The sequence below is a fragment of the Peromyscus californicus genome, unplaced genomic scaffold (genome assembly GCF_007827085.1).
Source record: "Peromyscus californicus insignis strain IS unplaced genomic scaffold, ASM782708v3 Scaffold_11__1_contigs__length_118956290, whole genome shotgun sequence".
In the NCBI taxonomy this organism is placed as follows: domain Eukaryota; kingdom Metazoa; phylum Chordata; class Mammalia; order Rodentia; family Cricetidae; genus Peromyscus; species Peromyscus californicus.
Window position 1 is genome coordinate 56,673,279 of NW_026294402.1, and position 144,179 is coordinate 56,817,457.

A 144,179-nucleotide genomic window follows, 5' to 3' on the forward strand; every position below is an offset into this window, starting at 1 on the left:
TCCCTTTTAAACATGGACTGTGGGGATGGAACACGGGTTTTTATACTTGAAAGGCAAGCACTGTACCAACTGAGCTATCCTCCAGCACTCCCAGATCTAATTGCTTAAGGGGAAAGTGTATTAGCCACATAGGCAGGCAAGCATCCTCTGCAAACCACAGTTTGACAAGGGAATGGAAATGGAATCCACGCTGTGCTCGGCCTTGGGTGGATCCACTAGGTGGAGATGTAGATCCCTTCTTTGTCTTCCCAAGGCTTTCAGCAGGAGAGAGCAAGGGTAGCTCCCCCCTCACCCCACCCCCCTGCCAGCAGGTATGGCAGTAACAGAAGAACTGCCAGCCCCGTGTGTTTTCTGATACCATCTTTTGATTATATCATAGGAATGGGCTTTGGAGGCAGAAAGCAGCATGCAGCATTCTCTAGGAGGCCTCTTTGTACTCCTTGCCAAAGTTGCAGAACCCACAGTATGGGCATGCACCCCACTACCAGCAGCCAAGGTTAACAGACGCCTAGTGCCCACCCTGAGTCCTGCCCACTGCAGGCATGTGCACCTTGTAAAGGGAAGCAGACTCCTAAGCTAAATGCATGTGGTCCTTGCTGATGAATCCATCAGCGTGTCCCAATTCATGACAGTCTTGCACATGGGTATCATACCCATCTCTGCTCTCAGGGAGTACAGAGTCTAGCTGAAAGATAAAACACCGTGTGAAGGGCTGGAGAGATGGATCAGTAAATACCTGGCTGCTCTTACAGAGGACCTGGGTTTGGTTCCCAGCATCCACATCAGGCAGCTCACAACTGCCTGTAACAACAGTTCCAAGGGATCCAGTGCACATGATACAAGTCCACGGGCCCAAGCACACACACATATTGGTAGGAGGTAGATAGCTAGATCTTTAGACATGGTGTGCAGCAGGGAGAGGGATGATGAGCACACAGGAAGATTAGAGCAGGGGAAAGAGAAGTGAGTGGGCTGCTGGTGTAGAGACACAGGAGAGTTTGGAGAGTACTGGGTTCAACTCACAGAGTCATACTGGGAAAATAGAAAGCCTGAGAGGAAAGTGACCAGCCCTAGGTCACAAGTCATAGGACATAAGTAGCAGAGTTGGAATATAGATCCAGGTCCTCAGGACTAGGTATTATTTTAGATTTTCTCTGTAACCCAGGGAAATGTAGAGTCTGGGAAATATGGGGTGCCTTGGGGTGGAGAGGAGGAACTAAGGCAGGGACCAGCAGGGGGAAACTGGGGCAAGCTGCTGGGATGATGGACAGGATCTGGAGGGAGGGAGTAGGGCAGAGCAGGAAAGCCAGACTGACGACTGTAATGTATAGAAACATTTTAAGCCCAAGCCAGCTGGGGAAATAGGGGCACAGGATGTCCTTAGAGACACGGATCCCCAAATGCCCAACAAGACTGCAGGCCACCCGCCAAGAAGGCAGCGGGTAGTATGGCCTGGTAGGATGAGTACCAGGATGAACTCCAGGGGTCATGTAGTCTGTACCCAAACGGCCTAGGCCATGATATTTCTGTTCTCTGAGCCCTGGTTTCTTCACCCCTGAAGTAAACAGGTACCCTCTTCCTTCCCAGGGTCACAGCATGGCGGAAGATCACATCTGGAAACATTCTGCAAGCATAGCACACACAGCAGATCTCAAATGCGCAGCAGCATTGGTTTCTAGACATTCCACTAGCCTCTGCTGTGGGATGTCTTTCTGTACGCTGTGAATATGTGTTGCTCTGATTGGTTGATAAATAAAGCTGCATTGGCCTATGCAAGGCAGCTTAGAGGCAGGTAGGAAATCCAAGCAGAGATACGGAGAGAAGAAAGGAGAGGCAGAGAGAGAGAGAGATGCCAGCTGCCACCGAAGGAGCAGCAAGATGCCAACAGATTGGTAATGCCATAGCTACGCGGCAAATTATAGATTAAAAGAAATGGGTTAAGTTATAAGAACTAGCTAGCGGGGTTGGAGATTTAGCTCAGTGGTAGAAGTGCAAGGCCCTGGGTTCGGTCCTCAGCTCTGGAAAAAACAAAACAAAACAAAAAAAAGAACTAGCTAGCAAGAAGCCTGCTATATGACCCATAGGCCATACAATTGGTGATTAATATTAAGCCTCTGACTGATCATTTTAAAAGCGGCTGAGGGACCACGGGGCTGGGCGGGACCTGAGAAAAGTTATGGCTACACAACTCCTCTCTGTGTCAGTTCAAAATGCCTTTGCATGGGCTGCTGCAGTGGCTCAGCTTGCTGTGCAAGCCTGTTGTGTGCTCTCCAGAACCCACTGTGGGAGGCGAGAACTGACAGCTGAAAGCGGTCCTGTCACGTCCCCTCGCATGCTGTAGCACTTGCACACTACACACACAAATGCGTAACATCGTGAAAGTCAAAGAAAAGGCACTGTCCAGGTCTGAGTGGTGGCACAGACCTGTGATCCCAACACTCAGGAGACAAAGCAGTGAGACCCTGCCTCAGAAAGGAGGGAGGAAGGGAGAAGAGAGGACACAAAAGAGGAAAGGCAGGACAGTGGGGAGAGATGAGCCCTCTCAGCTCTGTTCAGGTGTTCCTGGGTTTGCAGCCCGTCCCTCTACTCTCCACCTCCATCTTCACACAGCGGTCCCTGTGTGTCTCTCTGCCCTGTCTGAGCACACCGCTTTTGGGGTCAGGACAATCTGAACTTCATAACCCCTGCAGAGCCTTCTCCCACCTGGGTCACTGCCACAGCAGTGGGGACACACAGAGGGAGACCTGTGCAACCCCAGACTCTGTGTTGGCTCCCGCTGCAGACAGGGCGTTACAGCAGGGGCAGGCTGCCTTTCCATTTGGGCCTGGACAGAGCCTCTAGACCCTCTTCTCTCTCTTGGTGGTACCATAGCCATTTGGAGATGGGACTGGGGTCCACCTCCCGGGACTTCCCTTCCTGCCCAACTCAGACGTTCCATCCTGCAGGGAAGCTCCTTAAACACGAAGGTAAATAACCCACAATAGCTTCAGGAAGTTCCTGAAACCGACCAGATTCACTAGGCCCCTCCCTGCCAGAGTAAGCAACAAAAGCTGGGTGCAGCTCTCAGACAGAAATGAGGCTGAGTGGCCAAGAAGACTCTGACCTGATCAGTTCCCCGGAAGAAGCAGAAACCAGCTGAGCTGCCGGCAAGTGGTTTAGACCAGGGTCCCTTGGAAATGACATTCTTGAACCTGTCAAGCTGCCTGTAGGCTGTGCAGTGTGCTGCAGGGTTCCTGGGTTTTGTGAGCTGTCACCCATGCTTGAGTGGGCCTTGCCGACACAGCTTTGTATTATTTCTGTTGCTGTAAGTAACTTCTCACCCATACTCCTGTAAGTAACCCAACAGGACTCCCTGTTTCACCAAGTTGGACTTTGCTGGGAGCCAAAATTTGGTCTGTTGTGGGATCCCTATCTGGGGTGAGTAGACATGTGTGTTGCGTCTCCCCGGGAAAAGTTTTGTCACACAACACGTCTGATCACGGCTATCTGAACAGTGCCAGTTGCACCCCTTCTGGTAACATCTGTCCTCCGGGGACTCTCTCTTTCTCTCTCTCTCTCTCTCTGGAAAGACCCTCTCTCCGAGAGAAGGGGCTTGGAGAGAACCATGCTTCTCTCTGCTAGCCCCTGCTCCCCATGCCACAGCCACACTTCTGCAGCCCAGGTCTGGAAGCCAGGTGCGGGTGATTTGTGTTTTGTTTGGAGAGCACAGAGCCTCAGGTAGACTCCTTGGGGCAGGGGCATAGTGGCTGGAAGTCCACCCCGTGTGTGGATCATGTCCTGACAGTAGCACTTAGAGATGTGGAGATGAAGGACTGGCCCTTGATGAGTGTGTATGGTTGGGGGAAGGCTCTGGAAGGGGAAGAGGGAACCGCCTCTTGGCCAGGGCTCAGGCCTCTGTCCCTCCCCGCCCCCCCAAGGAGAGAGAAAAAGAGACCCACAAGGGTCTATCTTCTCAGGGACTTAAAAGAAGTCCTAGGCCTACTCTGTGCCTGGAAGGTTCCTAGGCCCAGTGTCTATCAAAACCAGAATGTGGGGCCTGGGGAGACGGCTCAGTGGTAGAATGCTTACCAGGCAATGTTGAGACCTGGATCTCACATAAGTAAAAGCTGGTTGGATGAGCCCTCCGTCAATCCCAGAACCTGGGAGGCAGAGACAGGGGATCCCTAGAACAAACAGCTAGCTGAATGTGGTGATTTAGTGAAAATGGTACCCTTAGGTTCATAGGGAGTGGCATCATTTGAAAGGATTAGGACATGCAGCCTTGTTGGAGGAGGTGTGGCCTTGTTAGAGGAAATGTGTCACTGGGGGTGGGCTTTGAGGTTTCAGAAGCTCAAGCCAGGTCCAGTGGCTCGCTTTCCTTCTGCTGTCCCTTGATGTAGAACTCTCAGCTACCTCTACGGTGCCACATCTGTCTGCATGCCACCATGCTTCCCACCACGACAATGATGGACTAAACCTCTGAAACATAAGCCAGTCCAATGAAAAACTTTCCTTTATAAAAGCTGCTATGGTCATGGCGCCTGCTCACAGCAGTAGAACGCTGACTAAGACGCTGGACTAGGCAATGGGTAAGGTCTGGTTCAAGAGAGAGACCCTGCTTCAGTAAATAAAGTGAAGAGTGATCAAGGAAGACACCCAATGTTAACTGTGGGCCTCCACATGCACAGACCTACCCATGCACCCACAAACACACGTGGGCTCATGTACATGTAAATGTAGATGTACACATACCTGTATCACACACACACACACACACACACACACACACACACACACACACCTACTTGTACATAAAAAAAAACCCAAAAACTAACAACTAGAGTGCCCAGCAGGATCTCCAGGCCTGAAGAAGATGTTCCAAGAGCTACAGAAAAGCTGCTGGAAGGACCAGAAGCTGTGTGATGTCCAGGCCCGTCTCGGGGCCCAGCCTGCCACTCCCAGGCAGCCCCCTGTTTACAAGGGGAGAGCCAGGAGACCAGGCTATACCAGCACAGAGAGACACTGCTTTATAGAGGTGGAGGATTTCTTCGACAAGACTTGGGGGAGGAAGCTCAGAGGTCTGAATGGGGCTTCAGCAGCACTCCCCCTCCCCAGCCCCAGCCCCCTGAAAGCACCCTGGTTTCACTTTGGAAATTGCTTTCTCTTATTAGCCTAAAAATGTCCCTGCGCTTTCGTGCCCACGTTCCTTCTATTAGCCAGTTTTTCTCTATCATCACAAAGCACCCGAGGCTGGGGAGTTTATAAAGAAAAGAGGTTTAATTAGCTGACAGTTTCAGAGGTTGAAAGTCCAAGAGTAGGCAATTCCATTGATTTGACTTCAGGTGAGGGCCTCATGGCAGCTGACATCAGAGAGGCAGGTATGAGGCCAAGGATCCCGTGCAGAGATGGAAAAGCAGAACACACAAGGATCAAGCTCTTTCTTGTAGCAACCACACTCCTCACAACTAACCAGGGTCCCAAGACAACAACATTAATCTGTTTTGAGGGATGCATTGCAAATGACCTTGTGACCTTGCAGGAGGCTCCACCTCTTTTTTTTTTTTTTTTTTTCCTTCTCTTTTTTCGAGACAGGGTTTCTCTGTGTAGTTTTGGTGCCTGTCCTGGATCTCGCTCTGTAGACCAGGCTGGCCTCAAACTCACAGAGATCTGCCTGGCTCTGCCTGGGATTAAAGGCCTGTGCCACCACCACCCCACCCCACCCCTACCCCCACCTCACCCCTGGCGAGGCTCCACCTCTTAAAGGTTCCTCAACCTCCCAACACTGCCACCAAGACTAGGGAGACCTGCCTCCATGCTTCCTTCTCACCTGCAAACCACATCCAAACCATAGTGTGCCCTTCCAGGAGAGCGTCACACCGGTCCTGTGCGTGTGTCTCAGTTCCAGCCACAGGTGACACCGGCTCAGTCTGTTTAAAACCTCCTCTTAGAATTTTTGTTGTCGCTGTTCAGTTTTGAGACTAGGAGGCCAGAGGTGTAGCTTAGTAGGGAGAGTGCTTGCCTGGTATGCACAAAGCCCTGGGTTCTGTTCCCAGAAATACACAAACGGGGTGTGGTGGTACACACCTAGAAGCACAGCACTTGAGATTGGGAGTGGAGGTGGAGGCGGGAGATGAGGTGGAGGCAGGAGGATCAAAAATTCAAGGTTGTCCTAGGCTATATAACTAGTTCTACCTTATCTCTCAAAAAGAGAGGTAGAGAAGGGTTGAGGAAGACACCTGTGGCCTCCACACACGTGCATATGTACTGACACACATACACATGCACACACACAGACACATACTCATGCAACCACCATACATACACTCGAAATTTTTGTTGTTGTTGAGACAGGGTCTTCCTAGGTAGCTCGGGCTAGCCTTGAATTCACCATCCTCCTGCCTCAGCTTCCCAAGTTCTGGGTTTATAGGTGTGTGTCAGCAGACCCATAAGCTCCTCTGGGGATCCTAATGCACAAGCAAGATGGGAATATCCATCCAGTTAAAAGTACCTCATCCTGCTTGGCTGTGGGGACATCACGACAGAGACCCTGTCTCCTTCCTTGTCATTTCTCACGATGTTCTAGGTTAGGTCTAGCCCATCGCAGTTATACACAGAACCCTCGGTGCTTTCTCGGAAGGCTCCAGGACACAAGGACGTGGGTGGTTTTTCCCAGCAACAACTGCAATCTCACTTACTGTCTGAATTACAGGCAGTGGCTTGCAGCTCCTCTGGGTGTCTCCTTCTCCCTGCCTTGGATTGGGTGAACACAGCAGGTGCTGAGGATGGGGGAAGGCTGGGAGGCAGCAGCAGGAGGCCACTCATCTGTCTGTGCGGCCTCTGCTCCACTCTCAGGGTTCCTCCTCCAGGATAAAGGCCTTTCAAGACAGGCCCTAGGCAAAAACTTTATCTCAATCAGCGAGTCTAGAGACCTTCCTTGACCCTCTGTTCCAGCCCCAGGCAAAACCCCACCCTGGGCTCTTTCAAGAGCTGTAAAAATATCCACCACCTCTTCCCCGGCAGCCCTGCACTTGAGAGTGTAGGCTAAGGAAAGAGCCGGAGAAAAGGAAAAAACACCTTGACTAGAGAGTCAGCTGAGGCCGCTGTGCCCAGCTCTCAGCATCAGCATTCAGCATTCAGCATCAGCAACAGCATTCCTGTTTAAAAGCTAATGGGAAGGCTGGGGCAGCACAGGAGAGTGCTGGGGATGCCATGCTGTGTGTGATGCTGCTGCATAAGACAGGAGCCCAGCTCTGGAAAGGTCACTTGTGTGCAGGGACAAGAGCTGGAGGAGAAACCAAACACAAAAACTAAATCAAAAGACAACCGAGCTGTCCACTCTCCAGGTTTGGGGGATTATGGGGGATTTTTTTTTTTGATTCCTGCTATTGATGTAATATTGTTTGTATTATAAATATTTGACATGGGCTTAGAACAATAGTGTCGTTGGCCCAGTGTTCAGGGAAGGCCTTGGAATTCATGTGAACACAGGAGCTAACAGGCCAGCTTTTCTGGAATACTGGCCTTTGAACGGCAAAGCTTCAGATGCACAAGGGTTCCAGGCCAGGGTGACAGGGATACTCCACACGCAGCAGAGACCCTGAATCCTCCTGTAGGAGAGTCCCTTCTTCATACCGTCCGTCCCTCGTGCAGGGCAGCTGATCCCAGAGCCATTCTGCATAGTGGCTGTTCACGGAAGGCCTATAGGCAGACAGCTTGGTTTGTGCCCTGAGCCTTAGGTCTCTGGACTTTTTTCCCCCCTTTTGCATAGTAAGAGTATCTGTAGGGTTGTCATGGTAGTGCACACTTTTAATTCCAGCACTCAGGAGGCAGAGGCAGGTGAATGTCTCTGAGTTCCAGGACTGACAGAGCTATTACAGAGAGAGAAAAAAGAAAAGACTATCTGTAGAGTCGGAGGGAGATCCTTTGTCTTCGTGTGTGTGTGTGTGTGTGTGTGTGTGTGTGTGTGTGTGTGTGTGTGTGTGTGCGTGTGTACTTTAGTGAAGCTAGCATCATCTGAGAAGGAGGGAAACTCAATTAAGAAAATGCCCCAGCCGGGTGGTGGTGGCGCACGCCTTTAATCCCAGCACTCGGGAGGCAGAGCCAGGTGGATCTCTGTGAGTTCGAGGCCAGCCTGGACTACCAAGTGAGTTCCAGGAAAGGCACAAAGCTACACAGAGAAACCCTGTCTCGAAAGACCAAAAAAAAAAAAAAGAAGAAAATGCCCCAATCAGCTTGTAGGCCAACTTGTGGAGGCATTTTCTTGATTGATGATTGATTCGAAGGGCCCAGCCCACTGTGGGTGGAACCACCCAGGCAGGTGGATCTAAAGCAGTGATCCTCAATCATCCTAATGTTGAGACCCTTTAATACAGTTTCTCATGCTGTGGTGACTCCAACCATAAAATTATTTTCATTGCTACGTCATAACTCTAGTTTTCTACTGTTATGAATTGTAATGCAAATATTTTTGGAGACAGAAGTTTGCCAAGGGGGGTCGCGACCCACAGGTTAAGAACTGTTGTCCTTGGGTGTCTAGGAAAGCAAACTGAGCCGGCATAAGGAGCATGCTAATTACTCCTCCGTGGCTTCTTTATCAGTTTCTGCCTCCAGGTACCTACCCTGACTTCCTGCAGTGATGGAGTGTGACCTGAGAGTTGTAAGCTGAAATAAATTTTCCTTCCCAAGTTGCTTTTGGTGCTGGTGTTTTATTATAGCAATAAAAGGGTGACCTTGACACCCTCCAAGGTCAGAAAGATGCTGGGAGTCCCCCAGCTGTAGAAGGCAGGGCTGAGAGTGTTTTAACCTGCTGTGTCCAGCATCTTCCCTTGAGGTGGGGAGGAGAGGACGCCAGGGCTCCCTGAGCCTCCTCGGCAGCAGGCTGGCGCTGGGCCTACGGTTCTTACAGCTTGGGTGTGGACTTTTCAAAGTTGTAGCTTCAGGAAAGGCAGGAGGGAACCTGCTTGTGTTTGTCCTCACCAGGCTCAGGAGCTGCCAGAGGTAGGCACCGGAAGCCCCTGCAGTGCTGGCTTCCTGGCCTAGCCTGGCCTAGCCTGGCCGCTGTGGGGCATCTCAGGCCAGATCATGGGCCCTATGCCAAGTCTGCTGTTCATATGGACGTCCATATTCACAGGGAACATTCAGAGGACCAGCGAAAGCTTCACTCTGAGGGTGAAAACAGCCAGTGTTCATCAAGCTCTGACTCCACGCTAGCTGTGGTGAGCTCTGTGGGCTCTTAGGCCTTAGTTAACGCTGCCCAGATCTGCCACCAGCTCTTCTCACACTTCACTTGTGGGAGGCCACACAGCTGGGACTCCAGTCAGGGTAGGTCCAAAGTTTGTGTTCCTCATTTTCTGCCTCTATTGTTTCTCCTAGGGTCAGGGGCATGTGTGGAGTCCAAAAGTGAAATATGTGTGTTGTTTCTATCTATACACAACTTTACCTGGGACAAGTCTGCTGTGAGGTTCATAGCTAATGTGCAAAGTAGGACTTTTTCCTGTTCACCTGTGAGCCTGGGGTTTGGGTGGGATCTATCTTGCCTTTGAGGTGAAATGTTGGTCATGCAGGAGCAGATACTCTGTCAATGTGCTGGCTGGTTTTATGTCAGCTTGACACAAGTTACAGTCATTTTGGAAAAGGGAATAGCAATGGAGAAACTGCCCCCACCAGACTGGCCTGTGAGCAAGCCTGTGGTGAATTTTCTTGATCCGTGATTAATGTGGGGAGGGACCAGCTCAATGTGTGCCATACCACCTCTGGGCAGGTGGTCCTGGGTTCTACAAGAAAGCAGGCTGAGAAAGCCACAAGGAGCAAACCAGTAAGCAACACTCTTCCACGGCCTCTGCACCAGCTCCTGCCTCCAGGTTCCTGCCCTGTTTGAGTTCCTGCCCTGATTTCCCTGAATGATGGACTGTGATCTTGACATGTAAGCTGAAATAAACCTCCAAGTTGCTTTTGGTCATGGTGTTCATTTATAGTAATAAAAATACCAAGTAAGACAGTCCATGACTTTTTGTTGTTCTTATGTGCAGGTATGTGTGTGTGTGCGCACACGGGTGTCTGGTGTAAGAATGTGTGTACTTGTGGAGGTCAGAGGTCAATGCCGGATGTCTTCCTCTATTGCTGTCCAACTTTTGGGGGGGTTGTCTCTCACTGAATGTGGGGCTCACTCATTGGTTGGATTGGCTGGCCCGGGAGCCCTCAGGATCCTCCCATCTCTACTTCCTGGCCACCATGCCCAGCTATTTTTATGGGTTCTGACGATCCCAAATGGGGTCTTCATGCCTATGTAGCAAACATTTTTACCACTGAGCTGTCTCTCTAGCTACTGGCCTCAAAATTCTTCATCCTCCTGCCTCAGCCTTCTGAATGTGGGACCCCAGGCTTACACCTCCATGCTTGGCTGATACGCTTTTCTTCTGGGGCTGAGTACTTCTGCTGAGTACTCCTGACCTGCTTCTGAGTACTCCTGGTCCGCTTCCTACACTGGAGTTCACTGAATCAGAAGGGGCATGGAGAGCTAGTCCCTCTTCTAGGAACACTAAGATCCTGCCCGAGTGGGTGACTGGTCAGAGGCCACCCCACGAATTACTGGCTCTGCTGGCTGCGCTGGCTGCCTCCTGCCTTGCTGTGGTTTCCCTCCCCCAAATAAGTCACAATCAGGTAGGTGGTTTACTAGGTGAAGTGTTTGCTGCACACTAATTCTGATCTCCAGAACCCAAGTAAAATGTACCTGTAACGTCAGTACTCACGCTGTGTGTGTGTGTGCACGTACATATTATGTGTGTGCATGCATAAGTATGCACACACACACACACACATATGTATGTATGTATGTATGTATGTATGTATTTGAGGCAGGGTCTTATGTAGCCTAGGCTGTCCTTGAATGATTGCCCTATGTAGCCACAGATGACCCTGAACTTCTAATATTCCTGCTTCTATCTCCCAAATTCAGGGATTCAGGCCTGCAGCACCAAGCCCCGTTTGTGTAGTGCTGGGGGGATCGAACACAAGGCTTTGTGGATGCTAGACAGACATTCCGCCAACTGTGCTACATCCCCAGCCCCAGGATCTTAATTTAAGGTTGTTGGAAAAATTATATTGGATATAATATATATATATCCAGGGTGGGGCCAATGGAATCGGAATTGACAAGGCAGGATTAGAGTCAGAGCAAGCGATCTAACAGCAGGTAGGGGTTAAATGGCTGTAGTCAGGGGCTAAGGGACCCAAACATCTTCTCAGAGCTGAAAAGGCCAGCAACTGACTTCTCTCCGGGGCTTTTGGAAGGACTCAGTTCGGCAAGCATCTGGATTGAGCCCTGTGAAGCTGATTTTAGATTTCTGAGTCCCAGGACTAGAAAAGAATGAATTCATGTTGTTTTAGGTCATGATGTTTGTGGCAATTTGTGACAGCCACTGTCATCAAGATAAGCAGTCCTGGAAAGGCCCTTTGAATACCATGGCAGAATCTCCTAGTGGGTAGTGAGAACTGGATACTGGACTCCATGCATAGAAGTTTATTCTGCAGATCGGGGCTGGCAGAGAAGCTGCCCTTCTAACAGGCCCCTGAGACGCTGAGCTCCTGTGGCCACCACAACAGACCCTGTGGTAGAGCATCTGCGTCTAGCTGTCCCACACTCACAGCTGTTTCCGGCTCCTGGTCACACACAGACTCCAGAGTTAACTTGTTGAATTGCCGGCTCACATGTTCACTGCCCAGCTCCTCTCATAGAATAATGGGTCCCCAGAAGCAGGCCTTGGCTCTGGTTGGGTCCCTAGGCCTGAAACAGTGTCCCACTACACACACATCCAGTGAGCACCTGCAGCCACATTGACGTAGGTGTCTTAGGTGCTGTTGCTGATGCCAAAGACATGAAAAGATCCCACAGGGATGGAATGGGGACGAGAAGAAAAGGGGAGTGAAAGGGGTCTCCAAGTCCTCATCACAAAGAAGGGCAGCAAAGGTGGAGAAGGGAGCTGGGAGACAGCCAGGCTAGGAGGGCCCCCTGGGAGGGCTGCTGGGCGGGAATCGAGGCAGGGAAAATCCTGGATGGGGGCTCTGGTATAGCAATTCTATATGGCAGACGGAATGATACCAGGTTGTAGCCACCCAGAGACCTACGCTACTTTCCCTCTCTTGAGATACTTAATTTACAAAACGAATGTGGGTATGCTTGAAAATATTTATGTCAAATCTCAAAGAGTGTAAAGAAACTGAAATTCGAGCTGGGCATGGTGGCACATGCCTTTAATTCCAGCATTTGGGAGGGAGAGACAGGAGGATTGTAGTGAGGCCCGTCTCCATAGTGATTTCCAGGCCAGGCAGGGCTGTTTTTAAAAATAAAAAAATCTTGGAAAAAGCCTTGGTTTGTTCTGAGTCTCCAGTGAATAAGGTGACTATAGTAAGACCCTGGAAAGAACTTCCCTCTGCCAGAGGAAGGAACAAGGAGAAATAGCTGGTTAGTTGGTGGGGAGAGCACCGGGCCACCTCCCTTCTCCCACTGTGCGCCGCTGAGCCTCCGCTGGCCTGCAGGTGGCGCTCTCGTGCCGGCTCAGACCTTCACCCTGCTCCGGAGGCTCCAGGTCTCCATTCACCCTAACCCCATAGTTTCTAGCTCCAGGTTGCCAGACCCCAGGTCTCAAGGCCTGAAGGAGCCGGAAGGAGCTGTCATGGCAAACTCAGAAAACCCTGGTCTAGTTTGAAGCGGCCCACCAGCTCGGTGAGTTAGGGCCCTGCCTCGGCGCTTTTGTCAGGGTGAGACTTGGATTTGATAGAGCAAATTCAGAGCTGACCCGCAGAGTAGAGCCCCCCAAAAGCCTTTGGTCTTCCCTTTCCACCCTAAAATAATTCAAAATCCAGCAAGCCCTCCTCTTCGAACTGCTAGAACAAGAAGCAGACAAATGTTAACAGTTACTGTTACCCTGAAGACACGAGTGACCAGGAATCATCTCACGCCATGCCAACTAGACTGGCATTAAATGTTGCAACGGGAGGTATTTTACTTTTATAAAATATTTACTAGAACTTAACCACAGTTTCAAGAAGTTAAACTGGGAATCCCAGTTTTAAATAATTTTTATTTCAAGTTTTAACATTCACTATAGATAATTTGTATTTTTGCCATTTCCATCAAACAGATACTTTTTTTTTCCCCCTCTGGTTTTTTGGGACAAGGTTTCTCTGTGTAGCCCTGGCTGTCTTGGAACTCACTTTGTAAACCAGGTTGGCTTCCAACTCAGAGATCTGCCTGCCTCTGCCTCCCAAATGCTGGGATTAAAGGTGTGCGCCACCGCCCGGCAAGCTACAGACTCTTAAGTCTTCCTGGAAAAGCAAATGGCTACACCAGGTCTAGGCTGCATCTACCAGAACTCTTGAAAGCATCAAGTGTCCTCTCTACAGAATTCAGATCAAAATTGGGCCCCGAAGATGAATTTAGTGGAAATACAGGCAACAAAACAAAACAAAGAACAATAAAACCAGACACAGCAGAACCCGTTATCAGTGAGGATTGGATATTGACAAATATTGGCCCACAAGACAAATCACAGCTATAAAATTTAAGGGGAAAAGAACTGATTCCTGGTGAAAATAGTTTCGGTCAACTGGAAAGGAAGAAAGGAAAACATTGGAAATAGTTTAAGTGAGGTTTATAGAAAATTGATTAAAGAATTAAATTGACTTAATAGAGTCCATTCCCGAAAGCGCTTTCCCAAAGAACATTCATCAACATCAGAGCACATCTAGTCCTGTGTTTGTGTTCCAAGAGGCTCCTCTATGAATTTCACAGCACAGCCAGATCCAATTTGCAGTGGAGTTGCACCCGGGATGGGAAGAGAGGGATGGGAAGAGAGGGTAGGCAGGGTCTTTGTGCCCTATCCTACACAAAACCAGTAAAAGGATTATCAGGTGATAATATGGGTGCATTGGTGGCCACCACCATCACCATCATCATAATCTTCATCATCAACATAACCTTCATCATCATCATAACCTTTATCATCAAGACAGGATCTTATGTTTTCCAGACTGGTCCCAAGCTCCTGCCTGGGCTTGGCCTCCCAAGTATCTGGGGCTCCATCACCACACTTGGGTTTCATAATTTTCTATCAATTATTATTATCATCTTCCTCCCTCCCTCCTTCCTTTCCTTCCTCCCTTCCTCCCTCCCTTTTCTGTGGAAAGTGGATGAAGTCCTGCGTGAATGTGTGTTGTTGACATGAACAAGGCCATGTCAAACACACGGATGACTCAGATCCATGGGAATAGCAAGGCCTTCTTCCCCTTGTTGCGTATAGATGTTGACAGTGTGTGCAGACATATCAACCTCCTCCCAATGACTGTAGCCTAGGACTGCCCCTATAGGGACCCCCTGCTGAGATGACACCCCCCCCCCCAACCCCCCGGCCGCCTCTTCATTCAGCTGTTTGTCAGAAAGGCTTAGCTTCTTTTTTTTTTTTTTTTTTTTTTGACATTTCTTCACTCCCCATTGCCCCAGTGAGATCAATCCCAGCACCATGTAGGTCATAACGCATTTCCATGACGCAGAAGGAACTCTGCAGTCTTATGAATGCTGGGTCAGCACTCTAGAATTGAACAATGCCCCTAACTCATATTATTGTATTCATTTTATTCTGATATTGAAAACATTTTTCAGGGCTCCTAAAATGTACTATGGGTTCTAGGCACTGTGGATAAGTTGGCCTCACAGGGTTCCAGGTAAAGGGAAATGAGAATGTTTGGAGAGACCTGGGGGTTGGGGAGAGACAGGAATGCACCTGCATTGTCTTCTGGAAGGTGCTAAAGTGGTCTGAACCCAGCCCACCTCCTCACATGGACACCCTGCTCTTCCCAGAGCCTGCCTTTCCATTCCTACCTCTCTTTCTTCGAGTCTTCTAACTCAGGAAGCTCTGTTATGTTCTTGCAATCTCAAGAGCCCATCTAAAACAAGCACCTAGTTCTACTGTGCCCTTGGAAGCCTTCCTAGAGCAAACCAGGGTCCTGGTAGTGAGCCATGCTGCACTGTGAGCCATGAAGGAGAGTGCATGCCTTAGTCTCCTCGACTTGGCAGCAAGCTATGTGGTGCCAGGAGTGGGCCATTCACTTCAGTCCTCACCTCTGCTATGAAACCCACCTACATGCCCACGCTGAGTGCCTACTTCAGGTCAGCTCCATGTCACTGACCCTGGGAGCTCACAGCAAGAACCAAGTCATGGCCTGGCCCACAGGGGGCTCAGGCAGGGCCAGACCTGGAGAGTTTCAGCACTATCACCATCAAAGTGTGTAATCCTTCACTGTAGTGGCTGTCTAAGGATCCACAGAGTGAGAAAGGAGGCAGAGGGCCAAAGGAAGGTTCAAATATCCAGAAAATTCTAAACAATTCGCAAGTTCCTCACTGGCCAAATCTACTCTTAAACGTGTATTTTGTTTGTCTATCTAGTAGTAATTTATTTATTTTATAGTAATAACTATTATTATTTTGAGGCAGAGTCTCGGGTAGCCCAGGTTAGCCTCAAACTCACTATGTATCCATGGCTGAGTCTGACCTTTTGATCCTCCTGCCTCCATTTCCCAGGTACTGGGATTATAAACAGGTGCCACACTCTGCCCCAGAACTTCACCCTCAGCTTGTAGTTTTGCTTTCTGAGACAGGGTCATCCTCTGAGCCCAGTCTGTCCTGGAACTCACAGCCTCAGCCTAGCCCTCGTTCTCACATGGACAGTTATTACAGCTCCTTCAGCCTGAAGGTCTGTTGTGCCTACTGCTGCCTTCACACTGGAGGCAATCCTCCTGTCTCAGTCTCTTCAGTGCTGGGACTACAGGCTTAAGGCACCACACTTGGCTAGAAGTAATTTAATTTCTGAAAGTCTTTAATGAGTGCTTTCTCCTAGCCATAGCCCCACCCCCATTCCCTGTCACTCACTGACCCCACTGCTCATGCTGTTCATGTTCACTTGTCTCCTGCATGGTTTTGAAGACTTGTGAGTGTGTGTGTGTGTGTGTGTGTGTGTGTGTGTGTGTGTGTGTGTGTTCATGCTTATAGGGGTCAGAGGTTAACTTCAGGTATTACTCCCCAGGACACTGTCCACCTTGTATTTTGAGACAGCGTTTCACTGGTTTGGAGCTGACCAAGTTGTTTAGGTTGTCTGGCTAGTGAGCCCCGTGGCTCCTCCTGTCTCTGCCTCCCTCCCTCTGCTGTTACCACCCAGATCTTTTTTCCATGGGTGCTGGGAATAAATTCAAGAGCTCATTCTTGCAAGCCAAACACTTTACCGACTGAGCTATTCCTAGGCCCCAAGTTCATGTTTTTAAATATGAAGAGTATAGTGTCTTTTCCTTTTAGATTTATCTAATTTTATGTGTATGAGTGGTTTGCCTGTATATATGGACATGTCCCATGCATGTGCCTGGTACTTGTGGAGGCCAGAAGAGGACATTGGATCCCCTGGAGCTGGAGTTACAGGAGGTTGTGAGCCAGATGTATGTGCTGGGATTCGAACCCTGGTCCTTTGCAAGAGCACGTCTCCTAATGGCTGAACCCTCTCCAGCCTTGAATACATACAACAGCCTTTTACTCAGGTTTGTGGCCCCTTCTAAACCTCTGGCTGAACGCATTGAAAGCCTCAATCACACTGGACAGGCCCAGCAAGTCCCTGAGAATTCTCTCTGGGCTTTTTTTTTTTTTTTTTCAGCCAAGGTTCCCCAGGATCCGCAGAGTTCTCCCTGTGGCTGACCCTGCTCTCCTGCCAGAGGCTGGCTGCCTGGGGCAGAGGTCTCTGTGGAGCTCTGGAGGAATCCACACTGTCAGCAGAGGACAACATTTTCTCTCAGTCTATTTAAATTCAATTAGTCATTTGAAAAAAATTAATTTGCCGTGAGATCTGCTTACCGAGCAGGCAGGTGGTGGCTGTCACTGGAGGGCCGGGCACATTGATTAAAGTGGCTGTGCCGACCCAGTGACTGGGACCCAGACAGAAAGCCTTCAGCAAACGATCTCTTCCATCTATTAAGATGCTGCTCTCGAAGAGAAAGAGCCAAAGAGGGAGACCAGAACAGCAGTCTAGCACTAGGAGCCAGCCTGGGGGACCAAGGAGCCAGGCCTCACTCACCCTCATCTCTGCCTGGACCCAGGACCCACTGCCTGTTCTCCTAGACACACCTCCAAGAATCCCTGATTGCGCTGTGGGCACCCAGGCTAGACAATGAGGAGAACTTACAAGTGACTGTACGTTTTAGGTGGCTGCTAGTTCACCCTCCAGGGCGGAGTCTGATTCAGGAGGTGGGGAAGGAGCAGGGCCGCCATCTTCACAGCTGAATCCCCTTTCCTCAGCTAACCTGCAATTCTTCTTTGGGATCCAAGGACAAATCAGGCCTTTGGATTTGTCTTTTGGGTGGGTCCAGAGTGGGTACTGGAAAGTTCAGACTGAGTTGGGCTCAGTTGAACACGGCTGGAACTCTTGCACTTGGGAGGGAGAGGCAGGAGAATTTCAAAGGAATTCAGAGTCATTCTTAGCCAGATAGTGAGTTGGATGCTAACCTGAGCTACATGAAAAACCAAAAGGAGGAGGGAGAGGGAGCAGGAGGGACAAGGACCGAGAGAAGACCAGGTTAGACCAGACTGGTTTGTAAGTTCCCTGACAACACTTCCCTTACTCTGTCTTCTGCCTGCTGGTCTGAATATTCACCAGCAAACCGTGTGGAGAACTCGGAGGAACACAAGTTTGAGGGAGAAGCTTTGAGGCTGCATTAGTGTAAGGGAGGCTCAGCCCCAGCCCTGGGTGATGCCCTCGTCTGAGAGGAGAGACAGATCCCTTAAAGAGGGGGAAATGGCCCAGAGCACCCCAGGAACCAAGAGAAAAGCACACGTGTAACAAACAGGAGCAGACAGGTGCCCTGCCCACTGGGCCTGAGCTCTGAGGAGATCCGGAACCGATAACCAAAGGGAAGGGAGAGTGGGTGCCTTCTCCTCTCCCTCAGAGCCACACCTAGGGCTGACACAAGCTGAGAGAGAAGAATGCACCCCAGGAGCCCCAGCCTCATTTCCAGACTGAAACAGACCTGAAGGCAGCATGATAAAGAGAATTGAACTGCCAGTCCAGAGCCCCAGATTCCCACCCTTCTCTGTGACAGTGTGGATCTGTACGGCTTCTGTTCCTCTATCTAGCGTACACTATAAGGACCCTAGGGAGTATACAGCAGGAAGGTGCTGTGGAAGTGCCTTCATTCCAACTCTAACTTGGATTTGTAATTTTTTTATACTCCCCCCCCCTCCTTAGGGATGGGAGCTGAATGTAAACCGGGCACACTAGGCTGAGCCACAGTCCCATGGAGATAGTGCCCCCTGCAGGAGCTGGGGAGGTAAGGCGCCTCTTCAGTTCATCTTAGGCTACCCAGAAAGGATGTGTGGGAATTTGGGGTTTCCACTGTAGTCAACTGAATTCCAGGGAATTCATCTTGTCACTTTAAAAATGATATCAGGCATCAAATTCAAATTGTGCAGTTTGCTACGTACTTTTTTTTTTTTAAATAAGCAAGACTTAAATTCAGCTTCTTCTCATCCTGGGGAGTTAGTGTCCTCTCTAGGCCCCAAAGCAATGGACACCAGGTTTTCTAGACACTAGAAATAGCCATTTGTGTATGTGTATGTTTGTAGGGGTGTGTGTGTGTGTGTGTGTGTGTGTGTGTGTGTGTGTGTGTGTGTAGGTCAGAGGTTGATCTCTGGCTGGTTCTCTCTCTCTCTCTCTCTCTCTCTCTCTCTCTCTCTCTCTCTCTCTCTCCCCCTCGCTCACCAATTTGGCTAGGTTGACTGGCCAATGAGCCCCAAGGAACCACCATGTGGCATCTGTCTCCCCAGCAGGCACGAAACACTGCACCTAGCTCTGTCTGGAATTTGAACTCAGATATTCATGGTTTCATAGCAAGCCTTTACCAACTGAGCCATCCCTCTACCCCAGTGGTTCTCGACCTTCCTCGACCGCCGAGACCCTTTAATACAGTTCCTCATGTCGTGGTGCCCCCCCCCCCCCAACCGTAAAATTATCTCATTGCTACTTCATAACTGTGATTTTGCTACTGATAAGAATCGTAATGTAAATATGTGATAGGTGACCCCCTCAAAGTTGACCTTCTTCAGTTTTATCCCAGAGCAAAATCCCAGGCAGGCACCAGCTCCCCCTGACTGGAAGCGCAGATGCCGTGAGCTCTGGGTTGCCTAAGGATACTCTAGCCCTTGTGCTTCGTGTGGAGGCTGCGGTTCCTCATCCCTCCCGGTCCTTTCTCTGCCCCGTTGCTGTTGTTACCCCTCCTTAATGACTTTTTGCAGTGCTATCATTTTGCAAAATCCTTCTACTCCTGGAGGAGGATTAGCAACTTTTGAGTGGCTGCTCTTTAACATTCAGGAAGTGCGGTTTACATATGGGAGCGATCAATCACTTGCTCCAGATGGCAAATGTATTTCTTTTCACCAGAAACGGAGCAGCAAACATTCAAATTCATCACCAACACAACATTTAAATTCACATCCATTTCAACCTGACATCCTTAATGGGCTGGTAAAATGGAAACCAGCGTTTTCTCCCTAGGCTGTTGACTGTTTTAAACAGTTTATAAAAATGAGAACTTGGGATTAAAAATTGTTATTAAAGCCAGGCGTGGTGGCATGCTCCTTTAATCTCAGCACTCAGCAGAGGAAGGTGGATTTCTGTGAGTTCAAGGCCAGCCTGGTCTGCATACTGAGTTCCAACCCAGCCAGGGCAATCTAGTAAGGCCCTGTCCAAAAGCTGTTAAACAAACCACAACAACAAATCCACAAAGCCTTGTCATTAGGGAGAACAAAAAACAAACAAACAAACAAAAAACCCTGCTCTCTGCCAGATCCCTGCCATCATGGCCATGAGTCACATGCAGCCCACCATGCTGGCCAGGGTGACCCAAGTGCTAGACAGGACTGGCTCACAGGGACAGTGCACACAGGTACACGTGGAATTTATCCATGACACCAGCTGCTCCAACATCTGCAGCATGAAAGGCCCTGTTTGAGAGGGTGTTATGTTCACACCACTGGGGTCAGAAAGAGGCTTGGAGGCTGTGCTGAACTTGCTGCTGGGTCCTGGATATCCACTACTTGGTCCAGGGGGTGACCTACAACTGTTAAATAAAGTGTTTGTACTGTATGTTAAAGAAAAAATAATCTCACTACTTGCAATTTTCAAGTACTTATCTATCATACTCGCAGGGGTGTGTGTGTGTGTGTGTGTGTGTGTGTGTGTGTGTGTGTGTGTGTGTGTGTATGCATGCACCCATACATGTATGTACCTGAAGGTCTTCCAAATTTATTTTTATAAATAGGGTCTTTCACTGAAACTGGAACTGGATAACTGGCCACACTGGCTGGTCAGGGAGCCCAGGGATCCTCACGTCTCTGCCTCCCCGGTGCTGGGAGGAGAGGTGCTGCTGTGTCCAGCTTATTACATGCATGCTAGAAGATGAATTAGTCCTCATACTTGTATTGCAAGCACTTTGCTGAATGAGTCATTTCTTCAGTTTCTCTACGGCTGTAGCAGTAGCTCTGAATTTTGCATTCAAAATAAAAATGTAGTTTATATTACCATATTTTAAAAAATTCTTTTAAAAATATTTAGTTTTAATTTGTGTGTTTGTGTGTGTATGGAGGCCAGAGGTGTTGGATCCTCTTGAGCTGGAGTCACAGGCAGTAAGTAGTGAGCTAACATGGTGTTGGGTATTGTTCTGAAAGAGTAACATTCACTCTTAACCACCGAGTCATCTCCTCAGCCCTAAAATTCTCTGTAAAGAGATGTTTTATCTAAGTTGTACTGTATATGTTTTACCCACATCCATGTGAGTCCATCACTTGCATGTATCAGATCCCCTAGAATTGGAGTTATGGATGGTTGTGAGCCACCATGTAGGTGCTGCGAGTTAAACTCAGGTCCTCAGTAAGATCAAGAAGTGCTCGTAACTGTTTCCTCTCCAGTACAAGATGTTTATTTTTATTTATGTGCACGTGTGTCTGAGCACATATAAGTATGTACAAGTGCAGTGCCTTCAGAGGTCAGAAGATATCAAATCCCCCAGAGTTGGAGTTACAGGTGGTTGTGAGCTGCCCAACTTGTGTGCTGTAAACTGAAATCAGGTCCTCTGCAAAAGCAGTATGTACTCTTGACCACTGAGCCATCTCGCCAGTCTATGGTGATATTTTATTTGTACTGAAATGTGATTTTATTTGTATGTTAATAAATAAAGTTGCCTGGGGGTCAGAGCTAATAGCAAGCCATACCAGCACTTGGTAGGCAGAGCTAGGTAGATCTCTGTGTGTTCAAGGATACAGCCAGCATTGGTGACACACACCTTTAATCTCAATACCAACCATAGAAGACCTGGAGGTCTGTACAGACAGGCAGTGACGAGGCAGTCATGTGGTTGGGTTTACAACCAATGAGAGGCAGAACAGAAAGTCTATATAAAGACAGACAGGAAGTAGGTCTCTTTTCGAAGGGGTCTCTCTGGGCTGAAGAGGCTAGCTGCAGCAGCGGGTAATGCTCTTAGCTCTGATCTCTTGGCTTTCTTCTTTGCATTGGTTCTGTGTTTCTTATTTAATAAGACGGTTGGTTACATCTACACCAGTCTCGGATGGTACATTTTTAAAAACACTTCAGTGTTTGCCTTGCCAACTTAGAAAAAACAAAACAAAAAATTCCTCTTCTGGATAGTACTATGAAGGAATTAAAACTCATGGGATCAAAGACAAAGTTCCTGACACAGGTGTGAGCCAGGCAGCTTTGTTGCCTGAGCCCTAAGTAAGAATCTCTGCCCCATTCATGTTTCCTTAAGCACCTGAGTTGGGACCTTCACTGGTTATCAAATCATTGTCCCTGTGTGCTCTGTGCTCTGGCTGAATTGTGATACCTTACCCCCAAATTGGCATGTTGAAGTCTTAAGCCTCAATATATCGGAATATGACTGCATGTGGAGATCATGCCTTTAAAAAAGGTGATAGATAAATTGGGCGGCGGTGGCACATGCCTTTAATCCCAGCACTCGGGAAGTCTCTTTGAGTTTGAGGCCAGCCTGGTCTACAGAGCGAGTTCCAGGACAGGCAAGGCTACACAGAAAAACTCTGTCTTAAAACTAACAAACAAACCCCCCCAAAGCAATAAATAAATAAATAAATACCCCCCCATGACAGATATAAAAACAAGGTCATAGGAATAGTCCTTGATCCAGTGAGACGAGATTAGGACTCTGGCAACCATGTAAAGACATGGGGAGAAGACAGTGAGGAAAAGCAACCTTAAAGGAAACCAATCCCACCCACAACTTGATTTTAGACTTCCCGTTTCTGGAATTGAGACATGTGGATCTCTGCTGTTTAAGCTGGCCTAGCCTCTAGTATTCTGTCATCTACAAGTGTGCCATCTGCAGACCACTTTCCTCAACAGTGCGGACACTGTTATTCATCCGGGTTCGACTGTTATGAGCCACAGACACCAAATCCAGCTAACAGTAGCACACAGGGAACGTCCTAAGGATACAGGCGTACTCTGTGGAGCCTGAGCGGAGTTCCACTGCCCTCTGAAGTGCACTGGATCTAAGTCATGGAGTTCTGTCAAAACTCTGGTTTTTCCCTGTTGCTTTTCTCTCTCTGCTTCCATTTTAAAAATATAACTCAGGCAGGAAAGAAGAGCTCATCAGGGATTAAATCCTCTGTGGTATGGAGGACCTGCCCCATAGGGCAACAAACAAGAGTATGAGACTCATGGCCAAACCTTAATTTTGTCACAAATTGCAAAATCAAACCTGAGTAGTCCATTATCCACTCTGTCTGAGATTGCTTGTGACCACGTAGCCGTTTCTCAACTGAAGGTGGAAGACAAGGAACAGCTCCAAGAGGGAGAACAGCCTTGTGCTAAGACCTGTATGGGCACTGGAATCTAACAGCTGGCTGGTGATCAACTGGAATTCCAGCACACAAAGAAGTTCAGTCAAATGAAGCTACAGGCTGGATTCGTTCGTATTTGGGAACTTAATATCAAATCTTACCGAGGAGAGAATATGAGGTGACACTGATCATTCTGAAGATAGGGGTACAGAGAGATGACAGGCAGCAGGACTCTCAGCTGGTACCTGTGTACCAGCCCGACTCACCCCAGGGCCCCAGCCTGAGCTCCAGCCCCTGCCCGAGCACAGTGCAGCACTTCATTTTCTGAATGTGTCCTGTGCACTCTGGTCCTGCAGGCCAAGGCTCCTGCACTGTACTCTGCTTCCCCGTCTGCAGGCTCAACAGGAAATGTCGGCCAAATGCGTGCTGGGCTCACATAACCACAAACTAAGCAGAAAATAAGAGAAATATCCAAGTACATTTCTTTTCAAGATAAAAACTTTATTTTACAATTTTATAAAGCAGCTTTACATTTAAGCACAAACAACCCATTTAACTTTGTATAGAAACAAAATACCTTTCCATTTGAAAAAATCAAGTTTCGCTGTATATAAAACTAACATGTGCACATTGTGCTTGGACTGCAAAGTCTGTACAGCTTTACAGAGGACCACCCTTTAGAAGGGCATCCGGTAAACACGTTATTGCATATTTGACACATGGCATAGACCCCACATGTACACTGGAGGAGAAGCGAGGGAACAATTACAGGACAAAAGCAGCAGCTTTCGGTGAGTCTATACACCAAAAAGGATGAGTCCCGCCCCATCTGGAGACCGTGCTTGTGCCATTTCTGCACTTGCTCAGGGACGCTGCGCAGCTCGTGAATGAAGCCGTTATATACAGTAACTTCTAGAGGTCAAACCTGCCCTTTGTCTAGAAACGTTTGGCTGGTTTTACTACTGAAACAGCAACAGAGTCAACATGGGAGCTAACTCAGGTAAGTGAATCAAACCAATATTTTTAAAGAAAAATTTAAAGAAACAACAAAAACTTAAAATACCCTTCCCATTTCCTATACTCAGGATACGTAAACATTTACATGATTTAAAAACCTAGGAAACTTGGTAGGTTTCTGGAGGCAAAAATGCATGGGTCCCAGGCAGCGCTCTACACAGGCCCAGCTCTCCCGAAGCAGTCACCCATCTGTCAGACATGCTGCGCATCCCACTGTGCAGGCAGACTTCCTGCACACCCAGAGTCTCGTGCTGTAAACTCCAGGTGACAGAGGCAACCTCAATCTGAGAAGCCAACCACTGACAGTGCTGTCACAGGCTCACTGTGACCTCTCAGGGAATCCAGGATCACAAGACAAGAAGCTGTTGCAATGTGGACGGAGGCAGTGGAAAAGCAACAGCAGTAAACTGCCATTTCTACACCATAAACAAACCAAACCAACCATCCCTCTTCGGTGGAAAAGGACAACCACATTGGTAAGGCACTGGTGTTTGTCACGAAAGCAGTACCGGAATGATTTCACTGACCCCTCTCATCTGAAGACCAGTACGCAAACATAAGCAAAGTCGGGACCACTCTAGTAACCAATCTAATAGAGTGAACAGTGTCCCCAGGCAGTGAGGCTTGTTTTCAACATCAGCACTGAAAATAAAAAGGGAGTCCTCATTTTTATTGCTGAGACAAATGTGCATGTTTAGAAGTTGCTAAAACACCTCGTGTGTGAGAACCACAAAGGTAAAAGCTGGGGAACCTAACGACCACACTGGTTTTCTAGGCAAAATTAAGGTGTGGTCATATAAACTGGGAGTTTACACTTATTTTTCAACAGTTTAATACTGTTTTTATCTTTATTACAGATCTTCCAGTCTCCTTTGATGCCAATATACTTTATATATGTATCATTTATGTATGGGTGTATATGCATCATATATATATATTCCAGTTTCAACAGTACTTGGGAGCTGAATTCAACAGAAGTCCAATGTGGGGGCAAATCATCCACCTGGCTCTTGAAGGTGCATCTGACAGGTAGCATGAATAAGCTCCATTGTTTGTCTCTAGAAAGTATAAGATAGTGTTCCCTAACTATCTCCGTATTATCACACCATAAACAAAAATCAGAGCAAACCCTCGTTGCTTTTACCTAATGCCTGAAGCCCTACAGCAGACACTGTCCACTGCACGAGGACTCTGAAACCCTTAGAGATCTGATGCACATGGACAGCAGACACAGTAGCATCTCTTCTGTTTCAGTGCTGAATCATTCAAATTAAGTTTCAGAGAAACAGTGAGGACAGCAGCAATGATGTAAGAGTGAGGCAGGACAAGCTTTACCGTGACTCCTGAACATACCATTTAACCCAGTAATTGTCCTTTAACGGGGGAAAGTCCTAAAGGGACCGATGGTAGGCTTCAAATCATTAGCTCTGTCCCAAATTTAGACGTATAATTAACGTTCTGGGTGATGTCCTCAAAATGGACAAAACTACCAAAGTGTAGTACGAAATGCAATGCAATGTTCTAGACAGCGACAAAGACACACTGCAAGGGGGGCAGAGGTGGGAAGATGATTATCAAACTCCTACTGATTGTAGATCAAGTTTCATGAAACACAGCATGTCTGTCATTTCTTGTGCAGTCAACAAGTTTCATTTTAGTTGTGCTTATGTTATGTGACCATGAGACCTGAACACAGGCTGTTTAAATATACATAGTTCAAGAAAACCATAATTCAAAATATTTTCCATATATAAATGAACAAATGCAACAAATGCTCCCTCCCTCCCAAGAAATGAACCTACAGGAAAGAAACACTGAAAACGCACAGAGTCCACGACCCAGGCTATACGCACGTTTACTGCAGTACAGCACACTGTTTTCGAAAAGCCTGCATTCAGCGTAAATATAAATAATCACATTTGAAAAGCACTCCATACTAAGTTTTAGGTAAGTGCTGGGCAGCAGGCTAGCAGCGGCAACTTACTGTTTTCTTTCACAGACTGAAAAGGACTCTGCACGGAGGCCTAAGTGATGAGCAGGGCAGAGATCACATCTTTGTTCAGCGCACTGACTAAACATTTCTAAGCACCTGACCCATGGAATGCAATTGTTTCAGAAGACTAACTTTAAGGGTCTCTTCTCACGTTGCTGTGACCCACAAACCCTGGACACACACCATCTTAAATGTGCGGCGCGCTGCTGAGCTCTGCCGCTGACCCAGAGCTCAGCCCTTGAGTTCAGAAGAGGCTGGAACGAACGTGCTTTTGGTTTCAAGCTCTAGTTGTGCTTTGCCCTGCTGCCTTTAAGGTAGCTTTTCCACCTCTTGACAAATTCTTTGAAGATTGGAGACTCATCGATGGTACTGAGCAGTTGCAGTTGGTTGATGTGGGTGGTGTGATAGTCCCAGCGGGCCAGGTTGGGAGCAATGCCCAGCATGAAGTGGCGAAGGTCATAGATGGTTCCGGAGCCAGTATCATACAAGGGCAGCATGGCTTTAAGAGATTCCATGCCACGCTCATACAAGGACCTCGCCTCTTTCCCAAGCTTCTCCCCTGCTGTTTCTTTTAGGTCATACAGTCCAATTAAGGAATACATAAAGCCATTTAAAACAAAAGAGCTAGGTGTAGTTGGATATTCTTCATACCAGTCATGTTTATTCATGAACACGGCTTTAACTCCATGCTGCTCTGACAGAAACTTGTATGGGGCTGTTGCCCTTAAAGCTGAACTGAGGAATCTATGGTCTTTTGTTAGAAGATAGGCCCTGACTAACGTAGAGATGGCCTGCCCTTGTGCCATAGCAGAGTACCACCCTGGCTCTAAAGACTTGAACCCTTCCCCTAACTTCCGAGTCACCATAATCGGCCAGCCTCCTTTCTCATCCTGGTTCCTCACTAGCCAGTCACTAGCAGCAAAGAATGCAGCCATGTGGGCTGTGGTGGAGATGGTAATGTTGTCCAGGAAGCCCTTCCCTTTTGCAATCAACCTAACCACCTTTTTGGGCATGATTTTGGTTGGCTTGACAGCTTTTGTGTTAGAAAGACCCACTCCTTTCCTGAGGTCAGTGACCAGGTCTCTGGTCACTGTACTCCACGAAGTTCTGGGCCCAATGCCGTAGTAGATGTCCCTGTCTTTAAAAGCAATTAGCTGGGTGTTTGAGACATAATGCACAGTGAAGAGCTGATTCTTTTCTGTGGTCTCCAGAACCACGGACACACTCCCATTTGTTAAGAGCTTGAGGTCAAATGAAATAATGAAGTCTTTTGTGTTTCCCAGCTGTAAAGACACACCTTCACTGGTTTCTGTGGGGAACAGACCAAGGATTGGTTAGAATAAAGCATTTTTATACTTGAAATTTAATTGCAGTTTATTCGTGATAACTACTGACCACATAAAATTATCTCCAGTTATGTTACCAGATTTCTGCTGAGTAGCAAATCTGGGGATTTCATGAAGGCTTCTCCTTACATTGACTCTGTCTGGTTTACAGACAGGATTCAGAGCGAATAACTAAGAATTTCTGATCATACTGTCTTTTCTAGACCTGATGTCAACGGGTCAAGAATCACTGATTATTCTAATAGATTTATTTCATAAAAGGGAGAAAAATAGCCAAAAGCTGGTTCAATGCATATTATTACAAGAAAGGTAAAGTTCTAGACAGAATGGTATGTACAAAATTTCATTTCTATGCAGCTGGTATTTCCTGCCTTATATTCTAAATGTTTTACATTCTAGACTTTACATGATGCCTGCTGAGCCTTGAGTGTGTACTGTTTCACTCCCGCTTTACAGACGTACAACTGATGAGATACACAGTCAAGGAACCCCCCAGACACAAAGGACAGAACCCACAATGCCCAGTCTGGCTCTTAATTTGATGTGGAAAACAGTGTTTATTTCTTATACTCTGGAATTATAAACAAAATTACTAAAAATTAAACAATGGGCTCATGTATTAGATAAAAGAGGGAAGGGGGAAAGCACACTTTGGAGTTAAAAACCCTTCACAATTCCTGCTTGGCCAGCAGCTCTGAAAAAGCAAAAACAGACCTTTCCAAGTCCCAGTTTCTTCAAGTGTTGGCAGAGACAGTATCACTTCAAAGGTTGATTTTGACAATTTAAAGAAAACAGTGGCTTAGAACAGTGATAAATGCTGGTGACTACTGCCACTAATTACCACATGCTAACAAAATTGCTAAAAGCTGTTTTATTTGACCAATTATGAAATACAGAATTTCTCTCGTATAGCCAGAGTACAGTGATGGTTGGCTCTCAGCAAGATGAACCCCTGAATGACACTAATCTAACAATTACCAAAAGACACTGTGCATATTAAAACCAACTAGCAGCAAAAATAACACATATAACACAAACACACACCCCACAAAAATAAACAATTCATACAGCACAACTTTAAACCATGAAGGGCAAAAGTGAACACCTTCTTCTGTGACCCTTGGCTGTCCTGGAACTCACTCTGTAGACCAGGCCGGCCTCAAACTCAGAGATCTGCCTGCCTCTGCCTCCCTAGTGCTGGGATCAAAGATGTGCGCCACCACCGCCTGATAGAACATCTTAATCTTTACTGGGCTTAAGTTTCCCAAACACACCCACACACAGGCTGTCATTTGGTCCTCATTCTTCTGAGGCTGGTAAAACATGGATTGCTTCTGCTTTAAAGGTGAAGACCCGCAGGCTTTGTAAGATCAAATGGCTACTAGTGGAGCAGGAAGTACGATCTAGGTCTCAGGGCCAATACAAAGACTGTGAGGAAGAGAAACGGCACTGGAAACAGATGCTCAAGAGAGTGTTCAGTGGAGGCTCCTTCCCTCAGACTTTTGCTTTCAGCAATCCTGGAGAGGAAATGCAGTGTCACAGGAGCAAGGTTCACATCAGCCTAGATATTGTTGGCTTGTGAAGTCAAGCCTCTCAACACTGGATTCCACCAGTACAGATACACATGGCCCAAGGCTCTTAGTGACTTCATTTGATGGAGCAGATAGTTATGGAAATTGTATCAAGAATGAGAACACACAGCAGACTTATGAATCAAATAATGCCCGGGCGACAGTTTAAAAATTGACCACAATAGTAAAATCTTAGTTCAGCAAAATCCATTTTATCTGTCAAAATGTCAGCATGCGTTCTGTCTCTAACTAGCACTTTCCTCCTTTCCAGTAAAAGGAAATCTGGAGCTGAGTTCAACTACCTGATACACTGTGGGATTCAGAACTGAAGTATGAATCATACAAGATTAAATTACACTCAACACAGCATACTATCCTGAGTCCTATTTTTTATCATTATTAAGTATTACATATGTTCTGGCAGACTGGTTAACAATGCCCCATCTTAGTCCAGATGAAGGCAAGCTGAAATCCATTTCCTCCCAGAATTCTGTTCTAATTTTTCACTTTATTTATAAAAATTGAATTAAGTGACATGGTTTAATCAATCCTTATTATGTCTTAATATACCAGATGAGTTGTTCAAAGGATTCAATAATGAATGAACCCTTAAAAAAGTCCGATTATTAATTTTTCTAAACCCTTCACACTAATAAAGGAGATTCTCCTGAGACACATTGGAGTGACAAAGAAGTCAGAGCCCTCAATCAATCAACAATTGGGGTCTTCCCAACAATTATACAAAACCAGTCTTCACTTTCCTTCTTCTGGCATATGTGGGGAGTTATATACCTGCCAGACTCCAGCAGGGTCAGGGTGGCAGCATGAGGGATGGTGTACACACAGACAAGACAGCAGATGAGATTCTGAGCTCCCACAGAACACTGTGCTGGCTGGAGACTCCTCCTTCCAGCCTACTAACCCAAGTTTCGACTCCCCAACCGTTTGGACTCCCACAAGCCCATGAACCATGCTTTCTGAGTAGTTCATCTCCAAGAGCTACTGGAAATTTCTGTTTGGTATACATGAACATGTATACATTAACAAGGGAGGACAAACATGCTGCCAGTTATTTTCTAGATCTGACACTAAAAGCACAAGTACCAAAACTATCATTACCACCACCACCACCACCACCACCAAACAGAAGAGTAAGACTACATCAAGCTATAAAGTGTAGCAATTATGAAAAGGCCAAAACAGGAGACAAAATCTCAATACTATAGCTCTGAAAAGGTGTTAATATCCAACAACATAGAAGGAACTCAAGAGAAAAAAATCAATTAATTAAAGAATATACAAAGGTCTGAACAGATATTTCCCCCAAAGTCACAAATAGCCAGCTACAGGGTGTATGCAAAGGTGTCCATCCCTTATCTCAAAGGAAGTACAAACAAAACCATAGCAAAATATCACCCACTATACCTTAGGGCTATCATGGAAAGCACAGGCACTGAGATATGGGGAGAAAGGATCCTTGTGCACTTCTGAGTGGGAATGTAAATTGGTGCTGCCATTGCAGCAATTTGAATAAAGGTCCCCCCACCCCCAAACTAAAACCAGGACTCCCAGGTGAACCAGGAATCCCACTTTGGATCCATACTTATCAAAGGAAATAAAATTAGTATCACAAAGAGATGTGTGGGTGAGAGATATCCTATGTTTATTGAAAAATTAGTGGAAATAGCCAACACATGGAAATAACCTGTGTGTGGTGATAGGTGAATGGATAATGTGGTGTGTTTGTAATTTCTAGTTGTAAAAGAGAAAGAAATCCTGCCATTTGAGAGCTAATGCTTAATGAAAGGCAGATACTGAAATGGAATTTCTACTATACTCTAATTACATTAAACATTACTAGTGATTAGTTAAGAAAGCTGAACTTACAGGAACAGACTGATGTATTTAGAAACTGGGAAATGGGGGACATGGGGAGGTGGAGGTCAAATACAAGCTTTCAGACACCTGATGCACAGCATGGCAAACTAGAGATAATACTGTATCACATGCTTTCTACACTCTTACCATTATATACGCTACCTCTATGAGGTGATGGATATGTAAATTATCTTTTGCTTTCATGTTTTTAAAAGATTTTTATTACTTTTAATTATGTATTTGTGTGGGGGTGTGTATGTAAGTGCAGATGCCATGGACACTAGAGGCATCAGATCCCCTGGAGAGGAGGTATAGGTAGTTGTGAGCCACCTGACATGGGTGCTGGATTCCAGCCCTGTGTAAACTACCACCTATCTTGATCCTGGTAACCAATTTACAACACGTATCTGCATCAAAGCATCATACTGTACATCTAAATATATACAAATTCACTTGTCAGTTACACTCAGTAAAGCTGGGAAAACAGAACAGTCTTCAAGTCAGTATCCTCACATAAAGCATAAGCTACCACCATTTATTCATCACTCATCAACAGATGTACTACATCAAATGAGAGACAGCCCTATTCAAACCTGGATGAACGCTAAGAGATGAGGGTCAGGCAGGGAAAAAGGAGGAAGGGGAGGCACTCAGCAGAAGCTGGGGGACACAGCTAAACAAGAGAGAGGAGGAAGAGAGAAGACGGAAGTGGAAGGAAAAGAATGCTTTGGGAAAATCAACTACAAGCATATGGGTCTACATCATTCAGTTTGAAAACTTAACGGACAGCCAGGCATGGTGGCACATGCCTGCGATTTCAGCACTGGGAAAGAAGTAGAAAGATCAAGAGTTCAAGGTAATCGCTTCCTCAACTACATAGTGAGTCTGAGGCCAGCTAAGGCTATTCTGAGACTCCATTTAAATCTACCCACCACTTCTCTCTCTCCCCATTCATCCATCCATCCATCCATCCATCCATCCATCCATCCATCCATCCATCCATCTCTATAGATATCTCTCTGTATCTAATTAGATTTTTAAAGGAAAATATTATTTAATAAATAAGTAAAAGTATGTGGCAGACTTATAAAACGGTCCCCACCACGTGTGTGTGTTGATTTTTTCCAGGCTGGGTCTCACTATGTAGTCCATGCTGCTCTGGAACTCATGTTCTTCCTGCTTCTGCTTCCTAAGTCTTGGGATCACAGGTGTTCTATTACATCTTACTCATACAATAGTTTTCTACTCAAAGCGATTTTGTTCCCTTTTGGGGGAAAAAAAAAACCTCCTTTGGGGAAAAGACCCAGAAAGAAAAATAATCTCTGGTTCTCCATAACCCCAGCTTACTTATATCTATGCTCTTAAGAACAAGTCTCAACTTCTCAGCAATGATGCTCTGGACTGTTTCCCACAAAACGGTATTTTCTAAACATTCTTCATGCCTCACAGCCATGTTTCAATGATGCCACCTTACTTCCTTGATTCTTACTCTCACATAGTTGCAATCATTCTCCCTCACCCTTACAGTACAGCTTCCTGAACACCCAGAATAACATGTGCATGCCACTCCTAGCTAGCAGACTTACCAACAGGGATCAACTATGAGTAGGTGTATTCTCCTAACAACATGGTTTTAACAGTTCTCTGTGTGCTTGAAATCACCTGAAAAAAGTGGTTTTCTCTCCAGCAACTGGCCACTGAATGAATGACAGGCTAAAGTGAAGATCCCTCATTAAAGGATGTGTGAATCTACTTTTGCATTCCTCAAGGCATCTAAAAGCATCAAGGAAATCTGTTGCTGTCAACAGGACAGAGACCATTCTAAGAAAACCCTCCAGAGACTCTAGGAGATCGGATGGAAGATACAATTTTCTACCAACATCTAGACAACACTATCAAAGCCAAATGAAACCCCTTGGGTTCACCCAAAACCAAATGTTCTTTTGCTTCATATAATAATTTCCTGCTACAATAACTTCCTAGGTATAAAACAACTATTCTTAAGCATTTCCTTGTAACTTCTCACCTAGCCATGGGAGGTGTTTTATAATAAGCAAAGCACCTATGTACCAGAGTATCACAAACATCATGGGAGAAAAGATGTTCTAGTCTCAATAAAACTAAAGGTTGTCCTTCTTTCCAAGGCATTAACATTCCTAAACGCATCACTCAAGGCCCTGCAGGATGAGTAGATTTGTATTCTGGCTTTCCAGGTCTGTCATCAATAAAGAACAAGGAGAAAATACAAAGGTCTTACCCTCTTTCTTCTCTTTTATTTACCTACTCCAGGTTGGAGGGAGGGGGAATGAATTCTGAACCTGACAACATTTCATTAGGCCTGAGGTGCTAAGATTATTTCATTGTCCTTTTAAGTAATGGACTCATTAATTCTCATGGATATTGATTAGTACAGGAAAATACATTACATCCTAATTAATGAAACTGTCTCAGTAAAAGGGAAATGTTGCATAAGGTTAATTTGATCTTATAAATTGTTTTATTAATGAAAATGGTTTTATATGAAGTTTCAGATAATTTAGTACATTAACAAAATTCAGTATGAGAGCAGGCCTATTTGGTAAAGCTATAATTTCTTGAAAAAAAAATGCTATTGGTTAAAAAATATGCAAAGGAAAGGATGGCTCTTGAAGTTAAAACAAAATTTAACCTAGGGCAGAATCACTTAAAACTTCAACTGTGCTATGCTGACATATAAGCCAAGGAAGACTGAGGATGTACTCCATGGTAGAATGCTTGTTTAGTATATACAAAGTCCTGGGTTAGATTCCAGTACCGAAGACGAAACCAAACCAAAGAACTTTATTTCAGGGTACACAGACCCCAAGAGGCACACAACAACTCTATCTACATGTTAATATCACTCTACAGCTTGGTTCTTCACACAGTAAATTAACTTCTTTTCATAACACTGTCTTTTTTTTTTTCAGCTGTCCCCTTTTGGAGGATTTCACTTAGATGACATCATTTATGCATGTAACATAAAGAAAAGGCTAGCTATTTGCTGGGGATGTCTTTATGTATGCTGTGAATGTGTTGCTATGATTGATTGATAAATAAAATGGTGATTGGCCAGTAGCCAGGCAGGAAGTATAGTACAGGCTAGGGATAAGCAGAGAGAATTCTGGGAAGTGTAAGGCTGAGTCAGGAGACTCTGCCAGCCGCTGCCCCCGCCATGAGAAGATGTAAAGATACCGGTAAGCCACGAGCCATGTGGCAAGGTATAGATTTATAGAAATGGGCTAATTTAGGATGTAAGATCTAGCTAGCAAGAAGCCTGAGCCATTAGGCCATACAGTTTTAATTAATATAAGCCTCTGTGTGTTTACTTGGGTCCAAGGGGCTGCAGGAATGGCAGGTGAGAGAGATTTGTCCTGACCATGGGCCAGGTGGGACACAGGAAAACCCCAGTTACAGCTATTATGTTTTTAAAAACCATTAAAAAATTTAAAGGTGCACCAGTTTGTTATATGTCAATTTAAATGTAAGACACATATAGTCTGAAACTCACCTGGAGCAATAAACTGTTTAACATTGGTGGATCTAGACTTGTCAGCCACACTTGCCATGAAGCAGCCCTTGGGCACGGTCCATTCAGTAGGTCTGACATTTCTGTCCCTGTCTTCTGCTGTCTCGTATACCTCTATGTGAGGGGGTTTCTCGGTTAGATTTTTGCTGTAATGACTTAGCCCATACTGTGCAATCTGGATTGGGTAGAAATAGCCTTGAGGTCCCCATTGTGTAGATAATGGCACACCTATAAAAAACAAACAACGAATCACTAAACCCAGACATTGAGGAGCCATTCTCTTCACTGTTGCATATCTGAGGAATGTTTTAGGGTTATCCACAACTTGAAGCTTTTTTTCTGCTTTCATGCTGTGTATTGTTCTACTGATCAATCTTGATTCTTACACCAACTGTACATTATTGTGCATCTTTGTAATCAATCATTTTTTTAAAAAGATCATACATATATAAACATCTTTTATTAAATGATGAAATATTTAACTTTGGGGGATTATACCTTGGAAAAGGAGTATAGGTGTTAGAAAGCTTACCTGCAGCCTGGGTCTCTTGCCTGTCTAGTCCGTCTATTAGTACAATTTTTATATATGTGTGTGTGTGTGTGTGTGTGTGTTTCTGTGATAGCAGGGACTGAACTCTTGGCCTTGCACATGTTAGGCAAATGCTGTATCACTGAGCCACATCCCTGGTTCAGTAACTATACTGTTTTGAAGCACAATTTCTGGAGATTGGTGCCTTGACCTCATTGATGAGACTCTGAGGCAGGTTAATGGAATAATCTTATTTATTCAGTCTGGTCTTATTGCTGCCCTTAAATCACACCAACTGAAAAGCTTCAATAGGTTTACACTTCGCATGTTTCTTCTTGCAAGACAGAGCAACAATGAAAGGTCTCTTCCCATTAAGCTATATAGTGGCTATGTAACTAACATCTTCAGATTTTTAGTCCTTAATACAATCAAGCTAGAAAAACTCAAGTATAGTGAACAGATACCAACCTTCAACTCCACTTATACACTTGACTCTGTCTCGGACTTCCACATTGTAGCCTTCAAAGGACATAAACACACCGTCAGGGTGGTAAGGGGCTCTCTGTGCATAGACTTTGGAATAGCTATGAGAGAATTCAAATCGATCATAGCCATCATACTGGACCACTTTTCCGTAAACGTCAAAGTATTTCTCTACCCAAGTGAATGGAAGAAAAACTTCATTGCCCTCTCGTCTCCCTTTGATTGTGTGTTCATCATTGATGAGGCAGTCAATCTCCTCATATTTGAGCCCCAACACCTTGCTTCCCCCATTGCTACTGAAGCCCCCGACGATAGGGGGTGCCTTCTGTTGCTCCTGAGGAAATGCCTCCTCTGGCTGATGCTTGGCTATGTGGTTGGCATAGTGGTTACTTTCGGATGCTGCTGTCCTTTTTTCTAATCCATCTACTCTGAATCCACTGCTCAAGTGCCGAGGAAACTGGATTGCTTTGTCGCTGGAACATTTATTCCACAAAAGTACTGTGACCAAGGTAAATAGCGCACAGATGATAATCAAAGTCTTATAGTTGACCCGAGCTGCCAAACAACGCATATTCAGACCATACCTATGGAGGCAAGAAGAAAAATGACACAGAGTCATTACTGGTGTTTCATAGGTAAGTTTGCTTCATTTAAAATATATTTATTCAGCCGGGCGGTGGTGGCGCACGCCTTTAATCCCAGCACTCGGGAGGCAGAGGCAGGCGGATCTCTGTGAGTTCGAGGCCAGCCTGGTCTACAGAGCGAGATCCAGGAAAGGCGCAAAGCTACACAGAGAAACCCTGTCTCGAAAAACCAAAAAAAAAAAAAAAAAAATTTATTCAATGTGCACATCAGGACATTTTATCAAATGCATGTAATCTGGTCATATTTAAAACTATGACCCAAACTTTCCAGTATAGGCAAAGGTGAGAGGCAAACTGCTCTGTTAGCATAATCCTCTAAAGCATAGATGCCCGAATTTTCACTCTGTTACTTCATGAAATTCCTTACTGTGCTCCTTATTTGTAAAGTAGTTAGAGTGTTTCCATCCTAGTACTTGTAGTAGCTGTCTGAGAAAACAACAAAACGTAACATCTTTGCAGCTCTTAGCTCTTTCCTGTTCCCCTCAGTCTGCTCTGAGTCTCTTGCTTCTCTGCCCAACATGCTGACAGGCCTTACAGTCTCAGTCTGCATGGTTCCTCATCTCTGTTCATTCCTGAGTGAGCTCTCCCAGGCCTCAGGCCTTAATAGGAACTTGAATGCTGATCATCCCCAAATTCTCTATCTAGGCTAGATTTTCTTTCTAACTACGTAATGTATGTATGTAGTTACAAAGAAAATGTATATAACTAAAGATGCCAGTTACTTGGGTTGGCTCTTGGAGGTGTGTGTGTGTGTGTGTGTGTGTGTGTGTGTGTGTGTGTGTGTGTGTGTGTGTGTATTTGGCTTTCTAAGTAACTGGCATCTTTACTTAGAAAGCCAAATAAGCACTGTAATACTCTCAACAGCTTCATTCTGATCTTCTCCCTCAATCCGCTCACCCTTCTATCAGTTAGAATAAAAAACTTTGATTCCTATGTTGCTCACTTGGGATCTAACTGACCAACTTCACTACTGCCACCATGGCGGAGCCATGGTCATTTTTCAGACGTAGCACTTCAGCACTGGCCAAACTGGCCCCTACCCATACCTGGCACTCCACCCCCAAGTCTGTTCTAAACACAGAAGTCAGAATACTTTTAAATTTAAGCCAGATACACTGGGCGGTGTGCTGTGGGATGTCTTTCTGTACACTGTGAATATGTGTTGCTCTGATTGGTTGATAAATAAAGCTGCATTGGCCTATGGTAGGGCAGGAGCCAGGAGAGAAAACTCAAGGGAGTGAAAGGAGAAAGAGTAAGAGGAGACATCAAACCACTGTCAAAGGAGTAACATGTAATGGGCGCAGGTAAAGCCACAGAACACGTGGCGATACACAGATTAACAGCAATGGGTTAATTTAAGATGAAAGAGCTAGTTAGCCAGAAGCCTGAGCCATAGGCCATACAGTTTGTAAATAATATAAGCCTCTGTGTGTTTACTGGGGACCAAGCAGCTGCAGGAAGCAGGTGGGAGAGATTCGTCTGACCCTGGGGTGGGCAGGAGCGGAGAAACTTCCAGCTATAGCAGTGGTGGCACACACCTTTAATTCGCTCTTGGGAGGCAGAGGTAGGCGGATCTCTGTGAGTTCAAGGCCAGCCTGGTCTGCAGAGCGAGTTCCAGGACAGCCAGGGATACAGAGAACCATGTCTTGAAACAGAAGAAGAAAAAAAAAAAGGTAAGCCAGATAATGTCACTCCAGTACTGAAGGGAGCAGACACTGATGCTGCTGGGCCTGCTGGCCATATGGCACACCAGCCAGCTATGATGATGTGTCGGGTCATTGGGGAACATGAGAAATTATGTGTTGGTTCTATGGGTGATGTATGGAACACTTGAGATTGCTAAGAGTAAAGGTTGTAAAGCATAATTTATGTTTGCCACAGTCACTCTGTAACTTTAATGTGCAGTGTGATTCCACAATTATTTATATTGTTTGTAATCTCTTCTCACTTTGCCCGCAATATACCTTTTTAGGCAGTATAAAAAGAGCAAATGGGCCGGGCGGTGGTGGCGCACGCCTTTAATCCCAGCACTCGGGAGGCAGAGCCAGGCGGATCTCTGTGAGTTCGAGGCCAGCCTGGGCTACCAAGTGAGTTCCAGGAAAAGGCGCAAAGCTACACAGAGAAACCCTGTCTCGAAAAACCAAAAAAAAAAAAAAAAAAAAAAAAAAAAAGAGCAAATGCTCAAATGAGAATATTTTGTGAAAAATTAAATGATGAATTTCAGTTAAAGAAGCTAATGGTGGCCGGGCGGTGGTAGTGCATGCCTTTAATCCCAGTGCTTGGGAGACAGCAGCAGGTAGATCTCTGTGAGTTCGAGCCCAGCCTGGTCTACAGAGCTTGATCCAGGACAGGCACCAAAACTACACAGAGAAACTCTGTCTCAAAAAACCAAAAAAAAAAAAAAAAAAAAAAAAAAGAAAAGAAAAAAAGAAACCTCAAAAACCAAAAACCAAAACAAAAAAACAAAAAAACCCAAACCAAAACAAAACAAAGAGAAGCTAATGGTGAACATAATAACCCACTCACTTCTTCCAATTCTAAGAGAAGGTAAACTTAAAGCCACCGAATGCCTAAAATCAATTCATCAACTCCAACACCTTTTTTTTTTTTTTTTTTGGTTTAAGGTTTATTTTTAATTATGTGTAAGTGTTTGTGTGGGTTGGGTACATGAGTGTGGGCACCCTCAGAGGCCAGATGTGTCTGGTTCCCTGCAGCTGGAGCTACAGGTGGTTGTGAGCCACCCGATATGGGTGATGGGAATTGTCCTCTGGAAGAGCTCATAATGACTGAGCCATCTCTCTAGACCTTCTGCTCCCACTCTGAACAGTCTGGTAAGATGCAGACTGTGTTCAGATTAGCTTCAAAGTTTCAGGGCAGTACTGCACTGTCCCGTCCACCCCCACCAGCGCCGAGACTGGGTTTCTCTGTGTAGTTTTTGGTGCCTGTTCTGAATTTCCCCTCTGTAGACCAGGCTGGCCTAGAACTCACAGACATCTGCCTGGCTCTGCCCACCCCCGAGTGCTGAGATTAAAGGCGTGTGCCACCACTGCCCTGTACTGTCTTAATATAGTTATGGGTTACTGGTAAGGTCTGAATGCAGACTGATACCTGACACTATGACTTCATTAAGGAGTTTTGTTTGTCTCATGAATTCTACAGTTTTGAAAGGACAGCATGCTGGCTAACTATTTCTGTATCAACCCCACAGTGTATCCTCCTGTGGCTTAACAGAAAAAGTACTGTCTTTGTGGCTCTCTACATGTTACAGAGTTCCTTTTTAAAAATAAAATTTCTGTGATTATTTGTTTTTTCCATTGACATTTTTTCCTGGATATCTTGTCTCTTATTCCTGCCATTAAGTTTTCCTCATTTGCCTGGTGACCACATATTAGATTCTCTCACTTACTGTAAAGATGGTCTGCTTTTTGGGTAGACTGAACTTCAGTCCAGAGTGGACTGAAGAGAGAGCTCTGTATGGGCCAGGCAGATGCTAACAGGAATACTCCTCTAGGTGAGAACAGGAAGGCAGCGGGCAATTTAACTATCAGAACAAAGATGGCTTTGGAAACTTAGCCATTTCCAATGTCTGTATAGAAAACCTGTCTGTTGTTTCACCTGGGATTAATGCCAGTAATCCACAGTCCAAGTGAGGTGAAGTCTGGAGGGTGAGCAGAAGGTGCAGTTGTGCCTTCTGGGACCAAACCAAGGTCTGCTCAACTGCCATCCTTTGGCAGTCCTCCTGGTCACTTAAGCCTCTTCACTTCCTGTTTCTAGGTATTTTATTTCAGTGGAACATTAAATAGAAGAAGAGGCAAAGATCTGTTTGTACCCTGAAAATATACACAGAATTTAGAACCTGGGAATGTCATATAAATTGAATATCTGAAATGTTTGAGACAAGAGGGTTTGGATCTTTTCTGGTCTTTGGATTTCTGCATGTATGTAATATCTTGGAAATAGGACTCAAATCTAATCACAAAATTCATTAGTATTTTGTATACATGCCAAGCCTGAAAATGAATTTTATATACTTTAAAAATGTATATAAATGTATTTATCTTATGTGTGTTTGTGACCACATGTGTGCTGGTACTCTTGGAGACCACAAGACAGTATTGGACCCCTGGAACTACAACCGGTTGGGGGCTGCTCGATGTGGTTGTTGGGAAGCCAAACCAGGTCCTCTGCAAGAGCAGCAATGCTTATAACTGCTTAGCCAGCTTTCCAGTTCCAAATTTTATATAGTATTTTTGATGATTTTGTGTAAGAGGTAGTTTCATGCTGTGGAATTTTCCACTTGTGGCATCAAATCAGTGTTCAGAAAATTTGGGTCTGGGAGATATTTAATATTTCTTTTTGTATTAGAAATATTCAATCTGATAATGTTTCATCATTTATATCATTACTATGATTTAAAATAAAATAGCACGAAGTATGGTACAAGCAATCTGTCAAAGATCATATATTTATAAATAAAAGATTTCCTTAAGTTGTAATACAGTCAAACTGAACGAAAACACCTATATGTTTTCATTTATATAATGTATCAACTATGCTTGGCATTTTGATCACTAAAAGGGAAATATCGGGTGTGCAAAGCAGCTCTCTCCATGCAAGCTTGACAAACTCAGGTAATGGTGGAAAGCGAGGACTGACTCCATAGTTGTCCTCTGATCTCCAGGATTATACTCCAACCCCAACATCATAGCACACACAATAATAATAAAATTTAAACATAAAAATATAAAGCTCTTTGTTATATCTGTGAGGAGTATCTTTCCTCTTCTACCCAAATATGAGTAACTATTTATAGAACAACACTACCTTTATGACAAGGCACATAATGGAAAAACCAAAACACCATATTTTAACACACTTTTAATAACCTTAATATCAAGATTTATAATTGACAACGTTTCTTACTAAAAAAAAATGGGACTTCTTAGAGAAATGAATGATTCTAGGTGTGGAATCATGACAGACAACAAATAAACTTTCAAAATAAATGGAATCATAATCCATGGGCAAAAAAGCTGTAGATGCTGGGTATAGTGGTAAGTGTCCAAAATCCCAGCACTCTGGAGGCTAAAACAAGATTTCTGAGTTTGAGGCTAGCTTGGGCTACACAGCAAGATCCGGGTTAGAAAAAAAGTTAAGAAGGTATTAGATCAACATTGGAAAAAAACATTGATAACTGTTAAATCTGACAAACAGACATATTGTATACTAAGTTACATTCTTACATGTTTAAACATTTCCACCATTTAAAAAATACAGTGTTGTGCAGCTAAAAGACATAGTGGTCAGCTCAAAAGTTCCTCTTTCCTATATGCTAAAAATTGTGAAAACTGCCAGTGGTGGTGGCACACGCTTTTAATCCCAGCACTCAGGAGGCAGAGGCAGGAGGATCTTTGTGAGTTCAAGAGAGTTAGTTCTAGGATAGAACAGCCAAGGGTACACAGAGAAACCCTATCTCAAAACAAACAAACAAATAAACAAAACAAAACAAATTGTGAGAATTACATCTGGCTAGTTAAAACACCAGAGTCAATAATAACTCATAAGTATCAACACTATTCAAAAAGGAGAAAGCCAGACATCCTCCCCCAAAAAAACCTCACACAAAAAAAAACCCGGCCATCTTCTAAAATGGTGAAAATCAGTAACTTTGAGAACTATATTTCAGAATGAACCAACAGCCCCAGTCAACGAAGTTTTCTTCCTTGAAGGCCAGTTAGTATTGTAGAGGAGAAACATCAGGAAATCAGCATTATGTAATCCTTCACGAAATGATAATTGTAGGCCGTTTATGAAGGTATGACTGCTATGACCTGTTTTCTTATTAACAAAAAAAAAGAAAGAAAAGAGAAGAAGAAGAAGAGGAGGAGGAGGAAGAGGAAGAAAGCAGGTGGTGGTGGCTTACACCTTTAATTCCAGGACTTGGGAGGCAGAGACAGGCGGATCTCTGAGAGTGAGAGCCAGCCTGGTCTACAAAATGCATTACAGAACAGCTAGGGCTACACAGAGAAGCCCTGTCTCGAAAAACCAAAACCAAACCCAAAACAAACAAATAAACAAAAAAACCCTATCAAGCAATTAGATTTCTTATCATTCCTAGGTAATGAGAAGAAACAGATCAATACATACTCAAGTGGACTGGTTAAGCATTTAGTCTCCAGTTACTAGGCAGCAGGTAAGAAAGGCACTATCCATGTACCTAGAGGGCAGACCAAAGGGCATCATCAGAATAATGCTATGATAGGAGCACTAAAAGTTAGGAAGAATGTGCTCTGAACTAAGAGAAAGAAGCCCTCAGTCCCCGTTGAATTTTGCAAGGGGACTAGGAACACTTCAAGACCGGAAGTAATCAGCAGAAAGTGACTCAAGTCAGGCATGCTTTTAATCAGATCTGCACTTGCACTTGTCTTCCCCCTCCTGACACTCTTTTTCCCTAGTATCTAATGGCTCACTTCTTACTTCATTTGAGCCACTGCTCGGATGTCAATTCATAGAAAGGCCTCAATGAGTACCAGCCCATGTAAAAGAGCAATCTTTTTTTCTTTTATTTTTTTTATTGATTTACTTATTTATACAGTGCTCTGTCTGCATGTTTGCCTGCAGGCCAGAAGAGGGCACCAGATCTCATTACAGATGTTTGTGAGCCACCATGTGGTTGCTGGGAATTGAACTTAGGTCCTCTGGAAGAGCAGTCAGTGCTCTTAACCACTGAGCCATCTCTCCAGCCCGTAAAAGAGCAATCTTACCCATCATTCTCTAGCTCCTTACTCAGTCTGACACATTACATACTCAGATTACTATCCATCTCCAACCCACTACTGCATTCCCAGTGCCTAGGACTGTATCTGATCCAAAGGAGGTCTTGATTAAAGATTTGTTAAATAAATAAGAATTGTTTAAAGTGCAAATTAAAACCACAGGTATTCAAACCAGGCAGTTATGTTTTCTTTACTGTATTTGGATGTCTGAAAACTATAAAACAAATAGAAATGAATATAAGTAACATAACAGAATACACTGAGATGTATCTTGGTCAATTCTTTAAAACAGATTTACAATTTAATTACTGTTGTTTACTGCTTGATCAACTAAAGATTTAAACTATATAGTCAATTGGTTAAATATCCAATGATGGATTTTAATTTTAAAAAGAACTAATATTTTGGGAGATTAAGATCATTCTAGAAATGTAAACAAGAAGAACACACCAGGAATGGCTCACAGTAGGACAAAAGTAAGCTATGCTAGCCCACTTAACTTTTTAGTAAACAAGTTAAATGATCTCTGATACAAGTAGCTGATAATGCTTCAAATATGATTACATTTCTAATGCAGATTGGTGGTGCAGGCTGTAACCCAGCACTTGGAAGGCTGAATATAACTGATAGTTCCAGGCCAGTCTGGACAAGGCTCACACTTGTCTGCCCCATTTTACAAATGATGAGCCTGAAGTTTGGTGATGTTAAGTAGTCACTGAAGACACGATTCTTTGATGGCTCACATAACTAGTATAAGAAAGGGATCTGACATCAGCTGTCAAGACTATATCATGGAAACTAAACTTACATGTTAACAGGTCTTTCTTTCTTCTTCCTTTTTTTTTTTCTCCCCCCCACCCCTTTTTGATGGCCGGGAAGTCATTATTTAGAACAGGCTGGCCTTGAACTCACAGAGACTATCTGCTTCTGCCTCTAGGAGGGCTGGGATTAAGGATTAAAGGCATGTCCCACCACTCGTAGCTCTTTTTAGACAAGGTCGAATTCTGTCCCCAAACCAATTGTTCATGTACATATAAATACAATATAACTGTAAGAAAGACCTAAGGTGAGTCTCTGCTTTGGTGTGTTTGCTTGTTTCTTTCCTTGCCTGGATGCATCATAAGGATTTTTAATCTTTTATGATGGTGATTTTAATATAGGAAAAAACATAATTTCACCACAATAGGCTTGTCTGTCTGATTATTAAGTGTCCCAGGTGTTTGAGAATGAGCCTGTTTGAATTATAATCAGGTAATCCTTCATCTTTTCCCCTTAGTGTCTAATAGTAAATAGATCTCTTCAACTTGCTCTGGTCTCCTCTAGAATAGAAATTCTATGTTTTAGATCTCTTTATTCTTTACTTTCTTCAAATCTTTTACATCTCTTTTCATTTGCACTTTGGGAAAGCTTCTTAAATTTGTATTCTATATCATGCATTCAATTTTCTAATGTATTCTCTATTCTGGTGCAGTTTAATTTGGCTACTGCATAATTCAATTTCTACTCTACTGCTTATTTTAATACTTTTTTTTTAGTTTCCATCCTGTCGTCCTTATTTTATCCACACCCTTTGGATTTATGACTTTCTATTAGCTAGTGCTCTTCTTTTCAGCCCAGCCTCACTGCTTTGTGAATTCATTTTCAACATCCATGATCGCTACGATTTCTCAAACCTGCAAGCACAAGAAACGCTTTCCAAAATTTCTGTGAAGTAAACTCTTATACAGGGTATATATATGCTTTTGCTGCTATGGAGAAAACCAGCTGGAAGTGAGCTGGAAGCGTCCTTCCTGCCAGCTAGCTTTCACAATCTCAGACGGGGCTATGTAGGCTGCCAGGAGAGAAAAGACATCCATGAACTTACCTAGCTGTGAATCCTATGATCTACAAGACCAACCTGCCAGGCAAGATATACTGTTAGGGAAGTCATCAACTGCTATTAGATTTGAGACCTATCCCACAGGAAGGAATCCATCTCTGATATTATACACCTGGTTAAAAACCCATGGTGGGGAAGATCACAGGCCCTAATGGGTAAGCTGAATGTTGCTGATCGGCTAAACTGACATTGTGTCAATTCTAATACTGATGTGCATACCCACAGACTGCTACTCTCAGCCTTAATCAGAGGAGACTCTTTCCAGGGGATGTTGGTGAATGTAGACTCATGGCTGTATATGACGCTGGTAGGTATAGCTGAGTATTCATTCCTTCTCGAATACCTCTAAGAATCAGGAAGCACTGTGGAAGAGAAATGTAAAGAATTTAAGAGCCAGAAGACAGGAAGAAGAGCTAGGACTGTTATCTTCTAGACAAAACACAGCCATTGCCACCGAGAACTCACAGCAACGGCAGATGCCAACACTGGGTTTGCACAAGAATGGGCCTGATAGCTGGCAATAAGACGTCAGTTGTTCTCAACTCACAGGAATTGCCTATCAGATACCCTGTCCATCAGGTATTTACATTACAGTAGCAAAATTACAGTTATGAAGTAGGAACAAAATAATTTTATGGTTGGGGGTCACCACAACATGAGGAACTGTATTACAGGGTCATAGCATTACGAAGGTTGAAAACTTTGGCATAAATGAAGGAGGAACTCTGGGGTCTCTACTCTTCAACTGCTGGACTATTGCTACTGACAGATTCATGGAGAGGGATAATTCTGCCTTCAGTTATGAATGCACTGATAACTCCACCAGGCACCAATGGATAATTCCAATCTAATAATCACAGACTGCCTTGATTTAACTAAATGGGTCATAAAACAAAACATCATGAATCTGGGAAAGGGGCTGATAGGGATGGGGAGAAGATAAGGCAAGGCTGGGAGAGAGTAATCAGAATGTATTATATATATGCATAAAGCTGTCAACAAAATAAATCCATTAAAAGTCTATGTTTTGCCTTGTATTGTTTTTTTGGTTTTGGAATGGTTGCAGAATCTCATCTCCAGTATTTCCTATAAATCAGCAGCTAGATCTAGAGGCTTGATAAAAGTAGGGTTTGCTTTGTTCAACAGGAATATTTCATGATAGAGGTGTGAAATTTATCCAGGGTGTATACAATGTGGAACTATCTCTATGATACTAAAATTAATCTGTGTGTTCAGGTGCTGCCAGCCTAACACAGTCATTAAAGAATTCTCCATTAGCAATTCACCTAACAACTCATCAGCCCTTCTGTATTAGTCAGAACACTTTAGAAAAAACCTTGCCCTTACCAACTCTTGCTTAGCCTGAAAGTATAGTTGTACAAGAAAGTAATTACTGTTTTTTTATTTAGCAATTGTCAAAATAATGAATTGATTCCTTAATAACATCTAAGTATGAACCAAAAACATTTAAAAACAACACATAAGCTCAGAGTTTTACCATATTTGATGAATTTCAATTTACTGTAGTTACTGGTGTTTAATGCTCAAGATATTCTAACTTTAGCCATTGCCAATCTCTTAAAATTGACTCCTCAGTCCTTTTGATAGCTCCTCTGTTATTTCCCATGACAAGACATCCTAGGTTCATCATGTACACTTGCTGCCTAAGACCTGAAACAGCCATTGTTTTCAAGTTCTGGTTCCTTTCAGTGTGAATATCTAGTGTTCAGTTGAAACTTCTTGACATTTCAGTATTTCAGACATATAGTACTGTTCTGGGCTTCTAGTGCTGGTTTCATGTCAAGGTTCTTAGAGGTGGAGTTAGAGGGAATCAGACACCTATGCCTGTGAGGACTGGGTTATGCTGTTAGAAATAGACACCATATGTTCCAGCCATTGTTACTTTTTACTCACATTAAAAAAACCCAGAAGGAGGCAGTCTGAAGCTTTGAACGCAGCTACATGCTCATCAAGGACATAGCCACTTTTAATCTTTTTCTATCAACCTATGACCCAAGAAAGCTAGGAAAGCCTCAGCTTTATGTCTGCATTACAGCCCAGGAAGCAGCAGAAAGGCCCAAGGGCAAGAGTGCATCTCTGTATGGAGTCAGTTCCCTTTAATGAGCCTTCCCCCTTCAGTTTCACAGAACACTTCTGACATCTCATTAGCTAAACCTCAGGAACATGGCCATCTCAAGTTGAAAGGAAGGCTGAGAAATACCTATGGTTCCAGACAGCAATGTGCTAAGTTAAAAAAAAAAAATCAGGGTTCAATGTTTGAGAAGCAGAACACGGATATGGGGAGCAAGCCAGTGGACTACCACACCCTCTCACCAGAAAGTCTTTCCAATGCACAAATGAACTACTTTCTCCTCATATAGCTCTTTCTCCACATCTCGCAGCGAGATATGAATCAATTGATAATTTTAATTTTACATAGCATATGCTTAGATTGTCACACTGCTTAGAAGAAAGCAGATAAGTCTTATTGCTTAGGGACTGCACAATACTTCAAAGAACATTTTAGTTAGACTATAAGTGCTAAGCCTGAGATTCTTACAAATTTGTTGGCATTCTCTAGACTGAAGGTGCAGGAAAATTTTACTTGTATATTTTGCTACAATCGTCACTGTCGGTCATAAGCAATAAGCTGAAATATATCTGATCCAGAAACCTGGAAGGCCTGTTCTAGGCACAGTTTAAGTAACTTTTAACACTTCGCTGGTGTTGCACAGCAACCTCATCTCCCATCATCCCCAAGCTGGTGTAGAGTACCACCAGCATGACTCCACACACATTAGCAATTCTGTTACCCCTGTCTATCATGGAATGTTTGGGTTAAAAATCCTCAACAAATCAGAAAGGATTTTTTCTTTTTCTTTTTGAAGAGAGGGAATGTTACCCCCTGCCTCAAATACACTCCTCATATACTATGTGCTATATATACACAGTAGAATTTAGTCTAACATTTATCTGACTTCAAAGGGTTAAGTTCTTTCCACTAGGCTGCGGGATCACATTGGTTTCCAAATCATTATATATTTCTGTGAGCAGAATAACTTGCTCATGGCTTGTACAGAGACAATGAGCAGCATCATGCACCAGCTTCTGAAAAGCAGATCTGTTCCTCAAGAGTCTCTCGGGTCTTCAGCTTAACATTCTCCAGTGGCAGCATAAGGAACTAGGAGTGAAGGGCTGCTCTGTACCCAGAAAAGCAGCACTGCAGTGGAGCTAAATACTTCTTGAAGTAATGTATAGCACTTAAGTAAAAGGCTCTCTGCTTGCTCTAAGCAATGTGTTAAACTAAACAGAAGCTATGGAAATAAATCAGTTAGGAGTGGAGTTGCAGGCTTTTGCAGCTGTGTAAGATTTCTCCACTCATTAGGAAAGCCAAGAAAAAGAGCCTAATGATGTGTTTTCACTGCCTGTTTCCCGAACAGGGAACTTCACAGTATGAGTGAGAGCTTTCTCAGGAAGTTCTACAAGGAACTGATGACAGGAAGTCTCAAGGAACATCTTTTCTCAAGTTTGGTGCCAGGAATGACACAAGGAAGGCTCATCAGGAAGCTGGCTTATAGCAATTTTTAAACACAACCCTCCCACCCCGAGACAGGGTTTCTTGGTGTAGTCCTGGCTGTCCTGGAACTCGATTTGTATATAAAGCTGACCTCAACCATCAGAAGTCTGCCTGCCTGCACCTCCTGAGTACTGGGATCAAAGGTGTACACCACCTTGCTAGGTTAGCAATTTTTTACATTTTATTAAAGACATGGAGTCCTTAGTTATGTAGAAGAATCTGTATGTGGAAAGTAGAGCCTCAAATGATTTTTTAAAGTTAGTTACTCTGAAACTTTTTGATATAGACATAATGGGAAGCATTCTGAAGTACTTTAGAAAGCATCATACAGAAAAAGTAGACAGAATATAACGAAATCATGTAAAAACAACCTATTGTTAGACTATTCCTATACTTACTATTTTCTACTATCTATGATAAAAAAGACACTGAGCAACGTTGTAAGCTTTGGGTTACTACAATTAAACACCTGAGACAAGCTACTTAAAGTAAAGGTTTATTCATTCAGTTCATTGTCCTTGAGATTCTGGTCTAATAGAAGGCAGCCTCTTTTGTTAGGGACTTCGGTGAGCATGGCACATCATCACAGGACCATGTGTCTGGCAGAGTGTTCACAGTACAACATAAAGAAAGACAGAACTCGGGAGGCAGAGCCAGGCGGATCTCTGTGAGTTCGAGGCCAGCCTGGACTACCAAGTGAGTTCCAGGAAAGGCGCAAAGCTACACAGAGAAACCCTGTCTCGAAAAACAAAAAAACAAAAACAAAAACAAAAAAAAAAAAAAAAAAAAAAAAAAGAAAGACAGAGAAGAGACTCAGGTTCCATAGGCCCTTTGCAGGGCAAACCCAAGGATCTCAGGACCTCTTATAAGGTCTCATTTCTTAAAGGTCTCCCACATCTCCAACAATGATACCCTGGGAACTGTGGTACCAGCCTTCTGACCTGGCCTAATCTATTGCAACTTAAAAAAAAAGTTTTACATAATAGATATTGAACAGAAGAGTGAGCAGGAGACAAGGGAGCTTCTTACAAAAGTGAAGAGGAAGAGACCAGCAGTTTCAAGTCCTTATCAGTTATCATATTTTCTTCTCTGAACTCCAGTGGGTGGCTCCATTTTCTATATAAGAACACACATCGAGTCAAGTGTTGACTCGTCTAGGCTTTGCTACTACTGTCAATCACTTTTCTGTACTAGCTCACTGGCACCCCAAAAATGTCTAGGTTTAAATGAGATCACGTATGTACCTATGGAAATATGGAAAGGTTTCTAAACAAAGGAAGACTGAATTGAATTAACTGCAGAGTTCTATTTTTCTTTCAAATAGGTTACTAATTTATTCAAAATTATAATTTGTTCCAACTTAATAAATGGTATAGACAGAAGTCTAATAAATGATATAGGTGGAGACTAAAGCCAATTATAGACCAAACTCCAACTTTAAGCCTTTTTTTGTTTTTTATTTTTTGAGACACGGTTTCTCTGTGTAGACCAGGCTGGCCTCAAACTCAGAGAGCTGCCTCTGCTTCCTGAGTGCTAGGATTAAAGGTGTGGCCCAGCCAATTTAAAATTTTTAATCAAATGTTTGCCATACTACATATCTCTGTACTGCTAGAGCATGCTAAACTTTTTAAAAAATTGTGTTCCAGATGTCATTTATTTGCCCTCCAAAATTTAAAAATAGCCAGCAAAATTTTTTATCCTTAATTTACAATAGAGGGCTGAGCTTTCGATGAGGTAGTTCATATTTTAGGTGATGTAAACTGAAGAAATCTATGAACTACTCACTAAAAAGAATGTTATTAGAAATTCTAAAACTAAACAGGTTATACATGAGCACTGGCAGCCGTTTAAGCCAAAAGTAATCCAAATGTCCATCTACTGCTGACACAATAAAATGGCTCATGTGTACGATGGAACACAACTCAGCAACACAGATTCCAATACCTGCCCCAACATGGATGAATCTCCAAGACATCCTAAGAAAACACACAAAAGGCCACCCACTACCCATAAATTCATTTCTGCAGTGGCTAGAAGAGTATCTATCAAGGAGGATGGCACAAAAGAACACAAAGAACTTTCTGGGGCAATAAAAATATTCTATATTTTGACTGTTGTGGTGGAAAATGACAAAACTCAAACTGTATACTTTAAAGGGGGTGTATTTTATTATACATAAATTATACTTGGTTGAGAGTCAATTTAGGAAGATTTTGTCTCAAAATAATAAGTAAAAGAGGACTGAGGATATAGCTCAATGGTAGAGCACTTGCCTAGCATGCATGAGGCCCTGAGTTCAAATCCCAGTACCTCAAAAAACAAACAATCAAAAAACAAAAAACAAAACCCAACACTTTAAAAAATCTGACTTTTTAAGCAACAGATAAAATTAGTCTTGTATAAATGCACACATGCTACCTATTTGTTTTTGAGATGGGCAGGCATCACTACATCTGGTGTATACACACACTGTGTACCACCCATGTGCTTGTTGCCTGCGGAGGTCAGAGGAGTGTGGATCCTCTAGAGCTGGAGTTACAGACAGCTGTGAGCCGCCATGTGAGTAGTGGGAAACAAACCCAGATCCTCTGCAAGAGCAGCCAGTGCTCTTAACCACTGTGTGTTGTGGAACAATCCTTTTGTTTGTCACTCGAATTGGTTTAATAAAAAGTGACTGGCCAGTAGCCAGGCAGGAAGTATAGTTGGGACAACCAAACTAAGGATGTTGGGATGAAGAAGGGAAAAGTCAGAGGAGTCACCAGCCAAATACAGAAGAAACAGGACCTGTACAAAATGAGGTAACAAGCCATGAGCCATGTGGTAGAACTTAGATAAGAAATATGGATTAATTTAAGTTGTAACTGCTAGTTAGTAATAAGACTGAGCTATCGACCAAGCATTTGTAATTAATATAATGCTCCATGTTGGTTATTTGGGAACTTGTGGGCAGAAAAGAAAAGTCCACCTACAACTGAGCTATCTTTTCAGCCCCAAGATAGATGATGTTATATAAATAAAATAACCTTTCTAAAAATTTTTCTCATCTATAAATCAGTTATAATATCTATTTCATGAAATAGTTACAATATAAATGAACACCTCCATTTAGTGCCTACCACACAGCAGACACTCATAGTAGTCAGAAAGAGGGAAATGCTTAGCAAGTTATGCTTTTTAAGGCCAGCAAAATGAATGATCTTCACCTATCTACCAGTTCATTTAATAAAATATTTAATAAACATCTATGGACATTTTCTCAAATAAGCAACCTGAAAAATCAGAGTATTATTCCCCTGAAAAGAGTACTTTTCTTTAAGCTTCTGTAATTTTTATTATCTCATAAAAGTTGGTAAGAACAGCAATCAAAAGAAAAAAAAATACAATCTGCCTTTGCACAGAATGATATATTGGTCAGGAACATAAATTTTATCAGCCATAAATGTGAATTAAGTAAGATTTAAGCTAAGCTCTCCCACATGAACAATTTTCCAAACAAACAGGAAGGTGATTGGATTGGATTACTGCAGCACGGTAGGATTTTCTCCGCCTCCTATTTAAGGCTTCACCACACACAAGAGTGAAGGATGTATTTTGTCAGCTTTAAAATTTGAAATGAAAGCAAACTACAGCACAGAAATTCTGTTTAGCTAAGTAATATAGCTGTAGTAGATGTCAAATTTTATGTAAGAATTATTTCTTAATTTACAGAAATATATTTTCGATACATAACACATAATCCAAAAGTTAAAACCATATTTCACAGATACTTATGCAAGCAGTTTACACAATCATCAGCATGATTATTTAGAGTTGAAAGCTGAACCTAAATATTAGACAAAAACAAACATGTATCTTTGTTTTCCCCCAACCACATCCTTAATCACTTCCTTGGGTTTGTATCGGCATCACAAATATCTCACATAGACTTGGATGTCTTCTCTTCCTACCATAAGTTCTATCACACAGCCTATACCCTGCTTCATGCTATATATATATATATATATATATATATATATATATATATATATATATATATATAAAGTTCCTTCAAATATAAACTTCAAGACAGAAGTTTAATTATTACTCAGGCTTGGGATGTAGCTAAGTGGTAGAGTTCTTGCCTAGGAATGTCTTGAGGCCCTAGGTCCAATTTCCAGCATTGAAAAGTAAATTACTACTCACATTTGGTAAATTTTAGATTTCAAAGGCTAACAGATATTAAGAAATCAAAAGTTAACATGATACACAAACCTTCCCTTTTCTATTAAACCAACTGCAATGCAGATAAAGCTTTCATATAGTCCAAGAGTAACATGGGTTATATGGCCTCTGATAAACATTCATAATAGAGGCTGGACTTCTTCCCTGGACACAAAATTTTTATCTCTACAAAGAAAGTTTTAAAAGAAGTCTAACAGTACATACCAAATGTGAAGAGAAGAAACCCATTTTCTACCCAATTCCTTTTCTTTCTTTCTTTCTTTTTTTTTTTTTGGTTTTTCGAGACAGGGTTTCTCTGTGTAGCTTTGGTGCCTTTCCTGGAACTCACTCTGTAGCCCAGGCTGGCCTCGAACTCACAGAGATCTGCCTGGTTCTGTGTACTGAGTGCTGGGATGAAAGGTGTGTGCCACTACCACCTGGTACCTAATTCCTTTTCAAAAAATTTACTTTTATGCTTATGTACGGACAACTCAAAAAGTGGTGTTATTGACTAGAAAAATCTTCCACCAAACACGGTAATATTTGGCCATTATTTGAACTATTTTTTGTTTCTCTATCTCCATCTATAACTTGTTATACTTTCTTAATTTGTTTGACAACATCTTGTAGTTCAGTGACGTGTTCTTTTCTTTTTTTGAATATTTCTCTTGGTGTTTCATTTAAATTTTTTTGTTTTGTTTTTGTTTTTGTTTTTTGAGACAGGGTTTCTCTGTGTAGCTTTGGAGCCTGTCCTGGAACTCATTCTGTAGTACAGGCTGGCCTGGACCTCACAGAGATCTGCCTGCCTCTGCCTCCTGAGTGCTGGGATTAAAGGCGTGCACCACCACCGCCCGGCCTCATTTAAAAATTTAAAATTACATTTTAATTTATTTAGAGTGTATATGACGGCGCATATGTGCCATGACACACATGTAGAGGTCAGAAGACAATTTTGGTTTTCTCCTTCTACCATATGGATTCCAGACACTAAGCCTGGGCAGCCAATGCCCTTAGTAGTCTATCTAGATATATGCAATGCCATATCTTCAGGTTTTAACTCTTCCTTTTTTTCGTGAAATATGTAATATGCTACTGATTCCATTTCAGATATTGTTCTTCTACAGAAGTTCTATTTGGGTCTGTTTTTGTAAATAACGCCCATTTTCCTTGGCATGCTCATGTTTTCCTCTATTCTCTTGAACATAAGGAATACATTTATAATAGCTGCCATTATGTCCATATCTGATAATTCCATCACATGTTGCCTCTCTCTTTTTACTGGTTGATTTTTGTCCCAGCTAAGGATCATATTTTTCTGCCTTAGAGATGTGAAAAATAGTGTACTTTTCCAAATTAGTTATAACTATATTTATCTTGTATGCTTAACTTCAGTAAAGTATTCAATGATACACTGCATTTTTAAAAAGCAGGTACTATTCATAGTAAACATGAATGAAAATGTCCTCACTGTATTTTACCCTAAGTATACAGCAAGTATCCGTTATGTATAAGCACAATGATGCATAAAGCCTTTTATTCCTGCATAACTGAGACTTTACATCTATCCATAAGATACTCCAACTCCCTGTTTCTCTCTGCAGCACAGCCCTTGGCAATGGAGTCTAACCATTTTTAAATAGCCTTAGACACAATGCCTTTATGTGGTAGAAGAACAAAGCATCTATCTAGCTTTTTTAAATAAAGTCCCAAATCCATTTCAAGAGGGTTCTGACATCGAGAATAAATGACCTCCTAAAGGCTCTCACATTGGAACTATATCCGTCAATGTTGTGGACTGAATACTGTCTCAGTTAGGATTTCTATTGCTATGAAGAGACACCATGACCACTGAAACCCTTTTTAAGTACAATTATTTATTTATTTGTTTGTTTGTTTATTTTATATCCCAGCCAGTTTCCCCTCCTTCCTCTCCTCCCAGTCCCCCACTCTGTTACCCACCCTCTAATCCACTCCTCCATTTGTTTGGGAAAGTTCTCCCATGGATATCAACAAAACAGCATATCAAGTTGCAATAAGACTAAGCACTTCCCCATGGGCTCATAGGGGTTCACAGAGATTGAACAGATAACCAGGGAGCCTGCAGGGACTGACTGACTTAGGCCCTCTGAATATATGCGACAGTTGTGTACCTTGGTCCTCTTGTTGGACTCCTAACAATGGGAACAGGGGCTGTCTCTGACTCTTTTACTGGTTTCTGGTACCCTACTCCTCATTCTGTGTCACCTTGACCAAGGCAACTCTTTTTTTTTTTTTTGGTTCTTTGAGACAGGGTTTCTATGTGTAGCTTTGCGCCTTTCCTAGAACTCACTCTGTAGCCCAGGCTGGCCTCGAACTCACAGAGATCCGCCTACCTCTGCCTCCTAAATGCTGGCATTAAAGGCGTGCGCCACAACCGCCCGGCTCACCCCCACCCCCAAGGCAACTCTTTTTTTCCCCCCACTTGAAATATTATGCTTTACTTAATACTAAAGACGTTACTAAGGGCTGGGGATAAAACCGTATGAAAAAGCACAACATACCATGTACAAAGGTCTATTGGCATAGATCAATGAGGGTATCCTGTTGGTTGCTATAGTTATTCTTAAGTACATGACTTTTATGGTGCTTATATGCTAATGGATGGAGTTAGAAAATAAAAGAAAATACAGTGTATCAGCAGTAAATACTACAGAGAAAAAGGAGAGAAAGGTAATGTGGAGAGGGTTGAGAGACATGGGGATTAGAGGTGGGCAGACTTGAGAAAGTGGCTATTGAATGAAGACTCAAAGGAATAATCTATATGGGTATCTCAGGGAAGAACATTGCAGTCACCAAGTATAGTAAGTGTAATGTCTGTGGAAAGTGTGCCTGGAGTTCCCAAGGAAGAAGAAAGCCACTCTACTGAATTAGAATCAGACCAGGGGAGAGTGGTAGAGATTGGAGAGGTGAGGGAACTTTGTTAGGACTTTGCCTCGTGACCTGAGAATGATGCCACTGGGGAGTTTTGAACAGAGTGACTACATGATCTTAGTATTCTTTATGGTGGCAAAGATTTGAGGATTCAAGGCAGAAAGACAATTTAGGAGAATATTGCACTAATCCATGTGAGCTTCATAGCAGAAGATTTAGTCCATTATCACCATGGTGGAGAGCATGGCGGCTGGGAGCATGGAGGCATGCAAGCAGACATGGTCCTGGTGAATTCTACATCTTGATTCAAAGGTAACAGGAAGTGAAGTGGACACTGTGAGTGACTTAAGTGCTCAAAGCCCACCTCCACAGTGACACATTCCTCCACAAGGCCATACCTCCTAATAGTGCCATTCCCTTTGAAAGGGGCAGAGATTGTGTGGGGAAAAAATATAGTTCCAGATCTACCAAATTTGCTGAAAGATGAATAGGAACATCCAGGAAACACCACGAACTCCAAGTAGGATGAACTCAGAGCTCAGCCACCACTATGGAAAGCAGAGATACCCTATGACCTAACAAGTCCGTACTTTAATATACTCCCTGAACTGAGACCTGAAATGAAACTGAACCATGGTCTCAAAGTTGTATCTGTACACTCAAGTTGACAGCAGCATTGTTCATGGACACAGCCCATGTGTCCAATGATGGATGAATGGATACATGTGGCCAAATATATACAGTGGAATATCCTTTACTTTTGTTTAAAAAGAAGAAAGCTATAAAATAGATCAATTTTAAGGGCATTATACTAAATGAAATGAGTTATACACAGAAAACAAATACTGTAGGACTTATAATAGTTATAATGAAGTAGCTAGAAAGTCAAAAAGAAACAAAATAGTGGTTGCCAGGGAAGTTACCGGGAACTTATTTTAATGGGTACAAAGTTTCAAAATGAAAAACTGTGGAGAAACCTGCATAACATTTGGAATATATTTAATATCCCTGGACTACATCTAAAAAGTGGCTATGACAGCAAATTTCATGCTATGCATATTTTAACACACACACAAATAGAAACAACGAAAGAACATCAAATAAAATTTAATCTTAGAAGCTAAACTCTAATGACTTAATTTACAGACAAAAAGAACAAGTGCTTAGTGCCTTGTTCAAAGTTACACAACCAGTCTGGCTAGAGTAACTTCAGAATTCAAATCTTCTAAATCCCAAGGCTGTGCTGGCCTTTGTAACTTACTACCTAAGCTATCTATTTGCAACACAGGATGGAATAAACAAATATACTCATATCGCCCACACAGTCTATAATCTACTTCATCTTAGAACGTTTTAAAAGAATATTAAGTCATTGGATTCTTTATTTTTTTAATTATTTTGGGCTTTTTCTTTACCAAATGTGAATTAACATTTATCAGGTTTTTTAAAGAAGATCTACGTAGGTTGATGGCTTTTATACCCCAAGAAAGTTTCTCATACAATTTTGCCATACTTGAAATATTTCCTGTTTATTGATTTGAGGTTAATATGCTAGAAACAGTTAGCTAATTCTTGATATAGAAGAATTTATATTAAATGCACTATACATGCCATTAGTTAAAAAAAAACATTAAGAACTAAATTGACAATTCTACATAAAGTCATTAATCTTAAAATTTAGCATTACTACGGAATAAAATATAGTTAATATAAAGATGGTTTAATCATTGTACAAATAGTTTATTGATCTACCATAAAATGAGTTTATTGACAAAACAGTTTTCTTGTAAACAAATCATCATGCATCAGAAAATACATGTCTGAATTACCACTAGCTGAAATTCAGAAGTTCAACACATGCTCAGTAACTCTGTGATAGTCCAGTGGAACTCTTATAGAAATGATACTTAGTATATAATATTTACAGAACAATTCTATAACTAGAGGTGCTTTCAATTTCCAACTTTCTTTCTTTAGAAGTTTCGAGTTTGCTTTCTAAGAACAAAGCAAACACAGCTATCACAAACAAACCCATCATAACCCAAGCACATCCTTCCCGGTGTCATAGAGAAGGCTGTTTCAAAGCAAATCGAATGGACTGTTTTTTTTTTTGTTTGTTTTTTTTTTTTTTGGTTTTTCGAGACAGGGTTTCTCTGTGTAGCTTTGCGCCTTTCCTGGATCTCGCTCTGTAGAACAGGCTGGCCTTGAACTCACAGAGATCCGCCTGCCTCTGCCTCCCGAGTGCTGGGATTAAAGGCGTGCGCCACCACCGCCCGGCCGAATGGACTGTTTTACAAGCTGAAGATTTACAAAAACTTTTATTTTTAATAAATTCCCCAGAATGAGTTCCTTCCAAATCCTATTTTTCCCCTTCAGATTTTTGGTGTCTAAAATAGATATTTCTTTAATAGAGGTTGGAAATTCTAATTTACATGCTAGATTTTAAAATATGTTTTTCTTTTTTTCTTTAGCCCTTTAGAGATTGTTGGGAAACACAGCACACATCTTACAGACTTTCTTGACTCCAATTTTAATTTCTAATGTTTCTAAACATTCATAGGAATCACATTAAATTAGATCTAGTACTCAAGAACTGAATTCTCAATCTTTCTGCCTTAATCTCTCAAGTAATCTACAATACACTACAAAACTCTCAATCCTTCTGCTTAGTCTCTCAAGTAACCTACAATACACTACCAAGGCTGGCTCACTAATGGATATTTATATTAGGATATTTTCTTTTAAAACTCCATATGCTATAAATTACTGTGGTGGTTTCAATAAAAGATGCCCATAGGGAATGGCACTATTAGGAGGTGTGGCCTTGTTGGAGTGGGTGTGGCACTGTTGAGGAAGTGTGGCACTGTTAAGGAAGTGTGTCACTGGGGGTGGGCTTTGAGGCCTGATATGCTCAAGCCTGGCCAGTGTGTCTCAATTTCTCTTTCTGTTGCCTGCCTATCTGGATACAGAATTCTCAGCTACCTCTCCAGTACCATGTCTGCCTGCATGCCACCATGCTTCCCGCCATGATGATAATAGACTAAATCTCTAACTGTAAGCCAGCTTCAATTAAATGTTTTCCTTTAATAATAGTTGCCATGGTCATGGTGTCTCTTTACAGCAACAGAAACCCTAACTAAGACTTACTTTATTAGAACAGCTATTAATAACAACATCATTCTCTCAAAGTCTTACTAGTTCTGTTTAAACTTACTAGGTAAAGCAAAATTTAATTAGTATGAATCTCTCTTTTAGAGCAGAAACGAAACCAGCATTATATAAACTTTTGGTTTTGAAAACAAAGAGCATTACTCAGAAATAAATAAGTACTTGGTATGAAACTACTCATGGCATTAAGTATGGTTTTAAAAACCAATTATTTCTGAAAATTAGTATTTCTTTTTATTTTTAATTTATTCTTTATTCATTTGTTTGGTTTTGTTGTTGTTGTTGAAACAAGAGTTTCACTGTATAGCCCTAGCTCTCCTGGATCTCAATCTGTACACCAAACCGGCCTCAAACTCAGAGATTCATACCTGCTTCTGCCTCCTGAGCACTGGGATTAAAGGTGTGCATCATCATGCCTAGCTAGAAAAGTAGTACCTCTAAGAACTTTCATTTCAAGATATTGGGCTTATTACAGTTACTTAGACACCTACATGCATATTTAAATTCAAAGTAATAAAATTGGGCACTTAAGTGCTAAGGTAGCCACAGACTATAGCTAATGAGTGGATATGGTTATGTTCCAATAAAACACTATTTACTAAAACAAGTGGCCAGCTGTGGGCCAATTTGATGACTTCTGTCCTATGCAAACATTTCTTTTCAATACATTACACCTTCAGTGATCATACCATCATGCTTCCTTTGTATCTGATAGTTGTCACAAGAAACACTAGTCTTTTAAATGGTAAAGGACCACCCTTGCCCACTTTCTGTTGACAGAATCTCATGTATTCCAATGGGGCCTCAAACCTGCTAAGTAGCTGAGGATGACCTTGAATTTCTGATTTTCCTGCCTCTGTCTCCCAAGTGAGGAGATTACAGGTGTCCCTCACCACAGCTGATTTAAGTGGCACAAGGGATGGAATCCAGCATTTTGCTCATGCTAAACAAGCACTCTATTAACAGCTATACCTCTAACCTTGAGAGCCATAAACATTTTTTTCAGTACAAATCTCTAGTTAGAAATAAAAATGTTAATAAAATAAACACTAAAATGTTTGAAAATGTATAAGGGTACAATTATATTTTATTAAATGATCTTACCTTAATCAAATGAAAGAATCAAAATCCTAATACATTTCTGGCTTCAATTCAAAAAATATTTGAATCCAAACTTTAGTTTCTTGTTAAATTCCTAGAAGAAAAAAAATGAAGAACCTTTCAGCAAGGTTTGGTCACAGATAAAATGTAGCAATTACAGCGCTCCAACTGCCCCACCAACTCAATGTAGCTCTGAGACCTGGCTAAAATGCCTAGAATAGAATACATGGGACCCTGAAGAGTAAATGGCAATAGGCAGGTCCTGTGAGAGACCAGAACACAAAGCACCATTTTTGAACCGCCATCCCTCTGTTTCCTTCCAGCATCAGCCAGTCTGAAGTGTGTATAGCCCAAAGGAAAGTACACACACACACACACACACCCTCTCTTCTCCATTCTCGGCCCAGCCATCTATAGGTGCAATGGCAATGAGGATCACAAGCCTGTAACTCAGAGGCAAGGGAACTTTGCCCTCTGGTCAGAGACACCACTGCAATTCCAAGAATACACAGAGATTCCCTGGTGTATGTCAGATTCCGCCCCTTCTCCACTCCTATATCCTCCTACTGCTTAGTCCTCAAGATGAGGGCAGCTTCCAGGAGTGCACTTAACAAATAAAGCTTCACATTTCTGTCAGAGACTGGAAAGGGGTAGTCCAGAGATCACTGGAGAGCATAAACAAGGAGATCAACACTGCAGCAAAACACAATAGTGCAGTGTGACATTCATGACACCTAATAGGTGCACCATGACATCCATAAGATGAGATTACAGACTGACAACCTCCATATGTTGAAAATACTCTAAAAGATGCATTTAGCATACCTAACCTACTAAATATCACAGCCTCATCTGTATGCACCCAGGACACTTAGGCCACAACTAGGTAAAACCTTTTAATTCAAAGCCTGTTTCAAAATAAAGTATTGAGTATCTCGTGTAATCTACTGAACATTATACAGAAGTGAAAACCCAGAAAATGTGGATGGTTTGATTTATACTGTGACAGAGTTGAGAAGATCCTAGGTCTAACCATCATAAACTGAGGACTTTTTGGATTGGACAGTAAGTCAACATATTAACTATATATACTGACATAAATGACAGTAAAAAACAATGACATCATGAGATTTGCAAGCAAATGGATAGAACTAGAAAATAACATCCTGAGTGAGGTAACCCAGACTCAGAAAGACAAATATGGTATGTACTCACTCATAAGTGGATACTAGATATAAAGCAAAGGATAACCAGACTACAACCCACAGCTCCAGAGAGGCTAGCTAACAAGAAGGACCCTAAGAGGGACTCATGGATCACCCTGGGAAGGGGAAATAGATGAGTAAACTGGGAACAAGACGGCGGCAATAGAGGGAACAGGATGGTTGAGCGCTGGAACAGGGATGGAGTGGGAGAACAATGAAAGAGGTATCTTGACAGAAGGAGACATCATGGGGATAGGGAGAAACCTGGTGCTATGGAACTTCCCAGGAATCTACAAGGATGACCCCAGCTTAGACTACTAGCAATAGTGGAGAGGGTGCCTGAGCTGGCTTACCCCAGTAATCAGATTGGTGACCACCCTAACTGTCATCATAGAGCCTTCATCTAGTAACTGATAGAAGCAGATGCAGAGATCGACAGCCAAGCACCCGGCCGAGCTCAAAGAGAGGGAAGGGTTCTATGAGCAAGGGTCATCAAGATCATGATGGGGAAACCTACAGAGACAACCAAACCAAGCTAGTGGGAACTCATGAACTTTAGACCAACAGCTGTGGAGCCTGCATAGGACTATTGGATTAGGCCCTCTGCATAAGTGAGGCAGTTGTGCAGCTTGGTCTGTTTAATGGGCCCCTGGCAGTGGGATCAGGATCCATCCCTGGTGCATGAGCTGGCTTTGTGGAAACCATTACCTATGCTGGAACACCTTGCTCAGCCTTGATGCAGGGGGAGGGGCTTAGACCTGCTTCAACTGAATGTATCAGGCTTTGCTGACTCCCCATGGGGAGGACAGGATGGGGGATGGGTTGAGGGGGGAAGGCTGAGGGGGAGAGGGAGGAGGGATGAAAGAGAGATCTGTGGTTTATATGTAAAATGAATAAAAAATTTCTTAATAAAGAAAAAAAATCTTCCTTAGAGAATTCCTAATAATAATCATCAATTTGCTCTACCCATAACATGAAACTTCACTGCCCCGGCCAGAGTATGGGCTGAATTCAGCAACTTATTTTCAAAGATTAGAATATAGAAAGACAAAAATACTTTGTTGTAGAGATACTAAGCAAACACTACCTTCTGCAAGTAGTACTGTCTCCATGTACTCCCTGAAAAAGGGTTGAAAGGACACCACTTCTGTGTTGCTATTTTCTAAAACCCACAGTTTACTCATGAGGAAAGTACCAAAGTACATGAGATGCAGTCTACAGAACACCTGGCTAGTACTCAGAACAATCAAGGTCATGAAAAGCAGAGACAGACAGGAAACTGTCACAGACTATAGGAGACACTCCACAAAAGTCATGTGGAATCCTGGACTACGAAGAAACTAGTAAGGAATGAATTTGAAACCCAAAGTTGTCAACTTGACTACATCTGGAATTAACTAAAGGCTAATCAGCTGGACACACCTGTGAGGGATTTATCTTGATTGGATCATTTGAGGTTCAGAAGACCCACCCTACATCTGGACCACATTTTCTGGTGGCAACTAAAAGGCATGAAAGAAGGAAGCTTTTGCTTTTTGCCTGTTTGCTCTCACTCTCGCTGGCAAATTCATTCCTTAACTGGTATTATAGTCTACTTCTTCAGGATTCCAGTGTATGCTGAAACATTCAACCTCCTAGGCCAAACTACTATTGGATTCTTGGACTTTCCACCAGTAGTCCAACCATTGTTGGACTAGCAGGATCACAACCTGCAAGCCACTCTAATAAATCCTATGTGTTTGTGTGTGCGTGTTCATTCTACCAGTTCTGCTTCTCTAGGGAACCCTGACTAATTTAGTGAATATTATGGCAAGAAAGTTAGTTTTATGCTGCTAATAAAACTTAGCTGGCACAGCAGTACATACCTGTAATTCCAGTTGTATGTGAGGCCGAGGCAGGAAGATCACAGCTTTCAAGCCAGACAAGACTATATAGTGAAATCCCATCTCAAAGACAAAACAACCCCCCATCGAATAAGCTCAAAAAGCTCTTTTTAAACAATACTGACTTACTGGTCGGGGGGGGGGGGGGGTATGACTCAATGTGTAAAGTACTTCTATGTAGGCATAAGGATCCTTAGCATCCATGAAAAAAGCTGGTGTGATCACAGTGCTGGCTGAGGGGCAGAGATAGAGGACCCTGGAGGCTTACTAGTCAGTCAGTCTACCCAAACTGATGAGTTTTGGGGGCAGTGAGCCATTTGTTTCAAAAAAGAAGGTAGAGAGCAATAGAGAAAGACACCCCATACAGACCCCTGGCTTCCATATGCAGGTGCTCTGGCAAATGTACATGCACCCCCATCCCCCACTCCCCATACACTCCTAACTTACAGTCAGTAGAAAATGTGGGTGTGTGGGTGTGATTTATTACAGAGTATTCTGAAAATGAAAGGAAAATAAGAGTTTATTATCAAGGAAAGTAAGATATTTGAGTAAGTAGGGTTAAGTAGGAAAGGGATTTTACAAGTAATTCCACTCTTACCTTACTTCCACTAAGGAAGCAGTACTATAAGCTAACAATAATGATTATTACATTACTCACATGTGGTCATAAAACCAAGTCTATGTATTTTAATAACAAAATAAAATTAAATACAAAGGTTTATGACTCAAATACTTTCATCACATCATTTAATCTTTTGATTACTGTTAATCCTACTTATTTTAAAAAATAATATTCAGCCAACTACTTCTATTTAAGGCAAACTCAGTTCTCTAGTATCCACTAACATCAGCAACAATTTCACAAAGCCACCCTTCACTCATCTACACTTGCACTAATTTCAAATGGACAACAAGAGTCTGTAATGAACAGCTTTCACCCCAAGGCCTTCTGTTCTAATCTGACATTCAATTAGAAATGAATGGTATGCTTCAAGAATTTAGGTTTACTCCAGAAACACATTGTGGGGAAAATAATTTACATTGGTTACTGAATCCTTTCTTTTTTTTTTTTTTTTTTTTTTTTTTGGTTTTTCGAGACAGGGTTTCTCCGTGTAGCTTTGCGCCTTTCCTGGGACTCACTTGGTAGCCCAGGCTGGCCTCGAACTCACAGAGATCCGCCTGGCTCTGCCTCCCGAGTGCTGGGATTAAAGGCGTGCGCCACCACCGCCCGGCCCTACTGAATCCTTTCTAACAACAGCTAACTGTATGTGGTACCTGTAAAAATTCAACAAGGTCGGTTTAGCTTCACCATCCATTCGAACAGTTCTTACTATAAAGTCATGCGTTTATTGTTTCACATAATCTATTAGATGTTCCATTTACTTTTTAAAAGGCAGATTTATAACCAAATCAGACTTCCAAAAACGCAAGACACCTGCCAACAGCTTCTGCCAGGTGGGTACATCTTGGCTGTCTCTCTGTGGCACTGGATGTGTTTATGCAACTCCTATATTTTAATGTTCAGAACCACAGGGATCTCTCTCCCTTCTCAAAAGAATCAAGAAAACCTCAATCATTTCTTCTTTTTTTTCTTTTTTTCTTTTTTCTTTTTTGTTGTTGTGTAGGACCCATGACACCAAACTTTGTCTTTAGTGCTTACATGTAACAGCCATTTGAATACTTGTTTTATTTAGTCAACTAACAAACATTTAACAAGATAAATAAACAAGACAAAGTCCTGTGATCATGGAAATTACTGTGAGTAAACACAGTTGGCCTTTAGAAGATGTAAGAGGCAATGGGAAAGAAGGTCAACACACAGCTGCTCAGTGTGGGCTTCGACCTCATCTGAGGTTGCATAACTCAAATGGAGGTCACGAAAATCTGGCAACACTAAAAGGTTCCTGCATGTGCAATAACCAAAGCTTGATTCAAAAACCAAGAAGCAATGAGCCCAGGGTGTTTCTGGCAGTATTCTCCTGGGATGCATCACAGACTTCACTGCAGCTACGGTTCTGAAAACATAACTCACACTGTGCATATGCCTTCATGTTATGCAATGCCAATACACACTGCCTCAAACACCTAACCTCAGATTCTAAGCCATTACACTAGGAATTGCAATGTTTTAAATGTACATAAAAACCTTTCTGCTCTTATAGAAACATAATGGTTTAATTATGGAAATCAATGAATTTTAATATTTTCCTATCATTTCTTAGCATGTAAACATCAAATTAGTTTATCATTATGTTGCATTAGGCTCAAATATTTTATTTAAAAAATTGTTGTTGCTAAATTTATTTAAAAATTTAGCTGGGCAGTGGTGGTGCTTGCCTTTAATCCCAGCACTTGGGAAGCAGAGACAGGTGGACCTCTGAGTTCGAGGCCAGCCTGATCTACAGAGTTGAGTTCCAGGAAAGCCAGGGATACACAGAGAAACCTTGTCTGGGTGTGTGGGGCAGGGGGAGAAGTGAAGATGCTCTATGCCCTGCAGTGTCAAGTATTTAGACAAGATTTAATTCTTAAAGAAAAAAATGTATAACCATCTCATTAGTATGAAAATTTACTTTAATCTTTAATGAATGGCAAAATTATACATAAACCAAAGAAGTTTTTAAATAAATATATGATTATCATTAATGTTTGATTTGTACACATTTAAAATACCTATATACCCAGAGGGTCACATGAAATTTTTTGGCAAGAAGAGGTCACAAGTGGAAAAAATCTAAGCAGCTTTGATAGACAATAAGCTGAGGTGAGCAGCTAATTGCTTTTTACTGTAAGACTTTGTAAAGAATCTAAACTGAGGAGACTAAATGGTAGTATTCAAAACGATAGATCTCAGTCATCATCATTGTTACTTACCACAGTATACTACTTTTCTTCAAGTTCCATTTAATAAGAATTTTTAAACATGAATTAATGTAGATGTAACCATCCGTCTTATTAAATAAGAAACACAGAGCCAATACAGAGATGAAAGCTAAGAGGTCAGAGCAATAGCTAAGAGCTAAAAACCTTACCCTTCACTGTCGCTGTACCTCTCTGAAAGAGACCTACTTCCTGTCTCTGTCTTTTTTTATAAAGTTTCTGTTGTGCCTTCTCATTGGTTGTAAACCCAACCACATGACCTCCTAGTCACTGCCTGTCTGTACAGACCTCCAGGTCTTCTATGGTTGGTATTGAGAGTAAAGGCGTGTGTCTCCAATGCTGGCTGGATCCTTGAACACACAGAGATCTACCTAGCTCTGCCTACCAAGGCGTGCACCACCACCACCCAGCTTTCACTATGGCTTGCTAATAGCTCTGACCCCCGGACAACTTTATTTATTAACATACAAATAAAATCACATTTCAGTACAAATAAAATATCACCATATTTCCCCTTTGCTATTTTAATATAAAGGAAAAAGGTTATAATTAACATAAGAAAAACTATATACAAAAGTACAATAACTACATACAATATATACAAGTAATAAATGCCTAATCAATGTCTAGTCCATTTGTATTTGACAAATTCAGAGAAAAAACTCCATTAATATATAACAATGTCCAGTCCAGTAACATTTGATAAACTCAGACAAGAAATTTTCATTACTTATTTAAAACAAGTAGTTCCTTTTTAAAAGTAGATTCAAAAATTGACCTTTTTATCTTATCCAACAAGATATTATAGTTTCTTAGCTACTAAGGTGCTAAAAATGAGGTTCCTAGAAAACCATATTTCATAAGCACTTTTAAAAGATTATAGCACATTAAACCACCTGCCTCTATCAAAATGAAAGCAGCTTCACCCAGTATTAACCCTAACAGTAACACAACAAAGGCCAACCTCCATGAAAGTAACTCCAGTGAGTTTTCCACACACTATTCTTTCAGAAATGAAGCTCTGTTTCTACTTCAGCTACTCACAGTCAGTCTGTTAAGAATTTATCATAGGGCTGGAGAGACATCTCAGGTTGTAAAGCACTTGCTTTAACCTGAATTCAGTCACTAGAACCCATGTAAAAGAAAATGGGGCCTGCTGACATACGCTAGTAATAGCTGCACTTGGGAGACAGACAGGTGGATCTCTAAGGCTCACTGGCCAGCCAGCCTCATCTTCTTGGTGAGCTCCAGGCCAGTGAGAAACTGTCTCAAAAAACAAAGTGGATGGATCCTTGATAATGACACAAGAGGTTGACCTTGGCTCCACATGTGCACGCACGCGCGCACACACGTACATGTAACTGTGTGTGTGTACCCCAAATTATATCCATTAATAATGGTAAATTGCAAAAGAATCAAGAAGAGGTTTAAGATAAAGAGCTTAATATGTACCAAAATTAAGAAGGAACCTTAAAGGCTCTATGTGACATTTATACATTTATGTATTGTAGAGCAAACTTGTTTAGCCATTTGCTAACTGCTCTGATAAAAAATTCTGTGATGGCTACATTTGAAACTAATGCCTGGGTAGACCATCTATAAATAAATCTCATATATCTATACTCACTCTAATCCATTACTAAAGTTCCCCACTACTGCTTTGGGACCACTGAGAAAACTCAGAGTAACTGCCCTTAGAAGTCTTGGAACGACTAATGAGGATCCTGTAATTTCCTTCTAAGAGGTAAATGTTGGCTCCCTGAGAGCACAGTGGGGAACTAACATGTGATGAAGATGCATGCTTTAAGAGCAGCAAAGAGATAGTAAATCTCTCCCATTATTTTAAAAGCTGGGCTATCTACAGAAAAGCCACACCAAGAAGCTTCTTCTTTTATTTTTTTAAGACCGGATCTCATTGTGTAACCCTGGCTGGCCTGGAATTTGCTTTGTGGACCAAGTTGGCCAGAAACTCAGAGATCCCCTGTCCAGTGCTGGGATTAAAAGCATACACCATCACACCCATCCTGAGAAGATTTTAATCTGCTTCTGAGTTGGCATTTTTTCACTGTTGAATACTACTTCAAAGTCACTGCTGACTTTTTTTTTAAACTGAGTAACTGCTTGCTAGCTGTTGAATGGAAGAGAGGGAAATCTGCTAATAATAATATTTGTAGAGTTACGTGTGTGTGTGTGTGTGTGTGTGTGTGTGTGTGCGCGTGTGCACACATGTGCATGAACTCTATGTAGATCAGTCTAACCTTGAACTCAGATGTCTGCCTACGTCTACCCACCAAGATCTGCTATCAAAGGTGTGCCAGTCACCACATAGGCCAGTCTGCTACTTTTACTCTTCCTTTACACTCCCACATCTATCCTCTAGTAAGGAAAAAAAAAAAATCCAAACCAAACCAAAACCAACCTTATATTTAAAAGAACAAAATGGCAGGGCAAACTGGAATACCAGTACTCTGGAGACTGGGGCAAGGTAGGCCATGGTAAGATCCAGTCTAAAGGGGAGAAAGGAAGGGAAGAAAGGAGTGGGAAGAGATGTGGTAAGAGGTGAGAGGGGAAGGCATACCACAAACCAAACTTAAGTTAGCGTTTCAGTCACAACGTCTTGCCTACACCATGCAAAGAACAGAAGACTGAATCGATTTACGTTCAAAGTTACAGCTTTTGTTTCCACGTCTTGGAACCACCTCTTTGCCACTTTGTGTTTACACACTTGCTCTAAAATATTAACAACAACCTCACAAACAGTCTGTTTAACAGTAATTAGAATTTTATCTAGTTAACACAACAGCAAAGCCTGCCACAACACAGATGGCAGAAGACTTTCTCCCTTCCTCGTCAGTGTCAAAGAACTATTTCATGATTATGAAATCTGCACAGGAAAAAAAAAAAAATCTGACAGGGTATTTACAAAATACAAACTACAAACTAGTGACAGAATCACTTTATTAGAAAATTCTGTACAGCACAATCCTCGGGTATTTGTTAACGCAAAGATTTTTCTTACGATACTGGTCAAACCCAGCCAAATATAAGATTAAAGAATCAGAATGGACAGTCTGCTGTTGGTTTGACTCGGGTCTTTAACACACACTAATTCCCTGAAAAGCACAAGTTCCCAAACTCTGTGCAAACTAGAACCATCTCAGCAGCATTTAAAAATCTCAAAGTGCAAATCACAACCCAAACTCAGGTCTGAATATGAGACAGGGATGAGTATCCTTAAAATTCCTAAGCAGTTACATATGGCTCATTCCTAGCAATTTATAATATCAGGAGGCTTGGCATCTGGCACTGGCTCTGCCACCAGCAAGCTTGGGTACATCTCTGTGTAGCTATTTCCTCATCTGGAAAGCTATTCCTAATATCTAACATGCTGTGAGTCTAGGATGATGTTCTCCTACAAAGACTGAACTGGCTTCAACATAAACTATGCCAAGGGGGTGGGCAACAATAACAAGAAACAGCTGGGATCCATGGTCTGCTAAGAGTTTAGTTTTATAAGGAAAGATTATTTTATAATATATATCAAGTTCAACTATACTTCAACTGCAGAGATTTTTATATATTCACCTCCTTAAAAGTCATAAAATAGTACCTATGTTGGAAATGTATGAAAACTTGAATTATCTTAAAATATAACAATCTTTCGAATTTCTATAAAACATCTACATGTTTTCTGATTTTTAACAGCTTTCCTACTTTTGTTGAGCTCTTACAGATATAATTTTAACTTCTTTTTTCTTGGTAGTAGTGGTCTGATTGCTTTCACACAGGATCTTGCTATGTATCCCAGGCTAGCCTCCAATTTGGTACGCTCCTGACTCAGCCTCCACAATATTCGAATTACAGGCACGTGTCACTGGACATAGCATGATTTTTAACTCTCTTTTAATATTCACCCATTTCATAAAGGGAAATCACTAGAAAAAACTAGAAACATGGGTACAAAGTATGTTATCTAATAGTCCTAAGCCAAATTTTTACCCTCACCTAGTTCTCTTACAAATGAATGCTACCAGTTATGAAGACGCTTGAAAAAAAAGGGAACTCAGGCAACCAGATGAGCATCTTCCAGTCCCAGTACCTGAGGACTGGGTGGCCAACTTCAAAGATGTCCCTCATGATCCTGGCTCCCCAGTATTCACACATTTATGTAATCTCTTCTTTCTCTAAGAGTAGAATGGACCTAGTAACCTGGTGACAAAAAATAATGACAGAAATGACATGATGCCACTTCTGTGACAAGGTTATTCAAGACTGATGTTCCTACTACCATGCTCTATGCTGGGACTCTTTCTTGCTCTGACAAAGTCAGCTCCCATGCTGTGAGATGCTTTACAGGTACATACGGCAAAGAACAGAGAAGGCCTCTGGTGCAGGCAGTGTGAGAAGAAATGAATCCTGCCAACCACTGTATGATTAAGCTAGGAAGTGGATCCTTCTACAGCAAAACTGCCCATTCCCCTTAATTTTCTGACATTGCTAGAAATCAATCCTGGGCCATGTCCATGCTAGCTAAGTGTTCTACCACCTAGCTACATCCTCAGCCTTTCCCACTCTTGAAACCACACCGATCAGGCTCTTTTAACAAACTTTGCCTAATGTTTTCCACATTACTAATTAAAATGACCAATTCCCAGTTTATTCTTAGTTTACCCATGAGCAGCATCCTGGAAACAGAATATCAGCTCTACTGGCTTTATTTTCATTCTCCTTTGCTGGTTCCCCATTTCTCCACCTGAGCCCCAGAGTTCAGTTCTTGGACTTCTCTTGCATCTATGCTTACTCCCCAGGTGGTCACCTCCAGACTTTAGATATCCACCGGCTTATCTCAAATTATTTATAGTCTGGTTTTCTCTCCACAACTGTTCTCTAATATACATGACTACCTACTGAGCACATTTTACTTGCACATTTAATATGCACTGAAGTTCAAAAATTAAAGCCCTGATTAGCTTTAGCACAACCCCACCATACACAGCCTCCTCCACTGCCAGTCTTCCCCGTTTCAGTAAATGACAACACCAAGTGTCCAGTTGCATAGGCCAAACACCTTAGTTAGCTCTGTTTCTTGCCTTTTCTCTCTAGCCCACCTCTCATCCTTTAGTTGATGGTTTTACTTAAAAATAAAAATCTAACCTCTTGGCCAGGCGGTGGTGGCACACACCTTTAATCCCAGTATTCAGGAGGCAGAGCCAGGTGGATCTCTGTGAGTTCAAGGCCAGCCTGGTCTACAGAGCAAGTTCCAGGACAGGCACCAAAACTACACAGAGAAACCCTGTCTTGAAAAACAAAAAAACAAACAAACAAAAAAATCTAACCTCTTAAAAAAATGCCCACTGCTATGAAGCTCACATGGATTAGTGCAATATTCTCCTAAACTGTCTTTCTGCCTTGAACCCTCAAATCTTTGCCACCATAAAGAATACTAAGATCATGTAGTCACTCTGTTCAAAACTCCCCAGTGGCATCATTCTCAGGTCACTAGGCAAAGTCCTAACAAAGTTCCCTCACCTCTCCAATCTCTACCACTCTCCCCTGGTCTGATTCTAATTCAGTAGAGTGGCTTTCTTCTTCCTTGGGAACTCCAGGCACACTTTCCACAGACATTACACTTACTATACTTGGTGACTGCAATGTTCTTCCCTGAGATACCCATATAGATTATTCCTTTGAGTCTTACTCAATAGCCACTTTCTCAAGTCTGCCCACTTCTAATCCCCATGTCTTTCAACCCTCTCCACATTACCTTTCTCTCCTTTTTCTCTGTAGTATTTACTGCTGATACACTGTATTTTCTTTTATTTTCTAACTCCATCCATTAGCATATAAGCACCATAAAAGTCATGTACTTAAGAATAACTATAGCAACCAACAGGATACCCTCATTGATCTATGCCAATATGGCAGAATAATTTCAAAGGTACCAAAATATTACATTCATATTTCAATCATTTATTTACATTCTGACAAGTTTAACTCCCTGATTATCATTCTAGCATTATATTAAGTTAGTGCGCATTCTCCTGAATACATACATACTAATTAGAAGAGGAATCAGTTCAGAATCAAACAATAAGCAATCAGATTGTTAAAAAAAATAATTTTCCAGGGCCAGGGAGATACAAAATGTCACGGAATTCAACAACTTAAAGATATTAAAGACTAGGAATAAAAAAAAGATACACATTTTCAAATAATTTAAAAAAAGAATCTTTAAAGGTATTTAATTTCTTTCACACTGAGTTACATCTTCTGCCAAAGATATCAATGTATTTATATCCATTTTTGAATCTAGACATTATTTTCATTTTTCTAAACTATTAGCAATAAAAGGAATACAATATTTAGATGAGAAACTAAGTCCACAGTTAAAAGCAAGACGACTAAGCTGGGCTAATTTTATAAACAGTTTTTACACTTGCATTGTATACTGTTACACACTTCTCAAAGCAGTTTTACACCTTCATTTTGACTGTAATACTGACATGTAGGGCAGAGAGTATCACATCTCCCCATACCTCCCAAATACACATGATACTTTACAGATGGAAAAATAAGTCTTAAGTTTAACTAGTTTGCTCGAGGTTGCAAAGTTATAAACAGTCAAGTTGAACTATAACTGACTGGGTTTGTTGCTGTTGTTATTTAATTTACGCCCATTGTTTTCTACCCCAACACATTCCATTACTCAGTGACTAAGGGCACCAGCGCACAGATCCACAAAGACTTGATCATCTCAGCTTCCTTGAGGAGTGGAGATTTTCATATTCCTATTTATTATAAAAATGCTTTTAGATGGTACAAGTGTTAACATCCTTATTTTAAAAAAATTAAAAGCCCAGGAAGTCAGTAAAGTACTGAAAGCTGAGTATCCAAAGCAGTATAAACACAGGACTACTTTCACACAGAGGATCAATGTTTAATGGTTCCTTTCCCACACAGGACCAGCATTTTAGAACCTTTGGACTATCAAACAGAGACAAAATACCAGAGCAAGTGCTCCAGGAAGGTATTTAACAAAAGTCATTCCAACTAAAATCATTTTATCACTCTTAGAGCTCCTATCTCATCTGAATATATCAGCAATCCTGACTGAAATAAGAATAATAAATTATTTTTGCCCTTCTCCCCCAAAGACTTTAACTCAGATAAACAAATGACTCCAGGACATATTTCATCTGGACTTCTTCCTGTTCCCTTTACTATTCTAAGGGGGGCATTCCTTGACCACTCCAAGTTCATGAACGCTCCCCCACCACAGCAAACCAAAAGCAGTTCAAGAGACAACCCCAAAAAGCACACATCACGTAAGACTGAAAGCTCTACTCTTCCCATCACTAGAACCTGGTGCACCTTACCTCTTCCTAAAGCTCCTCTTAGAATCTGAGTCTTCATTACCATGCTCACTGACTAACCTGGAAGCCTACCTTTCCTCTACTTCCAGCTGTGTTAAACTGATTGATTTCCTATTATGTAAAACTACCTGAATTGGGCTTTTTTATATTTAATGTTCAAACAGTCATAACTAGAACAGATATTAACTGACATATACGAAAGGCGTTTTGTGACGCAAAACAGTCTCAAATGTAAAAAAAAATTAAAGATATTGTTATTCATTTAGTCAATGATTTAAAGTGCAGTAATAAAAATAGGGATTGAGTTAGAGAATGAAATTTGGAAAAGAAATGGAACAACTCTCTGCTTACTTTTTATAGTTATTTTTCTCTGATTTAGATATTCCTGAAAGACTTGGAAGGAGGCAAGCTCATGAGGGAGATCTGTCATTCTATGCTAAACATCCAGAGACACAACTGAATGGAGGAAATAACTGGGCAACTGCAACAAAAATCCTTATTAATGTTCACAATCAGTCCTGGGAAAATTAAACTATGCTCTGCTAACCTTGGTCTTGGGATTGGCATTTTTCCCCCAGAGTCTCACTACGTAGTCTTGGCTGTACTGGAACTCACTCTGTAGACCAGGGGGGTCTCAAATTCACAGAGATGTGCTTGCCTCTGCCTCCCAAGAGCCAGGACTAAAGGCATGTGCCACTACACACAGCTGGCATTTATATTTTAGGACAAAATTCTGGATGGAGAATGCTTCTAAGTTGAAAATGATTCTAAAAGAGGTAAGGCTAAAAAGGCATCAAACAGGAAGAGAAAAGCCTTCAATTCCAAATTGTAGTGGCTTTTACTACCCTACAACATCCACTCTTCCTACTGTCTATGCTTCCATATATATTTGTTACTTGGTTCACCTTTATTATGGTTTCCTTGTGTGCTGTGTTCACTCTCCCAGCCCTTCTTACTACAGAGCCTGGAGGCAAAGCAAGTATCCTGTGTCCATTCCACACATTTCTGCCCCCTCCTCTCTAAAATCATCCAACTTAGATTCTATTGTCAGCAGACTATAACCACCCACTGGCCCTACTATTGCAATTGCCTATCAGATGTTCCACTTACTTCGTCAAGACTATAGCTGCTTACTCATTCTCATTCCATCATTATCACTGTCTCTTCCCCAAATCCTTGCTTAGGTCTTCCCATGATCCTATTCCAATCTTATTTTAGTCACTCATAGTCATGATCAAAGCTTAAACTGTGTTAATTTTAATAATGCAATTGTATAACACCATATTCAAGTACCATGCTTTATCAGTTCACTCCCTTTATTTTGTATCCTCCCCTGCCTGCCGTGGAGCTGAGGACTGAACCCAGGGCCTTACACTTGCTAGGCAACCATTCTACCACTGAGCTAAAGTTCCAACCCCAGTTCACTCACTTGAACATCCTGGCCCTACCAAGCTTTCAACCCAACAAATCTACACTCCACTTTCAGATTAATACTTATTTACTGGTTTACTGAGACAGTCTCACTATGTAGTCCAGAATGGACTCAAATTTGCAGTTCTCCTGCCTCATCCTCCTGCATGCTAAAATTAGAGGTGTGTGCCATCACACCTTAGTCTACTGCCATCACTTTTCTCCTTCCCACTCTTTTGCTGTCTTCCTCAATCCCCTCTTACCTGAGGTTAAATCCCTATTCAACCATTTATTACTTCTCTGTCTTGCATAAAATCTCAACAAGTTTTCCTCCTTTATACTTTGTCAATCTTGGTTGGCTAAAATTGGTACCAAGCCAATTCTCTGCTTATTCTTTGTTGGTACTTATCCAGCTCAATGTGGCTAGAGAGAGTCTTTGCTGGGTAACTACTTTATCTTCAAATCCAAGACCAGAACTCTCAAATGACTCCTTAATGATGCCTAACAAGTATACCTTATTTTATTTACTGTCCCTCTCCTACATGACTACTTTGTTCTTCAAGAATCTCCCATTCCTCCCTCTTATTCTCATTTTCATGTGCTGAGCCTATTTCCTGTTTTACTGAGACACATAGAACAATACAAACTTCCACAAGCTCACAAACACACCTAACTACAGCTGTGCCCAAATATTCTCCTATCTTTCATTACTGGCATCAGCTGTTTATGGTCAGATATGGCCCAGTCTTCTATTCATGCATTCCACCTCCATTCATCACCCACTTGCACTCCCTAACAAATTTCTCCTTACTTGGCTCCTACAAACATGTCAATCTTCCATCTAAAAACAAATCTTTTCTCAACCTCTCATTCTCTCTACTACCGTGTTTCTTCAACAAAATTTCTCAGGGTGCTTTCTGCTATTTCTTACTTCTTCCCCTTCTCTCAAATCTATTCCAATCAATTTCCCACTCACCACTTCATCCAACTTGGTCTTATTAGAACACTAACTCCAGGTTGCCAAAGTGACAATCAATTACCAGTCCTCTTTAACTGTTAACAGCATTAGACAGCGATTTCATCCTCCTTTTGAAATACTTTCTTCTCTATCTGGCTTCCAGGACACTGTCTCACCAGCTTTTCCTCTTCAATCAGGTCTTCCTAGGTTTTCTTTTGTGGCTCCTTACTAACTTTTAAACACTATAGTGCCTCAAATCACAGTCTTGGGACCTCACTTCTCTACCTTTCTCCCTCCATGAAGCCATCTGGTCTAATCTCTTTCAATTCCCAAACTTAAATCTCTAGTCCATTCCTTTTGTTTCAAGACTCAGGGATCTGCAGTTTTTTTTTTTTTTTTCAATCAGATGCCTAATATGTATCCCAAAATTACTATATTCAAAACTTTTCTCCTCCAAAAGGTTTTCTTTCAGTTTTAGCCATCACAGCAAACTATCCTTCTGGTACTCATGCTTAATCTCCCACTTTTCCTCATTCTCTGCATTCTGCTCTCTCACCCTGTCAACAAATACTGTTGACCTTATGCAGTTACTTATTACCTCTACTACCTGATCTGAGAGCCTCTCACCTAGATGGATACAGCAGTCTCCTAATGGTTGGCTGCTTCTGCTCTTTACCTTTGGTCATTCCCCCAAAGTGGAAAGATTTTTAAAAGTTCAATAAAATCACTACTCTATTCGAAGCCATCCTTCCCTATTCCTTAGACTAAAAGCTAATATCCACACGTTACTGTGGTAGTTTGAATGTAATTGCGCCCCGCCCCCAATCTCACAGGGAATAGCACTCTTTGGAGGTGTAGACTTGGAGTAGGTGTGGCCTTGTTGGAGGAAGTGTCACTGTGGGGGTGAGCTTTGAGGTCTCCTTTGTTCAAGCTACTCCTAGTGTCACAGTTGATTTCCTGTTGTCTGCAAGATGTAGGACTCTCAGCTTCTCTAGCACGTCTGCCTGCATGTCACCATGCTCCTCATCATGATAATGCACTGAACCTCTGAACTGTAAGCGAGAAACCCCAATTAAATGTTTTCCTTATGAGTTGCCACGGTCATGGTGTCTCTTCACAGCAATAAAAACCCTAAGACAGTCACCTTCTAAGATCTTGCTTGACCTATTGTACACTGCCACCATCTTTCTGAGCTCATCTTCTAATACTATCAATCCATTTCAATGACAGGTTTCGTTCAACTACCTCCAGCATGCTCCACCCAGCACTGGGCCTACAATATCCTGTACTGTCTGCATACATCATTCCCTGACTCCCTTTCTGCTGTTTAAAAGTCACCTTGTCAGTGACTTTTCCTAAATAACCTCTGAAGAAGTACAACTCTTCCCTCACTCTCCTTCCCTTCCTATTTTTTCTTCTTCATCACTTACCATCAAACATGTGTTATGTCTTTTTACCCTTATGGCTGCATCTAAAAAGTAATTTTTATGAAGATTGAAATTTTTGCCTATTTTGTTCACTGGTGAATTTCTACAACCTACAGTAGTGACTGATATTATATAGTCATACACATATTTGGCAAATGAGTAAAATCATAGGCCTCTTTCAGATGAAATTATCCACAAAACAAATATTATATTGAAAGGGGCCACGGAAAGCTCTCAGTTTTCTTATTTTATAAACCTAGTCAATTAACTGCAGTAAGCAGTTAATGTAAAATCTGAACTACTGATCAGTATTTTCCAATCTTTAGCCCCCTGGAACTCTTAAATATGAATTAGCCAACCACAGATACCATTACAGCAATGTGAAACGGACTAAGAAACCATCTTTTGTTCTTTGTACAGGCTTGTTTATATATTTCCATTATATTTTCTGTAAGACGATATGCTTTTAGGGGACTGGAGAGATGATTCAGAGTTAAGAATACTTACTGTTTTTCCAGAGGACCTGGTTTTGATTGCCAACACCGACATGGCAGCTCACAACCATCTACAACTCCAGTTTCATGGTATCCAATGCCCTCACACTTTCAGGCAATACATCTATACACTTAATAATAATACATTAAAAAAAAAAGTATATGCCTTTTAAAGCCTGAGGTTAGGATGATGGATATGACAGGATGACCCAGAGATTTTTTTTGTGGTGAGGGAACAGTTGTGTATGTTGACTACAGTAATGATTACAAAACTGACTGTGATAAAATTTGGTCTTGGGGTGTATAATACATAAACACACAATGAATATATGTGAACAATGATGTGATCTGGGGAAAGTATGCAGAATGCATCATGTCGGTGTCATGGTTTTCATACTGTACTAGAATGATATAAAATGTTACCACCAGGAGTAATCGTAAGAGGGACTTCTCTGATCAAGGCTGAGACTTCCTGAGGACCTATAAATGCTTCCAGATTTAAACACAAACATAGAGCCACTGAAGCAGTATGAGTGTAGCATCTCAGACTTTCAATCTTCCAGTCCTTTTTCTTCAGTCCCTCTAGAAGCAATTACTCCTTTTTTTTTTAACTCATATTCAAGAAGTCGATGCATATTGAATAATAAATGTTTTACTGTGTGCATGTAGATGTACACCCACAAATATACAATTACTTTTCTTATAATAATACTGGCATGCTGTAAACATTTCTGCAGCTTCCCCGGCCCCACAGTGAGATGTCTGAAGAGTGGAGCCAGACATGATGGTACATCAGGAGGCCAAGGTAGTCATAGCTCTTTGAGTTCAAGATCAGCCTGGTCTACATAATGAGTTCCATGCCAGTCAGGGATGCATAGGGAGATACTGTCTCAAGAAAAAGAAAAAAAAAAGTAGTATGTCTGAAGATGAACCCAGGCATTAATGCTCCTTTTCTTGGCTAAATGACACCTCATTGTGTAGCTGTGTCATTATTTTTTAACCAGATCATATTAAGAGCCATTCATACCTTTTGATAATATAATTAATACGATAATGAACAAAGGAGAATCCTTTAAAATTACTGAATTAAAAAGCATGAACATTTATCATTTTAGTAAGTCAGCTCACCTTCCAAAGAAATTGCGTATGCTTCCATTCCTGCCTATGATACAGAAGAGGAATTCTACACATCCTTGCCATTATTGCTTAATCTTTGTGACTCTGGTAAGTGAAAACTGCCCTTGTTTAAATCTGTACTTTGATAATAGTAATTAGCTATTTTGTTTTCTTGGTTTGGTTTGTGCCCTTTGCAACCAGGTCTCACTTTGTAGTGAAAACTAGCCTCCAACTCACAATCCTGTCTCAGCCACCCGAGAGCTGGGATTATAGACATATGCCACCATGCCTGCCTCAGAATAATTGCTTTTGAAGAACACTTACGTGTGTCAAGGATTTCTGTGAGAGCTTCATGTCTAACTCATCTAATTCTCATAATTAATATGTTTTAATTGTATTGGTGAGGAAACTAGACCACAGAGTAGTTTTTAAAAAGTGATATTTAAGATTACACTTCAGGTGAGAAAATGTATAAACCCAAGCATTCTTATCTTGACATCTAAACATGAAACAGTATCTTAAAGCTTTTGAGCTTTCAGCTGGTGAGATGACTTAATGGGCAAATGTGTTTGCCACCAAGTCTAATGACCTGACTGCAATCCCTGGAATCCATAAAGAAGAGGTAGCCAATGTCGACCAGCTGTTACACAGACACACAAATACAACACAGACACACAGACACACACACACACACACACACACACACACACACACACACACACACACGAGACAGAGACAGAATAAACGTTTTCCTAAAAAGTTTTAGCTTTCTAGGAAACTTTTCCTATATTTAAAATCATTTGTATTACTTTTAAGATGACGTGGACATTTATAGTTTCTGCCATTTTTCTGTTGGTTCTTTTTGTTTACTCTTATTAATTTATAAGCTATCTCTTCAGTAGCAGGAGAACTGGCCTTTTATAATAATGCTATTCCACAAAGTTAAAACATGTACCATGGACTCTAGCCATTTGTACTCCTAATATTTATCTAAGAAAAATGGAAACTTTATCCATATTAGATTGATATACTACTGTTTACAGTAGTAGCTATATTTGTAAGTAAAATTGTAAAGAACTCCCAAGTCAACAAATAAATGATAAACAAATTTTGGTGTATATGTACCATGAAAATTTACCATTCAATAATTTAAAAACAATAAATTGGCCAGCATGATGATGCACCCTGTGCTGGCTAGTTTTATGTAAATTTGACAAAAGACAGAATAATTTTAGAAGAGGAAACCTCAATTGGGAAAATGTCTCTACAAGACTAGCCTCTGGACAAACCTGTGGTTCATGTTCTGAATTGATGATTGGTATGGGAAGGCCCAGCTGACTGTAGGCAATGCCATTCCTGGGCTGATAATCCTGGTGCTATAAAAAGCAGGCTGAGCAAGCCAGTAATCAGCATCCCTCCGTGGTCTCTGCATCAGTTCCTACCCTGCCTGAGTTCATAATGGCTTACAAGCTGTAGGATAAAAAAAAAAAAAAAACATTTCCTCCCCAAGGTGCTTTGGTGTTTCATCACAGCAAAAGAAAAGACACACCCCTATAATCCTAGCTTGGGCTGCTGTAAGGAGATTGTGAGCCCAGCCTGGGCTACAGAGTGCCAGGCCAAGCAACACAGTGAGACAAACATCAATACCAGAAGAAATTAATGAGACAGAAGAACTTAAAAGTGATTATGTCAAGTGAAACAAGAGACGGACCGCTGCTCCCCAAATTACATGGTATCTGAGTGATTATATTCATATAAAACTGCAGAAAATGCAAAACCACCTAGTGACAGAAGGCAAGTCAGTGGTCTGAAGTGGTGGGATATGGGGTACATGAAAAGGCATGACAAAGATTACATTTAGACATTTCTGGAGATGGTAGGTTTATTTACAACCCTGAACACAAAGGGTTCCAAGTACTCAGAACACCTCTGCAAAAATTTAATTGTATGCTTTAAATACGTGCAGTTTATTATGTCAACTATACCTCAGTGAAGCTATTAAAAAAGGAGGTGGACTCCTAGTATATTCTCTTGTTGTAGTAAATAAATAGTGGTACTTGATTTCATTGACCTCATTTATATTCACCATATGCAACACAAGCAAATGTAAAATACTGCTTCTAATTCTGCTTTGAACCATCTCCCACTTCTCTCACTGTCATAGCTCAAAATGACAAGGAGTAGCCTGGCTCTCAGAAACTAGTACTCTTGTTTATGTATTTTATGTATATGGGTGTTCTGTCTGCACACCAGAAAAGGGGCACTGGAGTCCATGAGAATCACATGAAACTACAGTTATAGATGATTGTAAGCCACCATGTGGGTGCTGGAAATTGAACTCAGAACCTCAGGAAGAAGAGCTAATTCTCTTAACTACTGAGCCATCTCTCCAGGCCCAAAAACTAACTTTTTAAATTTTTATTATTATTTTTGTTGTTGTTTTTCGAGACAGGGTTTCTCTGTGTAGTCCTGGCCATCCTGGAACTTACTCTGTAGACCAGCCTGGACTCGAACTTAAAGAGATTCGCCTGCCTCTGCCTCGTAAGTGCTGGGATTCAAGGCTGTGCCGACACCACCACTGGGTGAAACTAACATTCTTACCAATCATTTTCAGCTTCATCTTAGAAGCCAACCAAAACAATTTTCTAGTTTGGGCAAACACTGTATGACTGAGACAAAACAGAGAAATAAACTTACTGCAGAGACAGAAAAACCACAATCATCCAATTCTTCAGTCACTGATATACTCACTTACTAATACAACATGTGGCATCTGCTATGTATTAGACACTGTTAAAGTGTTGGGAATAAACTAAAAAGCAACAGCATTCTATGATAATAAAAACAACTTAAAGGTGTACCCTCAAAACCACTGGCTGACATTAGAAGTTAAAATTATGTGTACTTAACCAAAAAAGTAAGAGAAAATAGCTGGTTTTTTAATACTTAATTCACTTTACTTTTCTCATATAAAAACCCTTATGTGGTGGCCACAGCTAGAGCCTCAGTCCTCTGACAGATACTCTGGTTGTGGGTTTTCACAAGATGGTCAGTGAATTCCTGATAAGGGGACTTGACAAACACAGTCTCTTTCCAGAGGTTGGGGGTCAGGTAGCTGTAGGTCTTAAGAGATGGCATCAAAGGTGGCCTTAGCAAAGTTGCCCAGGGTGGCAGTGCAGCCCCTGGCTGATGTGTAGCAGTCATCAACACTGACCCATCACCAGTATCTTCTTGGGCACAGGAGAGAGACGATGCCAGTGCCTCTGGGGGCAGGGATGAGATACACCAACACAGAGCCACAGTGGCCTGTCACTTTGTCCAGAACAGTGTGGGGCTTGCCAATCTTGTTCCCTCAGTTCCCACATGGATGACAGAAAGCTTGGCCAAAATCATGGCCCCTGGGATGGCAGTGTCTACTTCCTATCACACTTAAACACCAAGACCAACATGACCATTGTAGTCCCCAATAGCAGCAAAAGCCCTGAACCTGGTCTGTTGGCCAGCCCGAGTCTGCTTCTGCACTGGCATGATCTTTAGAACCTCATCCTTTAGGGATGCATCCAGGGAGGAAAAATATCCAATAATCTCAGATTCCTTAATGAGCAGGGAGAATGGGCAGAGCTCCTCCAGGGACTTGATCTTCATGTCCTTGACCAGGTAGCCCAGCTTGGTGACCAGGATCTACTTTTTGTCTTTGGCTTTACCTCCATGAGCCCCATGGCCCATGGCCACAGCCCCTAAGACCACTGCCGAATTCTCCATGGAAGACAGGAAGATATTGTGGCTGCCTAATCCTTGGCCCCAGGTTCTCTAGGCCCTCCTGCTACACTGGTGTCTGCCATTTGGCGAAGAGGAGGAGAAAAAGAAGGAGGAGGAGGAGGAGGAGGAGGAAGAGAAGAAGCAGTCCTATTTGTAGTCCATATTTCAGTGCAAAAAAGGACTTTAAAAGAAGTTTCCTGGAAGACTACCCTATCACACTAGTATTTAACTCCCGTTAAGATATAATAATGTATGTGGTGATGAAATATAACCTTGTGCCACATTTTGCTTATCCAGTGACTGAATTACCCAGTTGTCATTAGTACAATTACATTAATCTATGCTGGACATTTGGCTTCTGAATATGAACAAATGAATATAGTGCTAAATGAGAGTATGACACAAAATTACACACCTAGTTATGATATTTTTCTAGTAGAGGTATGCTCAACAAATTCATACAAGATATTTTATTTTTTAAGTTTTAAGTAAAATAGTAACTGGAGAATAACAATTTGCATTGCAGAGAGAGATACCCCCCCAAGCCCCACCCCACCCCGTTTCCATCCCAGAGGAAGCAGCAACAAAATCTTTTCATAATGGAAGTCATTAGCCTTACTGAAGGCAAAGAGATCTCTGATACTGGTCCCATGCCTTCCCTGAAAAAAGTCAATCAAAATAGATGATGATAGTGGCTTGATTTTAAGGCATGCTAAGTGGTGACTCCCCATTAAGCATGACACAGACTTTATAGGGAGTAGAGGATGAGCTGATGACTGAAATAACTCCCGATATGGCTCAATTATAGACATACTTCTCAAACACACTAAAATACATTCATTCTGGTTTTTTTTCCACTAAATTATCTGTGTTTATACTGGTGTGACAAAGTTTTTAAAAAAGACAAAGAAATGGGCATGTACAGTGAAACAATCAAAGGAAAGGTGGCGGCTGACAGGGAAAGTGCTTACAACGAAGGTCCTGACAACACACAAGGTGGAGTGAGAGAACCAACTCCTCCTATACACTGTCTTCTGACCACTATATCTGGGCACCGCCCCAACCCACACACACCTACACAATAAGTAAATGTAATAAAAAAGTTTAATTGAAGGAGGATAATATTAAGAATATAGAGATGAACTAGGCATGGTAGCACAGACCTTAATCACAGCTACTCAAGAGGCTGAAGCAGGAGGATCACAATTCCTTTTTTAATATAATAGCTAATAAACAATAAGGACTAATTTCAGAGACGAATAGTCAAGAAAGTATAGATTTCCCTATTAATATGTGATATTAGCTAAATTCATAAATGTTATGAGTAAATGAAAGTAAGTGCCTAAAACAATGTTTTGGCAACTGGAATCATAGTTGATGAAGAAATCTTTAAAATAACACTAATTACAAAAGCAGGTTGGAACTGGAAAGCTCCTTAAAGGAGTAAGCACTACTACACAGCAGGTGCTTTAACACACATGAAGAAACTAGTTCTCCACGTTCATTTCAACTGCTGAGGAGGTCTTATGAAGCAATACCCCATGCTACCCACTTCTAACTTTCATTCCTGTATGTTTAATCCTCTGTGTATCATTCAAGTTTATATGTTTCACAAATTAAAGATGTGAGTCAGGACGCACATTAGACATCATCCAAGTACCCAAATTAAAAAGCATTACCACTATCCTACTGAGGTCTTTCTTCCTGGATGAACAACATGAAACATTTCGATTACTTTCCAAGTATCTGTTTCACGACATCATTTCTTTATTGTTATTCTCCAAATAAATTACCAATGTCCTCTTTAAAACGTGACAAAGAGAATTAAAAACCTAAGCTATGCAAAAAACAAAAATGATAATAAATGTGTTCTAGACAACAGATTTCAAATCAATGGAGCTTAAGTAGATGCTAACTTTGGAGACAGTTAAACCACACACACACTAACTTCAGACAAATAAGGAGCCATACTCAAGTAGAAACACTTTTTTGCTTACAAATAAAGAGATAAATAGATAGGAGGTAGGTAGGTAGGTGAATGAATGAATGAATGAATGAATGCAAGCAAGAACAGTGGTATTTGCCCTCTAAATCTCCTACTCTGTATCTGTGAGGGCTTTAAAATCCTTAATTGTAGAGCACAGTCTTGTCAAAAACTTATGTACCAAATTCAAATATTTCAAATATTTTCTTAAATACAGGCTGTTGTTCAAATTATTAAAAATACATGATGAGGATCCTGATTCTGTCTATGAACTAGTACTCTAATTCTAAGAGACAGACATTGTTAATAAAAACTTACTGTATGGGTGAGGAGGGCATCTTGAGGCATGACACTAAGAATGTGCCGTTTCATTTGTGTGTGTGCATATGTTTGAGTGTGGCATATGCACAGTGGTATACATATCTGAGTGTGAATATAGAGGTCAGAGAAGGGCTCCTGGTGTTGTCTTCTAACACTTTCTGCCTTCTTCCTTTGAAACAGTGTCTCTCACTGAACCTGATACTTATGTCTCCCTCTGGCTAGCCTGGCAGCCATGGAGCCCCAGAGATCTTCATGCCTCCACTCCCTTCAATGTTGGGGTTACAACTGTGAGCAAGATTCATGAGCTTATTATGTGGATGCTGAGAGCTGAACTCTGATTCTCATGCTTCACAGCAAGTGCTTTTCAACCACTGAGTCATCACTCTAGACCTTGCTGCTTCATTTTAACTAAGTCTATTAATAATCAAACTTCGGATAGTCTTTTAATCAATTACAAGTACCTACCTGTGTCCACCTACCTGTGTTATTATTCAAGACATAACTTTTTAATTTGTTTACAAAAATAACAGAAGAACTGTCAAATGATATGTCTATCCTTAGGGGTTCCTTTCTTTGGCTATAAAAATAAATAAAATAAATAAATAAATAAAACATATATAAAACATTTAAGCCAGTGTCTAGTACATATTAGAACTCCAATTCTGAATATATACTGTCACAGTAGTACTGCTGTCCCTACCTGTAAAAGTAAAGCCATCAGAACCTGTTTAATCTTTGCAAGCTCAAGCTGATTCCTAATCATCAGAACCTTCTTTTGTAAATACAAACAACACATGTTCAATAATATAATAATCTGTTCAAGAAGGACACCAAACTTATCAGTTTGTTAATAATATTACATTCAAAGACCTTTGCTTGTTTTCCAACACTGTACGCACTTCAGCAGCTAACATACTTTATATGTAGCAGGTATTCCCACCAAAAGTTGGTGAATTTCTTTTTCAAAATCAGTCTGCATTTCTTGGTTTTGATAAATGTACAATTATACAAGGTGCTAGCATTAAGGGTTGCCAAGTAATGGGTATATAGTAAAAGGAATTCTTTACACTATTCAATTTTACAAAAACATAAAATTTTAAAATAGAACACTAATGCTGGGTGGTGGTGGCTCACACCTTTAATCCCAACACTCAGGAGGCAGAGGCAAGTGGAACTCTGAGTTCAAAGCCAGCCTGGTTTAAACAGCCAGTTCCAGGATAGTCAGGGCTACACAGAGAAACCCTGTCTTGAAAAACAAAAAACAAAACAAAACAACAAAAATTGAACTTTAAAAAAAAAAAATGAGTATTTTCTACTTCTAAAAAATTCTTTTTGTAAAACTCCCCAAATATTACAAATTTTTATTAGGTATAAATTCTTTCAGGGGCCCTATCACTTATTAATATATTTTGAACAGGACATGAATTCCAGTAAACAGGACACATGATATTATCCCTACTGATCTTTGCCAGTGAGCCACTCAAGGAGCAACAAGTAATGGGGTGCAGGTAAAGCCATGGAACATGTGGCGATACATAAATAGTTATGGTAGATATAAAAACTAGCTAGCAAAAGGCTTGAGCCATGGCCATGCAGTTATAATTAATATAAGCCTTTGTGTGTTTACCTGGGTCTGAGCGGCTGCGAGACTGGTGAATGAGAGAGATTTGTCCCAATTGCTGGCTGGCCGGGACACAGGAAAACTTCAGCTACACAAGATAGTTTTCAAGAAATAACAATCACCCCCAAATTTTATTTTTAGAAATAGAAGACTTAAAAAAAATTTACTGACAAAGCAAATATCTTCTCCCTGAACTATTAAAACACTCAAGAATCCAATTAAAACCAACAACTCTTTTTTAAAGGTATATTTTATTATTTATTTATGTGTCTGTGTGAGGATATATGCATGTGTGTCTAAGTGTCCATAAAAGGCCGTAAAAGGGTATCAGATTTTCGGGGAGCCGGAGTTTGTTGTGAGCCACCTGACACGGGTGCTGGGAACTGAACTCAGGTCCTCTGCAAGCACTCTTAATTGCTAAGCCATCTCTCCATTCCTCATCTGACTCTTACTGCTCAGACCACTTACTCAGCAATCACATTTAAGTCAAGCTTAAAAAGATCTTTGATGTATGATACAAATTACTACTATATTACTAGCATAAAAATCTTATAAAAATACATACTTTAAAATGTTTATACCAAGGCTGATTAGCTTTTTAATTAGGCAAATAAGAGTTTAGGAAAATGATGGCTTTTATTCACAATTTGTGAATAAAATTCTCACTATTAACCAAGAATGTCATGAAACTTCTGCTAAAATTCTTAACTACAAGCAAAGAAATACTAAAATGCCTAATATAGAGGTTTTCCCCCTAAATGTTCTTCTGAATACCTTTTATACTCTAAATAATTTCCTTTAGGTATGAACTGTCCAAGTTTTTTAAAAATTGGCTTTCTTTCTAAGAAAAGTACTAGAGAATCGGTACTATAAACAGAAGTGCTATTGTCAAAGAATTGATCTAATAATAAAAAGAGCTAAGGCCACTTGTCTTATAGAAAATTACTGCCAAATGCTGCCAGACCCTGCTTTTCTTTCTTCTGGGCCACTAGCCAGATACTAATCATTTTTAGACCCTTTCTAATTTTTAGTACACAATATGATATACTATACCACATCTAAACCAGACAGTACTTTAAATAAATGTTCTCTAAAATCCATCTCCTGTTCTGGCATATATACTCACATTCAATCTATACACATATGCATGAACACACACATTATATACAAACACACTTATATGCACACACTCACACATGTACACACATACATTACATAGTTAGTGTTCCTTATCTACTGGTTTCACATTGAAGATTTAGCCAACCCAGGGCTGAAATATTAAGGGGGAAAATGCTGCACTGAATGAACACGTATGGACTTTTTTCTAATCATTATTCCCTAAACAGCAGAATCTGACACCTATTTGTATAGCTTTTACATTGTATCAAGTGTTAATAAGTAACCTAGAGAAGACAAAGTGGGCACTATAAAACTCTGTATACAAGACTTTATTCACAGACAGTGGTATCTGTGGGGTATCCATAACTAATCCTTGAGCAAACAGGGGGATGGATGTATACACATGGACATCTACTATCTGTAGAAGTACACACAAAAATGAGGTAACAGTGACTACATCTGAGACTTCGGCCTTTGGAATTTTATGATTTTGTGATAACCATTCAATAATTTTCTCTGTTTATTGGGAAAAATGGGCCAGGAGTGGTGGTACACACCCTAATCTGGGCAGGATCAAACAGATCTATGAGTTGGAGGCTAGCCTGGTTCACACAACGAGCCTCCTACTTTAAAATATCCCCTAAGACAATGCTTGAGGAATTCTTTTTAAAATCTTTCTTATAACTATTTTAAGATTCAATTGTTCTTTTAAAAATCAATTTATGATGTTCAATATCATTATAATCAAAGAAATACAAAGTAAAATCTTTTATCAAATTAAAAGTTTTTTTAAAAACTAATACTCAATTCTGGCAGCATAGAAATTGGCATCTTTCCAGAACACTCCAATAGGAATATGAGCCTCTTTTCCCTACCCTATAAATCAGGGAGGAGGGGCTGGGATGGAAGCAAAAGATGCAGGCCCGAACAGACATGCCACCTTCTAGGTAGATCACCATCTGGACTCTGGAGGAGATCATGCAGAGAAGCCACCTATACAAATACCTTATTGTCAAACTGGAGACCTATATAAAGCTTTTGCAGCTCAGAACCTTGTATGTATACTCCATGTGTGCTTGTGTGTCAAATATTTTGAAAGTAACTCCTGGTTATAGCCAAGGAACGAATCTATACGCCCACTAAAACACATGTACAAAACTGTTATTAGTAGTTGTTTTTCTAAAAGCTAAGAACTGCCCAAATATCTAACAGAATAGGTACATATGTACACATATGGAACAATATACAGCAATGAACAAAAATAAAATATTGATAATTTTTAAAAAATTATGAATGAAGCCAGGCAGTGGTGGCACACACCTTTATTCTGAGCACTTGGTAGGTATAGGCAGACAGATCTCTGTAAGTTTGAGGTCAGCCTGGTCTACAGGAGGGAGTTCTAGGACAGCCAGGGTTAAATAGAGAAACCCTGTCTTTTAAAAAAAAAAAGAATCTTACAGACACTAGGTTGAATAAAGAAAACCATTTAAAAAAACTTGCTTCCACTTTTTTTTAAATAAAGTTCAAGAGCAAATACAATCTAGATTGAGGGTGATGAGAAAGGTAAAGTGCCTTTGGAAAGTACTAACTAGGAAAGAGGATGACAAAGTTTTATGATGTCATATAAATGTTGAGTATCTTTACCTGATTGGTAGTTACATGTATAAAAATTCATTAGCCCGGCGGTGGTGGCACACGCCTTTAATCCCAGCACTCGGGAGGCAGAGCCAGGTGGATCTGTGAGTTCAAGGCCAGCCTGGGCTACAGAGAGAGATCCAGGACAGACATCAAAACTACACAGAGAGACCCTGTCTTGAAAAACAAAAAAAAAACAGAAAAAAAAATTCATTAAGTTAGCCATTAGAAATCATTCCTGCCGGGCGGTGGTGGTGCACGCCTTTAATCCCAGCACTCGGGAGGCAGAGCCAGGCGGATCTCTGTGAGTTCGAGGCCAGCCTGGGCTACCAAGTGAGTCCCAGGAAAGGCGCAAAGCTGCACAGAGAAACCCTGTCTCGAAAAACCAAAAAAAAAAAAAAAAAAAAAGAAATCATTCCTGGACTAAGAGCTAGAGCAGCAGTTCTCAACCTATGGTTGAGGTCGCATATCAGATATCCTGCATATCAAATATTTACATGACGATTCATAACAGCAGCAAAATGACAGTTATGAAGTAGCAATAAAATAATTTTATGGTTGGGGTCACCACAACATGAGGAACTGTACTAAAGGGTCGCAGCATAGGAAGGTTGAGAACCACTGACCTAGAAGATGACTTCAAATACACATCTACGTCCCTTCAGGGAAGTGATTGGGTTTTATGCCTTTTTTGTAACCCTCTTAGTTGACATACAGTTGGCATATTTTAAGGCATGTAAGAGATTAGTAGTAAGCCCGATACTAATAACTCAATAATCTGTGGAGACTTTTCTTAAAAAGGAAAAAAAAAGGGAAAAATAACAAGATTAGGAGGTAGATGAGTAAAGATACTGAGGTGTGCCCACATGACATGATCCAAGTTCAGGATTTTCTCTGAGCCATGTCCTTAAGACTCTAAGATCCCCAGCATCACTTTTCTTGGAGGGAAAAATCAGGCATCTACTATTCCTTTAAAATACCAGGGTTTTTGTTTTTTGAGACCAAGTTTCATCCACTATTTAGCCCAGGATGATTTTCAAACTCAAAATCCTGCCTCAGCCTCAGTGCTGGGCTTATAGGTGTGCACTATCATGCCTTGTTCAAATAATAGTTTCACAGCAGTATTCACAACTAGCTTAGTAGAAACTATCTTACAGATAGGCTGGCTATGTGATTCTGAGGGAACTATTCAACCACTATTGCATATATAATGTCCTCATATGCTATAGTTTTACGGATAAATAGTTCTATTGAATAGATCCACATTATGCTGAGAGCAGTAGAAGGATGGAACACAGGGGTCAAGCCTAGAGCCAATGACTAGAGAGCTGTCATTCTACCCCAGAATTAGATAAAAACATTACTGCACAGGTATTCTGCCACGGAGTAAGGGATCAGATAGATACAAAAGACAAAAATGCTAAAAAACGATAAAACTGCTGTAATATGCAAAGCTAAATAATTCTTAAGATGAGGCTAAAAACTACAGTCCTAATATTAGTTTGTGGGTAAGAGAAGAGAAGAGAAGAGAACCTAGAGGAAGAGGAGTTTAGGAAGCAGGACAAGCCTGACATATGAGGTTAACTAATCTTGCATAGTATAAAGACATTGAGTTTGGTTTCTAGATTTCAAACATATAAAGATCCAAGTATGTGTAAACAAGCAAGAGGGATTCAAAAATGAACAGCAAATATAAGCCTGTCTTTGAATCCAGAAAGACACAATTAGAGCAAACTAATAAACTTAAGAGACTGAATTAACAAGATGACCTGAGTGAATAACCCAGGGAAGAAGGAAGAGGAAGGGCCAGAGAGGATAAAAGGATCTAAAATGCATAGTGTGGAGTTGAAGAATAAAAAAACCATTGTTTTTACAGCAATACGAGAAGGCATGCTAAGCAGTAGAAAGAATCTAACTGAAGGCTCGGAGTCAAGGAAACAGGGTGGTTCATCCAGTAAACAGCTCTCATTAGTACAACTGGAGCTTGAGGTTTATGGTGGAGAAAATGCAGATGAGCCGAAGGGATGATGAAAGGCCTTGTAATGACAGAAGGAAATCCTGGAGCTAAAGAACAATGGGTGTTAAGTAAGGAGCAATGAGATCTGCATTATGCTGAGAACAGTAGAAGGATGGAACACAGGGGTCAAGCCTAGGGCCAATGACTAGAGAGCTGCTCATTCTACCAAGAATTAAATAAGAACATAACGTTATTGTACAGGTATTCTGCCACAGAGTAAGGGATCAGACACAAAAAACCAAAAATGCTAAAAACAATAAGATCGCTGTAATATGCAAAGCTAAAAGATCCAAAGAGAAGCATTTGCCCTCATGAATGTATATTCTAGAATTAAATACTTGCTATCTCTGTAAAGAAGCTTCTGAAATCAGACCTAGATGTAAATTATAAAGAACTAGCTATATTCTGAGAATGAGCCGCTCACGCTCTCTCTGCTTTCTGTACATGTAACACTGCAGGTTCTGGAACACAAAAACTGATGCAGTACAAACCGTGGAACTGAGGTTTGTACGGATTATTGACAGGGCTTCTCTTGCATCCATTATTTACATATATGCTTACACATAGAAACCGAGACCCGGAGACACTAAGAATTATCAAAGGTCACACTATTAGCAGTGCAGTGAAGATAATGTATTCCTTACAATTTCCTTTCTAGAAACTGCTTTAGTATATAATATTATGATTCTAGATTTTGAATGATAATTCAAAATCCACTTTGGTACTCTCATTTTCAGTACTGTGATAATGAAACTATAAAACTATTTTTATGGTTCATATGTCTCACAAGAAAAACATATATATTAAATATGCCTATATTTGACCAAAGAATAAAAAAGTCTTTCTGAAGTCAGCACAAGAGCCCCCCCCACCCTCTCTCTCTCTCTCTCTCTCACTCACACACACACACACACACACACACACACACACACCCTTATATATAATCAAATACCCAGTATCTTGAAATGTTTTTAACATTTAGCTATACACTTTTCATTTTGCTGTGTTCCCCATCTCACTTGTCCCCACTTCCCCCCCATAACTTTTAGGTAACTGAAATATCTCTTTTTCATTAGTACAAACAGGAAGACGTGGCAACATTGACAAAAGTCTGCAAACACTGTATAATTCACAAACTTGCAGTGTTCAAAATGTTTTCATTTTTGGACTTACCTAATTTTCATGTAAGCTGCTCACTGAAATAGATTCAAGGATTATTAAAGTATGAAATCAGACAGCTCTATACCATGCATCCACCTCCTAAAGACAGCTCCAAACATAATAAGTTCCATTTGTGTTGCTACAGATTTTCTTCATGCTTACATCACAAAAGCATTTTCAAAGAGACATTTACTTAACGCCCAAACTCTACTGATCATAATTTAATTTTTGAAAAAAAAAAAGTAATTCTGAAGGTAGAGAGCTGAGCTGGTTATCACAACAAATGTCAATCATTACTTGGGGGTTATTTAAGGAAAAAAAAAGTTGATTCCCAAGGACAATGATTTTTCCTCTGCAACATCACAATTTAATGGTTTTATTTATTTGTTGCTTCCTTCTCCATGTAGGAAGCATTACTGCAATCACTGCACCTCCGATCGGCATCATGGCACCTAACAGATGATCAGTCTTTGCAGATGGGTCAATCTATGCTTCTTTAGAAGTCTGAAAGCTTTTCAAAAAAGAATGTGAAGCTTCAGGCTTTTGCCTACTTTGTCATTTTGTCTTTCTCTCAAAAAGAGTTTGAAGATGTTTATCTACTTGAATTTTTGGGACTTTGGTTTCAAACAAATACTTGCTCAACTGATCAGTTTTAATGGGCATAAAAATGGCCAATCAGGTACTTTGGTGTGAGAAAATGATAACCAACCTATCCCACCCCCAAGCCCTACTAGCACTACAATACATTCCCTTGGTTTGGTTTATTTTATGATTGCAAAATGCAAACCTTCAATACTTTGTTCCTAACCTTTCTGATTTAAAAAGCAAAAGAAATTACCTTTTTAAAAAACTGACAGGAAGACTGGCAAGGCAAACTTCTTTGCTTTGTCATATTTCAATTTGTCTGCTTACATCTTGTTTCCTGCTTACAGGAATTTTCCTCAAACTAAGGTAACATTAGACTGCCTAACCAAGAGAATTGTCAGGCAAATGCACAGACATTCTGACACATATTTTTTGTTTTTGTTTTTTTTTTTTTTGGTTTTTTTTTTCGAGACAGGGTTTCTCTGTGTAGCTTTGCGCCTTTCCTGGAACTCACTTGGTAGTCCAGGCTGGCCTCGAACTCACAGAGATCCGCCTGGCTCTGCCTCCCGAGTGCTGGGATTAAATTCTGACACATATTTTTAAACCACTCATGGGCAGATAAATAGAAGTCATTTAAGTTCCACCCAAGTCTGGTAGAGTCATCAAGAACTCTGTAAGATCTAAATCACAGTAAAACTGATGCACCAGGATTCTCTAAAAGGACTCTATAGGCCATCCTTAACAGGTTGCCAATACTGCTTTTGCAGAAATCTGGCTTTGAGACTATATATATATTGAAGTTACCCCTCTTCCACAAATGCTTTAAAAAGGACACTCCCTGGCACTATCTGACTGCCTAAGACGCAGGCGAATTCAGGACAGATTTAACCATGCAGGATCATCAAAGATGAGAACAGAAAGCCCAAAGCGCACAGCCGCCCCTACCCCAGGAGCTAAATCCTCTCTCAACCTTCCGATACTCGCCTACAAACAAACAAACAAACCACCATCCAGACAGCATGCCCAAGTCGGGTATCGCTCCTCCGGAGCTCAGAGCTCAGGCGACAACAGCGAGTCCCCAAAGGGATCCCGGGGCAAAGAAAAGAAACAGCAGAACAAGCCCACTGTGTCTCCAACTAGGCAACTGCCCCGATCAATCTTCCAACTAAGCACTGAGTCAAATCTCATCTAAAGGAAAGGGACCGGATCGAAACCGTTAGATACCGAAAACCACAAGCAGTGCCGTGGAGGCTCCTGAACCCAGGTCCGGCACCCCTGGAGACTCAGAGCCCGCTGAGCCGCGCCCACACGGCGAGATCCGTCTCCCTATCGCCCCGAAAAAAGACTGGGGACCATGGCGCACAGTTACCGCCCCCCTCTGGGCGAAGCAGAAACCCCAATACAGACGCTGGTCTCCCCTGGCACGCTCCCGCCCCCACCCACACCCACCCAGTCGGTTCCTGCCCCGGAGGGACAGAGGCATCGCCCTATCACCCCAAAGCGATCTTAAACAAACACTGGTCTCTGGAACCCTGACACCCTCCTGCTTGACTTCAGGAATGCCAAGCAGACCCCTCCCCGCTCCTAGGGCTTCCCGTGCCCTCGGGACCTGGCTAAACTGTATACTGCGTCCCCCAAGTGCCCAGGATCGCCAGAAATGGTCCCCTCGTCCCGGAACCGCGCGATGCCAGCACACGGGCTCTCGGGACACGGGAAGCGCTCCCTCCCGCGACCCTAGAGACCCCGGACCGTCTGAGCGGCCACCCACCCCCACCCCAAAAGCCGAAGGGGCTCCGGAACTCCCAGTCCCCGCCGCGTCACCGAGATCCCCGCACTCGGAGCGCCGCTCATCCCCGGGAGCCGCCCCCGTCGCGAGCCCGCCTGCCACGGCCGCCCCGGGTCGCCTCCCCAGCCGCGACCTGCCGAGCACCCTCACCTGAGGCGCGTCGGCGGACGAGCGGCCCCCGGAGCCCTGAGGATAACTGAAGCGGGCGGCGGAGACGCGGCGGCCCAGGCCTGCGCTGCCGCAGCTCCAGCCTCTCCGGCGAGGAAGCGCTCGTGTGAGAGAGCCCGCCCGCTCCGCGCGCTGCCGGGGAGCCCAGCCGCCGCCGTGCCCGCGGTTCTTCACGCGAGATCCCAGCCACGGTGAGGGGCGAGGCCATGGAGGGGGGGAGGCGGAGGCTCCCCGAGTGACAGCCCCGGAAGCCTGTGAGCGGCGGCACGGGAGGCGGGGCCATGACGGGGCGGGGCCCTCATGAAGGGCGGCTCCCATGGCGGGAGGCGGAGACTCTTTGAGTGACAGTCCCAGAAGCCTGTCAGCGATGGCAGCGCGGGAGGCGTGACTCGCAGCTTACTGTGACCAATTGCAAAAGAGAAAAGGTGATTCTCCCCGCCTCTCATCAATAACAAGCGGGCAAAGGTGTTGCGGACCTGAAGAAGTCTGGAGACCTGGGCGTTCGCAAGGTAGTTTAGATGACGCGGTTTGGGCAAAGTTTGGTCCTACTCGGCAGCCGTAGAGTCTCCTGGTTTCGCTGAAAAGCTGAACTTAATACTGGTAAACTGAGGCGCTGTTACCCTTGTTTACACAGCTGTCTGAAGTAAACAAGAAAGTCCCATCTCCCACCCTGAAGACTTACAGCCTCAGTTTACCCACGTCTGTCTCCCCCTTTAATGTAGATTTCCCACATTTCGGCCTCTCCCTTTTTCCCTCAAATAGGGCGACATTGTCACGGATGCTTCAAGCTCCAACCCAGTACATCTCGCTTAACAAAGGACTCTTCCAATTCATTTGTGCGTTATACTTAAAAGTCTTCCACAGGGTAGAAACGAAATCTCCCTGGAGTGCTAACCTAACAAATCCCCAAACCACACGGAAACGTGTATCTTTGCGGACCCTAGGGCCCAGTAGTGTTTGGCACGGGGGGTGGGGGGTGGGGTGGGGGGGGGGGCATTGAATTAATGTGAAAGGAATGAATGGAAACGGTGATCCTTATCTGGACTGGCCTCAGAAATTGGGCTTTCCTAGCCTTTCCTTTATAGTGGCAGCCATTCCCCTCACACGTAAGTCCTTCTCTCGTTATTATGCCTACCCTGTAGCCGTCATCTTCCCCTAGCATCCCTTACCCACAGTAAAAAGTACCCTAACTCTTTCTCAACGTTAATCCTGCCATTGTGCACTGGATCTCAGCCAGGCCCAGACTGTTCAATCAGCTTTTCCCATTATCAGGGTCTAACTCCGTTCTTCCCCAAACACACTCAGCATCGCCATTCTTTAACAGAACAAAACTGCCCCACCTGGTCCACCCACTCAAGCTGCCCTGTCCTTCCGAGAACTCCTCTTCTTGAGGACATTAAAGTGTATTTGTGGTCTCCACTTTCTCCTTGCTTATTTTCCCCACTACAATGCTGCTTTTGCCCGCACAATCTGCTGCTCTCTCAGTTTCAAAAGACCTCTTCCCTAATAGACAATGGTCTGTTTGGTGGGACCTTTTCCCCAATGGCCTCTCTGAAGCCCACTGACAATGCTAAGGGTGTCTTCCTTTAGCACCTGCCTGTGTTCTTTTAATTTTCTAGCTACCTTTTTTTTTTTAAGTCCTCTCTCCTAGTTTGAAATAGTTGAATATTGATGGCCCCTTATCTTATCCCACACCTTGTGCATAATAAGAAAAATGTCCACACACCACTGCACACTCTGAGCACCACAAATTGGTTCAGACAAAAGCTGTTAGAAAAATCCAGAGGGAAGGGAGGTGGTTGTGAAGCTTGAGCTGGGTGGTGAAATAGCATGTTGGCCCATATAAATGAAAGACCGAAATGGAAGCCTTTCCAAGAAAATAGTAATAGCCAGAGCAAAGATAGAAGCATATGAGCTGAGCCTGGTTGCAAGTTGGACAGTTCGGTGTACAGATTCCTGAAGAAGTAAAGGGGGGAGGGGAGAGGCAAGATCAGAAAGGACCCAGATAGTGAAAGGCTTTAAATACCAAGCCACGGTAATTGGAGTTGATCTGGTGTTAAATGGAAAACTGGAACCAATCCAAATATTTGTAGGGGCTGTGAGGAAGCTAGGCATGGAAGTACTCCTACCAAATGTCTACATATATAAAAAACAAAACAAGTAACATACTGTGAAACTTTAAAACAGCATACCCTTTTTCCTTGACAAATGTACTTGGTAAATAACTTGGATGGCCAGGTTGGGATTTAAAATTCTGTTGAAAGGGTGAGAGTGTCAGAGCTCCCTGCAGGAACTAGGCAGGCTAAAGAGAGAGAACATAGAGAAGCCTTCCTCACAGTGTATCCTGGGCTCCAAAAGCAAGTCTCTGCCCATGTCTATGAGGGTTGATTGACACTGGGCTAACTGAGATGGGAGGACCCAACCGAAATGTGGGTGACACCACTTCATGGGGGGGGGGGGCTAGTCTACATACAGGAAGAAGGGCTGCTGAGTGCAAGCATTCATCTCTCTTTGCTTCCAAGCTGAGTGTCATGTGATCAGTAAACTTCAGTTAACTCCATTGCTTTCCAGCCATACTGGATTGGACCCTCTGTGAGTCAGGATAAACCCTTCCTTTGTCAGGGATTTTGCTTCAACAACATGTAAAGTAACTAGTACACTAGTTAAGGTCCACACTACAAAATAACTGCCACTCTATGGACACTCGGGCTTACACATCCAAGCTTCGTTCCCACTTTCCCAGCTCTGAAATAGTTATCTGACAAGGACTTCGAAAGTCCAGGGATGGAGCCAGCAAGATGGCTTAGCATATAAAAAGCACCTGCCAGAACCCAGGACAAAAGGAGAAAACTGACTCCTGAAAGCTGTCCTCTGACTTCCACACATGTGCTCATAGTGCGTGTGTGGGTGTGTGTGAACACACTCACAAGTCATACACACTAATAAATTTTTTATTTAACTTTATTTTATGTGCATTGGTGTTTTGCCATGGGTTTTGGGTCCCCTGGAACTGCCGTTACAGTTGTGAGCTGCCATGTGGATGCTGGGAATTGAACCCGGGTCCTCTGAAGAGCAGCCAGCGCTCTTAACCACTGAGCCATCTCTCCAGCTGCTAATAAAAACATTTTTAAAGCTGAGAAAGGAGTCTAAGAATGCATACCTCAGGATCTAGGGGAAAGCCCCCATGGACCTGAGAAGTGGGCTCAGAGCCATTTGGGTGGGGAATTCTGCCTTCTGGGTACCTGGAGGAAGTCTGCCACAGTACAGTGAACTAAATAGCTCTATGAGCACACAGCTCTCAGCTTAATGGATCCCTGTTCTTTGTGTAGAAGGACCAGTGCACGATCGTTTAAAGAGAGGATTTGCAGAGCCAATGAGTCTCTTAGGAGTGACGAGTCCTGCCAATTTAGATCTTGGAGAATAAATCCGTATTTTCTCTGCTCCTACGAACTTGGCCCTTGCTCTGTTGTCTTCGAGGCAGGAGTGTGCTAACAAGAAGAGTGTACTCTTGACTTCACATCCATCTGGGCCCTCTTCTCCCCAGTGCTCAGTTTCATGGATTGTATCACTCCAGTGCTTCTCTTAATCATTAGTGTATCAGAAAGCAGGTGAGAAAAATTGAACAGAGATGAAGTGCCCTCAGCCAGAAGGGCATCCAACCTCAGAGTACTTACTTTGTGTTTGACTTCTCATTAAAGATGCTTTGGAAGTCAGAAGCCCCTGAAGAGGCTGTGTGCAAAGGGCACACACCGGGGTGTGTGCTGAAAAGGCAATAAGCCGTCATTGAGTGGGCACCTCTCTCACCATCTGTCTCTATTGCCTGGTGCCTCAGTCTGTGGCCTGACAGCCATCTCTATTCCCACAACCTCTCCATCTGGTACCAAGAGCTTCCTTCCTCGGGTTTTGCTCTTAGAGCCACAGAGGGGCCGGAGCCACCTTGGTCTCTGTTTCAGGCAACAAAGCAGAGAATGCCACTCAAGGGTTCTGCCACTTGGCAGTGGTGCTGAGGCGATTTTTAGCAGGTGGCACTGGCACTCACTTCCTCCCCGCACTGAGGTCTGCTCCTTATCATCACCATCTGCGACTGGTTTTTGCCAGCTAGCAGAAGAGAACCGGCCTGTTTCTTCCTGAGTTCTTACCATCTGCAGCCAGCATTCTGACCTATTAGTCTCAGTGACTGCAACTGAACAGTTCTATCCCTGTTGACAAGGATGCTTTACTGGTCTCCTACCCTGAGCAAACCCTGGCAATAGCTACCTCCTGGCCAACTTCATCTTCACAAGGACTACACCAGACAGTGTTCCTCAAAGCTGGAAGAAGAGATGACTCACCTGTAAAGAGCACTCGCTATTCTTGCAGAAGACCTGGGTTCAGTTCCCAGCACCCACATGGAGGCTTGCAACCTCCTGCAACTCCAGTTCCATGAGATCCAATGCCATTTTCTGGCTTCCATGGACACTATAGGCATGTGGTGCACATACATGTGCAAGCAAAACACTCATGAACATAAAAAATAAAATCAAGCAAACTTCTTTTAAGTTGGAAAAAGAAATCCAGTTAAATCCAACTTCTGCTCTTTTAGAGTTTTAGAGAATAGCTATTTGGTTAGGATGGAACATTGAAATCCTGTATGAATTGTCCTGATAATTCACCTGTCCATTTACTGACCCCTGACTACATCTTTGACGTTGTTTCGTTGCTGTTTGTGTGATTATTTGTTGAAGATAAAGCACAAAGGGGGAAATACCAACAACCTTGTGATGAGTTTTAAAGGTCCACACTGACTTGATGCAGCTCCTCCCAAGAAAGGGAGCTCACCACCCTTCCCCTCTGCAAGAGTGACATTTACTGACTCACTGTAGCAAACAGTATGTCAGAAATGAGAACCTGTTGTGGTGATATGTTCTTTGTGCACCCCAATAAAGCTTATCTGAGGATCCGAGGAAAAAGCCAGTCACTATACTAAACATAGAAGTCAGACAATGGTAGCACACGCCTTTAATCCTAGCATTCGGAAGGCAGAGATCCATCCAGATCTCTGTGAGTTCAAGGACACTGGGAACAGAGCCAGGCATGGTGGCACACGCCTTAAATTCCAACACCAGTTAACCATAAAGGTCTGGAGGTCTGTACAGACAGACAGGAAGTGACAGAGCTGGGCAGAAAGAGGAAGTGATGTAGCTGGGTAGAGAGAGGAAATGAGATGGCGGAACAGAAAGGCATATAGGTGTGGGTATACAGGAAGTAGGTCTCTTTGGAAACTGAGAGCTGGTAAAGTGAGGTTGGCATGGCCTTTCCTATTCCTCTGATCTCTCAGGTTTTAACCCCAATATCTGGCTCCAGGTTTTTTATTAATAAGACCGTTTAGCAATTCGGTTACAGCCTATAACTTCTGGGACTGGATTCTAAGAATCACTGAAGCTTCTCCCTTGATCCTTCTTTTGTCACACACTCTGAGGAACAAATTGCATAAGGACCTTCAAGCAGGGGTGTACATGGCAATTGACCTGGCCTCCAGGTAACACCTGTGTGAGTAAGCCATCTTTGTGATCCCAGCCCAGTCCCACAAAAGGAATCCTTAAGATGCTGTATTAATCAGCCTTTCTAGAGGAAGAAAACCAATAATATATATATGGGGGGGGGGGTTCTGGTTCGTCCAACATTGGACTGTCCTGATGAAAAGTCCAAAAATCCAATAGTTGTTCAGACTATGAGGCTGGATATTTCAGCTGATCTACACTGGAATCCCTAAGAAATGGGTTCTAGTGATACCAGAAAAGGAATGCCTCAGCGGCAGCATAGATGAACTTGCCATCAAGAGTGAGAGCAAACAGGCACAAAGCAAAAGCTCCCTTCTTCCATACCCTTTCATGTGGGCTGCCACCAGAGAATGCGACCCAGATTTAGGGTGGGTCTTCCCAACTCAAATGACCCAATAAAAAGCCAGGTATGGTGGTACACACCTTTAATCTCAGCATTTGGGAGGCAGAGGCAGGCAGATCTCTGTGACTTCCAGACCAGCCTAGTCTAAAGAGCAAGTTCCAGGATAGCCAGACTGTTATATAGACAAACCTTGTCTTGGAAACCAGGAAAAAAATCCAATCAAGAAAATCCTTTACGTGTGTGCTCATTTGTGTGGGTTTCAGTTGATTCCAAACATAGACAACTTCATGAGAGATGCTCTCCTGGTTCCCACATAGACTATGTGAGAGAACTCATGTCTATGGTTTGAAAATTCTTTATTCAGGATCATTTAGTATGCAGCAAATCTGTAGCTACTGCAATTGTTATGAGTAGTTCAATCTGTTCCTCCCCTGCACAGAAATCTCCCTCCCCACAGCATCAGACACCTGAGGAGCAAGGACAGTGGGGCCGCAGACACGACTCACTGCATGTAAAATGCAAGGGTCTCTACACCCACCAAAACTAGAAAAAACCTTTCTTGATGGAAACAAAGATTTGGTGCCTTAAAGTCCCGGCCCTTAAGAGCATTACTACAATTGGAGAGAGCAGCAAGCGTGGAACCGTTTGGAGCAGTTAATAGTAGGTCTTGAGCAGTAGGGGAACCTTTTCCTCCCAAACACTTAGGTCATTTCACAAACACACCACTTTTGGTCAATCTTGTGGAAAGTATATGTTTCCATGAATACAGAGGGGGGAAAGCATCCTCTTACCCTCCAGGTTAGCTCAGAATAAAAAGTTGAGAGCTCTATCTATAGGGACCCTATCAAAAGAGAAGTGACATTTTGAGGACATGAAGTATTCACACAAGAATGGGCCTTGTCTGATAGCAAGAAGATTAAGATTATTTCTGAATAGGATAGTATGTCTCTGAAGTCTTAATATGATGAATTGAAATTCAGTAAGTAAAAGTGAGGCAAGATGGCTCAGCATATCAAGGCTTGCTACCAAGCTTGATGATCCATGTTCAATCCACAGGACCTGCATGATGGAGGGAGAGAACTGAGTCCACAAAGTTGTCCTCTGACCCCCAAACATGTGCCTCAACATGAATTACCCCCACACGCACACACAATAATTAAATATATCTAATTTTAAAGAGAAGAACCATTTATAAAAAGAAATCTATTTAGCCAAATTATACACTTGCACAATAAACTGCATTTTACACATATAAGAGACATCTAGATAGCTCATACATACAGATCATTTACAAACTGACCAACAGTTAACTTACGGCTGAGAAAATGCATTTGAATACACTCACATCTCCATGGTGCAAATGTGTGGTAGACGTCCTATTGCTTTTAGCAATGAGAACAAAAGTTAATTATTTGAACCACAAGATCCTATAAAACAAACAAACAAACAAACAAACAACTTTGTTCTCCACCCTGCCTTCAGCCTGCCACTGTCAAATAGAAATAATGAATACCGAAGGGTAGGGCATCAGGAAGAATGGGGGTGGGGGAGAAAAACAGACAAAACCACCACAAATTCAACACAGTTGCTACAGAAGCAGAAGAAAGAAAAGAACAGATGGAGGACTTTCCCATAGGAGGCAAAAATCTCCACTCCTGAAGGCCATGGTGGGCCAGTCCTACAGACGGCAAGAAAGAGTGATTTCCCAACTGATGATTAGGACACTGTTCCTGGAACAAACAGAAAGGCTATTTCAATCTTCTTTATCAGGGGGAGCCACATGGCTAAGATGAGAATCACACAAATAGTACCTCCCATATAGTAAGTAAGGTTGACCTTGAACTCTTGACCTTCCTGTCTTCACCTCTGGAGTGCTGGGATTACAGGTTTGCATCCCCACATCTGCTGTATGTGTGCTGGGGTTCGGACCCAGGCTTTGTGGATGTTAGGCAGTACTCTGTGGCTGAGCTACATCCCAGACTTTTGTTTTTATCTTAAGCCAGCTGGAGATCAGTGCCTGAAAGAGTCCTAACATGGGTGGCCAAGGACTACTGTGCAGAGAAAATGGATAGCTGTGGGGGTGGGTCGAAGCTTGGTATGCGGAAAGGTGTGGGTGTGGGTGCTTCTTGGTGGGATAAATGATACAGACAAAAGCTTCAAGACCACAAAAAAACATGGAGAATAATAAAACATGGAGAATAAATAATAAATAAATAAATAATAAACACAGGTCGGGATTAGGTTGCAGACAGATGTGAAGGCCAGTCACAGTCTTTGCTTGATTCAAAGCCAAGTCCAACCCACCTTAAAGCCTAGAAGTGACTGGGCCAACCCAGTGTGAGAGAATAACCAGTGTGATCTCACAAGTTGTGTGAAGTGAGGACACCCCAGGAAAGAGATGAGGGAAGAATCTAAGAACAGATTCTACCCAAAATGTGTGACCTCACCAGGAAGGGACTCCTCAGCAAGGCAGAGCAATCAGCATTTCAGTAGGTGATATAAGGGAACTCTTGATGTTCTGACTTAGTGATTGAGTGTCTTAGAAGCACAGTCCTTAAGACTGGCCATGAACACTTTCCAGAGATGTTTACTATGAGCCCAACACTCAGAGAGGAGTTTGATACATCATAATAAATGAAGACTGACATCATTGGGGCATACATCCACAAAACATACAGGGAAACTCAACCATGATACATGCTATGAGAATTACTGGGCACTATGAGATCACATGCCAGGGTGTCTATCCAATCCCATGAGTCTTTGAGGATCAGAGAGAGCATCCCTGCAGAAATGACAACTAGGGTAAGTCTGAGGCAAGAATAGGAGTTAAGTGTAGTGGAGGGGCGTTGATGGGTACTTCACTCCAGGAGAAGCATGTGCTAAGATTAGATGATGCTTTGTAGAGATGTGAAAAATTCCTGCATGACTTCTTTCTGGTGATGTAAAAGGTGTCGGAAGATTTAGGTAGGAGGCAGTAGGATATGGTGATATTTTATTTGTACTGAAATGTGATTTTATTTGTATGTTAATAAATAAAGTTGCCTGGGGGTCAGAGCTAATAGCAAGCCATAGCAGAGCTGAGCGTTCGTGGCGCATGCCTTTAATCCTAGCACTTGGTAGACAAAACTAGGTAGATCTCTGTGTGTTCAAGGATACAGCCAGCATTGGAGACACATGCCTTTAATCTCAATACCAACCATAGAAGACCTGGAGGTCTGTACAGACAGGCAGTGATGAGGCAGTCATGTGGTTGGGTTTACAACCAATGAGAAGGCAGAACAGGAAGTCTATATAAAGACAAACAGACAGGAAGTAGCTCTTTTTTTCAGAGAGGTCTTTTGGCTGAAGAGGCAGCTGCAGCAGGCGGGTAAGGCTCTTAGCTCTGATCTCTTGGCTTTCTTCTTTGCATTGGTTCTGTGTTTTTTATTTAATAAGACGGTTGGTTACATCTACAGTAGGATGTCAATTTCTATGTGTTGTCAATCTAAGAGCAATACCAACATGCTTTTCTGAGGTCCATTGATTCCATTTGCTATTTTGATCACACACAAAAAGAAGCCAATGAAAGACCAACCTCGTTTCTAGTCTAAGTGGGTGGTCAGCAAATGCTGGAGGTGAAGCTTCTGGAGACAGTCTTCTGCCTTGAAACTGTCTCCCCTGCAATAGATGACTGCACTCATTGGACACAATGAACACAAGATGTTCTAAGAAGAGGAGCATGACAACTCCCATTTGTACCAAGGTACAAACAACTCAGATGAACTTTCTTGAGACCAGGTTGTTGTGTAACACACACTTTTCCTCAGGAGACACAACACACACACACACACACACACACACACACACACACACACACACACACACACACAGTGTGGGCACTCCAGATAGAGAACACATTACAGACCAAAGTTAATGACTGCACTGAAGTCAAGCTTGGAAAAACCAATGAGTTTTTATTGAGGTTACTACTAGGGGTATGAGTGAGCAGAGAGCATTCAAAGCAGCTGCATCATGGGAAAGCCCACCCCAACATGAGTGAGGGCTCACTGAAGTTCCAACCCTGGAGTTCTCTGCGCCGCTGGTAGGCTAAGCCTCTCTGCAGTCCTGTTGGCCACAGTATCCTCTCCAGCTGCTTTTACTCCTTACTCCTTTTGTAAAGCTGGGGAGGGGCCTTTGAGAAGCTTCCAAGTTTTCACTTTCCCAGACTTGTGACCTTGTGTCTACCTCCGGAGTCTCCAGAACCTCTCCCTCACTCCTAGAGGGAAAGGTTCAATTCCCAGCAAACAGCCATCTAACCTAGGTGTGCCGATCACAGACCAACGGATAAGGAGAAATCTGGTACCTAATGTAGGAAGAAGGGGAAGTCCTAGAGATGGGTAGGAGGCATACAGTGGAAACATTCCTGGCACCAGAGAGGAGGCCTAGTGCCTACCACACACTTGGCAGCAATTTGGATGAAGAAATGAAATCAAGAAAGAAAGAAGGCTTGGCTTGTGTTTCAGGTTTTTAAAAACTTGGCTTCCTTCTCCCTGAACCCATATACATCATCATGTATAATCGTCCCTCTGTATCCTGAGTCTACATCCATGGACACAACCATTCTTGGATCAAAAACATGGAAAAATTTTGGGTCCATACCGAACATGAATAGACTCTTTTCTCTTGCCCTCACTCCCTGTATGGCACCTACTCACATGGCATGGATATATTATTACCCATTACATGGCATCTAGAGATGAAATGCTTGGGAGGATGCTCACATTTGTCCGTACTATTCTGTTTTATATGAGGAACCTGAGCATCTGTGGGTTTGGTATCCTGGAAACAATCCTTCAAGGACACTGAGGGACCCAGTTTGTAAGACTAGGACCAAGTAATGCAGGGAAAGGGGGACAGACTTTCTGGAAGTCTTCAGAGGCACATATCTTATAGCTCCTGATTTCCCCAGCTACAGGACAGAATGGCTCTGCCTTCCAATGAGGAAAGTACACAGCTTTTCTCCAAGAAGGCTGGAATCTAAGAATAGACAGTTGTTGTGAGAATCCTGGAAGGCTAGTAAGCAGGGAATTATGGGTAGGTAGACACTACAAGGTTCAAGTCCAGTATCAGACTGTGGTGAGTCTCTTTCACTGAGGACTCACTTGAAATAATCATTGCCCCTTTTCTAACATATATTTAGAAGCCTTTGGGACAAACTGTTCATTAGCAACTGTGGTGGCTTGAAAATGTCCCCTATAGGTTTATGTATTTGAACTCTTTCCCCAGTTCCTGGTGGAATTTGGGGAGGTTATATAACCTTCAGGAGGTGAAGCTTTGCTGAAAAGAAGTAAGCCCCGGGAAATGGCTTTAGCCTTGCCTCCTCCTCTCTCCCCTTCCTGTGTGAAAAGGAAGAGAATGTGATCAGCAAGTTCCCGCTCCTGCCACTGTGCCATGCCCTCCTTAGCATGATGGACCTTATCCCTCTGGAACCATAAGCTAAAATAAACCCTGTCTTCCTTCAGTTGCTTTGGGTCGTGGTGTTTTATTACAGTCACAGAAAAGTAACTAATACAGCGCCCCCTGAAGATTTGGTTTAAACAGCCACCATGAGTCACTGCCATTGACTGTGTCCACACCTGTGGAATCTTTTCACATGGACTAGGACAGAAAAGTAAGGAGACTGCTTTTGTATAATAAAGAACAAGTTCTCCTTTTCTTTCCACCCCATATAAAATACAGACCTCTTATTTTTTCAGGTGCAAATTTTTACTGTAATGTTCAGTAAAATGTCCATACTCTGTATTCTTTCAACTCTCTGTCAAAATGAAAAACACTTGTGGAATAATTTGGTAAAGTTGTGGTGTTAATATGTTAATGTTAACCTGACCACTCATTAAGTTCAAATTAACTGATGGAGGAGGTAGTTAAACTGCTCAATGAAATTGTTATCCTCGTTAATGAGTACTAGATGGGCCCAAGGAAACCTCCCTGAAACCAGCATGGATGATGCGTTCATAACAACCCCAGTGTTTTGAAGGTTGCATGATTGAAGGGTCTGAAATTGCATTTGGTGATTGGATATCTGCAAAGTATGAGCCGTGTTAGCAATGATTCCTTCCCTCTAGTGTGTTCTAAAGATTGTTTCCATGGTGATCTACATTGTTCAGTCTAAAGTTTTCCTCATATCATTTTTTTTCCCTCTGGCATCTAGATATTTGCAGAGCATCTATCATTTGGGTATCTCCTCTCTGAACAAGTCCCCAGGAGAGAGAAAAGAATATTTCTTGGAAGACATGAAAGGCTGTCACTTGTCAGAAAGAGCTGGATTTGTAAAATTTTATAGGACTTGATGGACTCCTTAGGAAACTTCTTTATAGGACCCACCTCATGCTCAGGCTCCTATCAAAGAGATAAAAGCCCAGGCCCATATCCCTTGCCACATTGTCTAAGGCAGTGGTTCTCAACCTTCCTTTAATACAGTTCCCCATGCTGTGGTGATCCCAACCATAAAATTATTTTGTTGCTACTTCATAACTGTAACTCTGCTACTGTTATTAGTCGTAATATAAATATCTGATATGCAAGACATCTGATATTTGACCACTATGAAAGGATTGTTCAATCCCCTAGGAGGCCATGACCCACAGGTTGAGAACCACTGTTCTAAGGCGTCTTCTCAGGTGTTTAGACCTTTCTGGCCTAGACAGACTGAACCCAGGGTGGCAGGCATGCTGGACTGGGAGGAGAGGGTCCTTAGACAACAGGTGCCTCCACTGTGTGTCAGAGGCAAAGCTGTGGGTACCTCTGATCATCTTTTTCCCTGTGGAATTCAGAAGTCTGCATCGTCTGGGGGGGGGCAGGTGGAACGGGGGACCTTGGTACTAGTTCAAGCCAGTGATGAGAACAGAGGCAATAAATGCTATTTCTTGGCCAACCCCTAGGGTCTCTTGAGGTGTCCTCTGCTGTCTCAGCCACTCATTACCTCCCTGACCTACTGACCATCTGGATATAAAGAAACAGTTAAGGATTCCAAGGTCCTAGAAGATGAGGGGTTTGCTAGCTAGGAGTGGGTCCTCCTGTCCCTATGTGGTAGACTGTTGAACTGCTGTAAATGATAGAGAAACTCAATATTATATTGAGCTGCCAGGCTATAAGATTGTTGTGGTATCCATCAGTGAGATGTGGCAGGTTGCTAGGCAAACCCAGAAACAAATGGCAACAGAAAGTCCATGCACGAAACAAAATACTATGACCAGAGATGGACAGGTCAAGAAGCTGGACCCCAGATTAGAAATTAAGGCTATGAGGGTGATATTGGCAGCCAAGGACATGATATAATGTACATGGTGACTTGGACTGCAGTACAGGCTTGGCGGCAGGGAAATGAGACAAGAACTTCCCCACCCAGGGACTAATGTCAGGGGAACAGAGAATGAAGGTCACGGAATAGGTCAGTCCTGTGGGCCAGTCATACTCAAGGAAGGGCTGGATAGCTACACACATCGAAGAGAACTTGATGAGCACAGGCAGAGGAGCGTGAGGCCTGGAGCTAATGGAAGCAGCACAGTGGAGACCAGGAAGCCAGACTCAAGATATGAGACAGGAATCAAGAGGTCTTGGACAAGACAGGGAGGGAGAGGCTGCAGGACGAAGGGAGGAGTTGCTAAGTTTATGGAGCAGCCAGCTGCCGCTTAGTGCCAGGTCGTGAAGGCTTCAAGGATGGCAATGATGGGGAGACAGGACCCAGCACCGAAGAGTTCAGAGATCCGGCAGTACCTGATGCCAACCAACAAGGACAGGACATCGACACCTGGAGGAAAGGGCTTCCTCCCTTCCTTGTAGCATTGTGACCCATAGTGGGCACAGGTCAGTAAGGCTCTCCGGCTCTCCCTGAACATCAGTGGGCCTTGTATGTTCTCATGTTCCCAGTGAGTGGGAGCTGGGATATTGCTCAGGCTACAGGCTCTGAGAAATCACTGGTTATTTAGGTACTCATAAAAGAGTTTTTACACCAATGAGCTACGAGGCTGTTAGCATTTACATTCTGCCCAGTGCCTAGGAGTTTGGCTTGCCGCATGCTGTGGATAAGAGTTCTGTGGGCTGATCATTATGGGATATACCACGTTTTACTAGGAAAAGTAGTTAGCAGCTCTGGGGGCAATTAAACTCTCTCATCCAGAGACCAGAAGGACCTGCAGTGGCCAGGGACGGTAGAAGCATATGGAGCTGGGCAATGGCTAGTTAAGCTCGAGCTCTGTCTCTTGTGCAGAGTGGGGGTGTTTCCACACAGGACTCTCACTCTCTCGCCTGGGATTTCACCAGCTGTGAAGAGTCTACACAAGTAATTGTTAGACTCCAAAAGTTGTTATTCTAAAATTCAGAATACTGGAGACACAGGAGGGTGGAGAGATGACTCAGCAGTTAGGGTGTTTGCTGTTCTTGCAGAGGACAGGTTTGGTGTCCAGCACCCATGTCAGGCTCTCACACTAACGGCCTAGGACTCCAGTTTCATAGGATCTGATTCTCTCTAGGACTCCAGTTCCACAGGATCTGACTCTCTCTAGGACTCCAGTTCCATAGGATCTGATTCTCTCTAGGACTCCAGTTCCACAGGATCTGACTTTCTCTTCCGACCTCCTTTAGCACCTGTGCACATGTTGGGGGGGGGGGCGCCCAAAAACAGCTTGCCCACACAGCTGCCATGACAGGCTTAGAAGCCCAGACACAACCTCTGGCAGGCAACACCTGGACCCAGGAAAAGCCATGAGCTGACCCCACCCAGTGGGGCCTGCATCTAAGAGGAAATACCTGATAAATGTCAGCCAATCAGAGTCCTGAACCCTGGAAATCCCTTCACCCCAACCTCTGCTATGATTAAAAGTAAAACCCCACCTGCCTGGGCTCTGGGCTCTCTGCTGTCATTGCTGCACCTAACAGAGAGCCCAAGCTATCACCTTGAAAAAGAAAGGCTCTTTGCTTTTACATCCGGGATTCAGTCTCTGTGCTGGTCTTTTGGGGGTCCCCGAGATCTGGGCATAACAATGTGCACATACACCAAGAGACACACACGCATACACATAAATTCAAATAATAAAATAAATCTTTTAAAAAAGAGAGAGATGGGCATTTGTTTTATAAACTGAAATACAATTTCTGATTTAAAAAAAAAATCCTCTCTAAGCGTGGCCATTCTATGGATGGGAAAACACAATCCAGAGAAACTTGTGCAAAAATCTTACAGCTATGTGCTTGTTCCAATTCGTCACGCTGCCTCACCTCCACAAAGAGAACCGTTGAAGGTAGAGACCTGCGTGCCCGAGAGCCAGGAGGCTGCGAGCAGGAACAAGCAAAACCATTGTGCAATATTTCTCTGGGAGTCTCTGGACAGACACTTTGAGCTGTTGCCCAAGCTCAGCGGAGACAAGCCCATTTCATTTCCCTGCTTCTCTCCCACTCAGTCCTGGCGGCATCGATCATTCTACTGGGTGAAACAGAAAGGCTGAGCCTGGTGCTCATCCCCTGGCTCTGGGTGTTGTCAGCTGGCTGATGAATGGAGATTGGAGCTCTGCAGAGGCTTGGGCAAAGCTGCCTGATCACTGATCATCGGTATTCATGGAGGGCTCCTAATTGTCCCCTGGTGATGGGGTGCTGCCCTGGAGTTAAAAGAGGGGGGACTCTCTCAGGTGTTAACCTTTATGTTGCCCCTCTAGCTGTGAAGATGCCCCTCTAGCTGTGAAGATGCAGGTGGAGAGCATCAAGTTACACTTGAAACACTGTCCTTCTGCTAATATCCCACCATCTCAGTGGAAGGCAGAAAAACACACCCCCGCCTCAACCAAACACTACAGAAGGATAAGGGTGAAAACTGTTGGCCCTAATACAGTAATGTCTTCTCACTAGCTGTGGTATGTTCCAGTACCTGGGAAAGTCCTGTGGATATTGATGAAGGACCCTTGACATTCTGAAAGCTACAGATCTATACATCACTGAGTTTGAAAGAGGCTTTGGTGCCTGTCCCCTGGAATAAGAGTGTCATTCATTTAGGATTTATGTCTCTGTGGAAGACAATTTATCTAAGTGGCTACAGAGACCATTAATGGGAGACTTTAGTGCTTCCGATCCAGTGTGGGGAGGGTGGGGAGGAGCAGGCATCTGGGAGCTTTACATAAGAGCCCAGAAAATCAGGTTTAAATGAACTCCCCAAAGCCCTATGGCTGCAGCAACCACTAAACTGCCTTTAAAAACAAAGCAAGGGATGGGTGCTAGGAAGTAGCTCAGTTGGTAGAGTGCTTGCCTAGCATACATGAAGTCCTGGGTTCGATCCTCAGTGTTGCATAAGCTGGGCACTATGGAGCACATCTGTGATCCCAGCATCTGGGAGATGCCAGGAGGAGGTCTGAAGTTCCTGGTCATTCTCAGCCACAGAGAGAGTTCAAGCCCAACCTGGGCTACATGAGACCCTGTCTTTAAAAGAAAAAAAAAAGTGTATCATGGTACAATGTCTTCCCTTTCTGTACGTGTGTACATATTTAGACACACACATGACTTTACAAAATCTGTACAGTTTTAAGCCAAGAACTCCTGTACTTTGCATTATGCACTCTGGTTACTCGGTCCCCAGGAGTATGTTCTGTACAAGCTAGCTAATGTTTAGTGGTAGACATGCACTAAGTGTAGGTATCATGCACACACCACTTTCCTACTTTCAGGTATTTCATTGTTTCTATTTTCACCCTGTGTCTCTGACATTTTCATTGGGTTAAACCCTAGAAGTGAGTTTCTTAGATGGAAGGGCACTTGACGCAGATTGCTTCCTGAGTTTTCTAGGCATTTTCTTTTCATTTTCCTTTGGCAGTAGGCCATGGTGGAGCAAGGGACAGTCTATTGACTTTTTAATCCTTTCTGGGAGAGTGATTATCAGGTGTGTCTCATTCTTTCTCCACTCCCTAGCCCTACCATCCTCGAACTGGGACATTTGTCCTTGGCTTTAGCCACTCCTCTACCTTATCTAGGAACACATTCACCCAGAACCCCTAAATCTGGGCTGACTTTGCCCTCTGAACTTCTTCCCTGATCCCACCAACCTCACCTGCCCTCAGAAATCCAGCCGGTCTCTCCTCCCCCATCCCAGAGCCTTCCCTAGACCGTCCCCACTCAGCTCTCCTCCTGAACTGCTCCATAATTTATGTTCTTCACACCACTCCTCCGACAATTAATCACCACTTACCAGCTCTATGACCTTCAGTAATCCCAGAAGCTTGTCGTGAGAATTTAATGAGATCAAGCCTATAAAATAAATACCTCTCGCAGTGCGGGGGACACATCGCAGTTGAGCAATAAGTGGAAGCTGTTATTATTAAGATGGCCAGTTTACCTTGTGACATTTCCTCTGTTTAATGTTACAGACATCCTCCGCCGCTGCCGCCATGTATCTGTGTGTGGCCTGGGTTCTAAGGCCCTGAGGGAAGAGGCTCCGTGACACCTAAACCAGTGTCCTAGAGAGGCTCTCAGAACATGGCTGCCTCTGGTCCAGAACTGGGATCACCTGGGCCTCCCTCCTCTGCTTCTCCACCTGCTTCTGCTTCTTAGCTGACTCTAGAACCCAAGCCGTCACCCGTCCTACCTCTGGCTCACCATTCAAAGCTGTTAAAGTATGTGTCAAGATCCAGAGGGTGCAGCCATCCCATTTTCGGAAATGATCCCAGCTGTGTGTTTCATTTAATTGAGTGATAGGAATACTGAGTCTGTGCACCAGGGTTTCTGAGTTGGGAGGAAGCTTGAAGATCACCCTGTCCCTGGAACCCCATTTTGCAGGTGTAGCAGCATATCTTCGTGCTATCCCTGAACTGGTTGCTGGGAGGCCCGGCCTCTGGCTCTCCTACTTATAGAACTTTAAATTTTTTAATGAATTAATTAATTTGGGGTGTGTGTGTGTGTGTGTGTGTGTGTGTGTGTGTGTGTGTGTGCGTGTGTGTGTGCTAGCGTGTGGAGATTGGAGGATAATTTGTAGAAGTCTGTTCTGTCCTTCTACAATGTGGGTCCCAGGGATCAAACTCGGGGCATAAGCCTCAGCAGCAAGTACCTTTCCCCACTGTACTATCTCACTAGCCCATATTTACAAAGTTTTTATCCTGGACAAGTCGCTATCCTTTCTCAGTGTCAGCTTCCTTCTCTGCCAAGCCAGAGGGTTGGAGTAGACACCTGAAGCATCCTTCACTTAAACTTTATGGGTCAGGGAAAGTGAAGCTCAGAGAGGTTAAGAACCACTCCCTCGACTGTGAACTACACAAACTAAAATAAAATCCCGCCTTACATCCCAGTGCCTTGCCTATCACTCTAGACTCACGCCAAGCAGTGGTTCTCATCTCGTGCTTCCTATATTAGACGTCTGGATCACTAAGAGGTGCTCAGGGCCCAGTTCTCACAGAGCTTCCACAGCGAAGCTGGGAACACAGGCGTGAATGGAAAATTATAAACTCAAGTGGAGGCTGAAACTGCTAGGCTGTTACCCATTGTCCGTCCTCCACTTCTGCGAGCACAATCAGCTGATTTGATCTGGGCAAAATAAAACCCAATCTTTTGAGCTTGAGCGTAGCTACGTGTGGCCACACAATCGAGCTCCAGACAGTGGGATGTGCTCATAGTTCTGTGGTGAATTCCTCCTCACTCTGCCTCCCATTCCTCACTGGCTGAAATGTTTAAATGGAACCTTGCTGGCTTGAGTCACAGGAACAAAGGGACTGTGGGACGGATGAGCAACAAGATAGTGGAGCCTGGGTCTCTGATGCCTGGAGATCCTACTGGGTCCATTCTTCTCTCAGAGACAGGAATATATTTCTAGGTGCTAAATGAGGCACCATTCCTGTCTGGGTCTTTCTCGTACCTTCTAAGTTCATGTTCTAACTAATAGAGAGGCCGGACGAAAACCAACAGTGCTGAAGAATACAACTGACAAGGTAATCCTGCAAGCTGTGGTGCCCAGTGTCCCCGCAGAGGTGACAGAGCATGAGCTGGGTTAAAAGACTGATGAGGGGCTGGAAAGATGGCTCTGCAGTTAGGAGCACATATTGCTCTTGCAGAGGACCCAGGTCTTGTTCCCAGCACTGATATTCCAGTTCACAATGACCTGTAACTCCAGCTCCAAGGGATCTGAGGCCCTTTTCTGGCTTTTCCAGGCAACTACATTCACATGAACAGACATACAGAAATACACATAATTAAAAATCGATCGTTAAAACTAGGCATGTTGGTGCATGCCTTTAATCTCAACACTCAGGAGGCAGAGTAAGGAGGTTCTCTGTGAGCTCAAGGCCAGCCTTGTTTATATATCGAGTTCTAGGCTATTGAGGGCTACATAGTGAAACCTTGCCTCAAAAAATAAAAATAAAAAAATACTACTGAGTAAGATGAGCTTGGCAGTACATACCTGTAAGTAATCCCAACACTTGGGAGGTTTGGGCCAGCCTGGGCTACATAATGAGAATGTCTTGAAAACAATGATGGGTGGAAGAAAAAAAGAACAACCTTAGTGAAACCAGATTATAGACAGCAATTTGGAAAGAGACTAAAGAAAAGGCTTGCCTAAGATCATGGCTTTTGGCCCAAGAGATTATTAAAATCACAGGGGAAACTGAAAAATGTCAATGCTTACAATCCAGTACCAACGTTAGGATTATGGTCATCTGTCAAGGATGAATTCCAAGAAATCTGTACTTTAAACCTTCTAGATGGTTCTAATGATGGGCTGTATCATATCTGATAAGAAGCTAGGAGTGAACCCAGGAAGACCATAAACAGATTCCATTCCTTCTAAGGCTGTGTTTGACATTATCTAAGCTTTCTGGATTGTGTTATTAAAAATAATTATCGGCCAGGCGGTGGTGGCGCACGCCTTTAATCCCAGCACTCGGGAGGCAGAGCCAGGCGGATCTCTGTGAGTTCGAGGCCAGCCTGGACTACCAAGTGAGTTCCAGGAAAGGCGCAAAGCTACACAGAGAAACCCTGTCTCGAAAAACCAAAAAAAAAAAAAAAAAAAAAAAAAAAAATTATCAAAGAAGAAGCTCTCTGAGGGAAAGCTCATATGGTGTCTTAGTTACCTTTCTGTTGCCATGATAAGACACCACGACCAAGGCAACATATAGAAGAAAGGGCTTTTTTGGCTTATGGGTCTAGAGGGGTGAGAGTCCATCATGGCAGGCAAGCGTGGCCACAAGCAGCAGACACAGCAGTGGAGCAGAAGCTGAGGGCTCATGAAGCAGAGAGAGGGACCTGGGAGTGGGGTGAGGTCTTAAGCTCCCCAGTGACATACTTCTTCCAACAAGGCCACATCTCCTAAGGCCTCCCCAGACAGCACTACCAACAGAGGTCCAAGTATTCAAATGCCCAAGACTGTGGAGGGACATTTCATTCTAACCACTACACAGTGTCCTAGAGATACCTGGCCTTGGGGGTGGGGTGGGGTGGGGGGCAAGATGACTTAATGGATCAGGGTGCTTGCTATCAAGTCCGACAACCTGAGTTTGATCTCTTAAATGAACTTATGCAGTGCAAGAACTGACTTCCATTTGCTGTCCTCTGACCCTCCAATACGCATGGGGGCACTAATCCTTGCACATGATCCTGTCAATAAATAAATACCCAAACAAATTTTTAAAGAAATGCTTGGGCTCTCAGTCCAGCCCTGCCCTTTGCCAACTGTGTATAAGCCTCAGTTCTTTTGTCAAGGACAATGGGGAAAGTAAAGGTTGCCATGGAGATGAAATAGGAAAATGTATGTACAAATATCTAGCTCAATATCAACACCCTATAATGCCACTGAAATGTCAGCTGCCCTCTGGGCATGGTGTTCTTGCAGTGGTGTTCTGTACAAAGGCAGGGATGACATCAGTGGCCCAGGGGAGATGACAGAATGAGTTGGCCAGCTGGCAGGACCGCAGTCCACCCTCAGGCACCCACTCACCTTGGATGAAGGGACCCTGGCATCTGCTAGAACTGGCCCATGACACCCTGCATCTTTGGCCCCTGGATAAATAATTGACCCCTGTTATTACTGAGTGCTCTGTGGTCAACCCTGGAGGCCTGCCAAAGCCAGGCCAGGCCTTTGTGACCCTGACAGGATCTTGTGGAGTCCCAGGCAAGCTCACCCTTCAGCCTTGATTTCCATTAGTTCAGGATGAAGGAGAAAGGGCATGCTCTGGAAGCTCCCCGGGTTCTGCATCATGACTTGGAGAAAATAAAAGAGCTTAATTACTTTGGGGGAAAGTACGCAGGCATGTGACATTTTGAAAAATGGTTTTATGACACTTCTTTGATGGGTCTGGACCAAAGGCAGCTGCTTATATGTTAGGGAGGTGACGGAAAAGGAGAAAGAAAGGGAGTGGACAAGGAGCCTGGGCCTTTTAATAACACTCCCTATATTTACAGAGTGCTTGCCACCGTTCATGGCAGCCTCATACTCATTACTGAATTATTTGATTTTTGTGATTACTCAACAAGGAAGGCCGGGAGGTAAAAGACACTCTGTCACTCGCCAGCTGGGTAATCCTTGGCAAATTAACTTTGCCCGCATCAGTTTTCTCTTCTTTCAAACAGGGATGCTGTCTGCTCCATGGGCTTGTGGTGATAATTCAATGAAAGACTGTAAAGGAGGCCCAGAGGTTGGCTGCTAGCATGGAACGCATACCATGCCATGGGGTTCCATTTCCTATTATACAGATGAGAAAACTGAGGACAGAGAAATACTTCGAGTCCAGAGAGTGACAGGACCCAGCGCCTGGACACACCTGGGTCAGAGTTTTCTCACTACAACATGCAGATTCTTTGGAAAGGCTGTCATAAAGAAGAAAGTCCTGTTTGTGCTATTTCCCACCAAGTCCCATTCTGGTGATAGAGTCTTTGCGGCTTCTAATAAGCAGAAGAGGCTGGTGGGAAGAGAGAGCTCATAAGAAAGGCACCAGGAGGAGTGAGAGGGGGAGGGGCTGAGGTCAGTCTGGCTTCAGGAGTGACTGTAGCTTGCCAGGCTTGCAGTGGGATGGACTAGCACAGGCCACAGAGCACAGAGCCTCCGAGATGAGAAAGGGTCATGTGTGAGCCTGACATGCATGGACAAGGAGTACCTGCCATAGCAATGCCTGCAAAATCAAGGCTGGGCATGGTCTCCTTAGACTGACGGAGTTAGGGAAAAATGCCAAGAGGCTAAACTCAGAGTTGTGCATCGTGATGGTTTTCAACTGGACAGGGTCTAGAACCTGGAGACATACCTCTGGGCATGTCTGTAAGGATGTTTCTAGCTTGGGTTGACGGAGCTGGAAAGACCCACCCTAACTGTGCATGGCACCATCTCATGGGATGTACTCCTGGACTAAAGAAAAAGGAGACAGTAAGCTGAGCACCACATTCATCTGTCTGCTTCCTAAGTGTAGATGTCACGTGACCCGCTGCCTCCGGCTCCTGCCGCACATCTCCCTTGCCATAATGTGCTGTACCCTTAAATTGTGAACCAAAATAAATTTTTCCTTACTTTGGTTGCTTTTCCTGGGTATTTTGTTCATAACAAGGAGAAAAGCAGCCAGTATATGCATTGAGTTTCAAAAGCAAAAGCACGGAGTAGTACAGAATGCTGAACTAGAGTGAAACTGGAAAGGAAAAGATCGGTTCTGCTTTCTCAGAGGTGGCTGCCAATCAGGAGGTTGCCTGATGTAGCAGAAAGGACATCTGATCAGGGCTCAGGAGCCCCAGCCCGTCCCACACTCATACAAGCTATCAACTTGAGCTCAGCTTGTCCTCCCTGGACCTCGGCTTCCTCTCCTGTAAAATGGACCATCTGGTCTGGAGATGTGGCTCAGTGGTTAAGAGTACTGCCTGCTCTTCCAGAGGACTCGGGTTCAATTCCCAGCATCTACATGGCAGCTCACAACTGTAACTCCAGTCCAGGAGGTCCAATGCTCTCTCCTGTCCTCCTTGAGTACCAGACATGCACAGACACACATGTGGGCAAAACACCCATGCACACAAAAATAAATGAACAAATAAATGAATGCATGTAGTAAACTGGACTATGAGATAATCCTCATGGTTTATCTCAACCTTAGTGTACACATTCACATTTTATCTATGTAATAAAGATTTGGCTTTTTTTCAATTTGAAAATTTTATTGAGTCATAGAAAGGTAAATTAAAATAAGAAAATAATGAGCAGTGAAAGTATTCTAAATGGAAATTCAAATATTCACTCAATGAATGTAATACACATACTTTAAGAATCCTAAGTGAGCAATAAAGTCTTAAAACTAATATAAGAATTTAGTAGCTGGGTGATAGTGGTTCACACCTTTAATCTTAGCACTCAGGAGACAGAAGCAGGTAGATTTCTGTGAGTTCGAGGCCAGCCTGGTCTACAGAGTGAGATCCAGGACAATCAGGGCTACACAGAGAAACTCTGTCTTGAAAAAATAAAAGAAAAAAAAATGGAATTGAGTCGAGTATTTGAACATAAGACAAATGCAGAACATTGAGCAATTAAACTGCTAACAATTTCAAGAATGTAATAAAAAAAATTAATAGGTTGTCAAATTGTAAAATAGCTGTTCTGTGTGTTTGTTTGTTTGTTTGTTTGTTTGTTTGTTTGTTTGTTTGTCAGAGTTTTGCTGCCCTGGGGACAGAATCCAGAACTTCATGTACACTAGGCAAGTGTTCAACCTCTGAGTTAAACTCCAGGCTGGACTGGGTAGTTTTAGTATCAGTTCAATGAGATCCAAGAGTGTGTCAGAAGTGGTTAATGTGAACCAAGTGTGCACAAGTAGAAACATAATGGTCACTTTAAACCAGACAGCAGCTTGGCTGGCCTTAGTTCCTGGGAAGCCTTTTTTTGTAATGGTTCATTATGGGGACAGCACACATCGTGAAGGCTCTGTAGGAAAAAGGAAGTATGTTCAGAGAGAGGCAGGAAGAGGGAGGGGAAGGGAGCACTTCAGAGCTGAGAGGTCACGTCTGAATTTGGAAAAGTTAAAAACTTAGAAGTGTGTGTGTATATGTGTGTGTGTGTGTGTGTGTGTGTGTGTGTGTGTGTGTGTGTGTGTGTATCACACACATGCTCACATGATGTATTCCTCTGCTTGTGGAGGTCAGAAGACAACCTTGGCTATCATTCCTCCAGTGCTATCCACCCTGTGTTTGGGGACAAGGTCTCTCATTGGTCTGGAGCTTGCCAAGTAGGCTAGGCTGGATAGCTAGGGAGCCCCGGGGATCTGCCTGGCTCCTCCTCTCCAGTGCTGGAATTGTAAACACACATTGCTGTTGCTATGCCTGGCTGCTGCTGCTGCTGCTGCTGCTGCTTCTGCTGCTGCTGCTGCTTATTATTATTATTATTATTTTTTTCTTAAGTGAATACTGGGGGATTGAACCCAGGTCCTCATGCTTGCAAGCAAACATTTTACGAACTGAGCTGTCTCCCCAGCCCAGACTTGGAAATATTTACTATAAAGAAGATAATCCAGGAGAGGAACTAATATCACTGATTCTAATATCCGGAAAGCAATAGCTGGGACACTGGGTCAGGATGATCTTGAGCTCTGACCTCTACATCTGGACGACCTGGCTCCACTTGAGCTTGGCGTGTGGCTGTGCCTCAGTGGAGCCAGAATAGGAGGGTCTGAACAGAGGAAGCAGACTGTCGATGGAGGTGCTGACCATAGCCAAGAGATCAGCCAAGGCTGTAGATGGGGGCTCCATGTGGGGTGCTGGAGTTCCAGAGCACGCTGATATTTCTTCCAGTTTGGAGAGCTGAGGCTGGGAAGGAACAGAAGCCATTGGACACATGGGAGGAGTAGGGTGCAGAGAGCCAGTGGGGTAGGGTAGACTGGTTGTCTCTGTTAATGCCACACTAATCATGTGGCCACTGCTGCAGTGTGCTTGACCAGTTGTTAAAGGACAAGAGGCAAGACAACGCAGAGACTGGGGGGTGGATTGGCCTCCACAATCGGAGTTTGAGACAACTGGTCAGGGTGGGAGCCACAGGTCAACAGAGTGCAGTGGTAACAGCTTCTGTCCACTGTGTGTGTTAGATCGTTGGGCCCCACAGAACAGAGGTTTTGCTGAGATCTTCTTCCCCCATAAGTCAGCTCCGGCACCACATAAGACATACCAGCAGTGCCCAATAAACATCATGTCAAGAGACTATGTGAATGGGCAAAGGAACAGCTGGAGCTCAATAGACAGTTACTGACTCAATTAATTAATGGGAAATTGACCTAGCCTTTCATTCTGATCTCACACAGTTGATACTATGAGAAAGGAAACTCGCAATAGAGAAAGGATGGAGGTGATGTAAACAAAGGTAACAAGAACTGTATTGAAGGGGGAAAAGTGGGAAAGCCATAGGAAGAAAAACAAAATGGAAATGCTGAGCAGTAAGACAGACCATCAGGACTGTCCTCTTGGAATAGCGCTTTATTCACCCATCCAACCAAGCATCCTTCTGCCTACCCATCCATCAGTTCACCCATCCAACCACCAATCCATCCATTCACCCATGCATTCATACATTATTCATCCATCATCTACCCACCCATCCATCCATCCATCCATCCATCCATCTATTCATCTACTCATGCACCCACCAATCCATTCGTCCATCTACCCATCCATTCAACCATGCATCCATATATACATATGTACATAAACACACACACACACACACACACACACACACACACACACACACACACACACCCATACTAGTTTTTTAGGTTGTTTGTTTGTTTGTTTGAGAGTTTGATATAGTTACCACTATATCAACTTGTACTGGAAAGTACGAGGAACATGCAAGGCATGAAACCCAACTATTGCATCTGGGATCTATATTTTTTAAGTACAGAGGTTACACTACAGAGAATACTTCTGTGACTCCAAGCATACAGAGAGAGCTCTCCTCTCACCCACCTGTCAATTCTGCATACACCAGCTGGGTATCTTCTAAGATAATTCAATTCTGTCACTATCTGATAGCATCAGGTCCCACAGGTTAGAGCACAGTCCTAGAGGCACTCCCTACTTTGGATGACAGTTGTAAGCACAGGGTTTGTGGCCTGAGCTTCTGATCAAGGAGTTATCCATCAGGGTTCACTGTCTTCCTTGGGTTTGAGTTGATTTTCTAGAATGACTCATGCAACTCAGGAAGACAGTTTACTTACATTTAGCTGTCTATTATAAATGATGTTATGAAAGAAATAGATGAATAGCCAGATAGAAGAGACTACAGAGGAAGCCATGTGGGTAGCGACTCAGAGAAATTCCAGACCCTCTTTGAGCATGGCACCTTCCAGGAACCTCTGCCTGTTCAGCTACCAGAAAGCTCCCAGAACCTGGGAAGGTTTGTGTGAGTGTAGGGGAGAAGCAGAGGCTTTTTTAATGTAGGTATGATTGATTAAACCTGTGGTCATTGGTGATCAACTCAACTTGCAGTTTTCTCTACTCCCAAACGTTAAGGACTAGAGCTGAAAATTCCACCCCTCTGACCATGCCTTACTCTTTCCTGTGACTTCTCACCCCCCACACCTTAACAGGAAGTTCCTAGGGACTGTCAGTTCCAGTCATCTCATTAGCATACCAAAATATGCATCCTTCCAAGGCTTTAGAAGTAGTATGTCAGGACACAGGGAGACAGACCAAATACATAGTTTATAATATCATAATACCAAAGACAGCTGATAAAAAGAACACTTCTCAAAAAATGGCACTATAAGGGGCTGGAAAGATGGCTTAGCAGTTAAGAGCACTGGCTATTCTTCCAGAGGACCTGGGTTCTATTCCCAGTACTCACATGGCAGTTCACAACTGTCCCTAATTCCAATTCCAGGGGATCCGATGCCCTCTCCTGTTCTTTGTGATACATCGACATACATAGACAAAATACTCATAGACTTTTTTTAAAATGTTTTAAAAAAGTAGCAAGATGCATGGTGATTTAAGCTTACACAAACTGTACTTTCTGAGGCTACTGGACCTGAATTGTGGGGGAGCTCAGAGGAGTATCAGAAACATTCTCTTGTCTGGGGGTGCCCTGCGGGTGGCTCACTGTTTGTAGGGATCTGAGGGCACTAGACACTAGCTTGATCACCTGCTCTGTTTCATTGTGCTGGTCCTTACACATGGCACAGCGGCCACCACACAGAGTGGCCAAGGCCAGGCACACTAGGGCTGCCACCAAAGGCCTTTCAGTAGGTGCTTGCGCAGAAGCAACTCATACCCTCCCCACCTATGCCCTTCCCCGCCCATGCCCCTCCCCGCCCATGCCCGTCCCCACCCATGCCCGTCCCCACCTATGCCCCTCCCCGCCCATGCTCCTCTCCACCAATAGTTCCTGTTTTCTAAAGCAGCAGCTATATTACCCCCCATTATCTCTGACACCACTGGGAAACTGCTCTTTCACAAATTTTTTTTGGTAGCCTTTGCCACCAAAAGGGCTCAGGCATTGGCCCAGTGTGCTAGGCAGAGTTCATTCTGATGGTAGAATCTACTTCCGTGTTCCTTCCCACTGTGAGCCTGTGACCTTCAGTTTAACTTGTATGACGTACTTTCTCTTCCTTTAGGGTAATTCTCTTCCAGGAGGCTCCTTGGTTCTTCATGTAAAGAAATTCCTGCTGGGCCTGTCCTGATAGTTCATCAACCATTTTTGACCCAACCATGATCATCAGAACTTGGACTCAAAGCAAACATCCTGCACCATCTGAGGATGAGTGGATTTAATTGTGTGGATGCTGATCCAACTCCTCATCGGAAGGAGCCTGGAACCCTTCGTTGAAGGTTCTGGAGCTTCATTTAAGCCTAGCAAGATAGAGTGTGGTACAATGATCAATCTGATGCCTGCTGTATGTGTTGCCCGTGCACACATACTATCCCTCTCCTCGCCAGGGCATGTGGCAAGCATCAGTAATCACCACTGTACCATCTAGGATATTGCCTTTTGAGGCGAGCAAGAGGGCAGAAAAGGAAGAGATTCAAGATTTACTTGTGGTGCCAAGGAGGTGACTCGGGGTAAAATGATTGCCAGATATACATCCGGACTTGAGTTTGAACCTTCAGCACCCATGCTAAAAGCTGGGTATGGTAGCACTTGCCTATAATCCTAGGACTCAGGTGTGGAGACAGGTGAACCCCAAGGACTAGGCAGTGTGGTTAAAAACTGCAAGCTCCGGATTCAAGGAAAAGTCTTTTCTTAAAAAAACAAAAACAAAAACAAACAAACAAAAAAACCAATCCCAACCTTAACCTCTGGCTTCCTTTTGCAGTTGCATGGGTGAGTGCCCTGTGTACACACACATACACACACAGAGATAATCTAGCAGAGTTAGCCTGGTCCCCTAGCTCACCAGTCTAGCTGCCCACCCTTCCTCCACTGCCCCACATAGTGTTTTCTAGAAAAGGTTGGGCTAGAGATGAGACCTACCCTGGACAGAGCTTTACCCAAGCACCACACACAAGCAGTCTTTTCAGCTTCTCCCCACGGCTGGCAATGATGAGTGCTGATAATGATGATAAATCCTGTGGTGGTGCTGCCCGGGCGCCCATCACTGTGAGGGGTTAGACTTCACAGCAGCAGAGAAAGGGTTAGTGGCTCCCCAAGGCATCTTTATATGTGATGGATTATTAGACGACTCCTGACCGTTTCAAAACGCACATATTCATCAGTATTACCCAAGCCCCACGAGAGCCCTCAGCCACAAGATTCTCCTAAATGCTTTTCCTAAATGCAGACTCTGTCTTTGGCTTTCCTGCTGACATCAACCACAGAGGGATGGCTGTCTTTGACTGCTTGTTGCCCTTGACGATTGAGGTACCTGTTTGCAGATCTACTGATTTCCTAGGTGTGTATTTGCCAGTCCAACAAAGTATAGCACACACATGGTTCAATTCCACAGGGACATATTTTCAAATCTGGCCCTTCAGGTTTAGGAGTGTTGAGGCTTATAGTGGAGGCAATGGGGTGTGTTCTACATCTTCCCTCTTCCATGAGCACACACACCTGCAACCGCCTGTATTCCATCCCATGCCAAGCAGAAAACATGAATCTACTGCCCAGATTAATTGTGCACTTGTGTGTGTCTGTGTCTGTGTATCTCTCTGTGTGTTGTGCGTATGTCTATCTGTGTCTGTGTGTCTGTCTCTGTGTGTGTCTGTGTCTGTGTGTCTGTATGTGTGTGTGGAATATACACACACACATGCGCGTGCGTGCGCACACACACAGGCTAACATCAGGCGTCCTCCTAAATTGTTCTCCACCTTCTATTTTTGAGACAGAGCCTCTCACTCAACCTAGAACTCAACAATTCAGCTAGACCTACTGTCCAGCGAGCCAGGGGATCATCCCGTCTGTCCCCCGAGGACAGGGATCAAGGGCTCATGCTGCTGCAGCTGCTCTTGTCACAAGTGCTGGGAAGATGCTCAGGTCCCCCTGCCTGCACTCAGAGACTGAGCCCCCTCCCAAGTCCTTAGCTGTGTGCTTTCTGTTGTTAGTAATGGATCATCACCACAGAATAAGCACTCAGTCTTAGGGGAAGGCCAGAGAAGATGAGTCTCCTGATTCTATCCTCCAATAGAGATCACTGAGATATGATGTCACCAGGTAGCAAGTAATGAAGTGCTGCACTTTGAGGCAAAGAACAGGAAAAAAAAAAAAAAACACCTGGAAATGTTAGAAGTAAATATAGATTTTCCTTCTCAGGAAAGCTTCGTGCAGGTGACATGGGGGCCAATGGGATAGAACTTGGGCCTTCTAGGGGACTGGAAAATTAATTCAGAGACAAACCAGGTCTTAGGTCTAGGCCCCTTCTTTACTAGCTAGAGAACATCAGTCTGAATCTTCCCATTCCCTGCTTCCTCATCTACTACATAGGACCAACCCATGTTGCCTTCTAGTCTAAAGTCCTTATGGTCTCCAAAAATAGCTGTGTACTGATAAAGTTTTATTTAAGGCTGGGGAGATAACTTAGTTGGTAAATGGCTTGCACATAAGCATGAGGACTTGAATTCAATCCCCAGAACCCATATATATATATAAATAAATCAGGCATAGTGGTGTGTGCCTGTAAGCCCAGTGCCAGGGCAGTGAAGAGAGGTGGCCCCCTGGGGCTTGGTAGCCAACCAGCCTAGCCTGAGCAGCAAGCTCTGGGCCACCAATAAGAGATCCTGACTCAAAAGACAAGGTGGATGGCACCTGAGGAATGACACCTGAGGTTGGCCTCTGACCTATACAGAGAGAGAGAGAGAGAGAGAGAGAGAGAGAGAGAGAGAGAGAGAGAGAGAGAGAGATTTATAAAAGGAGGCTGCTGAGCCAGGCCATGGTGGTGCACGCCTTTAATCCCAGCACTCAGGAAGCAGAAGCAGGCGGATCTCTGTGAATTCGAGGCCAGCCTCATCTACAGAGCGAGTTCCAGGATAGGCTCCAAAGCTACACAGAGAAACCCTGTCTCAAAAACATAAAAAAAAAAAAAAAAAAAAAAAAAGAGGCAGCTGGTGGGATTTCCCCCAGAGGTCATTTATTCCCATCTTTATTGTACAATGATCTCTGGGATGGATGAGCAGGAAAAGATAGAGGCCCAGACTCTAGCCTGCAGCTCCCTCAATACCTGCCACATGCTACACATGCTAAGTCTCTCCTGGCCCTGGACTCAACCGTGCCGTCCCGCCCTTCTGAGCAGTGGGAGCAGGATAGAAGACTGGCAAGCCTCTTGTGTGTCTGATGCAATACCAGACAATGTTAGAAGCAGAAAAGGAGTGGAGCGTCCTCATCCAGCTGGAAGATCAAGGGCCACGAGAAACAGAAAGTGTATTCTTTTGTCAGTTGTTGTTTGCAAAGGCCATTTGGCAGAACTGACTGAGTGGCAGGGGTTGATGCCAACCGAGCAAGACTTCAGCCAACATGAGGGTGGCAGGTGACAGCCACCCAGGGCCCAGGGCAGAGGCAGCTCTGTTTGCCATCTGCCATGCTCTGGCCTTTTGGCCAGGCACCACGGGGTGCCGCCCCTTGTGCCTAGCCCATGCCAAGAAGCAGGAAGTGAGGGCAGATGCTCAAGACGGCCTTGGGCAGGGTGAGGGGGCACAGCTGAGTTTCGATCTGGTGCCTGCTAAGATGGGGACAGCTGGGAGAGCAGGATCTGAGAAGCCAGCTTGGGTCCTACAAGCCAAGGACAAAGCCCTGGGGGCAATCACCAAATCCAAGAGTCTGAGCAGAAAAGAGCCTTGTCCGTTCCTCAGTCCCGCTCCCGTTTTATAGATGAGGAATCTGAGTCTCATCCAGTGCCCTTAAGCAGCAAAACAGAAGCTACAATTGTGTGTCCTGCTTTTCAGCCCAGGCCTCTTTCCGCCATCAAATACCTTTGTGCATGTGGGGGTGGTGCACAAGTGTATATATGTATGTGGGGGTCAGAGGTCAAGGGCAGGTGTCTCCTTCAATCACTTTCCATCTTATTTTTTGAGACAAGATCTCTCAGTGAATCTGGGGCTTTCTGAGCTGGCCAGCAAGTCAAGGGGTCCTGCCTCCCCAACACTGGGATGCAAGTATTTGCTGCTGTGTCTGGCTTTTTCCGTAGGTTATGGGGATCAAAATCAGGTCCTCATGCTGACACAGCAAACACTTTACCAACTGTGCCATCTCCCCAGCCCCAGAAAATACCTGTCATCCCTAAAAGGCACAGGGAACGGATCATAATGCAGAATGTAGTGGTAAGGACAGCACCTGGCACAAGGGTTGTTTTGCAGGTTAAGTGAGTGTCTACACTACATAAGTCTTCCTTCCCCAGAAGTGGGATCCATCACTCCAACTTGCCTGCTGCTCCTCTTTGTTGGTGCAGCCTGATTTCTCGTGTGTGGATGAAAAGCAGGCTCAGACTGGTCATTGCTCAGCTTACCATAAAAACGTCTGCCTTTGCATTAGCCAAGAGAGAATAGATGCAATGTGACTAAATATGTATGTGTATGTATATGCATATGTGTGTGTATGTATATGCATATATGTGTGTATATATGTGTGTGTTATGTATGTATGTATATTGGTGTTTTGAGACAGGGTTTCTCTGTGTAGTCCTGGCTGTCCTGGAACTCACTCCATAGACCAGGCTGGCCTTGAACTCAGAGAGATCCACCTACCTCTGCCTCCCAAGTGCTGGGATTAAAGGTGTGCACCACCACTGCCTGGCAATAATTTTTTTTAACGTGACCAACTATATACACATATCAAACATCCTGGAGACTACCAGCTCAGTAAGAAAACAACCCATTTCCTAAGCCTCATCTTCCCCACAGAGATGGAGTAAGCAGGCAGCTGGGAAGACCTCCAAAGCATACCAACCTTCCAAGTGCACCGGAACATTATCAACTCACAGTGGACGCTTCTAACCCAAAGCAACAAGTCACAACTCCAAGTGTGTCTTTGTGTGCTGGCTGCCTGTCCTAGTGGCAGATGTGGCTCAGGGCCCTGGAACCAGGCTGCTGCCTTCATAGTCCAGGTCTATCGTTTTCCTGCTAGGTGACCTTGCTCTGGCTAAATTGAATTTAGAGTCCTAGCACTGGGCTGGCTTTCCTAACAAGGGCAGTCACTAGGAACACCAACACTCCGCTCCAGTTTCCTTTACTGTTAAAGGCCACTGGTCGACTGTCAAGAGTAGCTCTTTTTAAATGGCACAATGACATTTTCTCCCTCGAAACAACCTGGAGGGCAATGTTCAAGTACTTCCTCAGTACACCTAAAGTGCTCAATACAGACCCATTAGTCAGTTGACTGCCTGGCTGGTTGATCAGCAGTCCACCCCGTGAGCTCCGGATAGAACTCCAGGGCAGTCCCTAGAGCAGGGGACCTGGTCCTAGGGCTGTAGCACCTAGCGGGGAGAAAATCCTAAACTCCAAAGCTCTCATCCCAGTTACTTTTTATTTTCGTGTGTGTGTGTGTGTGTGCGTGTGCGTGTGCGTGTGCGTGTGCGCGCGCGCACGCATGCGTGTGCGTGTGTATGCCAAGTTGTTGAGAGGCCCTGCTGGTCAGAAGTTGCAGTCTACCATGGCCTGGCAGCCTTCTCCAAGCTCGGCAACATGAAGGACCCTCCCCAGCGAGGCTTCCTGTTCTCTACTTGCCCTTATTTGGAGGATGTCTCTAGGCCCCAGTGTCTGATTTATCTCAAGGATGACCCTTGACACAGTTCCCTGCAAACGCTCTTCCCTTGCTGGTAATTGAGTAACATGCTCTAGCTATTTTCATAGGGCCATGCTGCCACTAACCCAGCTTTAGGATAGGAGCGTGCTGTTTAATGTTTAATTCCCCAGCTACCATCCCCAATCCTATATATTCCATACACTCTGTAATAAAGTTGAATTGTCTCATTGAAGTCACCTCCCGGAGGGCTATCTCCATCGTATCCACAGCCGTTCTCTGCTTCTGCTCCCTCCACTCTTGTGGACTAGTGGCCAACAATCCTGAAGAAAAAGACCAACACCAAGTCACACACGAGGAGCCTTGCCCCTTGTTTGAGACTGGGCCCCTTCTGTGTTTGTCAGTGAGTACACAGTACACCAGGCTAGCTGGCTGAGTGTTTCTGGGAAATACCCAGTTTCGGCTTCCTGACTTGGCTACCCTTCTTGCCATAGGAGCTCTGGGATGACAGATGCAGGCTAGCTTTGTGTGAGTTCTGGGAATTCAAACTCAGGCCCTCATGCTTCACAGCAAATGTTTTTCCCACTGAATCATATCTCTTTCTTATTTTTTTTTATCTTTTTTTTTTTTTTGAGATTGCGGGGGGGGGGGGGGGGGCTGTGTCTTGCTTTGTAGACCAGGCTAGCCTGAAATTTACTATGTAGCTCAGGTGACCTTGAACTCACCATCTTTCAGACCCAGCCTCCCAAATAGGATAAAAGTAACAGCAGCATTCAGATTCCTTTCCTGGGTGGGGTGGGGGGGCATGTTTGGATCCAAACTGTGTCTGGCAAGGAACTGGCTGGATCCTGATGAAAGCCATCTCCTGTGAAAGCAGGTATTGCCTTGATGGATTCTGCTAGGCAGGGACTGTGGCCAGCTCTCCAATCGATACTGCTCAGCAGAGCCCTTTGGAGAGTACAGCAGAGGAAGAGAGGAAGGTCGTTTGCTTAATAAATGGACTTCGGCTGCAGAGGGTCTGTCCTTTCAAATCCCGCCTCCTCTCACCCTGGTGCGTGCTCTCCCCCCCCCCCCCTCTGCTGTGTCATTCTAGCTATTCTTTCCTCCTCTTTCTCCGCCCTCGCTCCTTCCCCCGCTCAACATACTAAGATATCGCATGCTTTTAACTCAGTTTTTTATTGCTAAAAACAATAGCATTTGCCCAGTTATACCTGCCATGAACCCTTTGGGGAAGAAGACGGGGTGGACAACGGTGGGTAGGTGTGGGTGGGTGCATGGCAACGGACTAAGTACATGGCACTTGAGCTTGCCTGCCTGTTCCTGTAAGGGACCTTTCTCTTCATCTGGTTTTCCTAAAGTCAAATGAAATGCCAACCAAAGCTTCCTAATAATGCTGTCTTCTTTCAATTCTAGCTTTCCCCTCTACTCATGGATTGGGATATCAGGCTATTGCACCCTGCTTGTTGAGCATCTCTGTCATTTAGCAACACTGTCACAGGGATAGCAGATCGGGGTGTCCTCTGTGACCTGCTCTATTTGGGGTTTCCATAGTCAGTGCTGAGACCCTGTCCTCTTACTCTGTTGTCCCCTCGGATTGATCAGCTGGCCCAAGGTGACAGGATGGATTAGTGACGAGTCAGGGTGAAGGGGGGCAAAGGGCACAGGTTTAACTGGGTCCCGGGAAGCGATATTTGGACTAGAGTGTCCTGGGAGCTGTCTTTGGCTGCAGGGCAGAGAGGTGCAGGACATCCTCAAGGTCAGAGTCTCCAAGCCCACCCGCCCCACCACCACCAAATATAACCCCCCTTGCCACCCTAACTTCTAATTTCTAGTTTTGTTTTATCTATAGAAAAAGAGAGTAGAGATGTCTCCTTCTTTGTAGGTAAATTAATTTTCTCTTATGGTACATGAGCATGTGGAGGGCATTTTATACTCAAACGTAACCACCTTGATAAATAAATCAATTCATATTCATAGACTTTGAGGGTCAGGATGTGGGCACCTCCTCTGGGAGGGGCACCATTGAGCCAGCGATGGGCACCAAGTAGCCTAAAGTAGCCTGCTTCAAAGTATGTATTCGGCTGCCATGCTCAGCAAGTCCACTGGAGAACGTTAGGAGTTAAGAAAGGAAGCAGGTGCAGAGGGAGGGCTGACATGAAGCTACCCTTCAGGAAAACGTTACCAGGGTTGTTACAGGTTCATGAGCACAACTGTACGTCATGAGACCTGAAGTAGGAAGGCAACTACCATAGAAAGTATCATGGCTGTAAGCAGCCATAATGAGACCTGGAAGGGAGAAAGAGCCTTCCTTTCTAGTCTCAGACTGTTAGAGGAGAAACGGCATCATGGCCATAGGCAGCTGTGAAGGGCCTCAAAGGGGTGATATGGGAGCCTCTGGGCCCTCAGTTCCCTCAGAACCTCTGGAACAAAGGGAGGTGCTGTCTTATAAGTTTTCAGGGGTATTGGGGTGGGATAAGTTGTGTACCATATGACCTAGCCTGGCCTGGCCTATATGCCAAGCAGTCACAAGGCTAGACCATAAACTTATCCCAAGGCTGTAAGGGGACACAGAAGGAGCTTCAAGTCTACGGTACTACTTCTTATCAACTCCCTGTCTCAGAGAAAGGGTACTGCAGGGGGTGTGGCTTGATTTTGGGAGGAGGGAGGTGAACTAGAGTGTCTGTGTTCTAACAGAGGTCTTCCACCCCAGTCCCCGGGTAGGTCTTTATGGTGTGCCTGGCAGCTTTGGCTGCTAAATACAGAATCACTTCTCTGTACCACTACCAAATGGCTTCATCCCTTTTCATCTCCTATCTGGAGCCAACCCACACAGGAAACAGGCAGAAAACCAGCAGGGAGACCCAAGAGCATTTAAAGAATGATACATGAAACCGAACAGCAACCTGTTTACCTCAGCCTGGGAGAGGGGAATCCAGCGCTATGAAGAAGGGCAGAGAGGAAGGCATGCTATCTGGACCCTGACAGGGAAACGCTCGGGAAGTCCCATGCTGAGAAGCATGACTACTATAAACATTGTCGACTCTCTGGCTTCCCGGAACTAGTGTGCCAAGTGCCTCATGCACATGGCCTTGCATCCAGGTAGCTAAGGGTGTAACTATCATATTAATAATCAGCAGGGCCTGGTCACCAGTTGTCAGAGTCCACTCTGAGCACAGCATTGGTGCCAGGTCTCCAGCTCCTTCTAGGTCTGGATATGGGCTGGTGACACAATGGACCTCTGGATCTCCGGAAGGGGTGGCTGGAGTGCTGGGGTGTGAGGGAGCTCCAGGGCATTGGCTTTACCACAGGGACTGTTTGACAATGAGGGTACCTGCTCTGACACACACCAGCTGATCAGCAGGTATGACATCATTTTACAGATGAGGTGCAAAGGTCAGAGGACTGAAGAGAGCTCCCTGAAGCCCGTGGCTAGGCAGTGAGACACCTGCTTAGGAAGCAAAGGATGCTGGGACCTCAGATTTGATTTCAGTCAGGAAACCTCCCGGTGGGTTTTATCCAGAAGCTTAAAGCAAAGCAGGGATTCTCTGGCTAGCTTAGCAGGGGATCTCAGAGCTGCTTCCTCTCCCTGGGGAGCCCTGGGTCTGACGGGGAACACCAGTGAGGTTTCATCAGCAGTGCCCAGCCCTGAGGGCTCTTCTGCAGCACACACAGGGCAGCATTTGAAGCAGGGCATCCTTGCCCAACAGAGGAGAGAGGATGGAATGTCCAGATTCTGCCAAATGGAGTAGAGCATTTCAACGTGGTGGCAGGAAAGGCCTGGAAGGGATCAGACCCGTTAGCTACTGGTGGGTATTTATGGAACATTTGGCATGTGACACGTAGTGAGTATGAGGTCAGCTGAGGTCGAATGGGGAGACTCTCTCATAGCCTGTTTCCTGTGCTGTCACTGTGCTCCTGCAGTCCTCACTGCTGTGTTGTTTTTTGGGGGAACTTCTTTTTTCTTGCTTTCATTTGATTTTATTTTTTGTGTGCATGTGTACATGTCCATGTGGATGCACAAATGCGTGTGGAGAGCGTCTTTCTCACATGCACTCCACTCTATCTTTTTGAGACAGGGTCTCTCACTGAACCTGGAGTTCACTGATTTGGCCCCACTGGCTGGCCAGCAAGCCCCCAGGGAGACTCCTATCTCTGCTACCATGCCTGTTTTTATGTAGGTTCTGGAAGTTGAGCTCTGAGCCCTCTCCCCAGCCCCTACTGTACTAGTTGCAATTGGGGGGTGGGGGAAGCTCCATTGATAAGAAAAACAAGGGGAGGAAACCACTGACTCGCCATATATTACAAGAAAAGAAACTGAGGTAGGAAGAGCAATGACTGGATGTCACCTAGTGGGTGTGGCTTCTTGATGGTCATCCCAACACACTTAGGCTCTCCCATCTCCTTATTTTACCAAGCGTGGAGAACTCTGCTAGGCTGAGGGGCATGAGGAAAAATAAATAAAATCATTGGACACATACACACACACACACACACACACACACACACACACGCATGCACTGGTGTGCCATCCTCCAAGTCACTGCCACCAGATTATTCTTCCTGTCTACCATAAGGCTCTTTGGCTGCATGTCCCTGTCACCATGACATTCTAAGGGAGCTGCCATGAGCTGAGCCCTCGACGCCCTGAGCCAGAATGGATTCTTCCTCCTTTAGCTGTGTGTATCAGGCATTTGGGTCACAGCAATGAGAACTGACTAATCTAAGGACTTTGTGGACGTTATCAAGTTTAGGGTCTCAAGACAAGGCCATTCTGGCTTATCAGATAAATCCGGGACTTGATGTCCTTATAAGGGACACACAGAGGAGAGACACCAGAGAAAAGGACGTGTGACAATGGCGGCAGAGACTAGAGTGATGCAGCCACCATAGAATGCCAGCAGCCAGGAGAGATGCCACCCTACAGCCTGCTGCGGGCACTCCACTCTGACAACACTGGAATAGCAGACTTCTGGCTACCAGAACCTGGAGAGAACCGATCTCTGGCCCACCATCTTCCACAGATTCTCTTGTCTTCCTCTCCCATGTCACCATCAGCCCACGGGGACTACAGGCATCCCATGCTATCATGATGTCCAGCTTTGTGTAATTGCTGGGTATTCACACTCAGCTCCTCACTCTTGCATGGCATGATTTTCTTAGGATAGATACATTCTTAGAAATGAATCAATCGCTGGGTCAATATTGGGGCTTGCATAATTTCCAACCCATGTCTTCAGAAAGCTTGTAGGACTCTTCCCTGCAGGCTTTGAGAGCACCTGCTTAGAAGGGAAACGTCGGAAACATTTATTATCTGCCCATCTGATAAGTTTTAAGATGGTTTTTGATGTCTTGAATGCACATTTCTTTGATTGTTAATTATAGTGGCTCAGAGCCCTGGTGCGCAGAGTTCCACAGAAGTAGAGAGAACTCTGTCTGCCTTTCTGTCAGCTCCACATCCCTCCCCAGTTATGGAGATACCTGTACCTTCTAGCTGACCCCTGCTTTTCCTGTCCCTGGGATAGGTGAAGTGTGACCTTCTCTAGTCCAGGTTACCTTTGGTTTACACCTGTGGATGAAGGCACTTGTATCCCTCGGCCCCAAACCTGCCAGCCCTGTAGGCTAGCAGAGTGAGGGCCAGCTGTCTAATCTCTCCACAGCTGGATGGGCATGGCTACCTGGACCCTGTTCTCACAGATCAATTGGAAAAGATCACCTCCGTCTCCTACCGAGGCACAGAAGAAAAGAAATGAAAGGGTGTGGAAATGATGTAAATGACAAATGATGCTGAGGAGACTTGGATGAACAAGGCTTCCAAGCTATTCATCACATGACCAAAACTAAGCAGCCGTTCCCAGGAGCCTTCCTGGCAAGCCAACCTGGGGTCCTCATGGCTGGGAGGCCTCAGGTAGGCATGTTCCCTGCACCTTGGGGAGGAGGAAGAATTTTCTAGAAAGAGGGAGGGTAAGAGACAAATGGAGAATGGGTAGAAGAAGGGAGGTTAGAAGTGGGAAAAGGGGAGGGGGAAGAGGGAAGAGAGGAAGAACAAGGAGGCGGTTTGGACACATACTGGACATGTTCACCAGTGAGCCACAGCTCCGAACACACAGCCCAGTTCTGCTGCTGCCTCGTTTCCCATGAGTCCTCGGGGAAGAGGCCGTGTCACACCAAGAACAGCAGATCCTAATTAAAAGGTTAGCATGTTCCCTCTTTCCCATGGTCTTGTTCTTCCTTCCTTTCTCCCCTCCCCATTGGACTGGGTGCCCTGCAACCCAGGCTGACCTTGAACTCATTATGTAGCTGAAGATGACTTTAAACTGACCATCCCACCTCCACTTCCAGAGTGAGAAACACCATCTTTAGCCAGCCTGCCTGCCTGCCTGCCTTCCTTTCCTCCCTCCCCTCTTTTTCTTTCTTTCCTTCCTTCTTTCCTTCCTTCCCTTCCTTTCTTTCTCGCTTTATCTCTCCCTTTCTCCCCCCTCTCTCTTCCTCCTTCCCTCCATCCCTTTTTGTTTTAAAAAGTTTGTTTTTAGTTGTGTGTAGGAGGCATGTGCTCGGAGACACACGTGTAGACAGAGGACAACTTTGTGCACTCCGTTCTCACCTTCTGCCTGTATGCAGGTCCCAGGATTGGACTTGGGTTGTTAGCACCTTTACCTGCTCAGCCATCTTGAGGCTCTCAATAGTGTATTTATGAAAAGATCTTTCAGTTCCCTGATCTCTTTAATTCTTCCTATCAGCTGAGGGTCCACTGAGCAGGCCAGTCACCTGGTCTGCAGGTGGGCCACACCTCCCACATCTGGAGCTTCCTTTCCCTTCCAGCTGCTGTACCTCAGTCAGCCTGCCCCCCAGCTTGATGGCTTCTGGTGAGTTTGTGCGGTTCTCTGAGCCCATTTCCTAGAATCCACAAACCTTCAACAGCCCAGCTTTTTAATTGACTTTTCCTAGGAACTGGACAGGTAATGGCTACCTGGTGGGGTTCTTCAATACTCCTGTGGAGCCCTTCACTCTCAGAGTACGGGCCCCATTGTCCCCATGCACACACCTACTGAATGCTTGTGCACTTCCAGTTTATAATGATGGTGTCCTTAAACCATAGGCAGAGAGGAAGAGATGGGGGGGGGGGGGACACTCAGTCCTCTTCTGTGGTTGCAGAACCCTGGATCACAGAAAAAACTGCAACCTGGATGAATGATTTACTTGAGGTCACGAGGTTACTAGGGCCCAAGAAAGGATCATACCTTTGTCTTCAGAAACTATTCAAATATCTTCTAACCCCATGTCTATAATATAAGTTCCCTGGGCCCTATGCACTTTTGCCTTTGTGGACCCTTCCAGCAAAACAAAGTGTGTGTGTTTGTGTTTGTGTGTGTGTGTGTGTGTGTGTGTGTGTGTGTGTGTGTGTGTGTGTGTATACATACATACATATATATATATATATATATATATATATATATATATATATATAGTGTTTTTCTGAGACAGAGTTTCTCCATATAGCCCTGGCTATCCTAGAACTTGCTCTGTAGACCAGACTGGCCTTGAACTCACAGAGATCCACCTGCCTCTGCCTTCTGAGTACTGAGATTAAAGGTGGGCACCACAACTACCCAGCCAAATAGTATAGTTTATAACTGCACTGGTATAGACAAATAATCAATTCATTAGTCTATATTCATTATTGTTTCTTTCGTTACTATTCTTTGTTTTCATTCTCATTTTCATTAAGAAACCCAAATTAAAACATCTTCCTGGCCCCTTGAAGTCCAGAGGGCCGCAGGCATAAGGCCGGCCATTGCTTGATGAGAAGGGGCCCTGCCTTGCTACCTTTTTAACACTCACATGGACACGGCTGGTTTTCTAAGTGGTTCCACACATGTGGAAGGGGCCTAGATTATTAGGAAGGAAAGGAGCTTGCTATTAATAATGTAAAACACCTGCCAGCCCCGGGCCCCTCCAGCTGGGAAGCACACACAAAGGCTACCATTGATCTCCAAACAGCCAGGAAGTTAGAATTCAGGTTCCCATGGGAGCCCGATTCCTCCAAGTCTCTCTCCCTCCTCAGTCCCCGGCTCTCATTCAATGCTGATGAAACAGGCATCGTGATCTTTCTGGCTCACACACATGTGTCTGATGCTGCTGTAGTGAAGCGCTCTTCTCTTTCCTCATGAGAACACATAAAAGAGTTTTCTCATGAAGATCAAGAGGACAGGCGCTGGGGCTGGGGACGGCTCCAAGGGTTGGACGATGCTGGGAGGCTGCATTCAATTAAGAGGCTAAGTAGCTCTTTCTATGCTCGCCTTTGAAGAGTCCAGGTAATGGCTCCTTCAGTTCTACTGCGAGTAATTGCAAGTCACAGTCTGCCTTTCTGCCTTCAGGGAGGGAGGAGCAAGTAGAGCAGGGAAGGGAATGTAGGTTGCAACTACTACCAGCCCCCACCCTGACACACACACACACACACACACACACACACACACACACACACACACACACAGACATTTCCATACTGTCACACTCTGTCATCCTAGGAATCCTTTGCCTTCATAGGTCCTGTCTGCCATAACTCAAATACATATATATATATATATATAATTTAAAGTGTATTATAGATTATCATGGGGGAGGTTAATATGCAGCCCTGACTGGCCTGAAACCTGCTATGTGGTCTGGGCTATCTTTGAACTCACAGAGATCTGCCTGCCTCTGCCTTCCAATCTCTGGCATCAAAGGCATGTGGCCACTATGCCCAGCCCATGTTCTATTTACATTTTATGATTGCATTTGTAGAAACACCAACAATCCAAGTTGATGTCAGAATCTTCAACCACTCACTTCTTTATCTATTCACTCTTTTCTTTATGCAACTTTAAAGACACGTGCTCGTGGGAAATCCAACTAGCAGTGCATAGTTTTAACCCTTGAAATAATAATGAGTATCTATAGATATGTGTCTGGAGGCATAAAACGTGGATTCCATTTTACAATGGCAAACTTCAGTGCTTGAGGAGTTTAAATATTTAACCCAGAACATAACGACTAACAAATAGTAGAACTAAAACTTGAAGCCCAAGGGACCCAAGCCCAGAACGAAGCTCAATGGAGATGGAATTCTAGGAGGGACCACACCCATAAATTAATGATGAAACATTGACTCTGAAATGGCTGGCAGTCGGGAGTGGGGAAACTCCTGCATGTGAGCCTGCTTAGAGAGACTAAGATCTTAACTCATTCTCCTCCATCAAGGGCTCAAGTCACTTACATAAAGGCTTGAAAAGCAAGGGGAGCATATTAATTCTCTTTCTATGGCTGTGATAAAACATCGTGACCACAGAAATTTATAGTAGGAAAGGTTTATTTGATTTTCATTTCCAAAGGGATAAGAGTCCATCATGGGGTTGGGGCATGGCAGCAGGTCTGGCACAGAACAGAGAAAGCACTAGAAATGGTGGAAGGTTTTTTTTTTTTTTTTTTTTGAATTTCAAAGTCTGTTCCCAGCAAGGCCATGCCTCCTAAGCCTACCCAAACAGCACCACCAACTGAGGACCGAGTATTCAAACATCTGAGCCCTGGGTGTGGGGTGGGGTGGAAATATTCTCATTCAAACTACCACTGATGAGCTGCTATGGGCTGCACACCTCTGTTTCTCCAAGGGCTTGTCTTCCTTTCTGGGGATGCTCTCTGCTGCCTGTCTGTGGACTAAACAGGTGGACCTTCCAGGTATCTGGGCAAAAGTCAGTCTCTCCAAGGTGACCTCAGCATGAATTGCAAAAGCTTTCTTTAACTTCAAGGGTCCCGAAGGGCAGAAGAGCTCACCCCTCCCATGGTTCCATCAGTCACCTCTCTGAAGATGCCTTACAATCTGCAAGACATGTAGGAGATTGGAGAGGAGACTGGAGACTGGAGACTGGAAAACGCCATCCGAAGTGAGCAAGGCATCTTGGGAAGGGTGGTGGTGAGACTGCGTTGGGGGGGGGGGGGGGGGGGAAGTAGTCCCTCCTAAACAGCAAGTGGGGGTGCGGAGACTTTGAGGGGAGCACCTCATTCACGCTCGCTTCTGCTGTCCCTTTATTACCTCGTGCTGGTCTATACTTCTAGGATTCTCAGATCCCCATCACTGACACCATCCTTCCATGCAATCAACCCAGACCTCTTCTGTGTGAGTTATTTTTCCCACCGTGGTGATGAAACACCTGACGAACGCCACTTAAGGAGGGATTCCTTTTGGCTCACAATTTGAGGATGACCTAGAATCTCTGATCCTCTCATCCCCCTCCACCTTTCAGTGCTGGGATTGCATCACCACATCTGGTTTATGAGCTGCTGGGGAGGGAACTCAGGGCTTCCTGCATGCTAAGCATGCGCCCTACAAACTGAGCTACAGCCCCAGTTCCAGGAATCTGTGTTTCTGATATGCCAGATGACACCGAGTGGGAGATGCACCTGGCCTCTGAGAGCTGCTGCTCGTACTCACTGGCCCCCTAGTAGAACTTCAGGTTTGTTGCAGGGAAATATTTCAGGCTTGTAGACCCCCCCCCCCCCCCCCCCCCCCAGTTCCCAAAGTTATAACAAAAAGCTTCTTCTTCGAGATGAGCCAGAGAATGCATTCTGTAACCAGATCACTGGAGAAGGGAACTTCGGTGCCAAGGCTCTGGCCCTGGTTCTGGGTGCAGAGGGCCAGATCACCAAGCAAACAGCAGAGAAACACAAAGCCAGCAGCTGCACAGCTCCAGGGCCAAGGCTGAGCTTTTCATTAGCTGGCCTGCCGTTTGCCCTGGGGTTGGATCTGACACGGAGCTGACAGGCCATAGCAGGTGTGGCCCAATCATGGCAGCTGCCTCCACCTGCCCACTAATTAACACACAACAGTCCGGGGGGTGAAAGGCAGAGCAGCTGTTCATCTGAGGGCACTGGGGTGCAGGGAGCACACACCCAGGCAGTCTCAGTGATACACTCATAAAGATGGTGGGAAACCCGGGCCCAAAGGCTGGTGAGAAAGGGGTTGGGTAACAGAGGCAGCATCTGAAAGACCGTAGGGACCAAGGTACCAGCCCTGCCATGCTAATAAGAGCGCATGTCTATTAGTGTTCTCAGCTGTGGCCTGCGCTTGGCTCCTAAGCAAGGACTCCGCCCTCAGACTCAAAGAACCTTTCTGGTAACAATGTTAATTTGGAGGCTTTACTAAGTGCTACACCCGGCCAAACAACATTCCTTTGGTCCTCACACAAATTCAACAGATATCATGACATCCCCATTTTCAAGAGAAGGAAATAAAGGATGAGGAGGGGTTATCTAGCCAATAATGAGCAGAACTGGAATTTGAACCCAGCCAGGTGAGTTCGTATCTCACCCTGGGACAGAGAGGTGGGGTATTCCCTAGGTCAGGACTCTAAGGTCTTCAGGGAAAAGCGTTGGGGACTCTGGCCCCCCTGTCTCAGTTCTCCCTTGGCCTCCCTTAGAAGGGCTGAGTCTATACTGAGCACAGCAGGGGCTGAGGATGGCCAGGCAAGAGTGGGGCACTCAGGAAAGGAGGGAGAGCTGAGGCAGGGGCCTGGTCCCACTCACTGCAGGTCACGTGGCACTGTCCGGGGTGCCATGCCTCGCTCAGTCTGCTTTCTTCCCAGCACTTATGCTCAGGGAAGTCTTGTGGGAAGTGAGAAATCAGACCCTGGCGTTTATGGAGAACACAACCGCAGGCATTGTGCTGGCTCCTCTTCTGTATCTCGGTCAGTCTTTGAGTAACGAGAAGAAGCAATGAAGATGTCATCACTTTACACTGGAGGAAACTGAGGCAGAGAGGTAAAGTCCTTCACCAAGTCACCCAGAACTTAAATCCAAGGAGGAGACTGGGGCAGGACACTTGCCTTGCCAACTTAGCCGAGTTTCCTAAAGAGCACGGGAGGGGGCAACCAAGGGGCCACAGTGGTCGAGAACCCGCATAGACACGCATTTTGTGCCTTGATGTCCCAAAGACACATGACCAGCCAGCTTTAGACATGGACAGTTTGGCTGTGGACCAACTGCTGGGTCATCGGATGTGGCCTGAGGGATAGTGAACCCCAAATCCACACATCTCAGCCTCACAAGTGTCAAGAAGAGTGCCTGATGCCACCAGTTCATTACAGTGGCGAGAACCAGAGGACAGCTAGAGTAACCCATGAGCCAGGCAGCGGGGGCAAGGGCTTCCCAGCCCTGGGCGTTTAGAGCTACAAGACTAGTGGCAGAGCCAGTGTGGCTGTGGAAAGAGGAGATCTGGACTCAGCTGGGCTTGTAGCCTTGTTCTGTTTCCCAGCCGGGCCCAGAACTTCCTCCAGCCCGGGGTCTCCTTATCTCTAACCTTTTCTAGCAGGGGTCTACAAAGACTGGAAAAAGATAACATGTATGAAGCCCTTGGCATATCTCCTGGCACACCTAAGGTGGCCTTTCTTAAATGTAAGTTTGTGATGGGTATTCTGTCTGTTTTTCAAGACAAAGTTTCTCTGTGTAACAGCACCGGATGTCATGGATCTTGCTCTGTAGACCAGGCTGGTCTCAGACTCAGAGATCACCTGCTTCTGCCTCCCGAGTGCTGGGATCAAAGGCGTGCGCCACCACTGTCTGGCTAGTGGTGAGTATTCTTGAACTAACCTGTAACCCAGCTCCCAGTAGCCAGAGGCAGGTGGTGGTAGAGTGAGACTATACCTCAGCAGCACACCAACAATAGTAGTAATAACAATAATTAATAAAGATCCAAGGCGATGGCTCTTTCAGTAAAGTGTCTGCCATGGAAACATGAAGACCTGAGTTCAGATCCCAGCACTCAAGTTTAAAAGAAGAAAAAAAGAGGGTGTGTCGGCACGTGTCTACAAGCCCAGCACTCCTGTGGCAGGGGGAGGCAAAGACAGAAGGATCCTGGAAGCTCACGGGTCGGCTAGCCTCACATACACAACAGCAAACATCAAGAGACCCTGTCTTAAACAAGGTGGAAGGTGAGGACCAACACCGAAGCTGTCTTCCAACCTGCACACCCAAGCCAAGGCACATGTGTGCCCACACTCATACACACATAAAGATGGAAAAAATAAAGTGAGAACAACAGAGGAAGACTTCCTATGTTGACCTCTGGCCTACATGCACACATGCGTGCTCACACACACACTCGAGTGTGCACACACACATGCATGTATACATTTACATGTATAACACACACATACACGTTGTTGGTTGTTTTCTTACTCTTTGTCTCTTTAGGGGCCCTCCACCCAGTTCACAAATAAATCACACATGAAGGCTTATTCTTAATTATAAATGCTCAGCCCTTAGCTTGGCTTTTTGCTAGCCAGCTTTACTTAACTTAAAATATCCGATCTAGCTTTTGCCTCTGGGCTTTTCCATTCTATTCCTGTATACCTTTCATTATTTCTTTTTTTTTTTTCACTTTGTAATCAGTATATTAGGAAACAGCCATACATTTCAGTTAATTGCTTAAATCCTGATATCCAGATTTAAGCATGTGAACATGTGACTTTAAAACATACAACAAAGCTATTCATAATTTGCTATATACTACCAACATTAAATTGCAGTTATGTAGAAGCCTAAGTCAAATAGCAAGTCTGTAACAAACCCAAGGAACGCCTTTCCTGGATTATACATGCGAATCACTTCTTCACATACAAGGTCTCTTCACTTCAATTTGTAAATTACTTGGGCTTTGGAAGTTTTCTAACTCCGTGGCTTGCTGTGTAGCTGGGTGGCTGGCCCCTGAAGTCCCCCTTCCTCTCTCATTCCTTCTTTTCTCTTCCCAGATTTCTCCTTCTCTTAATTCTCTCTGCCTGCCAGCCCCGCCTATCCTTTCTCCTGCCTTGCTATTGGCCGTTCAGCTCTTTATTAGACCATCAGGTGTTTTAGACAGGCACAGTCACACAGCTTCACAGAGTTAAACAAGTGCAATGTAAACAAAAACAACACACCTTAAAATAATATTCCCCAACACATAAACACACAAAACAAAAAAATGAAATAAAATAAGCATTAGCTTACTAACGAGTGCACGGGGACACAGGCTGGCTGGGGAGCTGGGGAGCGGAACCACAGCGGGGAGACACCGACCGCTCTTTCTTTATTTTCTGGGTCCTGAGAAACGAGAGGCCTCACTTCCTGGGCCATTCCCTGGGGGCTTTAAGAGGAGAATCCTGGGAATACACAGAGAGTCTCTGCCATGCATGGAGAATTCTGCTGCCAGGCTGCTGAAGGAGCCAGGCTTCCTAATGTTGCCATGCAACAGACTCCTGTGCAGCCCTGTACAGAGAACAGGGAAGTGCCATGCATCTTAGGCCTTTGGTGTTGTGCCCACTCCCTGAGTCTCTTGGGAGGCAAATGGGTGATGAGAGCTAGTGGGGGGTATGGTTAATGACCACAGGCAAAAAGAGACATTATGTCCATATGTGATGGGGGCTCTTCCAAGCTGCCTGCCTCATGGAATCCCCAGCAGGTGCCTGCTATAGCCACTCTCAGGCGTAACCTGCTAACTAACCCGTTCGAGCCACCTAGCTCGAGTCCTCCCTAAAAGCAGGAGATGAGAGAAATGGACATCACCTCTGTCTTAGGGTTAGGGTTCCTGCTGCTGTTTCAAAAACACCATAACTAAAAAGCAAGTTGGGGAGGAACAGGTTTACCTGGCTCACACTTCCATATCACTGTTCATCATCGAAAGAAATCAGGCTAGGAACTCAAACAGGGCAGGACCCCGGAGGCAGGAGCTGATGCAGAAGCCATGGAGGGGTGCTGCTTACTGGCTTGTTCTCATGGCTTGTTCAGCCTGCTTTTTTATAGAACCCAGGACCACCAGCCCAGGAATGGCACCACCCACCATGGGTTGGGCCCTCCCCCATCAAACACTAATTAGGAAAATGCCTTACAGCCCAATCTTATGAAAGCATTTTCTCAATTAAGGTTCTGTCCACTCAGGTAACTCTAATTTGTGTGTCAAGTTGACATAAAATTAGCCAGCACAACCTCTTCTCGAAGGCGACTTAGAAATGGCTTCACTCAATGGGTGGTGGTGGCATACACCTTTAATCCCAGGAGGCAGAGGCAGGTGGAGCTCTGTGTCAAGGCCAGCCTGATCTACAGAGTGAGTTCCAGGAAAGGCTCCAAAGCTACACAGAGAAACCCTGTAAGAAAGAAAGAAAGAAAGAGAGAGAGAGAGAGAGAGAGAGAGAGAAATGGCTTCACCCATTAAGCAAGACTATCCACGGGGTCCACAAGGCATGTCCCTACTTTCAAAAAATGTGCTAGTCAGCTGAGTGAGTGGAGGGGAAAATTGCAAAGGTTCTTGTTAAGGATCAAAAAGAATGTTCCAGACAATAAGCTCCTGAGCCTTTTGAAGCTGACAGATCTCTGGAGCCTAGGGTGAGGCAAGGAAGCTTCGTGGCAGATGTTAGCACTGAGCAGGCTTGGGAAAGAATGATTTTCCTGAGAGACAGAAATGGAAAAGGCTTGCTTGCCCAGCATGAGGCTGCTGTGACCAAAAGTGTGAGGGCAGGAGAGTACAGGACATATTGGGAAGCAGAGAAGGGACTGACAATTTGTAATGGGCAGGGATCAAAGGTGGGGGAGTCAGGGGAGGCTCCGTCCAGCGGGTGGTGGCTATTGGTAATGGTCACCCTTGATGTGAGGCTTTGGGTTGGCTGGCCCGGGCAATGGGGCGCCATGGCAGAATCTTGAATGTGAAGTGGCTAGTTAAAGGTCAGCAGAAGTGTCTGTTGTGGGTTACAGAGGGAAGCCTGGAGCAACAGATAAAGAGCAGAATGAGGACCTGAAGAGACCCCCGTGCAGCCCCTGGAACAGGCAGGAGAGAATTATACCGTTCTCTGGAAGATCTGAAGTGTGACTAGGCCCAACGAACAGAGGTGGAGGGCGAAGTCTGAGGGGACTCAGTACGTCAGCTAAAGCCACTGAATAAAAGGTGTCAGAGAACCAAGAGCGTGCATTAGGTCCTAGGAGAAGGGGCCGAGTTTGGGGGCGATGTATAAGGTCTGCAGGATGCAAACCTAGGTCTGTAGAACAGGGAGAATGGAGCCCAGAACATGGGGATCATAAGGCTTCTCCAAGAGTGGAGACAGTGAGAACCCTCATCTCAAATATCGCTCAAACTTGTGGACCCCTGTTATTCCCCCTTCAATCACGGACCCAGCCAGGGTGGGGACCCCAGACAAGCTACACAGCCACCCTGCTGCCTTCGTGTCAACTCACTATTTAATTATCCCACTCCAAGACAAGAGCAGTGTGTCACACTGATACGACTGAACAGAAAGGTCAATCACAGTTATTTGTTTAAAAAAAAAAAAGATCAGTACAAGAGGGAAGATGTTCAAAGTGTTGGGCAAACTAATTGAAAGCAAATGCTGTCAATAAGTTGAATTTTGAATGAATTTTTTTTTTTTTGCTAATTTCACTCAGCATCCTGAAATTTGTTGACAGTGACTGATTATTTAAGTGAATAATATCTGCATACCAGGATCATTTGGTGATTAAAAACGTCAGACTTGGTCATAACATTTACCAATACCATTTGCTTGTACTTTAACTACTTACATTTTAGAAAGTCTTGGGTCAATAAAGCTAGCTCTAATAAGCAGAATGATGAGCGTGGGTGTGGGGACCCACGGCCAGTGGGGTCCTTCACAACAGGGGGTCGGATGTGTCCTTGTACCTTTAAAACACCAGCCCACAAATACATTTGTGGGTCATCTGCCACTATATGTTTTTTTTTTTTTTTCCAAACACAAAATACAAATCCAACCTTC

The 144,179-nt window shown here is 43.7% G+C and overlaps 1 protein-coding gene, 1 non-coding gene and 1 pseudogene across 5 annotated transcripts; 1 reads left to right on the forward strand and 2 right to left on the reverse strand.

The window, feature by feature from the left end:
* Positions 1 to 23,356: 23,356 nt before the first annotated feature.
* On the reverse strand, positions 23,357 to 94,567 carry Glce (glucuronic acid epimerase). 4 transcript variants are annotated; one of them, XM_052763193.1, is made up of 7 exons: positions 94,377 to 94,567; positions 59,499 to 59,589; positions 44,759 to 44,901; positions 42,032 to 42,101; positions 35,226 to 35,824; positions 34,211 to 34,456; positions 23,357 to 27,195 (listed from the first exon to the last, which is right to left on the reverse strand). In XM_052763193.1, exons 5-7 carry the CDS (start codon positions 35,809 to 35,811, stop codon positions 26,171 to 26,173), a joined length of 1,857 nt encoding a protein of 618 aa, XP_052619153.1. In that variant the 5' UTR covers positions 35,812 to 35,824; positions 42,032 to 42,101; positions 44,759 to 44,901; positions 59,499 to 59,589; positions 94,377 to 94,567; the 3' UTR covers positions 23,357 to 26,170. The 4 variants fall into 4 exon arrangements, with proteins under 4 accessions (XP_052619153.1, XP_052619179.1, XP_052619169.1 ...); XM_052763219.1 differs by lacking the exon at positions 44,759 to 44,901; XM_052763209.1 differs by lacking the exon at positions 42,032 to 42,101.
* Positions 50,359 to 50,431, forward strand: Trnaa-agc (transfer RNA alanine (anticodon AGC)). Its single transcript has one exon. It is a non-coding gene; the product is annotated as a tRNA-Ala (tRNA).
* On the reverse strand, positions 79,332 to 82,424 carry LOC128125631 (40S ribosomal protein S2-like; annotated as a pseudogene).
* Positions 94,568 to 144,179: the final 49,612 nt, after the last annotated feature.

Excerpts from the sequence above, each read along its gene's own strand:
- Glce (XM_052763200.1), bottom strand. The coding sequence starts at position 35,811 with ATGCGTTGTTTGGCAGCTCGGGTCAACTATAAGACTTTGATTATCATC. Across the intron at positions 34,457-35,225 it reads GTGTATAAGTGGAGTTGAAG|GTGTGCCATTATCTACACAA; the intron begins GTTGGTATCTGT and ends TGTTTTTTATAG. Across the intron at positions 27,196-34,210 it reads TAAACAGTTTATTGCTCCAG|AAACCAGTGAAGGTGTGTCT; the intron begins GTGAGTTTCAGA and ends TGTTCCCCACAG.